This window comes from Phoca vitulina, unplaced genomic scaffold, assembly GCF_004348235.1.
Source record: "Phoca vitulina isolate PV1807 unplaced genomic scaffold, GSC_HSeal_1.0 scaffold77, whole genome shotgun sequence".
NCBI lineage: Eukaryota > Metazoa > Chordata > Mammalia > Carnivora > Phocidae > Phoca > Phoca vitulina.
The window spans coordinates 6370477-6514655 of record NW_022589780.1 but is presented as its reverse complement, the minus strand read 5'-3'; the positions used below and the strand labels follow the sequence as shown (position 1 = coordinate 6514655).

Genomic DNA, 144179 nt, shown 5'->3' with positions numbered 1-144179 from the left:
CAGCAGAGCAGGCCCCTCCCTCAGGAGACAGACTGGAAGAACAGGTGAATGACAAGCTTATGGATCACACAAGACTGTAAAATTCCAACCCCAGGGGAATAGTGTATATTGAGCTCCAGGTGTTTCCTCATGACTTGTTTATTCTTCAGTCTAAAATGTTCCATCTTTTTTTTTTTTTTTACCTGTTTCCCATTTCAACTAGACTCTTATTTTACCAACTTATGTTTTTAAGTCACTTTTTAACTTTTACTTTTTCACATCTACATTTTATAGATATATGCCTCATTTTACTCTTTTTTCACTCTATTCAATCTTATTTTTACATATATGTCATGTTTTCTTTGCAATTTTGGAATGTAGTGTCTTCTAACACAGAGACTAAAATTCAGTGAGGAACAAGTGGATCACCCTGCTTTGTCCACTCTGTGAGATAAGTCTCTCTTCTCCCCCATTTCTTTATTGTTTTGCTTCATTTTAGCTTTGTTTGTTTTTCTGTGGTAGCTGCCGAACACTTCTGGTTTTTTCTATGGTGCATTTTGCTTGAGCTGTGGTTGATATTTTTGGGCTCTGTTCATTCGCTCACCCATCCATCCCTGGACAAAATGACTAGAAGAAGGAATTCACAACAAAGGAAAGAACCAGAAGTTATATTCTATGCCACAGAGCTAATGAATATGGACATAAGATGTCAGAGATGGAATTCAGGATAGCAACTATAATCTTAATAGCTAGGTTTGAAAAAGCATAAGTGACAGTACAGAATCTCTAAAGACTGAAATAAGAATTTAAGAAGGCTATGGATGAGATGCAGTCTAAATTGGATGTTATAACAGCTAGGGTGAATGAGGCAGAAGACAGAATAAGTGATCTAGAGGACAGGCTGATGGAAAGAAAGGAAGCTGATGAGAAGAAAAAAGACAGCTAATAGCCTATGAAGAAAGGCTTCAAGAATTTAATGATGCCTTGAAACAAAACAATGTCAGAGTTATTGATGTCCCTGAAGGACTGTAGAGGTAGGGCTAGAAGGTGTATTTGAACACATTATAGCTGAGAATTTCCCTAATCTGGAGAAGGAAACAAGCATTTGTGTCCAAGAAGCAGAAAGGACCCTTCCCCAAATCAATAAAAATAGATCAGCATCCTGATATATAATAGTGAAGTTGTCAAATCTTAGAGAAAAGTTATCCTGAGAACAGCTAGTGAGAGGACGTTCCTTACATATGGAGGGAGGAACATCAGGATAACATCAGACATATTTACAGAAATCTGGCAGTTCAGAAAGGGCAGGGAAAATATAATCAGTGTTCTAAATGAGAAAACATGCAGCCAAGAATACTATATCCAACAAGGCTAAAGAGATTCCAGGACAGACAGAAACTGAAAGAACATATGACCACAAAAACAGCCCTGCAAGAAATATTAAGGGGGATACTGTAAGTAAAGAGAGACCCCAAGAGTAACATAGACCACAAAGTAGTGAGAAAATCTACAGAAATGAGGACTTTACAGGCAATACAATGGCACTAAAATCATATCCTTCAATAGCTACTCTGAATGTAAATGGGTTAAACGTGCTAAGCAAAAGACACAGGGTAAGAGATTGGATAAAAATGCAAGAATCATCCATATACTGTCTACAAGAGACTCATTTTATTTTTATGTATTTTTTAATTTTATTATGTTATGTTAGTCACCATACAATACATCATTAGTTTTTGATGTAGTGATCCATGATCCATTGTTTTTGTATAACACCCAGTGCTTCATGCAATACTTGCCCTCCTTAATACCCATCACCGGGCTAACCCATTCCCCCACCCACTCCCCTCTAAAACCCTGTTTGTTTCTCAGAGTCCATAGTCTCTCATGGTTCATCTCTCCCTCCAATTTCCGTCCCTTCATTTTTCCCTTCCTTCTCCTAATGTCCTCCATGATATTCCTTATGTTCCACAAGAGACTCATTTTAGACCTAAAGACATTTCCAGGCTGAAAGTGAAAGAGTGGAGAACAATTGACCATGTGAATGGAACTCAAAAGAAAGCTGAGGTAGCAATACTCATATCAGACAGATTAGATTTTAAACCAAAGACGGTAGTAACAGATGTAAAGGGACACTATATCACACTTAAAGTGTCTATCCAACAAGAAGATCCAATAAATGTAAATATCTATGCCCCCAACATGGGAGCAGAGAATTATACAAACCAAATAAAAACTAAATTAAAGAAAAATATTTATATTAATATATTAAGAGTAGGGGACATAAACAGCGCACTCACAGCAATGAACAGATCATCTAAGCAGAAGATCAACAAAGAAACAAGGGCTTTGAGTGACACACTGAAACAGATGCCATCCTAAAACAACAGAATAGTCATTCTTCTCAAGTGCACATGGAAATTGCTCCAGAATAGATTACATACCGGGTCACAAATCAAGTCTCAACCAATACCAAAAGATTGAGATTATTCCCTGCATATTTTCAAACCACTATGCTTTGAAACTAGAACTCAATCACAAGAAGAAATTTGGAAGGAACTCAAACAGTTGGAGGTCAAAGAGCATCCTGTTGATGAATGAATGGTTGAAACAGAAAACTAAAGAAGAACAAAAACAATTCATGAAAACTAATGAAAATGAAACCACATCTATTCAAAACCTCTGGGATACAGCAAAGGCTGTCTTAAGGTGGAAGAACATAGCAATCCAAGCTTCTCTCAAATAATTAGAAAAATCCAAAATGCACAAGCTTACCTTACACCTAAGGGACCTGGAGAAAGAACCGCAAATTAAAGCTAAACCAAGCAGGGGAAGAGAAATAATGAAGAATAGAGCAGAAATCAATGAAATAGAAACCAGAAGAACAGTGGAACAGATCAACAAAACTAGTAGCTAGTTCTTTGTTAGAATTAACAGGATCGATAAAGCTCTGGCCAGACTCATCCAAAAGAAAAGAGAAAGGACCCAACTTAATAAAATAATGAATGAGGGGAGAGATCAAGACCAACACCAAAGACACACAAACTGATAGAACATGTTACAAGCAACTATATGCCAAAAAATTAAGCAATCTGGAAGAAATGGATGCATTCCTGGAAATTTATAAACTACCAAGACAGAAGCAGGAAGAGTTAGAAAATATGAACAGATGCATAACTGGTGAGGAAATTGAAATGGTAATCAAAAATCTCCTCAAAAAGCAAGAGTAGAGGGCCAGATGGCTTCTCAGGGGAATTCTGCCGAACATTTAAAGAAGAAATAATACCTATGCTACTGAAGCTGTTTAAAAAATAGAAATGGAAGGAAAACTTCCAAACTCCTTCTATGAGATCAGAATTACCTTAATCCTCAAACCAGAAAAAAAACCCATCAAAAAGGAGAATTATTGATGAACATGGATGCCAAAATACTCAACACTATCCTAGCCAAGAGTTTAGAGGAAAAGATTGTGGAGGAGATGGGGACCCTATTCCAACTGGTCCCCTGAATTGACCTGGATATCTACCAGACCACTCTGAACACACACAAAATCAGCCTGAGATGTGGGAAGATATATCTGGATCTCTACAAACAGAATATCACAGGTGGTCATTTTGAGGTATGAAGCAGGGAGTCGTGATTCCGCAGACAGATATTAGAAGATAAATGGAAGGGTGAGGGAGCCTCCAGGATCCTGCACCACAAGTGAACAAGAGCCTCCCACACTGGGGACAGGGCACAGACTCACGGACCTGTAGCGGTGGGGAAAGGATTTTAGGGCAGCCCCCCAGACTGAAACCTGGAGTGGCAGGGCCACATGTGTGAACAGGGGGCAGGTGGTGGTTATAGAAAAACAAAGGGGAGAGACGAGTCTGGACCTGGAAGCTGAGGGGCGCACAACCTGGGATGCTGCAGTTTTTAGCAGCACAGACAGAAAAGGAGATAGTGAGGCCTGGAGAGCCCACTGAAGAACAGACTGCCGTCTCTCTGTTCTGAGCCAGAGGGTTGGAAACGGTCTCTTCTGCTCTGGCTCTCAGAAGAGAGGTGGAAAGCCACAAGGAAAAGCAGCCAGAGAACAAAAGGCCCAAAACACCCGTATTCACTGAGCCCATCACACCCAATAGGGGAGAGGGCAACTCTGCCCAAACAGGGTTACGTGAGGAACAGCATGGCAGGCCCCTCCTCCAGAACACAGGCTGGGAGAACAAGAGGCAGACAACACTAAGGTCTCTATAAAACAGGTGCATCTTGCTTGGATGACTGCGAGGGTCCTGAGACCACAATGTCTTAGTGAGGATTCCACCCCTCGCTTAGCCACTGAAGCGATGTCTCTCAGCAGATCAGACTTCTACAAGTTCCGATTTTGTGCTCCGCTCTGTATCACTTGCGGGTAGCTGGGTGAGGGAAGCCCTCTCCCCCACCGTCTATCTTCCTGAATACCACCTCGGATTCACGTCTCCGCACGTCCTACCTTCCAGAAAGCGGTCACTTTTCTGTTCAGAGAGTTGTTCCTGTTCTTTTTTTCAATCTCCTGTTGAGTTCGTAGGTGTTCAGAATGGTTTGATGCCTATCTAGCTGAATTCCTGGGACCAGACGAAATTTAGGTGTCTTACTCCTCCGCCTGTCAAAAATTATTTGACCACAGAGTTGAAGGTCCATATCTGGGCTCTCTATTCTGTTCGATTGGCCTATATGTCTGTTTTTGTGCCAGTACCATGCTGTCTTGGTGATCACTGCTTTGTAATATAGCTTGAAATTGGGCAACGTGATGTCTCCAGCTTTGATTTCTTTTTCAACATTTCCTTGGCAATTCGGGGTCTTTTCTGATTCCCTACAAATTTGAGGATTGTTTGTTCCAGCACTTTGAAAAATGTCATTGGAATTTTGATCAGGATGGCATTGAAGGTATAGATTGCTCTGGGTAGCATAGACATTTTAACAATGCTTATTCTTCCCATCCATGACCATGGAGTGTTTTTCCATCTTTTTTGTCTTCAATTTCTTTCATGAGTGTTCTGAAGTTCCCAGAATATAGATCCTTTACCTGTTTGGTTAAGTTTCTCATGGTTTTTGGTGCTATTGTAAATGGAATCATTCCATAAGTTGTCTACAAGAGACACATTTTGAAACTAAAGATAAATCCAGACTGAAAGTGAAGGGGTGGAGATCCATCTTCCATGCAAGCGGACCTCAAAAGAAAGCTGGGATAACAATTCCCATATCAGAAAAATTAGATTTTAAACTAAAGACTGTAGTTAGAGACACAGAAGGATACTATGTCATTCTTAAATGGTCTCTCCAACAAGAAGATCTAACAATTGTAAATATCTACACCCCCAACATGGGAACAGCCATCTACATAAGCGAACTGTTAACCAAAATAAAGAGTCATATTGATAACAATACGTTAATTGTAGGAGACCTCAATACTCCACTCTCAGCAATAGACAGATCATCTAAGCAGAAAATCAACACAGAAACAAGAGCTTTGAATGACACACTGGACCAGATGGACCTCATAGATATATACAGAACATTCCACCCTAAAACAAAAGAATACTCATTCTTCTCGAGCGCACATGGAACTTTCTTCAGAATAGACCACATACTGTGTCACAAATCAGGTCTCAACCGATTCCAAAAGATTGAGATTATTCCCTGCATATTCTCAGACCATAATGCTTTAAAACTGGAACACAATCACAAGAAAATTTTGGAAGAAAGTCAAAAACGTGGAAGCTAAAGACCACTCTGTTCAAGAATGTTAGTATCAACCAGGAAATCTAAGAAGAATTTAAACAATTCATGGAAACCAATGAGAACGAAAACACATCATTCCAAAACCTATGGGATGCTACAAAGGAGGCCCTAAGGGGGAAATACGTACCCATTCAAGCCTCACTCAAAAAATTAGAAAAATCCCGATTTCACCAACTAACTCCACACCTTAAAGAACTAGAGAAAAAGCAACATCCGATGCCTGAGCCACACATTAGAAGAGAAATAATTAAGATTAAAGCAGAGATCAATGATTAGAAACCAGAAACACAGTGGATCAGATCAACGAAACTAGAAGCTTGTTCTTTGAAATAATTAAGAGATCGATAAAGCACTGGCCAGACTTATCCAAAAGAAAAGAAAAATGATCCAAATTAATAAAATAATGAATGAAAAGGGAGAGATCACGACTAACACCAAGGAAATAGAAACAATTCTCAGAAATTATAATCAACAACTATATACCAGTAAACTGAGCAATCTGGATGAAATGGATCCATTCTTGGAAACCTATAAGCTGCCAAGACTGAAACAGGAAGAAATTGACAACCTGAATAGGCCAATAACCAGAAATGAGTTTGAAGAGGTGATCAAAAACCTCCCAAAAAACAAGAGTTCAGGGCCTGATGGATTCCCTGGGGAATTCTACCAAACATTCAAAGAAGAAATAATACCTATTCTACTGAAGGGGTTCAAAAAATAGAAACAGAAGGAAAACATCCAGACTCATTCTATGAGGCCAGCATTACCTTAATCCCCAAACCAAGCAAAGACCCTATCAAAAGGAGAATTTCAGAGCAATATCCCTGGTGAATATGGATTCCAAAAATCTCAACAAAATCCTAGCTAATAGGATCCAACAATACAGTAAAAGGATCATCCACCACGACCAACTGGGATTTATCCCCGGGATGCAAGGGTGGTTCAACATTTGCAAATCAATCAGTGTGATAGAACACATTAATAAGAGGAGGGAGAAGAACCATATGGTCCTCTCAATTGATGCAGAAAAAGCATTTGACAAAATACAGCATCTTTTTCTGATTAAAACTCTTCAGAGTATAGGGATAGAGGGAACATTCATCAAGTTCATAAAATCTATCTATGAAAAACCCACAGCGAATATCATCCTCAATGGGGAAAAGCTGAGAGCCTTTCCCTTAAGATCAGGAACACGTCAAGGATGCCCACTCTCGCCACTATTGTTCAGCATAGTACTAGAAGTCCTAACAACAGCAGAGAGCAAAAAGAAATAAAAGGTATTCAAATTGGCAAAGAAGTCAAACTCTCTCTTTTCGCAGACGACATGATACTTTATGTGGAAAACCCAAAAGACTCCACCTCTAAATTACTAGGACTCATACAGCAATTCAGTAATGTGGCAGGATACAAAATCAATGCACAGAAATCAGTTGCTTCCTTATACACTAACAATGCAACTATAGAAAGAGAAATTAGAGAAATAATCACCTCCATTTACAATAGCACCAAAACCATAAGAAACCTTGGAATAAACCTAACCAAAGAGGTAAAGGATCTATACTCTAGGAACTACAGAGCACTCATGAAAAAATTGAAGAAGACACAAAAGGTAAAAAAACATTCCATGCTCTTGGATTGGAAGAAAAAACATTGTTAAAATATCTATGCTACCCAGAGTAATCAGTACCTTCAATGCCACCCTGATCAAAATTCCAATGGCATTTTTCAAAGTGATGGAAAAAAGAATCCTAAAATTTGTATGGAATCACAAAAGACCCCAAATCACCAAAGAAGTGTTGAAAAGGAAAAACAAAGTTGGGGCATCACGTTGCTTGATTTCAAGCTATATTACAAGCTGTGATCACCAAGACAGCGTGGTACTGGGACAAAAACAGACACATAGACCAAATGGAACAGAATGGAGTCCAGATATGGAAGCTCAACTCTGTGGTCAAATAATCTTCGACAAAGCAGCAAAAAATATGGAATGGAAAAAGGACAATCTCTTCAATAAATGGTGCTGGGAAAATTGGACAGCTATATAGAGAATGAAACTCGACCATTCTCTAACACCAGACATGAAGATAAACTCAAAATGGATGAAAGACCTCAATGTGAGACAGGAATCCATCAAAATTCTAGAGGAGAACACAAGCGGTAACCTCTTCAACATCGGCCACAGCAACTTTTTCAAGATACATCTCCAAAAGTAGTGAAACAAAAGCAAAAATGAACTTTTGGGACTTCGTCAAGAGAAAAAGCTTCTGCACAGCAAAGGAAACAGTCAACAAAACAAAGAGGCAACCCACAGAATGGGAGAAGATATTTGCAAATGACACTACAGATAAAGGGCTGGTATCCAAGATCTATAAAGAACTTCTCAAACTCAACACCCAAAAAACAATCAAGTCAAAAAATGGGCAGAAGACATGAAAAGACACTTCTCTGAGGAAGACATACAAATGGCTAACAGACACATGAAAAAATGTTCATCATCATTAGCCATCAGGGAAATTCAAATCAAAACCACATTGAGATACCACCTTACACCAGTTAGAATGGCAAAATTGGACAGGGAGGGAAACAACTGAGGTATTTGTGGCTTATTTATTGGCAGTGCAGAGATCGGCCATGAGGGCTGAGTTGAGGACTAACATTAGGGTGCACTACCGGCTTCCTGTGTGGACTCAGGGGTTGATGATGGCAATAGTGAGGGTTCTATTTTCAGTAAATCCTGATCTCCAACTCCATTGTGTGGTTGCATGTGGTCCACTTTCCTTCTATTTTTCATCCTGAGTAGTCTGGCATTGGCCAGGTGTTCCAAACCATTGTGCCCTCAGACTGAGGGTTCAGGCCCCATCCTTGCCACAGGCAGGGCTAGGGTTAGGGTTCCAGTCCAGGCGAAGAGAGGGGCTGATTCAATGGCAGTACAGACATCTGCCCAGGGACTCTGTTGAGGAATACCTTTGCAGTGAGGCTCCAGCTTCCAGTATGGTCTCAGTGGGATGCTGATAGTGATGGCTAAGTTTATGATTTTCACTCTTTATGCTCTCCCGATAGACTCCAGGGGTTGCATGTAACATGGTTTTCTTCTGTGTTCTTGCCTGAGTAGTCTGGCATGGGCCACTGTAACCTCAAATCCACTGTAACCTCAGACTTGGGGTTTAGGCTCTTTCAACCCCAGAGGCCTGTCTAGGGTTCATATGGGTGTCCAGGAGGCAGTTGGAGCCTATGGAATGACAGTGTGGAGACCTGCCCTGAGGGCAATGTTGATGACTAACTTTAGGTTGAAGCTCGAGCTTCTGGTTTGGCCACAGGGGGATGCTGATGGTGTGGGTGAGGGTTCGATTTTCAGTAGAAGCCAACTCTCATGCTCAAATCCAGGGGCTGCATGAGGCAGGGTTTCCTTTTTTATTCCTGCCTCAGTAGTCTGGCATTTTCCGGGTGTACCAAATCCATTGTGCTCTTGGACTAGTGTTTCTGTCCGGGAGATGGGTGGAGTCTATTCTATAGCATTGTGGAGATCTGCCCTGAGCTCTGATTTGAGGGCAAGCCTTAGGGGGAGCAGCGGCTTTTGGCCTCAGGGATATATTTTTAGTGTTCTAAGGTTTAGGATCTTCACTAGAATCATGGTCTCCAGCATCATCCCTGGGGGTTGCACGTCACACGTTTTCCAAAGTCTTTGTTCTTGCCTGATTAGCCTGGCATGCCTCAGGTGTCCAGAATCCATTTGAACCTCACAATTAGGGTTTGGGTCTGGTCAGAGCCACATCCAGGGCCAGGGTTTGGGTTATAGTCATGAAGAATTTAGGGGTCAGTTGCAGTGATGCAGGGATGACAGTGCAGAGTCCTATCCTGATGACTGAATGGAGGGCTGGCATTAGGGTGAGGCTCAGACCTCGGGTTGGACTTTTTTTGGGGGGGAGGTTTTTGATTCCTTGCTTGTTATTGGTCTGTTCAGATTTTCTAAATTTTCTTGCTTCAGTCCGGGTAATTCATAAGTTTCCAGGAATGCATCAATTTCTTCCAGATTGCATAATTTGTTGGCAAATAGTTGCTCATAATATGTTCTAACAATTGTCTGTATATCTTTGGTATTTATCATTATCTCTCCCCTTGCATCCATGATTTTATTAATTTGGGTCCTTTCTCTTTTCTTTTGGATAAGACTGGCCAGAGGTTTCTTGATCTTATTAATTTTTTCAAACAATTAGCTACTAGTTTCATTGATCATTCTACTGTCTTCTTGTTTCTATTTCATTCATTTCTGCTCTAATCTTTATTATTTCCCTTCTACTCCTGGGTTTAGGCTTTATTTGCTGTTCTTTCTCCAGGTCCTTTAGGTGTAAGATTAGCTTGTGCATTTGGGACTTTTCTAATTTTTCCGGAGAGGCTTGGATGGCTATGAACTTCCCTCTTATGCCCAACTTTGCTGTATCCCAGAGATTTTAAACTCATATATTTTCACTTTCATTACTTTGCATAAATTGTGTAAGATCTTCTATAATTTCCTGGTTGACCCATTCATTCATTAGCAAGATGATCTTTAACCCCCAAGTGTTTGAGTTCTGTCCAAATTTCTTCTTGTGAATGAGTTCCAGTTTCAAAGAATTGTGGTCTGAATATATGCAGAGAACCAGCTCAATCTTTTGCGATTGGTTGAGACCTGATTTGTGACCCAGTATGTGATCTATTCTGGAGAAATTTCCATGTGAACTCAAGAAGAATGAGTATTCTCTTGATTTCGGATGGAATGCTGTATATATCTATGAAGTCCATCTCGTCCATTGTTTAATTCAAAGCTCTTGTTTCTTTGTTGATCTTCTGCTTAGATGATCTGTCCGTTGCTGTGAGTGGAATGTTGAAGTCTCCTACTATTAATGTGTGTGTGTGTTTATTTTGGTTATTAATTGGTTTATATAACTGGCTCCTCCCATGTTGGGGGCATAGATATTTACAATTGTTAGATATTTTTGTATGGACCTTTTAAGTATAATGTAGTGTCCCTCTACAACTCTTAATAGAGTCTTTGGTTTAAAATCTAATTTTTATGATATGACAACTGCTATCTCTCTTTTCTTTTGAGGTCTGTTTGCATGGCAAATCGTTCTCCATCCCCTAACATTCAATCTGGAGTTTTCTTCAGGGTTAAAATGAGTCTCTTGTATACAGCATATGGATGGGCCCTGTTTTTTTTATCCAATCTGATACATTGTGTTTTTAGATTGGAGCTTTCAGCCCATTTATATTCAAAGTAACTCTTGAAAGATATGAATTTAGTGCCTCTGTATTGCCTGTAAAGTTCCCTTTTCTGTAGACTGTCTCTGTTACTTTCTGGTTTACATTACTCTTGGGGTCTCTCTTACAGATTACCCCTTAATATAACTTGCAAGGTTGGCTTCGTGGTCACTTATACTTTCAGGTTTTTCCTGTCTTGGAAACTCTTTATCTCTCCATCCGTTCTGAATGATAGCCTTGCTGGATAGAGTATTCATTTTTTTTTCAAGTTTCTGTAAGCCATAGATAGCTTTTTTATAATTGTTTTATTATGTTATGTTAGTCACCATACAGTACATCATTAGTTTTTGATGTAGTGTTCCATGATTCATTGTTTTCATATAATATGTGTCCTCCTTAATACCATCACCGGGCTAACCCATCCCTCCACCCCCCTCCCCTCTAAAACCCTCAGTTTTTTTCCCAAAGTCCATAGTCTCTCGTGGTTCATCTCTCCGTCTGATTCCCCCCCTTCATTTTCCCCTTTTTTCTTCTAATGTCCTCCATGCTATTCCTTATGTTCCACAAATAAGTTAAACCATATAATTGACGTTCTCTGTTTGACTTATTTAACTGAGCATAATCTCCTCCAGTTCCAACCATGTTAATTCAAATTTTGGGTATTCATCCTTCTAATGGCTGAGTAATATGTATGGATAACATCTTCTTTATCCATTCGTCTGTTGAAGGGCATCTCAGCTCTTTCCACATTTTTGGTTATTGTGGACACTGCTGCTGTGAATATTGGGGTGCATATGGCCCTTCTTTGCACTACGTGACTTTGGGGTAAATACCCATAAGTGCAATTGCTGGGTCATAAGGTAGCTCTATTTTTAAATTTTTGAAGGACCTCCATACTGTTTTCCAAAGTGGCTGTACCAACTTGCATTCCCACAAACAGTGTAAAAGGGTTCTCCTTTCTCACAACCTCTCCAACATTTGTTTCTTCCCTTGTCAATTTTTGCCATTCTAACTGGTTTGGTTTGATTTGAATTTCCCTGATGGCTAACTATGATGAACATTTTTTCATGCGTCTGTTGGCCATTTGTATGTCTTCTTTGGAGAAGTGTCATTTCATGTCTTCTGCCCATTTTTTGACTTGATTATTTGTTTTTTGGGTGTTGAGTTTGAGAAGTTTGAGAAGGATATCAGCCCTTTGTCTGTAGTGGCATTAGCAAAAATCTCCCATTCTGTAGGTTGCCTCTTTGTTTTGTTGACTTTTTCTTTTGCTGTGCAGAAGCTTTTTATCTTGATGAAGTCCCAGTAGTTCATTTTCGCTTTTTTTTCCCCTCGTCTTCGGAGATGTATCTTGAAAGAAGTTGTGGAAAATGTTGAAGAGGTTACTGCTTATGTTCTCCTCTAGAAATTTGATGGATTCCTGTCTCACATTGAGGTGTTTCATCCTTTTTGAGTTTATCTTTGTGTACGGTATAAGAGATTGGTCAAGATTCATTCTCTATATAGCTGTCCAATTTTCCCAGCACCATTTATTGAAAAGACTGTCCTTTTTCCATTCCATATTTTTTGCTGTTTTGTCGAAGATTATTTGACCATAAAGTTGAGCTTCCATATCTGGACTCCATTCTGCTCCATTTGGTCTATGTGTCTGTTTCTGTCCCGGTACCATGCTGTCTTGGTGATCACAGTTTGTAATATAGCTTGAAGTCAGGCAACATGATACCCCAACTTTGTTTTTTTCTTTTCAACACTTCTTTGTTGATTCGGGGTCTTTTGTGATTCCATACAAATTTTAGGATTTTTTTTCCATCACTTTGAAAAATGCCACTGGAATTTTGATCAGGATGGCATTGAAGGTACTGATTACTCTGGGTAGCATAGATATTTTTACAATGTTTTTTCTTCCAATCCAAGAGCATGGACTGTTTTTCCGTCTTTTTGTGTCTTCTTCAATTTCTTTCATCAGTGTTCTGTAGTTTCTAAGGTATAGATCCCTTTACTTCTTTTGTTAGGCTTATTCCAAGTATTCTTATGGTTTTTGGTGCTATTGTAAATGGAGGCGATTATTTCTCTAATTTCTCTTTCTACAGTTACAATGTTAGTGTATAAGAAAGCAAGTGATCTGTGCGTTGATTTTGTATCCTGCCACATTACTGAATTGCTGTATGAGTTCTAGTAATTTTGGGGGTGGAGTCTTTTGGGTTTTCACATAAAGGATCATATCATTTGTGAAAAGAGAGAGTTTGACTTTTTCTTTGCCAATTTGAAAACCTTTTATTTCTTTTTGTTGTCTGATTGCTGTTGCTAGGACTTCTAGTACTATGTTGAACAATAGGGGCGAGAGTGGACACCCTTTACATGTTCTTGATCTTAAGGGAAAGGCTTGGTCATGGTGGATGATCCTTTTACTCTATTGTTGGATCCTATTAGCAAGGATTTTGTTGAGGATTTTGGAATCCATATGCATCAGGGACATCTGTCCAAAATTCTCCTTTTGATGGGGTCTTTGCCTGGTTTGGGGATTAAGGCAATGCTGGCCTCACAGAATGAGTCTGGAAGCTTTCCTTCTGTTTCTATGTTTTGAAACAGCTTCAGGAAAATAGGTATTATTTCTTCATTGAATTTTTGGTAGAATTACCCAGGGAATCCATCAGGCCCTGGACTCTTTTTTTTTGGGAGGGTTTGGATCACTGCTTCAATCTCATTACTGGTTATTGGCCTATTGAAGTTGTCAATTTGTTCCTGTTTCAGTCTTGGCAGCTTATAGGTTTCCAGGAAGGCATCCATTTCATATAGATTGCTCAGTTTATTGGAATATAGTTTTTTATAATAATTTCTAATAATTGTTTCTATTTCCTTGGTGTTAGTCATGATCTCATCCCTTTCATTCATAAATTTATTAATTTGGGTACTTTCTCTTTTCTTTTGGATAATTCTGGCTAGTGGTTTATCGACCTTATTAATTCTTTAAAGAACCTGCTTCTAGTTTCATTGATCTGATCTACTGTGTTTCTGGTTTCTAATTCATTGATCTCTGCTCTAATCTTAATTAGTTCTCTTTTTTGAATTTTATTATGTTATGTTAGTCACCATACAATACATCATTAGTGTTTGACGTGGTGATCCATGATCCATTGTTTTCATATAACACCCAGTGCTCTATGCAGTATGTGCCCTCCTTAGTACCCAACAGCAGACTGACCCAACGCCCAAGCCCCTTCTCCTCTAAAACCCTGTTTGTTTCTCAGAGTCCATAGTCTCTCATGGTTCATCTCTCCCTCCGATTCCCGCCCCTTCATTTTTCCCTTCCTTCTCCTAATGTCTTCCATGCTAGTCCTTATGTTCTAAAAGTAAGTGAAACCATATGATAATTGACTTTCTCTGCTTCACTTATTTCACTTAGCATTATCTCCTCCAGTCGCATCCATGTTGATGTAAAAGTTGGGTATTCATCCTTTCTGATGGCTGAGTAATATTCCATTGTACATATGGACCACATCTTCTTGATCCATTCATCTGTTGAAGGGCATCTCGGCTCTTTCCACAGTTAGGCTATTGCCGACATTGCTGTTATGAACTCTGGGGTGCATATGGCCCTTCTTTTCACTACATCTGTGTCTTTGGGGTAAATACCCAGCAGTGCAATTGCTGGGTCATAGGGTAGCTCTATTTTTAATTTTCTGAGGCACCTCCACACTGTTTAACAAAGTGGCTGTACCAACTTGCATTCCCACCAACAATGTAAGAGGTTTCCCCTTTCTCACAACCTCTCCAACATTTGTTGTTTCTTTCCCTGTCCATTTTTGCCATTTCAACTGGTGTAACGTGGTATCTCAATGTGGTTTTGATTTGAATTTCCCTGATGGCTAATGATGATGAACGTTTTCTCACGTGTCTGTTAGCCATTTGTATGTTTTCCTCAGAGAAGTGTCTTTTCATGTCTTCTGCCCACTTTTTGACTTGATTGTTTTTTGGGTGTTGAGTTTGAGAAATTCTTTATAGAACTTGGATACCAGCCCTTTATCTGTAGTGTCATTTGCAAATATCTTCTCCCATTCTGGGGGTTGCCTCTTTGTTTTGTTGACTGTTTCCTTTGCTGTGCAGAAGATTTTTATCTTGACGAAGTCCCAAAAGTTCATTTTTGCTTTTGTTTCACTAGCTTTTGGAGATATATCTTGAAAGAAGTTGCTGTGGGCGATGTCAAAGAGGTTACTGCCTATGTTCTCCTCTAGAATTTTGATGGATTCCTGTCTCACATTGAGGTCTTTCATCCATTTTGAGTTTATCTTTGTGTATGGTGTTAGGGAATCTTCGAGTTTCATTCTTCTGCATGTGGCTGTCCAATTTTCCCAGCACCATTTATTGAAGAGACTGTCTTTTCTCCATTGCATGTTTTTTGCTCCTTTGTCGAAAATTATTTGACCATAGAGTTAATGGTCCATATCTGGGCTCTCTATCCTGTTCCTTTGGTCTATATGTCTGTTTTAGTGCCAGTACCATGCTGTCTTGGTGATCACAGCTCTGTAATAAAGCTTGAAATCGGGCAACGTGATGCCCTCAGCTTTGTTTTTCTTTTTCAACATTTCCTTGGCGATTTGGGGTCTTTTCTGATTCCATACAAATTTTAGGATTGCTTGTTCCAGCACTTTGAGAAATGTCATTGGAATTTTGATTGGGATGGCATTGAAGGTATAGATTGCTCTGGGTAGCATAGACATTTTAACAGTGTTTATTCTTCCAGTCCATGAGCATGGAATATTTTCCATCATTTTGTGTCTTCTTCAATTTCTTTCATGAGTGTTCTGTGGTTCCTAGAGTAGAGATCCTTTACCATTTTGGTTAGGTTTATCCCGAGGTGTCTTATGGTTTTTGGTGCTGTTGTAAATGGAGGCGATTATTTCTCTAATTTCTCTTTTTATAGTTGCATTGTTAGTGTATAAGAAAGCAACTGATTTCTGTGCCTTGATTTTGTATCCTGCCACATTACTGAATTGCTGTATAATTTCTAGTCTTTAGGGGCTGGAGTCTTTTTGGTTTTCCACATAATGTATCCTGTCATCTGCGAAAAGAGAGCGTTTGACTTCTTCTTTGTCAAAAGACTTCTTCTTTTGTTTCTTTTTGTTGTCTGATTGCTGTTGCTAGGACTTCTAGTACTATGCTGAACAATAGTGGTGAGAGTGGGCATCCTTGACGTGTTCCTGATCTTAAGGGAAAGGCTCTCAGCTTTTCCCCATTGAGGATGATATTCGCTCTGGGTTTTTCATAGATGGATTTTATGAACTTGAGGAATGTTCCCTCTATCTCTATACTCTGGAGTTTAATCAGGAAAGGTGCATTTTGTCAAATGCTTTTTCTGCATCAATTGAGAGGACCATATGGTTCTTCTCTCTCCTCTTATTAATGTGTTCTAGTACATTGATTGATTTGCAAATGTTGAACCACCCTTGCATCCCAGGGATAAATCCCACTTGGTCGTGGTACATGATCTTTTCAATGTATTGTTGGATCCTATTAGCTAAGATTTTGTTGAGGATTTTGGAATTCATATTCATCAGGGATATTGGTCTGAAATTATCCTTTTTGATGGCGTCTTTGCCTGCATTGGGGATTAAGGTGATGCGGGCCTCGTACAATGAGTTTGGAAGTTTTCCTTCTGTTTCTGTTTTTTGAAACAGCTTCAGTAGAATAAGTATTATTTCTTCTTTGAATGTTTGGTAGAATTCCCCCGGGAATCCATCAGGCCCTGGTCTCTTGTTTTTTGGGAGGTTTTGGATCACAGCTTCAATCTCGTTACTGGTTATTGGCTTATTCAGGTTGTCAATTTCTTCCTGTTTCAGTCTTGGCAGCTTATAGGTTTCCAGGAAGGCCTCCATTTCATCCAGATTACTCAGTTTATTGGCATATAGTTGTTGATAATAATTTCTAATAGTTGTTTCTACTTTCTTGGTGTTAGTCGTGATCTCTCCCCTTTCATTCCTCATTTTATTAATTTGGATCATTTTTCTTTTCTTTTGGATAAGTCTGGCCAGTGGTTTATCGGTCTTATTAATTCTTTCAAAGAACCAGCTTCTAGTTTCTGGTTTCTAATTCATTGATCTCTGCTTTAATCTTAATTAATTCTCTTAGTTTGCGTGGTTTAGGCATCATTTGTTGTTTTTTCTCTAGTTCTTTAGGTGTAGAGTTTGTTGGTGAATTCGGGATTTTTCTGTTTTTTTGAGTGAGTTTTGGATGGCTATGTATTTCCCTCTTAGGACTGCCTTTGCAGCATCCCACAGGTTTTGGACCAATGTGTTTTCATTCTCATGCTTTTCCATGAATTGTTTAAATTCTTCTTTGATTTCCTGGTTGACCCAAACTTTCTTAACCTGGGTCGTCTTTAGCTTCCAATGTTTGAATTTCTTCCAAATTTTTCTTGTGATTGAGTTCCAGTTTTAAAGCATTATGGTCTGAGAATAAGCAGGGAATAATCTCAATCTTTTGTTATCGGTTTGGACCTGATTTGTGACCCAGTATGTGGTGTATTCTGGAGAAAGGTCCATGTGCACTCAAGAAGAATGAGCAATCTTTTCTTTTAGGACGGAATGTTCTGTATGTATCTATGAGGTCCATCTGGTCCAGTGTGTCATTCAAATCTCTTGTTTTTTTGTTGATTTTCTGCTTAGATGATCTGTCTATTGCTGAGAGGGTAGTGTTGAGGCCTCCTACAATTAACGTACTATTATCAATATGACTCATTATTTTGGTTAACAGTTGTCTTTTGTAGTTGGCTGCTCCCATGTTAGCAGCACATATATTTACAATTGTTAGATCTTCTTGTTGGATAGACCCTTTAGGAATTATAGTGTCTTTTTGTGTCTCTAACTACAGTCTTTAGCTTTAAATCTAATTTGTGTGATATAAAAATTGGTACCCCATCTTTCTTTTGAGGTCCGCTGGCATAGAAGATGGATCTCCATCCCTTCACTTTCAGTCTGGATGTATCTTTAGGTTCAAAATGAGTCTCTTGTAGACAGTATATGGATGGGTCCTGTCTTTTTATCCAACCTGCAACTCTGTGCTATTTCATGGGAGCAGTTTGGCCATTCACATTGAGAGTGATTATTGAAAGATACGAATTTATTGTCATCACGTTGCCTGTGGAGTCCTTTTTTCTATAGATTGTCTCTGTAAATTTCTTTTATATATCACTCTTGGGGTCTTTCTCGTTTAATAGAACCCTCCTTAATATTTCTTGCAGGGCTGACTTGGTGGTCACATAATTTTTGAGTTTCTGCAGGTCCTGGAAGCTCTGCATCTCTCCATGCATTCTAAATGACAACCTTGCTGGAGAAAGTATTCTTGGCTGCATGTTCTTCTCATTTAGTACCCTGTATATGTCTTGCTGGCCCTATCTGGCTTGCTAGGTCTTTGTGGATAACGTCTGACGTTATTCTCATATTCCTCCTTCTGTATGTAAGGAATCTCTTCCCCCTAACTCCCCTTAAGATTGTTTCCTTGATTCTAAGATCTGCGAGTTTTATTATTACATTATTACATTGGTCTGTTCTCTTTGATATTGGGAGGGGTCCTCTCTGCCTCTAGGACATGAATGCTAGTTTCATTCCCCAGATTAGGGAATTTCTCAGCTACGATTTCCTCAAATATATCTTCTAGTTCTCTCTCTCTCTCTCTCTCCACCCTCTCAGGGACCCCAATAAATCTGACATTGGATGTTTCTTGGCGTCAATTATTTCTCTCATTCTGTTTTCCTGGATTTTAAGCTGTTTCTCCGAAGCCTCCTTGTGTTCGTTCTTTTGCATCAGTTTTCTTCTAGATCACTAATTCGTTCTTCTGCCTCGTTTACCTTAGCTGTTAGAGTATCTAGATTAGATTGGATCTCATTGATAGCCTTTTTAAGTTCTGCCAGATCAGCTCTCATTTCTGCCCTTAGAGACTCTATGTTGCCATTTATCGATTTCTCCATTCTAGCTATTGTCTTCATAACTGTTACCCTGAAGTCTATTTCTGACCTCTTGCTTATATCGATATCCATTAGGTCTGCAGGAGAGGCCATTGTCGCTGGGTCTTTTCTTTGTTGGGAGTTCCTCCTAGTCATTAGGTTGAGTTGTGTTTGTGGGAATATACAGTAAAAAATATCAACCACAATCCAGGGAAGGTGCACCCTGGGAAAGTTTGGAGCAATCAGAAACCAACAGCATAAAAAATCAACCAAAATGAAACCCAAGAACAAGATTTAATAGAGTACAACAAACAAACAAAACCTACAAATAAAACCCCAAAACACCTGACAAAAAACAAACAAAAGATTAGGTGCAGAGAACATGGGTATAATTCCTCTATGTGGGCAAGGTAGAGTGTTTCAGCTCTTTCTGGGTGTATTTTTTTTCTCTTTGGTAGGGAGCAGTACTTCCCAGAGATACAAGGAAATTAAAACTGATATATATATAAAGGTAGAATTGAGTAGGGAAAAATGGACTATATTGAAGCTTTTTTTTATATGTATAAAAAGAAAAAGAAAAAAGTGTGTGTGTGAAACTGTTCAAGTTAAAAATTACTATGGATTATATTGTATTAAACATCTGGTTGAAATGATAAGTAGGTAAAAAAAAACAGAAGCATGAGAAAGAATTATAAAAGAGAGAGAGAGAGAGAGGAGAGAGAGAAAGAAAAGTTGTATCTAAGAAATACACAGGCCATGAGGCAACACCAGGAGCTTAATATACTAATTTCCCCCTGGTGTTGGGGTTTTACAGTTTTATAGGGACTTAGGGTTGTCCTCTTGTTCTTCCTGCTTGTTTTCTGGTGGAGGGGCCTGCCACATTGTTTTTCAGTCAATCCTGCTTGGGTGGAGTTGCCCTGCCCCCTTTCAAGGGGCTGAGCTCTGTGGAAACTGGTTTTTGGGCTTTTGTTCTCTGGCGGCTTTTGTTCTCTGGTGGCTTTTCACCCCTTTTTGAAGGGTCAGAGCAAAGAAAGATGTCTGCACCCAGACCTCCGCCCCAGAGGAGAGAAGCCACAGTCTGCTACTCTCTGAATCCTTCAGAACACACAGTCTCCTGCTCTGTGAGTGCCGCTGAAAACCACAGCTTCCCACAGGCTGTGTGCACCCCAAGCAATCACCTCAGTGGTGGACTCCAGTCCCCCCTTGTCTCTGCCTCCTGTGCCACCCAAACTGGGAGTGATCCCAGACTGGGCAGTCCTGGGCTGTGGCGGGATATGTGGCTGGCCCCTGGGTCTGTGGGCACAGTTTAAAGCTGTGTGCTCCCAGGTGTGGGCAGTGGAGGTGGCCGCCCCAGTCTGCACCAGGTCCTCTCTGGTGTGGGTGCAGGCTCAGGCAGCCGCTCATGGCTCTGCAGCCACCCAGTCCCAGCGTTTGCCCCTTAAGACCCTGTGTTCTGTTTGAGCACTGTTATCAGTCCCTTCCCATCCCTCGGCCACCGCTCTCCAAGCTATCACTTGTCCCTAGGTGCAAGACACTTTTGAATTGGGGTATTACTTTCCAAAGGCTAGTTTCTGGCTGTCCCCTCTCCCTTCTGTTAATCCTCCAACATCTGTCCAGGCAATCCTAACTCTGTCTATTGTACCTCTCGACTGATGATCCTCTGCTCCCGTAGAGATCCAGACTATAATCTTATATCTCAGGCTGATTTTCTGGGTGTTCAGAGTGGCTTGGTAGATATCTAGCTAAATTCAGGGAACCGGTTGAAACTGAGTCCCCCACTCCTCCACCATCTTGCCTCTGAAAGATATTTGTATACAGTGTTCTTTCTTAGAAATAAGTATATGGCACTATTTTAATGCTTCCACGTATACTTTTGAAAACACTTCTATCTTCATGTAACAAGATGTTAGTTGAAAGTTGCAGTGTACACAGACTTGTTTTTCACAGCTAAGTATATGGCATTTCCTTAGGCTAACACACATAGATTTGAAAATGTTTCTATCTTCATGAAAGAAGATGTTAGTTGAAAGGCTGTTTCCATACAGTTTTCTTCCTTAGAGTTATGTGTATGGCACTTTCCTTATGCACCCACAGGTACTTTTGAAAACACTTCTATCTTCATGAAACAAGATGTTAGTTGAAAGATGCATTGTACACAGACTTGATTCTCAGAGTTAAGTATGTAACATTTTCCTTATGCTTTAACACATACTTATGAAAATGCTTCTATCTTCATGAAATGAGATTTTAGTTGAAAGACGGTTTATACTGGCCTCATAGAATGAGTTTGGAAGTTTGCATTTCCATTTATATTTTTGAAAAAGCTTCAGCAGAATAGGTGTTATTTCTTCTTTAAATATTTGGTAGAATTCCCCTGGGAAACCACCTCGCCCTGGACTCTAGTTTTTTGGTAAGTTTTTGATTACTGCTTCAATTTCCTTGCTAGTTATTTGTCTGTTCAGATGTTCTATCTCTTCCTGTTTCAGTCTTGGTAGTCTTTAAGTTTTCAGGAATGCATCCATTTCTTCCAGATTGCCCAATTTTTTGGCATATAGTTCCTCGTAATATGTTCTTAAAATAGTCTGTATTTCCTTGGTGTTGGTTGTGATCTCTCTCCTCTCATTCATGATTTTATAAATTTGGGTCCTTTCTCTTTTCTTTTGGATATGTCTGGCCAGAGGTTTATTGCTGTTATTAATTCTTTCACAAACAAGCTTCTAGTTTCATCGATCTGTTCTACTGTTCTTCTAGTTTCTATTTTGTTGATTTCTGCTCTAAACTTTATTATTTCTCTTCTCCTGCTTGATTTAGGCTTTTTTTGCTGTTGTTTCTCCAGCTGCTTTAGGTGTAAGTTTAGCTTGTGTATTTCAGATTTTTCTAATTTTTTGAGAGAGGATTGTATTGCAATGCCTTTCCCTCTTAGGTCCACCTTTGCTGTATCCCAGAGGTTTGGAACCAACCCGTTTTCATTCTCATTAGTTTCAAAGAATTTTTAAAATTCTTCTTTAATTTGTTGGAAACCCATACAAAGACCCCATCAAAAAGGAGAATTATGAACCAATAATTCTGATGAATATGGATGGCAAAATACTCACCAAGATATTAGACAATTTGATCCAACAGTACAATAAAAAGATTATTCACCAGGAATTGGTGGGATCTACTCCTGAGATGCAAGTGTGGTTCAATATTCACAAATAATACAACATGATAAATTACATTAATAAAAGAAAATACAAAAACATATGATCCTCTCAATTGAAGCAAAAAAAGCATTTGACACAATACAGCATCTTTTCTTGATTAAAACTGTTGAAAGTAGGGGCACCTGGGTGGCTCAGGTCGTTCAGCATCTGCCTTTGGCTCAAATCATGATCTCAGGGTCCTGGGATAAAGCCCTGTGTTAGGCTCCCTGCTTGGTGGGGATCCTGCTTCTCCCTCTCCCTCTGCTTGATTCTCCCCGTGCTTGTGCTCTCTCTCTCTTCCTCTGTCAAATAAATAAATGAAAAATCTTAAAAAAAACTGTTTAAATCATAGGGATAGGGGGAACATACCTGAATATTTTAAAAGACATCTATGAAAAGCCCACAGTGGGTATCATTCTCAATGGGGAAAAACTGAGAGCTTTTCCCTTAAGGTCATGAACATGACAGGGATGCCCACTCTCACCACTCTTGTTCAACATATTACCAGAAGTTGTAGCCTCAGTAATCAGACAACAAAAAGAAATACTAGACTTTCAAATTGGCAAAGAAGTCAAACTCTCACTCTTTGCATATGACATGATAATTTATGTAGAAAACCCAAAAGACCCTACCCCAAAATTGCTAAACCTCATGCAGCAATTCAGCAACAATGCAGGATAAAAACAATGCACAGAAATCAGTCGTATTTCTATACACTAACGATGTGTCTAAAGGAAGAAAAATTAAGGAATCGATCCCATTTAAAATTGAACAAAAAGCCATAAAATCACTAGGAATAAACCTAACCAAAGAAGTAAAGGATCTTTAATCTAGAAACTATGGAACACCAATGAAAGAAATTAAGGAAGACACAAAGAGATGGAAAAACATCCCATGCTCATGGATTGGAAGAATAAATATTGTTAAAATGTCTACAATGTCCAGAACAATCTACACATTCAATGAAATCTTTGTCAAAACACTGTCAACATTTTTCAAAATGCTGGCACAAACAATCTTAAAATTTGTATGGAACCAGAAAAAACCATGAACCGCCAGGGTAAAGTTGAAAATGAAAATTGAATCTGGAGGCATGACAATGCCTGACTTCAAACTATACTATAAAGCTGTGATCATCAACACAGCATGGTAGTGGCACAAAAACAGGCATATATGTTCAATGGAACAGAATAGAAAGCCCAGAAATGGACCCTCAACTTTATGATCAACTAATCATCGACAAAGCAGGAAAGAATATCCAATGGAAAAAAGACAGTCTCTTCAATAAATGGTGCTGGGAAAATTAGACTGCCATATGCAGAAGAATGAGACTGGAATATTCTTTTACACATACACAAAGATAAACTCAAAATGGGATGAAAGACCTAAATATAAGGCAGGAATCCATCAAAATCCTAGAGGAGAACACGGGCAATAACCTCTTCGTCCTTGGCAGCAGCAAATTATTGCAAAAGACGTCTCTAAAGGTAAGGGAAACAAAAGCAAAAATGAACTATTGGGACATCATCAAGATAAAAACTTCTGCGTGGTAAGGGAAACAGTAAAAAAAAAAAACTAAAAGGCAACCTTTGGAATGGGAGAAGATATTTGCAAATGATATAACAGATAAAGCACTGGTACCAAAGATCTAGAACTTCTCAAACTCAACACCCCAAAAAACAAATAATCCAGTCATGAAATGGGCAAGAGACATGAACACTTCTCCAGAGAAGACAGAGAAATGGCTAAAAGACACATGAAAATTGGTCCACATCACTTGCCATCAGGGATTTGCAAATCAAAATCACAATGAGATACCACCTGACACCAGTTAGAATGGCAAAAATAACAGGATAGGGAACAATAAATGTTGGTGAGGATGTGGAGAAATGGGAATGGTCTTACACTGTTTCTGGGAATGCAAGCTGGTAGAGCCACTCTGGAAAAGAGTATCATGTTTCCTCAAGATGTTAAAAATAGAGCTAGATCCCATTTACTTTTGCTTTAAAAACCATAAGATCTCTAGGATTAAACCTAACCAAAGAGGTAAAGGATCACAGACCACTCTGAGCACCAACGAAACCAGCCTGAGATGTAAGAAGATCTGGATCTCTACAAGCAGAATTACGCAGGCAGTTGGTTTTGAGGTATGAAGTGGGGAGCCCTGATTCCCCAGAAAGATATCAGAGGATAAACGGCAGCGGGATGGTGCTTGGCCATGGGGATCCTACACCGCCGGTGAGTGACAGCTTCGCCGGCTGGGGACAGGGCACAGACTCGCAGACCAGTAGAGTGGGGAACAGGATTTTAGGACATCCCCAGGGCAGAAACCTGGAGCGGCGGGTTCGCGAGGGGCGAACTGAGAGTGGCTGGCGGTTTTAGAAGCACAAAGGGCAGAGATGTGCCCTGGAGGCAGGACTGGGGGCATTGCAGAGGGGCGCACAACCCAGGCCGTTGCAGTTCATAGCGGACACAGTGTGGCCTGGAGGGCTCACTGAAGAACAGACTTCGGACTCTCTGTTCTGAGGCAGAGGGTTGGAAACGGTCTCTTCTGCTCTGAATCGCAGAAGAGACGCAGAAAGCCGCCAGGGAAAACCACCAGAGAACAAAAACCCCCAAAACTGATTCCCGCTGAGCCCATCCCCTGCCACAGGGGGGCAGAGCAACTCTGCCCAAACAGGGTTGCCTGAATAACAGCGTGGCAGGGCCCTACCCTAGAAGACAGGCTGGGAAAACAAGAAGACAGCAACCCTAAGATCCCAGGAAAACAGGTGCATCTTGCTTGGGATCTGGTCAATAATTTGGACTCTATACATTCCCTCAAACACCCATCAACAGAATGACTAGGAGGAGGAGCCCCCAAAAGAGAAAAGACTCAGAGATCATGACTTATGGTGCAGATTTACAAATGGTTGCAGATATAACCAAGATGTCAGAGATGGAATTCAGGCTAGCAATTGTGAAGACAATGGCTACAATGGAGAAATCAATTAATGGCAACATAGAGTCTCTAAGGGCAGAAATGAAAGCTGAATTGGCAGAATTTAAAAATGCTATCAGTGAGATCCAATCCAATCTAGATAATCTAACAGCTAGAGTAACTGAGACAGAAGAGAGAATAAGCGACCTGGAAGACAATATAATAGATAAAAAGGGAAAAGAGTAGGCCAGGGGGGGCGCCTGGGTGGCTCAGTCGTTAAGCGTCTGCCTTTGGCTCAGGTCATGGTCCCAGGGTCCTGGGATCAAGCCCCACATCGGGCTCCCCGCTCAGCGGGAGGCCTGCTTCTCTCTCTCCCACTCCCCCTGATTGTGTTCCCTCTCTCGCTGTGTCTCTATCAAATAAATAAATAAAATCTTTAAAAAAAAAAAAAGAGTAGGCCAGGGAAAAACAACTCAGAATCCATGAAAATAGAATCAGAGAAATAAGGGAAACCATGAAGCGTTCCAATGTCAGAATTATTGGAATCCTGGAGGGAGTGGACAGAGAGAGAGGACAAGAAGATGTATTTGAGCAAATTGTAGCTGAGAACTTCCATAATCTGGGGAATGAAACAAACATTCGAGTCCTAGAGGCAGAGAGGACCCCTCCCAAGATCAAGGAAAACAGGCCAACACCCCGGCATGTAATAGTAAAACTTGCAAATCTTAGAACCAAGGAAACCATCTTAAGGGCAGTTAGGGGGAATAGATTCCTTACATACAGACGGAGGAACATCAGAATAACGTCAGACCTATCCACAGAGACCTGGCAAGCCAGAAAGGCCTGGCAAGACATATTCAGGGTACTACATCAGAAGAACATGCAGCCAAGAATACTTTATCTGGCAAGGCTTTCATTTAGAATGGATGGAGAGATGCAGAGCTTCCACGACCAGCAGAAACTGAAAGAATATGTGACCACTAAGCCGGCCTTGCAAGAAATATTAAGGGGGGGGTTCTATAAAAGGGGAATGACCCCAATAGTGATATACAACAGAAATTTACAGGGACAATCTATAAAAACAACGTCTTCACAGGCAACATGACAATTACTTCATATCTTTCAATAATCACTCTCAATGTGAATGGCCTAAACACTCCAATAAAACGGCACAGGGTTGCAGATTGGATAAAAAGATAGGACCCACCCATATGCTGTCTACAAGAGACTCATTTTGAACCTAAAGATACATCCAGACTGGAAGTGAAGGGATGGAGATCCATATTCCATGCCAGCAGACCTCAAAAGAAAGCTGGGTAGCAATTCGTATATCAGACAAATTAGATTTTAAACTAAAGTCTGTACTTAGAGACACAGAAGGACACTATATCATTCTTAAAGGGTCTATCCAACAAGAAGATCTAACAATTGTCAATATCTATGCCCCCAACGTGGGAGCAGCCATCTACATAAGCTAACTGTTCACCAAAATAAAGAGTCATATTGATAACAGTACGTTAATTGTAGGAGACCTCAATACTCCACTCTCAGCAATGGACAGATCATCTAAGCAGAATATCAACAAGGAAACAAGAGCTTTGAATGATACATTGGACCAGATGGACCTCATAGATATTTACAGAACATTCCACCCCAAAACAACAGAATACTCATTCTTCTTGAGCCTGCATGGACCTTTCTCCAGAATAGACCATATACTGGGTCACAAATCAGGTCTCAACTGATACCAAAAGATTGAGATTATTCCCTGCATATTCTCAGACGACAATGCTCTAAAACTGGAACTCAATCACAAGAAAAAAATTGGCAGAAATTCAAACACTTGGAAGCTAAAGACCACTCTGCTCAAGAATGTTTGGGTCAACCAGGACATCAAAGAATAACTTAAACAATTCACGGAAATCAATGAGAACGAAAACACACCGGTCCAAAACCTATGGGATCCTGTAAAGGCGGTCCTAAGGGGGAAATACATAGCCATCCAAGCCTCACTCAAAAAAATAGAAAAATCCCGAATTCACTGACTAACTCTACACCTTAAAGAACTAGAGAAAAAGCAACAAACGATGCCTAAGACACGCATTAGAAGAGAAATAATTAAATTAGAGCAGAAATCAATGAATTAGAAACCAGAAACACTGCAGATCAGATCAATGAAACTAGAAGTTGGTTCTTTGAAAGAATTAATAAGATTGATAAACCACTGGCCAGACTTATCCAAAAGAAAAGAGAAAGGACCCAAATTAATAAAATTATGAATGAAAGGGGAGAGATCATGACTAACACCAAGGAAATAGAAACAATTCTTAGAAATTATTATCAACAACTATATGCCAATAAACCGAGCAATCTGGATGAAATGGAGGCCTTCCTGGAAACCTAAAAGCTGCCAAGACTGAAACAGGAAGAAATTGACAACCTGAATAGGCCAACGACCAGTAACGAGATTGAAGCTGTGATCCAAAACCTCCCAAAAATCAAGAGCCCAGGGCCTGATGGAGTCCCTGGGGAATTCTACCAAACATTCAAAGAAGAAATAATACCTATTCTCCTGAAGCTGTTTCAAAAAATAGAAACAGAAGGAAAACTTCCAAACTCATTCTATGAGGCCAGCATAACCTTAATCCCCTAACCAGGCAAAGACCCCATCAAAAAGGATAATTTCAGACCGATATCCCTGATGAATATGGATTCCAAAATCCTCAACAAAATCCTAGCTAATAGGATCCAACAATACATTAAAAGGATCATCCACCACGACCAAGTGGGATTTGTCCCCGGGATGCAAGAGAGGTTCAACATTTGCAAATCAATCAATGTGATAGAACACATTAATAAGAGGAGGGAGAAGAACCATATGGTCCTCTCAATTGATGCAGAAAAAGCATTCGACAAAATACAACATCCTTTCCCGATTAAAACTCTTCAGAGTATAGGGATAGAGGGAACATTCCTCAAGTTCATAAAATCCATCTATGAAAAACCCACAGCGAATATCATCTTCAATGGGGAAAAGCTGAGAGCCTTTCTCTTAAGATCAAGAACACGTCAAGGATGCCCACTCTTGCCATTATTGTTCAACAGAGTACTAGAAGTCTTAGCCACAGCAATCAGACAACAAAAAGAAATAAAATGTATTCCAATTGGCAAAGAAGTCAAACTCTCTCTTTTCGAACATGACATGATACTTTATGTGGAAAACCCAAAAGGCTTCACCCCCAAATTACTAGAAGTCATACAGCAATTCAGTAATATGGCAGGATACAAAATCAATGCACAGAAATCAGTTGCTTTCTTATACACTAACAACGCAACTGTAGAAAGAGAAACTAGAGAAACAATTCCATTTATAATAGCATGAAGAACCATAAGATACCTCGGAATAAACCTAACCAAAGAGGTAAATGATCTATACTCTAGGAACTACAGAACATTCATGAAAGAAATTGAAGAAGACACAAAAAGATGGAAAAATACTCCATGCTCATGGATCAGAAGAATAAACATTGTTAAAGTGTCTATGCTACCCAGAGCAATCTATACCTTCAGTGCCATCCTGATCAAAAGTCCAATGACATTTTTCAAAGTGCTGGAACAAACAATCCTAAAATTTGTATGGAATCAGAAAAGACCCCGAATCGCCAAGGAAATGTTGAAAAAGAAAAACAAAGCTGAGGGCATCACGTTGCCCAATTTCAAGCTATATTACAAAGCTGTGATCACCAAGACAGCATGGAACTGGCACAAAAACAGACATATAGACCAAAGGAACAGAATAGAGAGCCCAGATATGGACCCTCAACTCTATGGTCAAATAATCTTTGACAAAGCAGGAAAAAACATGCAATGGAAAAAAGACAATCTCTTCAATAACTGGTGCTGGGAAAATTGGACAACCACAAGCAGAAGAATGAAACTCGACCATTCTCTAACACCATTCACAAAGATAAACTCCAAGTGGATAAAAGACCTCAATGTGAGACAGGAATCCATCAAAATCCTAGAGGAGAACATAGGCAGTAACCTCTTTGACATCGCCCACAGCAAATTCTTTCAAGATACATCTCCAAAAGCTAGTGAAACAAAAGCAAAAATGAACTTTTGGGACTTCATCAAGAGAAAAAGCTTCTGCACAACAAAGGAAACGGTCAACAAAACAAAGATGCAACCCACAGAATGGGAGAAGATATTTGCAAATGACACTACAGATAAAGGGCTGGTATCCAAGTTCTATAAAGAACTTCTCAAACTCAACACCCAAAAAACAAATAATCAAGTCAAAAAGTGAGCAGAAGATATGGAAAGACAATTCTCTGAAGAAGACATACAAATGGCTAACAGACACATGAAAAAATGTTCATCATCATTAGCTATCAGGGAAATTCAAATCAAAACCACATTGAGATACAACCTCACACCAGTTAGAATGGCAAAAATGGACAGGGAGAGAAACAGCAAATGTTGGAGAGGTTGTGGAGAAAGGGGAACCCTCTTACACTGTTGGTGGGAATGCATGTTGGTACAGCCACTTTGGAAAACAGTGTGGAGGTCCCTCAAAAATTTAAAAAATAGAGCTACCGTATGACCCAGCCATTGTACCCCTGGGTATTTACCCCAAAGACACAGATGTAGTGAAAAGAAGGGCCATATGCACCCCAATGTTCATAGCAGCAATGTCTGCCATAGCCAAGCTGTGGAAAGAGCCGAGATGCCCTTCAACAGATGAATGGATCAAGAAGATGTGGTCCATATATACAATGGAATATTACTCAGCCATCAGAAAGGATGAATACTCAACTTTTACATCAACATGGATGGGACTGGAGGAGATTATGCTAAGTGAAATAAGTCAAGCAAAGATTGTCATGTATCATATGGTTTCACTTATTTGTGAAACATAAGGTATAGCATGGAGGACATTATGAGAACGAAGGGAAAAATGGGGGGGGGGAATTGGAGGGAGAGATGAACCATGAGAGACTATGGACTCTGAGAGACAAACAGGGTTTTAGAGGGGATGGGGGAGGGGGGATTGGTTGGCCCTTTGATGGGTATTGAGGAGGGCACATACTGCATGGAGTACTAGGTGTCATACGAAAACAGTGGATCGTGGATCACCACATCAAAAACTAATGATGTATTGTATGGTGACTAACATATCATAATAAAATCTAATAAAACTATAGATAGGAACAAGGTATTGAGAAGACACAAGTACAGAAGGAAGAGAAGTGTGTCTCAGGCCTGGTCACCCTTAAGGGTATTGGTAGAACACATTGCCACTAGATTTTCATTCACATTTTTCTCTTAGGTAAGACACTAGAGAAGAGACAGCTGAGAAAGAAAACCTCTTACTTGACAGTTCTGTTCCTGAGGGTACTAATTTAGGAGGGCCATCGCCTCGAGGTATCACTCTCAAGGGTGGGAACCCTTAGATAACAAGTTTTTGACTTTCTTCAGTAGTTTAGAAAGCCCAATTCATTAGAATCTTGTAAAATTTCATCATTATCTCATTATCCTTCATTCTGGTCTCCTCCAGAATTAGGACACATTATAGAAAAAGGGAAAACTGATGTTACAACACAATGTTCTGTCTTGTCTGTTCCTTTCTCTAAAGAAGTCTCTTGACTTCATTTGTTAAGTGATCAGTTTACGTAAACTAGCAACAGTTGGCTGCTAGTACAACTGAACTATAGTGTGTAACTTCCATTAATTTAGGTATCAAGTTTTGCATGTGAACACAACAAAAGATCTCTCCTGGATTGAACTGTATAGATTGCGCTTATGTTACCACAGTTTTGTTTATACACTTGATTGTATTGTTTACATTAAAAACTCAGCTTAGTATAAAAAATATATATATAAATAAAAAAAAAAAGAAAGCTGATTCTATTTCCCCTAGAGCTGAAGCTTGCAGCACTATATGATTAGTTACTTGGTGTGAAGCGAGTTGTTTATGCTTGCCTTCTGTGGTCGTGGCCTGTTGTGTTATTCTCAGGTGGACTTGCCTTAGCAATGAATCATGGGTCACTACATCAAAAACTAATGATGTATTGTATGGTGACTAACATAACATAATAAAAAAAAAAGGGGGGAAATGTGCCTCCAAGCCCAGGGTGCTGGGTTTGGTGTAAGCAGTTCTGGCCCTCACTAGGTGGCACTGTTTTCTCCCTGAATTCTTTCCGTGCTGATGGGCATGATGAATATGGGGTTACCCACCTGTCTAGCCCTGGAGCTGAAATTTCACACGCCCACTCTTCAGTGAGCCCTCATAGAAGAGCAATTAATCACTCTTGTGTCTCTGGTCTCCACCAGAATACCATGTTCACCTTGCCTGTGTCTGATCCCATCCATCTCAGGTGTGTGAGTGAGCTCCAAAACTCCAAACATTAGAGACTCCCAGGGCACAGACCCATGCTGCTCCCCCAGGGTAGGGTCTTGCCATACTTTTGCCACCGGCCAGCCCATCCCAGGCAAAGTTTGCAAGACTACACAGCGGTTTGCAGTTCATTGCAAAACAGTTCAGAATCCTGGCACCAAGACCTATTTCCCTTGGCCTGCCTCCCTGCCACTATTCCTGGGAACACTGCAGCCATTTGGCACCACCCGTTCTTCTTTTGACCCAGGGGATCTTCAGAGCACCCTGTCACACTTAGGATTCTGCCCCAGTTTTCCACCTGAGCACCCCCAACCAGGCACATCCCCCATAGTAGCAGACTTTAAAAGTTCAGATTTTGTGCTCTGTTGATTATAATACTTTGTGCAGCCTCCATAATCACATCCCCTCCCCGTTGCCATATCCACAGCTATATCCGCCCCAACTTCTGCACCTCCTACCTTCCAAAGAGTGGTTGCTTTTCTACTTGTAGACTTGCAGTTTTTGTTCTCTCAGACCTCCAATTGATTACTTGGGTATTTAGAATGATTTGATAACTATCTAGCTGTGCTTGAGGGATGAGACAAGCTTAGGGTCCCCCAACTCTTCCACTATCTTAACTCCTCTCCTGGATTCAATAATTTTTTAAGTAAAAAGTCAAAGTCCTCACCCTGAGAAGTCAAACGTTATTGACAGTCGACAGTGTCTTCTGCAGGGCAGGATGGGCACTGGGAGGTAGAAGTTGCTCCCAATCTAAGCAAAATATGCATGTGAGAGGAAAAGTGTGATCTAGGAGGCATTTGGGGTTAGTCATGCACCTCAGGATCAGTATGGCAAGGAATAATCTGTTTGAACCTCTTCCCTAATCATCCCAAAACCCTACCATAATCCTAGCAATCTTTCCAGAGGCTCCAAGAATGCAGTTTAGAGCAACATTATCTTTCCTTCCTTCATTTAATCCCTGTTTCCCACCTACTCCAACCTTTACCACCCTGCCCCCTCCCATTTGGGATGCAGCAGTAAGACCCTATGGGGAATAACTAGGAGTAGCCACACTTAAATCTCTTCCTTCTCAACCTCTGCCTGTTTTTCCTTGAGCTCACAGTCAGACTTCCCAAAGACAACTGAGGTGAGGTGGAGCTCATCTGTCTTTTCCTGACTGATTTAAACAGTGATTACAAGGAAAGCTTCAGCTACGGCTGATCAAACTTCAGGAAGGGCCAAAGCAGGTGTTTCTCCTGAGCTTGTTGTCCTCATAGCAACTAACCCTTCCTCTGTGCATGTGCCATTGCCATCCAGTTCTAACACCTATCTTTTGCCTCTCTCTTCTTTATTTATATATTTTTCAATTTATTGAAATGTAACATGCATACCATATATTTAACTCTTTTAAAATATTGTTCAGTATATTCAGTGGTGTTTAGTATAGTCACAGTTATATAATCACTACTACTACCTAATTTTAGAAAATTTTTGTTACCACATATTAGGTACATATTAGGAGTCACTCCCAATTAATTCCTCCCTCCAAACCCTGTCAACCAATAATCTACTTTCTATCTCTATGTATTTGCCTGTTCTGCACATTTCATATGAATGGAATCATACAGTGTGTGGCCTTTTGTGACTGGCTTTTTTCACTTTTTAACTATTATGAATTATTTTTATGAGGACACATTTTCATTTCGGTGTATATACTTGAGTGAAATGCAAGATCACATGGTAACTTTATTTTTAACATTTTGAGAAACAGACTGCTTTCCAAAGTTGGTGCACCATTTTTTATTCCTATGTGCAATGAATTTACTCTTTCTAGGAATTTTTCCATTTCATCTGGTTTATATAATTTGTTGGCATGCAGGGGTTGTTCATAGTATTCCCTTATAATTCTTTATATTTCTGCAAGTTCAATAGTAATGCCTGTTCTTTTATTCCTGATTTTTGTGATTAGAATCTTTTTTCCCCCCCTTGGTCACTCACGCTGTGTCAATTTTGCTGATCTTTTCAAAGAATCAATATTTGGGTTCATTAATTTTCTCCATATATTTTCTGTTCTCTATTTCATTTATTTCTATTCTAGTCTTTTATTTCCTTCCTTCTTTTGCTTTAGGTTTGGTGTGCTTTTATTTTCTATTTTTTTTTTTTTTTAAGGTGAAAAGATAGGTTGTTGATCTCAGGCCTTTATCTGTTAATATAGGTATTACAACTATAACTTTCCTTTTAAGAACTGCTTTACTGTATCTGATGTGTTTTAGTATGCTGTGTTTTCAATTACATTGATATTAAGGTATTTTTCCAATTTTTCTTGTTATTTCTTGTTTGGTTTTTCAGAGGTGTGAAGTTTTTTTTTTATTTAATTTTATTATATTATGTTAGTCACCATACATCATTAGTTTTTGATGGGGTGATGCATGATCCATTATTTTCGTATAACGCCCAGTGCTCCATGCAGTACGTGCCCTCCTTAATACACATCACTGGGCTAACCAATCTCCCCTCCCCTCTCCCCTCTAAAACCCTGTTTGTTTCTCAGAGTCCATAGTCTCTCATGGTTCATCTCTCCTTCCAATTCCCCCTCCCTCATTTATCCCTTCCTTCTCCTAATGTCCTCCATGCTATTCCTTATGTTCCACAAATAAGTGAAACCATATGATAATTGACTTTCTCTGCTTCACTTATTTCACTTAGCATAATCTCCTCCAGTCCCATCCATGTTGATGTAAAAGTTGAGTATTCATCCTTTCTGATGGCTGACTAATATTCCATTGTATATATGGACCACATCTTCTTGATCCATTCATCTGTTGAAGGGCATATTGGCTCTTTCCACAGTTTGGCTATTGCGGACATTGCTGCTATGAACATTGGGGTGCATATGGCCCTTCTTTTCACTACATCTGTGTCTTTGGGGTAAATACCCAGGAGTGCAATTGCTGGGTCATACGATAGCTCTATTTTTAAATTTTTGAGGAACCGCCACACTGTTTTCCAAAGTGGCAGTACCAACTTGCATTCCCACCAACAGTGTAAGAGGGTTCCCCTTTCTCCACAACCTCTCCAACATTTGTTGTTTCTCTCCCTGTCCATTTTTGCCATTCTAACTGGTGTGAGGTTGTATCTCAATGTGGTTTTGATTTGGATTTCCCTGATGGCTAATGATGATGAACATTTTTCAATGTGTCTGTTAGCCATTTGTATGTCTTCTTCAGAGAAGTGTCTTTCCATATCTTCTGCCCACTTTTTGACTTGATTATTTGTTTTTTGGGTGTTGAGTTTGAGAAGTTCTTTATAGATCTTGGATACCAGCCCTTTATCTGTAGAGTCATTTGCAAATATCTTCTCCCATTCTGTGGGTTGCCTCTTTGTTTTGTTGACTGTTTCCTTTGCTGTGCAGAAGCTTTTTCTCTTGATGAAGTCCCAAAAGTTCATTTTTGCTTTTGTTTCCCTAGTTTTTGGAGATGTATCTTGAAAGAATTTGCTGTGGGTGATGTCAAAGAGGTTACTGCCTATGTTCTCCTCTAGGATTTTGATGGATTCCTGTCTCACATTGAGGTCTTTCATCCACTTTGAGTTTATCTTTGTGAATGGTGTTAGAGAATGGTTGAGTTTCATTCTTCTGCATGTGGCTGTCCAATTTCCCCAGCACCATTTATTGAAGAGACTGTATTTTTTCCATTGCATGTTTCTTCCTGCTTTGTCAAAGATTATTTGACCATAGAGTTGAAGGCCCATATCTGGGTTCTCTATTCTGTTCCATTGGTCTATATGTCTGTTTTTGTGCCAGTACCATGCTATCTAGGTGATCACAGCATTGTAATATAACTTGAAATCGGGCAATGTGATGTCCCCAGCTTTGTTTTTCTTTTTCAACATTTCCTTGGCAATTCAGGGTCTTTTCTGATTCCATACAAATTTTAGGATTGTTTGTTCCAGCGCTTTGAAAAATGTCATTGTACTTTTGATTGGGATGGCACTGAAGGTATAGATTGCTCTGGGTAGCACAGAGATTTTAACAATGTTTATTCTTCTGATCCATGAGCATGGAGTATTTTTCCATCTTTCTGTATCTTCTTCAATTTCTTTCATGAGTTTTCTGTAGTTCCAAAAGTATAGATCCTTTAGCTCTTTCGTTAAGTTTATTCTGAGGTATCTTATGGTTTTTGGTGCTATTGTAAATGGAATCGTTTCTCTAATTTCTCTTTCTACAGTTGCGTTATTAGTGTATAAGAAAGCAAGTGATTTCTGTGCATTGATTTTCTATCCTGCCACATTACTGAATTGCTGTATGACTTCTAGTAATTTGGGGGTGGAGTCTTTTGGGTTTTCCACATAAAGTATCATGTCGCCTGTGAAAAAGAGAGTTTGACTTCTTCTTTGCCAATTTGAATATTGTTTATTTCTTTTTGTTGTCTGATTACTGTTGCTAGGACTTCTAGTACTATGCTGAACAATAGCGGTGAGAGTGGGCATCGTTGATGTGTTCCTGATCTTAAGGGAAAGGTTCTCAGCTTTTCCCCATTGAGGATGATATTCGCTGTGGGTTTTTCATAGATGGATTTTATGAGCTTGAGGAATGTTCCCTCTATCCTTATACTCTGAAGAGTTTTAATCAGGAAAGGATTTTTTTTTTTTTTGTGGAATGCTTTTTCTGCATCAATTTAGAGGACCATATGGTTCTTCTCCCTCCTCTTATTAATGTGTTCTATCACATTGATTGATTTGCGAATGTTGAACCACCCTAGCATCGCGGAGATAAATCCCACTTGGTCGTGGTGGATGATCCTTTTACTATATTTTTGGATCCTATTAGCTAGTATTTTGTTGAGGATTTTGGAATCCATATTCATCAGGGCTATCGGTCTGAAATTCTCTTTTTTGATGGGGTCTTTGCCAGGTTTGGGGATTAAGGTAATGGTGACCTCATAGAATGCGTTTGGTTTTCCTTCTGTTTCTGTTTTTTGAAACAGCTTCAGGAGAATAGGTATTATTTATTCTTTGAATGTTTGGTAGAATTCCCCAGGGAATCCATCAGGCCCTGGACTCTTGTTTTTTGGGAGGTTTTGGATCACTGCTTCAATCTCGTTACTGGTTATTGGCCTATTCAGGCTGTCAATTTCTTCCTGTTTCAGTCTTGGCAGCTTTTAGGTTTCCAGGAAGGCCTCCATTTCATCCAGATTGCTCAGTTTATTGGCATATAGTTGTTGATAATAATTTCTAAGAATTGTTTCTATTTCCTTGGTGTTAGTCATGATCTCTCCCCTTTCATTCATAATTTTATTAATTTGGGTCCTTTCTCTTTTCTTTTGGATAAATCTGGCCAGTGGTTTATCGATCTTATTAATTCTTTCAAAGAAACAACTTCTAGTTTCATTGATCTGATCTGCAGTGTTTCTGGTTTCTAATTCATTGATTTCTGCTCTAATTTTAATTATTTCTCTTCTATTGGATGTCTTAGGCATCGTTTGTTGCTTTTTCTCTAGTTCTTTAAGGTGTAGAGTTAGTTGGTGAATTCGGGATTTTTCTATTTTTTTGAGTGAGGCTTGGATGGCTATGTATTTCCCCCTTAGGACCGCCTTTGCAGGATCCCATAGGTTTTGGACCAATGTGTTTTCGTTCTCATTGATTTCCATGAAATGTTTAAGTTCTTCTTTGATTTTTGGTTGACCCAAACATTCATTTTTTTTTTTAAAGATTTTATTTATTTATTTGACAGAGAGAGACACAGCGAGAGAGGGAACACAAGCAGGGGGAGTGGGAGAGGGAGAAGCAGGCTTCCCGCGGAGCAGGGAGCCCGATGCGGGGCTCGATCCCAGGACCCCGGGATCATGACCTGAGCCGAAGGCAGATGCTTAACGACTGAGCCACCCAGGCGCCCCTGACCCAAACATTCTTGAGCAGAGTGGTCTTTAGCTTCCAAGTGTTTGAATTTCTGCCAATTTTTTTCTTGTGATTGAGTTCCAGTTTTAGAGCATTGCCGTCTGAGAATATGCAGGGAATAATCTCAATCTTTTGGTATCAGTTGAGACCTGATTTGTGACCCAGTATATGGTCTATTCTGGATACTGTTCCATGCAGGCTCAAGAAGAATGAGTATTCTGTTGTTTTAGGGTGGAATGTTCTGTAAATATCTATGAGGTCCATCTGGTCCAATGTATCATTCAAAGCTCTTGTTTTCTTGTTGATATTCTGCTTAGATGATCTGTCCATTGCTGAGAGTGGAGTATTAAGGTCTCCTACAATTAACGTATTGTTACCAATATGACTCTTTATTTTGGTGAACAGTTGGCTTATGTAGATGGCTGCTCCCACGTTGGGGGCATAGATATTGACAATTGTTAGATCTTCTTGTTGGATAGACCGTTTAAGAATGATATAGTGTCCTTCTGTGTCTCTAAGTACAGACTTTAGTTTAAAATCTAATTTGTCTGATATACGAATTGCTACCCAGCTTTCTTTTGAGGTCTGCTGGCATGGAATATGGATCTCCATCCCTTCACTTCCAGTCTGGATGTATCTTTAGGTTCAAAATGAGTCTCTTCTAGACAGCATATGAATGGGTCCTGTCTTTTTATCCAATCTGCAACCCTGTGCCATTTTATGGGAGTGTTTAGGCCATTCACATTGAGAGTGATTATTGAAAGATTTGAATTAATTGTCATCATGTTGTCTGTGAAAACTTTTTTTTTTTTTATATGTTGTCCCTGTAAATTTCTGTTGTATATCACTCTTGGGGTCTTTCTCCTTTCTATAACCTCCCTTAATATTTCTTGTGGGGCCAGCTTAGTGGTCACATATTCTTTCAGTTTCTGCCAGTTGTGGAAGCTCTGCATCTCTCCATCCACTCTAAATGAAAGCCTTGCTGGATAAAGTATTCTTGGCTGCATGTTCTTCTGATTTAGTACCCTGAATATGTCTTGCCAGGCCTTTCTGGCTTGCCAGGTCTCTGTGGATAGGTCTGACGTTATTCTGATGTTCCTCCCTCTGTACATAAGGAATCTCTTCCCCCTAACTGCCCTTAAGATGGTTTCCTTGGTTCAAAGATTTGCAAGTTTTACTATTTCATGCTGGGGTGTTGGCCTGTTTTCCTTGATCTTGGGAGGGGTCCTCTCTGTCTCTAGGACTCGAATGTTTGTTTTATTCCCCAGATTATGGAAGTTCTCAGCTACAATTTGCTCAAATACATCTTCTAGTCCTCTCTCTCTGTCCACTCCCTCCGGGATTCCAATTATTCTGACATTGGAATGCTTCATGGTGTCACTTATTTCTCTGATTCTATTTTCATGGATTGTGAGTTGTTTTTCCTTGGCCTTCTCTTTTCCCTTTTTATCTATTATATTGTCTTCCACGTCACTTATTCGTTCTTCTGCCTCGCTTACCCTAGCTGTTAGATTATCTAGATTGGATTGGATCTCACTGATAGCATTTTTAAGTTCTGCCAATTCTGCTTTCATTTCTGCCCTTAGAGACTCTATGTTGCCATTAATTGATTTCTCCATTGTAGCCATTGTCTTCACAATTGCTAGCCTGAATTCCATCTCTGACATCTTGGTTATATCTGCAACCATTTGTAAATCTGCACCATAAGTCATAATCTCTGAGTCTTTTCTATTTTGGGGCTCCTCCTCCTAGTCATTCTGTTGATGGGTGTTTGAGGGAATTTATAGAGTCCAAATTATTGACCAGATCCCAAGCAAGATGCACCTGTTTTCTTGGAACCTTAGGGTTGCTGTCCTCTTGTTTTCCCAGCCTGTCTTCTGGGGGAGGGGCCTGCCACGCTGTTACTCAGGCAACCCTGTTTGGGCGGAGTTGTCCTGCCCCGCTGTGGCAGGGGAAGGGCTCAGCGGAAATCAGTTTTTGGGGCTTTTGTTCTCTGGTGGCTTTCCCTGGTGGCTTTCTGTGTCTCTTCCGCGAGTCAGAGCAGAAGAAACTGTTTCCAACCCTCTGCCTCAGAGCAAAGAGACTGCAGCCTGTTCTTCAGTGAGCTCTCCAGGCCACACCGTCTCCATTTCTGTCCGTGCTGCTATAAACTGCAGCAGCCTGGGTTGTGCGACCCTCCGCAGCATCCCCAGTCTTGCCTCCAGGTCGGAGCACGTCTCTGCCCTTTGTGCTTCTAAAACCACCAGCCACTCCCAGTTCACCCGTGCGACCCCGCCACTCCAGGTTTCTGTCCCAGGGGCTGCCCTAAAGTCCTTTTTCCGCCGCTACGGGTCTGCGAGTCTGTGCCTCGTCCCCAGTGCACGAGGCTGTCGCTCACCGTCAGTGTAAGATCTCCACGGCCAGGCACCATCCCACTCCCATTTATCCTCTGATATCTGCCTGCGGAGTCAGGGCTCCCCACTTCATACCTCAAAACCAACTGCCTGCGATATTCTGCTTGTAGCTATCCAGATCTTCTTAGTTCTCAGGCTGGTTTCGTGGGTGTTCAGAGTGGTCTGGTAGATATCCAGCTCAATTTGGGGGACCAGTTGAAATAGGGTCCCCTAATCCTCCGCCATCTTTTCTTCCATGAAGTTATTTCTAATTAAACTCCATCGTGGTCATGAAACACACATAGTTTTATTTCAATTCTTTGAAATGATTGAGGCTTTTAAAAAAGATTTTATTTATTTATTTGACAGAGAGAGAAGGATATAGCAAGAGCAGGAACACAAGCAGGGGGAGTGGGAGAGGGAGAAGCAGGCTTCACGCTGAGCAGGGAGCCTGATGTGTGGCTTGATCCCAGGACCCTGGGATCATGACCTGAGCTGAAGGCAGATGTTTAATGACTGAGCCACCCAGGCGCCCAGAAATTATTAAGGCTTTTTTATGGTCTAGCATATGGTCTATCATGATGAACGTCTCATGGGCACTTGAGAAGAATGTGTTTTCTGCATCATTGGGTAAAGGATCCTATAGATTTCTGTAGCACTAGTTGATTTATAGTGTTTTTCAAGTCTTCTATTTACTTGTTAATCTTCTGCCTATTTGCTCTATACATTAGTGAAAATGGGTTATTGAAGAATCCATCTATTATTGTTGTATGGTCTATTTCTCCTTTCAATTCTGTTTTCGTTTCATGTATTTTGAGGCTGTTCTGAGGTGCATATATGTTTAGAATTGTTATCTTTTTGATGGATTTACCATTTTAGCATAAAATATCCTTTTTTACCTTGAAAAACCGCTTTTTCCTTAAAGTTTATTTTGTCTGATGAATACCAGCATCCAAGTTCCCATGTCACTGTGTGTATGTTATGTCTCTTTTCCATCATCTTTCAATTTATTAGTGTCTTTGAATCTAAAGTGTATTTCTTCGACACAGGATATCATTGGATTCTTGGATTCTGTTGTCCCTGCCGTTCATTTAGAGGTTTTAATCCATTTACATTTAATGTAACTACTGATAAAATAAGATTTACAATTGCCATTTTGCTATTTGTTTTCTTTGTGCCTTGTCCTTTTTGTTCCTCTATTTCTCCATTACTGCTTTTTGGGATGTGCTAAATATTTTCTAGTGAACAGTTTTAATTCTTTTTCTTACACTATTTTTGAGTCATTTTCTTATTGTTTCTGTGAGGATTACATTTAACATCTTAACTTTAAACAATCTAGAATGGATTAATACCCACTTCATTTCAATAGAATATTTTTTTCCAATAAAGCTCCATTTCTTCCTTTCTCCTTTGTGCTGTAACTGTCATACAGACTAATTTAAAAAATATCATCAGGTGTATGTGGGTGATAAATCACTAAATTTTACACCTGAAATTGGTGTTGAACTGTATGTTAAATAACTTGAATTTAAATAAAAACTTGAAAAAAATTATCTGCCATGAACAAAGTTTTATAACAATTGCTTTATGTAGTTGTCTCTTACATCTGCCATGAACACAGTTTTATAACTATTGCTTTATGTAGTTGTCTTTTACATCATTTGGAGAAGGAAAAGGTTACAAATAAAAATATATTTTACTGTCTTTTATATATACCTATGTAATTACCTTTATTAGTGATCTTTATTTTTTCATGCAGATTTGTAATACTCTCTGTGTCTACTTATCTCAACCTATAGAATTTCCTTTAGTATTTTCGTAGGGAAAATCTGATAAAGACAAATTCACTTAATTTTTTTTTTTCGTCTAAGAAGTCTTAATTTCTCCTTTGTTTTGAAGGATATTTTGTCTGGACATAGAATTCTTGGTTGACATATTTTCTTTTAGCACTTGGAATATGTAATCCCACTGCCTTCTGGTTTCAATGGTTTCTCATAAGAGTCAGCTGCTAATTTTATAGGGATCCCTTGTATATCACAAGTTCTTTTTTTTTCTTGCTGCTTTCATGATGCTCTCTTTTTCTCTATCTTTTGACAGTTTTAATATGATTTGGCTCACTCTGGATCCTTTGGAGTTTATCCTACTTGGAGTTTGTTGTCTTTCTTAGTTTTACAGATTGTTTTTCATGAAATTTGGGAAGACTGGTCATTTTTAATCAACTATTCTTTCTGTCCTATTCTTTCTTTCTGAGTTTTCCCCTTATAAGCATATTTGTATGTTTGATGATATCCTGCAAGTCTCTGAGGCTCTATTCATTTTTCTTCAGTCTTTCTTCTTTTTGTTTTTCAGACTAATTTTAATTGACTTATATATTGGTATCCTATGGCTGTTGTAACAAGTTACCACAAATTTTGTGACTTAATTACAAAAATTTACTGTTTTAACACCTTTGGCCAAAAACTGAAATAATGGTGTCATCAGTGCCATGCTCCTTCTAGAAGTTCTAAAGGAACACCCATTTCTTGTCCCTTCCAGCTTCTGGTGGTTGCCAAGCATTCCTTGGCTTCAGACTGTAGCACTGCAATCTCTGCTTCCATCTTCACATCTTCTGTGTGTGTATGTGTGTGTGTGCTTGTGTGTGTGTGTGCAATCTCCCTCTAAAATCTCTCTTATAAGGACATTGCAATGGCATTTAGAGCCCAAGAGGATAGTCTTATCTCAAGATCCTAAACTTAATCACATCTGCAAAACTCATTTTCCAAATAATGTAACAGTTACAGGTTCCAGGGATTAGAACATGGACACATCTTTGGGAGCCATTATTAACAATCCACACCTTCTTCAAGTTCACTGATTCATTTCTGTGTCAGCTCAAAGCTGTTATTGAGCCCCTTTATTGAATTTTTCATTTTGGTCGTTGCACTTTTCAACTCGAGAAAATATATTTTGCACCTTAAAATTTTTCAGTCTCCTTATTGATATTCTCTATTTGGTGAAGCATTGTTCACATAATTTCCTTAATAATTCCTTTAGGTAGCGCTTCCTGTAGTATTTTGAACATATAGCCTATTTAGTCTTTTTCTATTAAATCCAATATCAGAGAATTGTCCTCAGGGACAATTTCTATTAACTTCTTTTTTCCCCTATGTATGGGCTATACTTTTTCTTTTCTTTACCTCTATCACTTTTTTGTTGTTGTTGAAAAATGAACATTTTGCATGATATAATATGGCAACTCTAGATATCAGAATCCTTTCACCCCTCAGGATTTGTTGCTGTTGCTGTTTTGTTGTCATTATTATTGATGTTATAATTGTTCTTTGTTTAGTGAGTTTCCTTGACTAATTCTGTACAGTTTGTATTCACTGCTATATGAAGACACTGTAGTCTCTGCTCAGTTAGCTTAGTGGTCAGCTAAGGATTGAACAGAGATTGCCTTAAATTCTCTGAACCAGTAAGCTTGTCAGCCTTTACTGTGGGCCTCTGTATGTGCCTTGGGGCACACCTTCAATGTTCTGGCAAGCAAGTGACAACTCAGTCTTAACCTTCACTTCCTGCCTGTGCAGAGCCTCAAGGACAGCCAAGGGTAACAGCTTATGGTCTCTTCTTTCCTGGACACACATACAGGCCTGCACATGTACATGCCCTTCTAAATGCCTAGGAATATATTGGAGTTTTTCAAAGCCCACCATAGGCATTTCATTACACAAATTTTCTTATTTTGGCCAACCTTTTATTTGACCCAACTAGTATCACTGCCTCAGGCATCAGCAATATTAAAAAAATGCCAGTGATTGATTTGAACAAATGCCTTAGGGATAGAACTTTGCCTACTGAGCAGAGGCACTGAGTCAGGTAAAATAATGACAAACTCTATGAATGGTGATTTTCTGGGGAAATTCCTGACATGTAAAATGTCAACTTTCTGAGGATGGGTCTTTTTGAGGTATTCCAGACTCACTCCACTAAACTGCTTGCTTTCATAGCTACCATGTTTGTGATGCTGCTAGTTTTCAAGGCTACCACAGAGAACATGACTGACTGTGTGCCCTGGAAAGGGTATAGTCTGATCAAATGATTTCAAAAGACTCGTTTCTTTTTACCTTTTTTTTTTTTTTTAAGTAAGCTCCCCGCCCAGCATGGAGCCCAACCCAGGGCTTAAACTCATGACACTGAGATCAAGACCTGAGCTGAAATCAAGAGTTTGATGCTTAACCAACTGAGCCATCCAGATGCCCCTCAAAAGATTTGTTTCTTAAAGACCTTCAATCCAGGGTGCCTGGGTGGCTCAGTCAGTTAAGTGTCTGCCTTCAGCTCAGGTCATGATCCCACGGTCCTGGGATTGAGTCCTGCATCAGGCTACCTGCTCGGCAGGGAGTCTGCTTCTCCCTCTGCCCCTCCCCCCAACATGTGCTTGTTCTCGCTGTCTCAAAAATAAATAAATAAAATCATAAAAAACTTTAATCCACAGAAGTGTTGGCAGAACATCACCAAAGATTATGGGAACAGCAAGGTCATAATTGGCTTATCCACTTTCTCAAATATGGTGAGCTACCTGGGATATTCCATCAAGATCAGACATGCACCAAACTGCACCAAAGAAGGGATCAGAGCTCTACAGAGTATCTCTACATACAGGAGGCTTGTTCAAGCAGGGCTCACAGAAATGGAATTTCCCATTGAAAATACAACCTAATCTCTTTCCCTTTCACCAAATCCACTCACCAGTGTACGATGACCTTGAGTTAAGTGTGCAGTGTGTGTGTATATCTCTGTGTATCTGTGAGCAAAATTTTCAGATGAAATTATCATTGGGTAAGTATGAAATTATGTTTCCATAGGAAATTCAGCCTGTACTTTGTTGCTATTTGGCAAAATAAAAGATAATATTTACCTTTTCTTTGGCACAAGTGGGTGATGTGATAGCCAGTAGCAGTAGAAGCTGTTTTCAGCTAAGGAAGTCTGCTACATAGAAGAGGTTGCTGATGGATTCTATATAGATTTAGAGGGCAGAACAAGAAGGACTCATAACAAACTCAGAAAAAGCTACCAGAAGATTTCAGTTCATCTTAAGAATATAGCTTCTGAGGAGTTAAGATGGCAGAGGTGTAGTTGACCCTAATTTTGTCTGGTCCCTGGATTTCAGCTAGATAGTTATCAAATTCTGAGCACGAGCAAAATCAAGTGGAGATCTGAGAAAAGAATTGTTACAATTCTACAAATAGGAAAGTGACCACTTTTTGCAAGGTAGGAAGTGCAGAGATGTGAACCCGGGATGATATTTGGAAGATAAACCATGGAGGGAAGGGAGCCTGCTTAAGGAAAATACCAGAAATTATAAGCAGCAGAGTGCAAAAGCAAAACTTTTAGAAGTCTGCTACAGTTGGGGATGTCCCTGGCATAAAGGTGCTCAGGTGGCAAAGTGGGCCAGAATCCCAGGTGGGACAGCATGGCCTCAGGATCCCTGGGGTCACAAAAAGAATGGGGGAGCCTGAGTGCAGCAGAGTTCTCAGGCATTGGATTGGGGAAACCAGTTGAAAAGAGCCAGTCTAGGTGCAGGCTTTCTGCCCATTATTGCCATAAACTGTAAACTGCTGCACAGTCACGCAACCACTCTCCCAGCAAGGGCCCAGCCAAAAGCAGAAGTGTGATGAGAACACCCTCCATTCCTGGGGAGGAATGAAATGGGTCCAGGCCAAAGGAGTCTGAAAAGTTTGGAGGCTGGAAACTGGGTTGTGTGCCTGAGATAAAAATGTTCAGTCACAGGTTTGTTTGTTTGTTTGTTTGTTTGTTTGTTTGTTTTTAGGATTTTATTTATTTGTGAGAGAATTTTTTTGACAGCTTTGATTCATGTTTAATGAAAAATAAGTTACATGAATAGAAATGGACATAAAACAAAGAGATCTACTTGGGCAAATACGGTGACAGGTGGAACAAGGGAAAAATCATTTTATTCCTGAATTTATTCATATATTCCTATTTGTTATTACTGATCCAAAATATCTCCTTAAATCCAAAACAAAGTCATAGTTTTAGTTTTACTGCTGTTTTCATGGGAACTGACCAAAGTAATGTCCAAACAATACTTTTCCATCCCCCCTTCCATGCCCCCAGAACACACAAAGCAAAGGCAGAGATGTTTACTAGCTGGTAACGTGGCATGAAAGAAATGCAGCCTTATCAGCTTTTTATTACAACAGCAAGTTAGCACTGGCATGATGGAAACTTGGGAGAGAAGAGTGATTGCTTTTCTGTGAGAGCTCACTGAAGAGTGAGGGGAGTGAACTTTCAGCTCCTGGGCTAGAGATCGAGATGTCGCCATTTTCACCACCCCTCCCAACAGTGCTGAAAGCTTTCAGAGAGCAAAACAGCACCACATAGTGCAATCTGGAGACACTTACACTGAGCCTGGCCCTCTGGCAAGGGAGGGGCAATTCTACCCTGGCAAAGACACCTGAGATTCAGTGCAACAAGTCCCTCCCCCAGGGACAATTCCCTAGCATCAACTTTACTGATCATAAGAACTGCAAAACTTCAGCACTTGGGAAAAAGATATATAGCATTTGAGGTTTTTATTATTATTATTATTATTATTATTATTATTATTATTATTATTCAGTAGTCTCTCAGTTTTATTTTTTTCAGCTATTTATCAATTCTTAATTTTTTAAAATTTTTATCCTTATATGTTATATATATACTTTTTTATTTTTGGCTTCCATTCATTCTATTTTAATGTATTGTTGTATATATATTTCTTTCTTTCCTATTTTGGAATCCAGTTTCTTTTAACAAACAGAGCAAAATACACTCAGGATCTAGTTTGTTGTTTTGTTGTGTTTTACTTCTTGTTTGACTTTTAAAAATTTTGTTTTCTTTTGGTTTGTTTCTAATTTTCTCTTGTTATTTTTGTCTTTTTTCTCTCCTTCATCTATTCATTTCTGGACATAATGATGAGATGGAAAAACTGACCAAAAAAAAGAAAGAACAGGAAGCAGTACTCATGGCCAGGGATTTAATCAACATGGATAGAAGATGTCTGTATTAGAATTTAAAAAAAGATTATAAGGATACTAGCTGGGCTTGAAAAAGCATAGAAGACACTGGAGAATCCCTTATGTAGGAAGAAAATAACTAAAATCTAATCAGGCCAAAATTAATAATGCTTTTACTGAAATGCAATCACAAATGAAGGCCCTAACAGTGAGGAGAAGAAAGACAGAAGAGAGTCACAAGAAGATAATATGATGGAAAATAAAGAAGCTGTAAAGAACAGAGAAAGAGAACTAATGGATCATGAAGGGAGACTTCAAGAACTCAGCAATTCCATAAAGCAAATAATAGGGATCCCAGAAGTTGAAGAGTGAGAGAGAGGGACAGAAGGTTTATTTGAACAATTTATAGGTGAGAAATTCCCTAATCTGGAGAAGGAAACAGGCATTCAAGTGCAGCAGGCACAGAGAACCTCCCTCAAAATAAATAAAAATAAATCGACATCTCAACATATAGTAAGATAAAGTGAAAATCCTAAAGGCAGCTTGGGACAAGAGGTCTTAAACCTACAAGTATAGAACATGACGCTGGCATCAGACTTGTGCACAGAGACATGGCAAACCAGAAAGGACTGGCATGATATATTCAACATAATAAATGGGAAACATATGCAGCTAAGAAGACTTTATCTAGCAAGGCTGTCATTCAAAATAGAAGGAGAGATTAAGAGTTTCCAGAACAAAAAAAACTGAAGGAATTTATGAACAATAAACCAGCTCTCAAGAAATATTACAGGGAGCCGAGAGAGAGAGAGCCACAAAGTAACAAAGACCAGAAAGGAAAAGACAAAATGTAAAGGAAGAGCAACTTTACAGGTAACACAATAGAAATAAATTCATATCAGTCAATAATCAGTCTGAATGTAAATGGACTAAATTCTCCAATCAAAAGATATAGGGTATTGGGATGCCTGGGTGGCTCAGTCAGTTAAGCGTCTGCCTTTGGCTCAGGTCATGATCCTAGGGTCCTGGATCAAGCCCCGAATTGGGCTCCCTGTTTGGTGGGAAGCCTACTTCTCCCTATTCTCCCTGCTCGTGCTCTCTCTCACTATCTCTGTCTCTCTCTCAAATAAATAATAAATAAAATCTTAAAAAATATATAAAATAATAAATAAATAAATAAATAAATAAATAAATAAATAAATAATAAAGATATAGGTGTATCAGACTGGATAAAAAAAGTAAGACTAATCTATATGCTATCTAGAAGATACTCATTATAGACAAAAAGACACCACCAGACTGAAAATGAGAGTGTGGAGAACCATTAAAAGTGCTAATGGACCTCAAAAGAAAGTTAAGGTAGCAATCCTCATATCAGACAAATTAGATTTTAAACCAAAGACTGTGGTATGGGATGAAGAGGGACTCTATATCATACTTAAAGGTCTATCCAACAAGAAGATCAAACAATTATACATATTTATGGTCCTAATATGGGAGCAGCCAATTATATCAACCAATTAATAAGCAAATTCAAGAAACACATTGATAACAATACAATATTAACAGGGGACTTGAACACCCCACTCAGAGCAATGGACAGATCATCTAAGCAGAAGATCAACAAAGAAACAAGGGATTTGAATGACACACTGGACCAGATGGACTTCACAGATATATAGAGAGCATTTGATCCTAAAGCAACAGAATACACATTCTTTTCGAGACCACAGGGAACATGCTACAGAATAAATAACATACTGGGTCACAAATTATGTCTCAATCAATACCAAAAGACTATTATTATTCCCTGCATATTTTCAGACCACAATGCTTTGAAACTTGAACTCAGTCACAAGAGGAAATTGGAAAGAACATAAGCACTTGGAGGCTAAAAAGCATGCTACTAAAGAAAGAATGGGTCAGGCTAAAATTAACAAGTCAGGAAATGACAGATGTTGGCGGGGATGCAGAGAAAGGGAAACCCTCCTACACTGTTGGTGGGAATGCAAGCTGGTGCAGCCACTCTGGAAAACAGTATGGAGGTTCCTCAAAAAGTTGAAAATAGAGCTACCATATGATCCAGCAATTACTACTGGGTATTTATCCCAAAGATACAAAAGTAGGGATCTGAAAGGGTACGTGCACCCTGATGTTTATAGCAGCAATGTCCACAATAGCCAAACTGTGGAAAGAGCCAAGATGTCCATCGACAGATGAATGGATAAAGAAGATGTGGTATATATATATATGTATATACAATGGAATATTATGCAGCCATCAAAAAGAATGAGATCTTGCCATTTGCAACAACATGGATGGAACTGGAGGGTATTATGCTGAGCGAAATAAGTCAAACAGAGAAAGACATGTATCATATGACCTCACTGATATGAGGAATTCTTAATCTCAGGAAACAAACTGAGGGTTGCTGGAGTGGGGGGTGGGGTGGGAGGGATGGAGTGACTGGGTGATAGACACTGGGGAGGGTATGTGCTCTGGTAAGCACTGTGAATTGTGCAAGACTGTTGAATCTCAGATCTGTACCTCTGAAACAAATAATGCAATATATGATAAGGAAAAAAAAAAAGAAGAAGATAGTAGGAGGGGAAGAATGAAGAGGGGGAAATCGGAGGGGTAGACGAACCATGAGAGACGATGGACTCTAAAAAACAAACTGAGGGTTCTAGAGGGGAGGGGGTGGGAGGATGGGTTAGCCTGGTGATGGGTATTGAGGAGGGCACGTTCTGCATGGAGCACTGGGTGTTATGCACAAACAATGAATCATGGAACACTATATCTAAAACTAATGATGTAATGTATGGGGATTAACATAACAATAAAAAAATAAAAAAAATGACAACAGTAAAAAAAAAAAAAAACCTTTGGGATAGAGCAAAGACAGTCCTAAGAGGGAAGTACATTGCAATACAAGCCTCTCTCAGATACAGAAACTAAACTTACACCTAAGGAGCTGGAGAAAGAACAACAAATAAAGCCTAAGTCAAGCAGGAGAAGAGAAAGTATATTAATTAGAGGAGAAATCAATGAAATAGAAACCAGAACAGTAGAACAGAATAAGGAAACTAGAAGCTGGTTCTCTGAACGAATTAGGATTGATAAAACCCTAGAAAAAGTTTTCAAAAAGAAAAGAGAAAGGACCCAAATTAATAAAATCATGAATGAAAGAGGAGAGATCACAACCAACACTGAATAAATAGAATCAATTTTAAGAGCATATTATGAGCAAATATATGCCAAAAATTAGGCAATTTGGAACAAATGGATGCATTTCTAGAAACTTATAAACTACCAACTCTGAAACAGGAAGAAATAGAAGATCTGAACAGACACATAAGAAACAAGGGAATTGAAGCACTAATTAAAAACCTACCAAAGGGAGGCCTGGGTGGCTCAGATGGTTAAGCGTCTGCTTTTGGCTCAGGTCATGATCCCAGGGTCCTGGGATTGAGTCCCGCATTGGGCTCCTTGCTCAGCAGTGAGCCTGCTTCTCCCTCTGCCTGCCACTACCCCTGCTTATGCATGCTCTCTCTCTGGCATATAAATAAAATCTTAAAAAATAATAATAATAAAAATAAATAAAAAATAGAAACCTACCAAAAAACAAGAGTCCAGGGCCAGATGGCTTCCCAGGGGAATTCTACCAAACATTTAAAGAAGAAATAATACCTATTCTACTGAAGCTGTTTCCAAAAATAGAAATGGAAGGAGAACTTCCAAACTCGTCTATGAGGCCAGAATTATCTTGATCCCAAAACCAGACCAAGACTCCATCAAAAAGAAGAATTACAGACCAATATCTATGATGAACATGGATGCCAAAATTCTCACCAAGTTACTAGCCAGTAGGATCCAATAGTACATTAAAAGGATTATTCATCATGACCAAATGGGATGTATTCCTGGGATGGAAGGGTGGTTCAACATTCACAAATAAATCAATGGGATACATCACATTAATAAAAGAAAGAACAAGAAGCATATGAATCTCTCAATTGATGCAGAAAAAGCATTTGACAAAATACAGCATCCTTTCTTGATTAAAATTCCCCACAGTGTAGCGAGAGAGGGAACATACCTCAATATCATAAAAAGTATCTGTGAAAAGCACACAGTGAATATTATTCTCAATGGGAAAAAACTGAGAGCTTTTCCCTTAAGGTCAGGAACACAAAAGGGATGCCCACTCTCACTACTCTTGTTCAACATAGTACTAGATGTCCTAGCCTCAACAATCATACAACAAAAAGAAATAAAAGGCATTCAAATTTGCAAAGAAGTCAAACTCTCTGTCTTTGCAGATGACATGATATTTCATGTGGAAAACCCAAAAGATTCCACCACAAAATTGCTAGAACTCATATAAAAATCCTGCAATGTGGCAGGATATAAAATCAATGCACACAAACCAGTTGCATTTCTATGCATTGCAATGAAACAGAAGAAAGAGAAATTAAGGAATCAATCCCATTTATAATTGAACCAAAAACCATAAGATACCTAGGAATAAACCTAACTGAAGAGGTAAAGGATGTGTACTCCAAAAACTATAGAACACTTATGAAAGAAATTCAGGAAGAAACAAAGAAATGGAAAAACATTACATGTTAAGGGATTGGAAGAAAAATATGTTAAAATATCTATGCTACCCAGAGCAATCTACACATTCAATGCAATCCTTATCAAAATAACATCAACATTTTTCACAGAGCTGGAACAAAGAATTCTAAAATTTAGATGGAACCAGAAAAGACCAGAATAGCCAAAGGAATGTTGAAAAAGAAAGCCAATGCTGGCGGCATCACAATGCCTGACTTCAAACTATATTACAAAGCTGTGATCATCAAGACAGCATGGTACTCGCACAAAAACAGACAAATAGATCAATGGAACAGAATAGAGAGCCCAGAAATGGACCCTCAATTCTATGGTCAACTAATTTTTGACAAAACAGGAAAAAATATCCAATGGAAAAAAAAATCTCTTCACAAATGGTGATGGGAAAACTGGACAGCCACATGCAGAAGAATAAAACTGGACCATTCTCTTATACCATACAGAAAGATAAACTCTAAATGGATGAAAGACCTAAAAGACAGGAATCCATCAAAATCCTAGAGAAGAACACAGGCAGTAACCTCTTCGACATCAGCCACAGCACCGTCTTCTAAGACACACATCTAAAGGTAAGGGAAGCAAAAGCAAAAATGAACTATTGGGACTTCATCAAAATAAAAAACTTCTGAGGAGGGGGAAAAGATGGTGGAGGAGTAGGGGACCCTATTTCAACTGGTCCACGGAATGGAGCTGGATATCTACCAGACCACTCTGAGCACCCACGAAACCAGACTGAGATGTAAGAAGATCTGGATCTCTACAAACAGAATATTGCAGGCAGTTGGTTTTGAGGTATGAAGTGGGGAGCCATGATTCTGCGGGCAGATATCAGAGGATAAACGGCAGGGGGAGGGTGCCTGGCCGTGGGGAACCTACACCGCCAGTGAGCGACAGCCACGAGTGCTGCAGACAGGGCACAGACTCGCAGACTGGTAGCGGCAGGGAAAGGACTTTAGGGCAGCCCCCGGGATGGAAACCCTGAGCGGCAGGGTCGCGCGCACGCGAACTGGGAGCAGCTGGTGGTTTTAGAAGCACAAAGGGCAGAGATGTGCCCCGACCTGGAGGCAGGACTGGGAGTGCGGCAGAGGGGTGCACAACCCAGTGCAGTTTATAGCAGCACGGACAGAAACGGAGACAGTGTGGCCTGGAGAGCTCACTGAAGAACAGACTGCTGTCTCTCTGCTCTGAGGCAGAGGGTTGGAAACGGTCTCTTCTGCTCTGACTCGCGGAAGAGATGCGGAAAGCCGCCAGGGAAAGCCGCCAGAGAACAAAAGCCCCCAAAACTGATTCCCGCTGAGCCCATCCCTGCCACAGGGGAGCAGGGCAACTTTGCCCAAACAGGGTGGCCTGAGTAACAGCATGGCAGGCCCCTCCCCCAAAAGACAGGCTGGGAAAACAAGAAGCCAGCAACCCTAAGGTCCCAAGAAAACAGGTGCATCTTGCTAGGGTTCTGGTCAATAATTTGGACTCTATACATTCCCTCAAACAACTATTAACAAAATGACTAAGAGGAGGAGACCCCAAAATAAAAAAGACACAGAGATTATGACTTATGCTGCAGATTCACAAATGGATGCAGATATAACCAAGATGTCGGAGATGGAATTCAGGCTAGCACTTGTGAAGACAATGGCTACAATGGAGAAATCAATTAATGGCAACATAGAGTCTCTAAGGGCAGAAATGAAAGGTGAATTGGCAGAACTTAAAAATGCTATCAGTGAGATCCAATCCAATCTAGATAATCTAACAGCTAGGGTAACTGAGGCAAAAGAGTGAATAAGTGACCTGGAAGACAATATAATAGATAAAAAGGGAAAAGAGGAGGCCAGGGAAAAAATAACTCAGAATCCATGAAAATAGAATCAGAGAAATAAGTGACACCATGAAGGGTTCCAATGTCAGAATAATTGGAATCCTAGAGGGAGTGGACAGAGAGAGAGGACTAGATGTATTTGAGCAAATCGTAGCTGAGAACTTCCCTAATCTGGGGAATGAAACAAACATTTGAGTCCTAGAGGCAGAGAGGACCCCTCCCAAGATCAAGGAAAACAGGCCAACACCCCGGCATGTAGCAGTAAAACTCGCAAATCTTAGAACCAAAGACACCATCTTAAGGGCAGTTAGGGGGAAGAGATTCCTTATGTACAGAGGGAGGAACATCAGAATAACGTCAGACCTATCCACAGAGACCTGGCAAGCCAGAAAGGCCTGGCAAGACATATTCAAGGTACTAAATGAGAAGAACATGCAGTCAAGAATACTTTATCCGGCAAGGCTGTCATTTAGAATGGATGGAGAGATGCAGAGCTTCCACGACTGGCAGAAACTGAAAAAATATGTGACCACTAAGCTGGCCCTGGAAGAAATATTAAGGGGGGTTCTATAAAAGGAGAAAGACCGCAAGAGTGATATACAAGAGAAATTTACAGGGACAATCTATAAAAACAACGTCTTCACAGGCAACATGATGACAATTACTTCATATCTTTCAATAATCACTCTCAACGTGAATGGCCTAAACACTCCCATAAAGCAGCACAGGGTTGCAGATTGGATAAAAAGACAGGACCCATCCATGTGCTGTCTACAAGAGACTCATTTTGAACCTAAAGATACATTCAGATGGAAGTGAAGGGATGGAGATCCATCTTCCATGCCAGCGGACCTCAAAAGAAAGCTGGGGTAGCAATTCGTATATCAGACAAATTAGATTTTAAACTAAAGTCTGTACTTAGAGACACAGAAGGACACTATATCATTCTTAAAGGGTCTATCCAACAAGAAGATCTAACAATTGTAAATATCTATGCCCCCAACATGGGAGGAGCCATCTACATAAGCCAACTGTTCACCAAAATAAAGAGTCATATTGATAACAATACATTAATTGTAGGAGACCTCAATACTCCACTCTCAGCAATGGACAGATCAATTAAGCAGAAAATCAACAAGGAAACAAGAGCTTTGAATGATACATTGGACCAGATGGACCTCATAGATATTTACAGAACATTCCACCCTAAAACAACAGAATACTCGTTCTTCTCAAGCGCGCATGGAACTTTCTCCAGAATAGACCACATACTGGGTCACAAATCAGGTCTCAACTGATACCAAAAGATTGAGATTATTTCCTGCATATTCTCAGACCACAGTGCTCTAAAACTGGAACTCAATCACAAGAAAAAAATTGGCAGAAATTCAAACACTTGGAAGCTAAAGACCACTCTGCTCAAGAATGTTTGAGTCAACCAGGAAATCAAAGAAGAACTTAAACAATTCATGGAAATCAATGAGAACAAAAACACATCAGTCCAAAACCTATGGGATCCTGCAAAGGCAGTCCTAAGGGGGAAATACATAGCCATCCAAGCCTCACTCTAAAAAATAGAAAAATCCCGAATTCACCAACTAACTCTACAACTTAACGAACTAGAGAAAAAGCAACAAACGATGCCTAAGGCACACATTATAAGAAAAATAATTAAAATTAGAGCAGGAATCAATGAGTTAGAAACCAGAAACACAGTAGATCAGATCAACGAAACTAGAAGTTGGTTCTTTGAAAGAATTAAAAAGATCGATAAACCACTGGCCAGACTTATCCGAAAGAAAAGAGAAAGGACCCAAATTAATAAAATTATGAATGAAAGGGGAGAGATCACGACTAACACCAAGGAAATAGAAACAATTCTTAGAAATTATTATCAACAACTATATGCCAATAAACTGAGCAATCTGGATGAAATGGAGGCCTTCCTGGAAACCTATAAGCTGCCAAGACTGAAACAGGAAGAAATTGACAACCTGAATAGGCCAATAACCAGTAACGAGATTGAAGCAGTGATCCAAAACCTCCCAAAAAACAAGAGTCCAGGGCCTGATGGATTCTCTGGGGAATTCTACCGAACATTCAAAGAAGAAATAATACCTATTCTCCTGAAGCTGTTTCAAAAAATAGAAACAGAAGGAAAACTTCCAAACTCATTCTATGAGGCCAGCATTACCTTAATCCCCAAACCAGGCAAAGACCCCATCAAAAAGGAGAATTTCAGACCCATATCCCTGATGAATATGGATTCCAAAATCCTCAACAAAATCCTAGCTAATAGGATCCAGCAATACATGAAAAGGATCATCCACCACGACCAAGTGGGATTTATCCCCGCGATGCAAGGGTGGTTCAACATTCACAAATCATTCAGTGTGATAGAACACATTAACAAGAGGAGGGAGAAGAACCATATGGTCCTCTCAATTGATGCAGAAAAAGCATTCGACAAAATACAACATCCTTTCCTGATTTTTTTTTTTTTTTTAAAGATTTTATTTTATTTATTTATTCATGAGAGACAGAGAGAGAGAGAGAGGCAGAGGGAGAAGCAGGCTCCCCGCTGAGCAGGGAGCCCGATGCGGGACTCGATCCCAGGACCCTGGGATCATGACCTGAGCCGAAGGCAGACGTTTAACCATCTGAGCCACCCAGGCGCCCAACATCCTTTCCTGATTAAAACTCTCCAGAGTATAGGGATAGAGGGAACATTCTACAAGTTCATAAAATCCATCTATGAAAAACCCACAGCGAATATCATCCTCAATGGGGAAAAGCTGAGAGCCTTTCCCTTAAGATCAGGAACACGTCAAGGATGCCCACTCTCGCCACTATTGTTCAACATAGTACTAGAAGTCCTAGCCACAGCAATCAGACAACAAAAAGAAATAATCGGTATTCAAATTGGCAAAGAAGAAGTCCAACTCTCTCTTTGTGCAGATGACATGATACTTTATGTGGAAAACCCAAAGGTCTCCACCCCCAAATTACTAGAAGTCATACAGCAATTCAGTAATGTGGCAGGATACAAAATCAATGCACAGAAATCAGTTGCTTTCTTATACACTAACAACGCAACTGTAGAAAGAGAAATTAGAGAAACGATTCCATTTGCAATAGCACCAAAAACCATAAGATACCTCAGAATAAACTTAACCAAAGAGGTAAAGGATCTATACTCTAGGAACTACAGAACACTCATGAAAGAAATTGAAGAAGACACACAAATATGGAAAAATATTCCATGCTCATGGATGGGAAGAATAAACATTGTTAAAATGTCTATGCTACCTAGAGCAATCTATAACTTCGGTGCCATCCCGATAAAAATTTCAATGACATTTTTCAAAGTGCTGGAACAAACAATCCTAAAATTTGTATGGAATCAGAAAAGACCCGAATAGCCAAGGAAGTGTTGGAAAAGAAAAACAAAGCTGCGGGCATCATGCTGCCTGATTTCAAGCTATATTACAATGCTGTGATCACCAAGACAGCATGGTACTGGCACAAAAACAGACACATAGACCAATGGAACAGAATAGAGAGCCCAGATATGGACCCTCAACTCTATGGTCAAATAATCTTTGACAAAGGAGGAAAAAACATGCAATGGAAGAAAGACAGTCTCTTCAATAAATGGTGCTGGGGAAATTGGACAGCCATATGCAGAAGAATAAAACTCAACCATTCTCTAACACCATTCACAAAGATAAACTCAAAGTGGATGAAAGACCTCAATGTGAGACAGGAATCCATCAAAATCCTAGAGGAGAACATAGGCAGTAACCTCTTTGACATCACCCACAGCAACTTCTTTCAAGATACATCTCCAAAAGCTAGCGAAACAAAAGCAAAAATGAACTTTTGGGACTTCATCAAGAGAAAAAGCTTCTGGACAGCAAAGGAAACGGTCAACAAAACAAAGAGGCAACCCAGAGAATGGGAGAAGATATTTGCAAATGACTCTACAGATAAAGGGCTGGTACCAAAGATCTATAAAGAACTTCTCAAACTCAACACCCAAAAAACAAATAATCAAGTCAAAAAGTGGGCAGAAGATAAGAAAAGACACTTCTCTGAAGAAGACATACACATGGCTAACAGACACATGAAAAAATGTTCTTCATCTTTAGCCATCAGGGAAATTCAAATCAAAACCACACTGAGATACCACCTCACACCAGTTAGAATGGCAAAATGGACAGGGCAAGAAACAACAAATGTTGGAGAGGTTGTGGAGAAAGGGGAACCCTCTTACACTGTTGGTGGGAATGCAAGTTGGTACAGGCACTTTGGAAAACAGTGTGGCGGTTCCTCAAAAATTTAAAAATAGTGCTACCCTATGACCCAGCAATTGCACTGCTGGGTATTTACCCCAAAGACAAAGATGTAGTGAAAAGAAGGGCCATATGCACCCCACTTTCATAGCAGCAATGTCTGCAATAGCCAAACTGTGGAAAGAGCCGAGCTGCCCTTCAACAGATGAATGGATCAAGAAAATGTGGTCCATATATACAATGGAATATTACTCAGCCATGAAAATGGATGAATACCCAACTTTTACATCAACATGGATGGGACTGGAGGAGATTATGCTAAGTGAAATAAGTGAAGCAGAGATAGTCATTTATCATATGGTTTCACTTATTTGTGGAATATAAGGAATAGCATGGAGGATATTAGGAGAAGGAAGGGAAAAATGGGGTGGGGGAAATTGGAGGGAGAGGTGAACCATGAGAGACTATGGACTCTGAGAAACAAACAGGGTTTTAGAGGGGAGGGGGGAGGGGGAATTGGTTGGCCCTGTGATGGCTATTGAGGAGGGCACGTACTGCATGGAGCACTGGGTGTTGTATGAAAACAATGGATCGTGGATCACCACATCAAAAACCAATGATGTATTGTATGGTGAGTAACATAACATAATAAAATAAAATTTAAAAAAAGATAAAAAAACTTCTACAGAGCAAAGGAAACAGTCAACAAAACTTAAAGGCAACTTATGGAACTGGAAAAGATATTTGCAAATGACATAACAGATAAAGGGCTGATATCCAAGATTTATAAAGAATGTCTCAAACTCAACACCCAAAAACCAAATAATCCAGTCATGAAATTGGCAGAAGACATGAACAGACAGTTCTCCAAAGAAGACATATAAATGGCCAACAGACACACGAAAAAATGTTCCACACCACCTGCCATTTGAAATACAAATCAAAACCACAATGAGATACCACCTTACACCAGTTAGAGTGGCTAAAATTAACAAGACAGGGAACAACAAATTTTGCTGAGGATCTGGAGAAAGGGGAACTCTCTTACACAGTTAAGGGGAATGCAAGCTGGCACAGCCACTCTGGAAAACAGTGTGGAGGCTCCTCAAGAAGTTAAAAATAGAGCTACCCTAGGACCCAGCAATTGCACTACTGGGTATTTACCGCAAAGATACAGATGTAGTGAAAAGAAGGGGCACATGCACCTCAATGTCCATAGTACCAATGTCCACAATAGCCAAATTGTAGAAGGAGCCAAGATGTCCTTTGACAGATGAATGGATAAAGAAGCTGTGGTTCATATATACGATGGAATATTACTCAGTCATCAGAAAGGATGAATACCTACAGTTTGCATCGCCATGAATGGAACTGGAGGGTATTATGCTGAGTCAAGCAGAGAAAGGCAATTATCATATGGTTTCACTCATATGTTGAATATAAGGAATAGTGCAGAGGACAATAGGGGAAGGGAGGGAATACTGAATGGGAAAAATCAGAGAGGGAAACAAACGATGGGAGACTCCTGACTCTGGGAAAAAAAAAAACTGAGGGTTGTGTAAATGGAGTTGGGTGGCAGAATGGGGTAACTGGGTGATGGGTGTTAAGAGGGCAGGTGAGGTTTGAGCACTGGGTGTTTCATGCAACTGATGAATCATTGAACATTATATAAAAACTAATGATGTATTATATGTTGGCTAAATGAATTTAAATTAAAAAAAACTCTATCAAAATACCATCATCATTTTTCACAGAGCTGGAATAAACAATCATATAATTTGTATGGAAACAGAAAAGACTCTGAATAAGAAAAGTAATGTTGAAAAGGAAAACCAAAGCTGTACGCATCAGAATTCCCCACTTCAAGCTGTGTATCAAAGTTTTAATCATAAAGAGTGTATGGTACTGGGATAAAGACTGACCCATAGATCAATGGAATATAATTGATAACCCAGACATGGACCCTGAACTCTATGGTCAACTAATCTTTGAGAAAGCAGGAAAGAGTATCCAATGGAAAAAAGATAGTCTCTTCAACAAATGGTGCTGTGAAAATTAGACAGCCACACACAGAAGAATGAAACTAGACCATTGCACACTGTACAGCAAAATAAACTCAAAATGGATTAAAGAATTAAATGTGAGACAGTAATCCATCAAAATCCTAGAGGAGAACATGGGCAGCAACCTCTTTGACCTCCACAGGAGCAATTTTTTGCTAGACATGTCTCAAAATTCGAGAGAAACAAAAGGAAAAATGAACTATTGGGACTTCATCTAAATAAAAAGCTTTTGCACAGCAAAGAAACAATCAACAAAACTAAAAGGCAACCTATGGAATAGGAGAAGGTATTTACAAATGATATATCAGATAAAGAGATATTATCCAAGATCTGTAAAGAACTTATGAAACTCAACACCCCCAAAACAAATAATCCAGTCAAAAAATGGGCCGAAGACATGAACAGACATTTTTCCAAAGAAGACATACAAATGGCCAACAGACACATGAAAAAATGGTCAATATCTCTCCGCATCAGGGAAATCCAAGTCAAAACCACAATGAGATACCACCTCACACCAATCAGAATTGCTAAAGTTAAGAACTCAGGAAACAACAGATGTTGATGAAGATGGGAAGAAAGGAGATCCCTCTTACAGTTTTTGGGGAATATAAACTTGTACAGCCACTTTGTAAAACAGTATAGATGTTCTTCAAAAAGTTAAAAATAGAGCTATACCACGACCCAGCAACCGCAGTACTAGGTATTTATCCAAATGATAGAATCATAGTAATTCAAAGAGGCACCTGCCCCCCCCCAGTGTTTATAGCAGCAATGTCCACAATAGCCAAAATATGGAAATTGCCCAGTTGTCTATTGACAGATGAATGGATAAAGAAGATGTTACATATCTATCTATCTATTTATATCTATCTATCTATCTATCTATCTATCATCTATCTATCTATCTATCTGGAATGTTACTCAGCCATCAAAAAATGAAATCTTGCCATTTGCATGGACATCAGTGGAAGTAGAGGGTATTATGCTAAACGAAATAAGTCAGTCAGAGAAAGACAAATACCACATGATTTCACTCATGTGAAATTTCAGAAACAAAACAGATTAACACAGGGGAAAGGAAGGAAAAATAAAATAAGATGAAAATAGGAAGGCAAACTGTAAGAGATGCTGAACTCTAGGAAACAGACTGAGGGTTGCTGGAGGAGAGGTTGGTGGGGGGAAGGCATAACTGGTGATGGGCATTAAGGAGGGTGTTGATGTAACGAACCCTGGGTGTTATAGGCATCTGATGAATCACTAAATTCTACCCGTGAAACCAAGAATACAGTATACGTTAACTAAATTGAATTTAAATAATTTATATTTTAAAAAAAGAATAGTTAAAATTAACAACTGAGGAAAAAACAGATGTTGGCAAGGATGTGGAGAATGGAGAACACTCTTACACTGTTGGGAGGAATGCAAACTGGTGCAGCGACTCTGGAAAACAGTATGGAGGTTCCTCAGAAAGGTAAATTGGAACTACTGTATGACCCACAAGTTGCACTCCCTGGTATTTATCCAAAGGATACAAAAATAGTGATTCAAAGAGGCAAATGCACCACAATGTTTATAACAGCACTATCCACAGTAGCCAAAATATGGAAACAGCACAAATATCCACCAATGGTTGAATGGATAAAGAAGATGTGGTATATATATGTTGGAATATTAGCCATAAAAAGAAGGAAATCTTGCCATTTGTAATGACATGAATGGAACTAGAGTGTATTATGCTAATCAAAATAAGTCAGAGAAAGACAAATACCATATGATTTCACTCATATGTGGAATTTAAGAAACAAAACAGATCAAAATAGGGGAAAGGAAGGAAAAATAAAATAAGATAAAATTAGAGAGGGAGGCAAATCATAAGAGACTCCCAGGAATAAGGAAGAAACTCATGGTTGCTGGAGGGGTCATGGGTCAGGGGATGTAATAAATGGGTGATAGGCATTAAGGAGGGCACTTGTAATGAGCATTGGGTGTTATACGCAAGTGATAAATCACTAAATTCTACCCCTGAAACTAACACTACACTCTATGTTAATTAACTTGAATTTAAGTCAAATCTTGAAATTAAAAAAAAATGAAATATGGAAGGAAAACATAAATCTTCAGATTAAAAATAAATTCATCCCCACTGTGTCAAAAATGTAAAGAGGTCCCCAGACTGGGTTATTCCAAGATTGGAAGACGTGAGTTCTAGTTATGGCTCTAGTTGCTCTTAACTTGCTTTGTGCCTTTGATGAAGTCAGTTCCCCTCTCTGGGTCTCATCTTTAAAATGTGGATGATAATAATACATGCAGGACTAACAGTACAGGGTATTAACATAAGCATCAAATGAGAATATTGAAAAGGTGCTGGAAGTGTAAATGATTTTACCAGTGCAGTTAACTTCCTTTACTCTCCTCCTCCTCAATCTTTTCTCTTTCTTTTTTTCTCTTTTTTTAAAAGATTTTATTTATTTATCTGAGAGTGAGAGAGAGAGAGAGAGATCATGAGCAGGGGGGAAGGGTAGAGGGAGCAGGGAGTCTGATGTGGTACTTAATCCCAAGACTCTGGGATCATGACCTGAGCTGAAGGCAGACGCTTAACTGATGGAGCCACTCAGATGTCTCCAAACTTGTACATCCCCATTGTCTTCTTATTTCACTCTATTTTTATTCCTTCTCTTTCCTTCTTTTCCTTTAAGCAGGTCTCAGACTTCCTGTCAGCAGTGTAGTTAGGCAGAAGGAACACAGCCTTAGAGGAAAAGGGACCTGGGTCTGACTCCTGGCTGTGCCTTTTTCTTAGCTGTTGGGCAATTACTTTACCTCTTTGAGTCACAGTTTTATCATTTATAAAATGGGCACAAATAGCACCTTCCTTGCAAGGTTGTTGGAAAATGTGGTAGATTGTCTGCATATATGGCCAACAATTCCTCCCATCTCTGACAAGCATGTAGCCCTTCCCATTAGGATATTCCCCACTTCTTAAATCTGGGTAGCTGTGTGACTTGTTTAGACCAATAAGAGTACAGCAGCAGTGTTGCTATATCACTTCTGGTCTTATGCCACAAAAGGCTTTGTTTTTTACCCTTTGGAAGCCTGTCATCATGTAAAAAATATCTGACTACTCAGATGAGAGGCCAAGTGGAGGAGAGGCTGTGGAGGATAAAATACTAACAAAGGAGGTGGGAAGCCCAGGCAGCCCAGCTGAGGTGCCAGATATGAGAGTGCAGACATCATGGATCCTCCAGACTTTGCCAAGCTGCCTGAGGCAACACCACATGGAATATAAATAAGCTATTCCCAGCAAATCTTGTACAAATTGCAGGTCATGAGCAAATAAATTGTTGTTTTAAGCCACTAAGTTTTGGGGTGGTTTGTTTCACAACAATAGATAAATGAACCAAAGAAACTAAATGAGGTAGTAGCACTCCACCCAGTGGTTAGCAGGTGTAGGTGCTCAACACATGATTGTTCCTTCCCATTCAGGAGTGTCTCTGGGAAATGGCTGATCTAGTTAGTGGTGCTACAACTGATGTTTAGAATTGACGAATCTGACCTCCAGTGTGCAAGGATGCAGAGCAATAACCACTCCTCATATACTTACAGGGACCTACTGAGGCCTATACAGGTTAAGATATACCCCAAGTCACACAGCTGAGTGTCCTCCCTTTGCCCACAGTGAGCCTGGGCCACCTGAAAAGCAGGCTTGTAGATGAACAAAGTCTGGGGTGATGAAGTAATATCAGGTAAGAAAAATAGTATTTCTTTGACCAGTCATTCAATCTACTTGAAGGAAATTAACACTTATTGAGTGCTTAACTATGTACCTAGCATTGCTTACAATAGCCTCAGAAGAGGGTATTATTATTTTCCCCATTTTCCAGATGAGGACACTGAGGCACAGAGGCATTTTTGTGAGCTATTGGGTTATTGGGAAGCACTGGGACTATTTAATGTACAGGATGTTAATTAGGGAGGTCTTGGGATTAACACCTGTAGAGGAGAAGCATTAGAGGAGGCAGGGTTGAGCAGAGGGTGCTGATGAACCGCAATGCAGTCTTAATGGAAACCTCAGTCCACCCTATAGAGAGCTCTGAAACTAGGATGGTCTTTCACTGTTGTTCCCTATAGTATTTCTATAGGGAACTAGGCCTTTGTATTCCTGCATCAGTCACTGGATTCCTAGTCCCTAATTTCTAGTTTAGAGTTACTTCAACTACTCCATCATCAAACCATCCCAAAAGGGAGAAAGGCTTAAAGAAAAAAAAAAAAAAATGATCGTAGAGAAAAGTAGAAAAAAATGGGCTCAAGAACCAAATCTGGATTCAAATCTTGAAATTTCCCTTACCAGTTATTTAACTCTGGGAAAGTTATTTAATTTCTCTGAGCTTTGTTTTACCTTTTTGGAAAATGTAATAAAAATACTTAGCTTGAAAGATTGTTTTGAAAATCAAATACAATCATGTACATAAAGCATCTTGCAGAGACCTGGCACAGAGTAATTACTGAATAAATGGCAATTATAATAATAATAAATTACTGTGCACTGGTATGTTTGGTTTCCTCATTTGTAGGGTTGAGTGAATAAAAGTGAAGAGCTACCCAGAAGGGGAAAAATCACTATATCTTTTCTATTACTTGGTACTTATAGGCACTCATCAGCATTCACTCCAATGAACAAATGTTTATTTAAAAGAATTTGTACAGACATAACACTCTCACTTTCAAAGAGCAGAGGAACTTTTTATATTATGAATAAAAAACACTGTGGCAAATTAAAACTACAGTTAAGAAAAGAAAGGAAAATATCCCCTTTCCCAACCAGGGACTGAGACTTGGATCTAAAGCCAACCCCCATCTCTGTCCTTTAAGTCTAAGAGTGACTTGACTAGAGATCTGATTTTGGTAGAGAGGAGAACTGTAGGGCCTGGGGAGTCCAGTGCCTTTTCTTCTGTAAGGGAAGGCCATCAACAGAATCTATAGGAAAGGGGGTGGCCAGCAGCTGACCTGAGCTGAGGCTACCTTATAGAAGAGGGTGGACCCAAGAGAGGGAGAGATGAATGGAGGGGAAGTCCCACACTCTTACATATGTAAAATGGTTGGCATTCACTTGACTCTCAACTCACGCCTCTAACCCCTAAGATATATCATTGAGTAAGTGCCAGAATAATGGTTTTGAACAAAAATGGTTTTGGACACTTGGCAACACAGATGTCAGCCTGGGGCTCCTCTCATCCTAAGGTAGCCCCTACAGTAGAGCCCAATGATTTAGGCAGCAAGTTATTTAGGATTTGCGGTGTGGGTGTGGCTCTCTGATTTCACTGTGGGGAACTTCTGCCACTGATTTGAAAAATGAGAGTTATGGGGATCTCAGGATCTCTAGACACACAACCTGTACCTGAGAACTTTAGCATATCTGGGAGACTGGCATGGGAGTGAACTCCATAATAACAGCCAGGCCTCCCAAATGAAGATGAAAAGGTGGGCTTGCCCAACTTACCTCTGGCCCTTGCTTAGAGGAGATGAAATGAAGGGGCACGTGAGGAAGATATATACACCAAGTTTACTGGAAAGTCCAGCAAGAAGACTGTTGTCCCTTCAGAGCCTAAGGCAAAAGTACAGGGAAGGGGCACACTGAAGCCTTCACCTGAAACAAGGGCCTCCTCCAGCCCTCAGCCCTTAGGCCCCAGGCATCAGACACAAGAGGCAGAGAATCACATCTGGGCCTTCTGCCCTTCCTTCAGCTTCAAACAAGGGCAGGGGTTGAAATGTGGGTGGGAGAGAAGGGATCATCAGATACACTGTCATTAGCACCTGAACCATATCTCTTCTTAAGTCAGAAACCCCAAGAGAAGAAAAAAATAAGAGCAAAGTGAGAGGGGTTGTGCTTTCATCACATTAAATAGGAAACTCAGTAGAGGTGGGGTAGGGTGGTTTCAAATCAGGACATTAATCACTCTGGCCAAGGGGAGAGGTTATGAGTAGCAGAGCTCCATGGGTTCTCCATCTCTTCATTCATCCTGCTTCCGTTTTGGCTTTTTGGGGTTCCGGGATCGACTCTTGGCTTTGCACAGAGGGCATATAGGTGCATTCCGATGAATTTGCTGATGACATGACAAGCAGGCCTGGTGGGAGGACACAGGACAAAGAAAGTTAGTGATCAGATTCTTCTAGCCTATGGTTCAGCCTTCTGATCCCCAAGGGTCCAGAAAGCAATTGTGATTTCCCAACAGGAAGAGGTTACTAGTACTTCTCAACAAGTAGAGAGACCAGTGCCAGATGTAAGGGAAGTAAAGGCTATAAGGGGATGAGGGTCAAAGAGGGTTATTGAGGAAAAATATCCAGAATTTGGAAATAAGGCAAAATGAGAATTACATATCATTTTAACATTATATTGGAGCATAGTCCAACAGGCTCTATTAAGGATTATTTAATTCTTTAGGATAGGTATCAGTAAACGTTCTCTACAAATGCCAAAAGAGTAAATATTTTAGACTTTTCAGGTTATATGATGTTAGTTGCAACTACTCAAATATAATTGTTCTACATGAAAGAAGTTACAGATAATACATAAACAAAAAAGCATGTGTGTATACCAGTAAAACTTTATTTACAAGCAAGTCAGACTTGGCCTGTGGGTTCTAGTTTGCTGACCCCTGCTCTAGGAGAATGTCCCTTTGTTTGACTATTTACTATTGATTAGGGCCCAAACTGTGATTTATGCTAATCAGCTACAAATGGTTGTTGCCCAGTAGAGATGCAGATTATTTCTGTTCCAAGGAAAAGATAATCACAAAGGTTACAGTTTATTGCCCTGTAGGACATCAACCAGTTCTGTATTTAATTTTGCAAACTTATTTCAGCATTCCTTTCCTTTTCTTACTATATAGTTATCTGTTTCTCAAATGCTTTTGGAACCAGTTTTGTAATCCCGCTGACTCCCTCATTAACAACACATGCTCACTATATATTTGCACAAGTCTTGTTTCTAACTTTTTAAAATTATGCTTTAGCAGAATCTGCCAACCTTCCTGCATTGTAGCCCCTCGGGGAATATAAAACAATAAAATCAGCTGGTCTGCTATAGCACATATACACCAACCCTTCCTCTGTGTCCCAAGCAAAGTCTGTTTTAGAAAGGCACAAATAGGTAACTACAAAGCCCCAGTCCTAGCCTTCCATGGGGCTGCTTGAAGATACCTTGCTTCCTCCACAACCCCTACCCAGCTCACTTACCTTCATAGGTGGGGGCTGCTGCCTAAAGGTGGCTGTCTGCCGAGTGTCCTGCTTTCTAGCCACTTGGAGTTGCTGGGCAGCAGCAGCGGCAGCGGCCAGAGACTCAGGGATGGGGGGCTCCTGAGGCTCCGTCTGCCACTCTGCTTTCTGCTTCTCAAAGTAACTTTGGAGATGAAAGACATTAGCTGGATCATTCTGAAAGCAAGGAGAACCTTGCCCCTCTTAAAGACTCCATGACACAGGACCAAAGGGGTTGGGCTGTGGCTCACTATAGAAAGTTCCTGCACCCTCCCCAGCACAAGGTTCTTCTCCTTGGGTACCTGGGCCACTGTCTGCTGGGAAGGGTAATCCTCCTCCTCCTTGGCTCTGACACACCCAGAGAATCAAGACTCCCAGGGCTAGCAAAGTCCTTAAAGGGCATTTGCCTGCTGTTCATCCCATGTACCCTTGCAATATTCCCATTAAGTGTCCTCAGGCCTCTGTTGACATACTTCTAGGAATATGAAGCTCACCACTTCCACAGGCAACCTGCTTTACTTTAAGGAAGTGTGCTTCCTTCTACTGAACTGAACTGTCTCTGTAAGGTGAGTGTAGTTCTTAATTCTGGGTCTTAAGATGAAGTTCCAGGCTAGCCCCTGGAGACCATGAAAGCCCAGCCTTCTATGTTTTCAAAGGTTTCTAGACACCCCTGCTAGACCTTGACTTGGGAATTGACCTCTTAAGAGTCTCACTCACACACACACACACACACACACACACACACACACACACACAGGGTCATAGACACAGTCTTATGTTGTCAAAATTGCACAGAGAATTTTAAAAACTAGCTGGTAATACTAGTCTAACCATCCTTATTTTAATACACAGAGACTTGCCCAAAGTCATACAATGAGTCAGTTACTGACAGGCCTGAAGCTAGGACTGGGTACTATGACTTTTAAACCAGGCTTTATGCATGTATATGCGCCTCTGTATGTGTGTGTGTGTGTGTGTGTGTGTGTGTGTGTGTGTTGTGTGTGTTGTGTGTATGTTGCAGGGACAGGGAATAGGCAGCTTACTCCAAGGAGAGCTTCTCCTCCTCTTCACATAGGTCAGGGAGCCTCTGCAGGCCTAGAGTCATACGTAGGGCATCCACATGTTCCTTCAGTGGCTTATACTCATCATGTAGCCGCCGGGTAGACTCTAGCAACTTATTTAAGTCATTCTCAGATTGTTTGATGGTGTTTTCCATCTGGAACACAGAGTGAGGTAGGTACAGAGAAAAGACACCATCATTCTCTGCAAAGCTAAGTGGATAAAATAACCCAGGCTCCAGATCCAGACCAATCTATGGCCAAGTCCTTCATTCACCATGTATTCTATGTGACTCTTGTCAAGCCTCAGTTTTTTTTCATCTTTATGATGGTGATAATAATAGTTCCTACCTCATATAATCTTATGAATTTTCAGTGATTGAATTCATATAAAGCTCTCAGTACAAGGGCTACCACAGAGAAAAGGTTCAATAAATGGTAGTTATTATTCAAATATAGCACCTTAAAGCTAGAATGGCCCTTAGAGTTCATTTAGTCCACCCCACCATTTTACAGATCAGAGTTGAGACTCAGAAAGAAGAAACTTAAGAAACTTCCCCAGAGAAATACTTCTTAGGGGCAAAGCATAGACAAAGACTCGGGGCTGAAGCTTCCAAGGCTGGTGGCTTTTCTCTTAGATCAGTGGTTTTCAAAATGTAGTCACCAGATCAGCATCATTAGCATCACCCGGAAACTCATTAGGAATGCAAATTCTCAGGCATGGCCCCAGACATATAAAAATCAGAAATTCTGGTGTAGAGTCCAATAATCTGTTTTAAGAACCTCTTCAGGTGACTTTTATTCAAGTTTAAGTTAGACATCCACTGGCTTAGATTCTCAGTCCCTCTGTGGCTAATATTTTGTTATTTGTATTGGCTTTGTATCCTTTGTTAGCTGGCAGCAGCTCATGAAACCCTGGAATCCTGTGATCTTGTGACACAGAAAATACCAAGTACCTACTGTCTAAATCACATTCCTATTTCTTTTAAGATCCTAGGCTTGGCAATATCAGGAAATAAGTATTGTCATAGAAATGAGTTTCCCAAAAATAGAAACAACTCCTTCAAATGTAATTTTTAAAAAAATGTTTCTCATTGTCCTAGGCTCTAAGGATTGGAAAGGACTTTGTAAGTCAGCACCTCCAACTTTCCTCCTGGTGCATCAATACTGCAGCCCAGACAGGTGATCATTCAGGCTCTCCTTGAATAACTCCAAAAATTGGGGAACTTATCAACTTAGCAGGCAGTTCACTTACCCTGTTCCAAGTATCTCCAAAAGAGAGACTCTAAAAAGGGAGCTACACTTCAGTAGGCTGGCAGGGATTGTTTAGCCTACTTGGAAGTTTTAGAGCCCTTTGAGCTAGACCCCAGAGGCTGTCTGCTCTGCTTTACCCCAAGGCTAGCTCTCAACTCCCAGACTCCCAGGATGAGAGCACATCAGTGCTCTGAGGTGACTGAATCCCTGTCATAGTAAAGAGAGAGAAAATGAGGCCCAGGAGAAAAAGGGACTTGTCCAGTCATATACAGTCAATCAGTGACAGTGCCAGAGCTAGATCTCAGAACTCTTGGATTCTTCCATTCCACCACAGCCTGATGCTTACTTCCCCAAGTTGGCCACAGCCACATCTCAAGAGAGGCCACAGTACTCACTACTGTCTAGTCCTCAAAGGGCCCATAGGTAGGCTTTGGGAAGCCAGCCACGTACCACATTGATATCAGCATGGATCAGTCGGAGTTCCTCCACATGGGCCATCTTCTCCTGTAGCAGCAGGTCCATCTCCTGCTTGTATTCCTTCAGGTGCCTCTCCTCTGATTCAAGGGCCTCAAACTCAGCTTTCAAACGTGCCTTGATCTTCTCCATCTGCATGGTCTTGTTCCTACAATTACCAAAAAGCAAGAAACAGACCAGCAGGAAAAGGGAGGAAAATGGGAATGGAGTAGAGATTTAGGCTCTGAGCCAAGGTTATTTTTCTAAGCCATCTTTCTAAGCTTTTCTTTCTCCAGGCAGATCCAACCTGAAGCCATCTCCCCAAAAGTAGAAGATCCTTTATTCTAAGATTGAAGCTCAGTGGGTATCAAAAGGGGATAATTTTATTTCCTTATGGGACATTTGCAAACGTGGAGGTTTTTGCTATTAGACTGATTCAAGAGAGAGCACGACTGGTATGTAGTGGACATGGGTCAGAGATGCTAAATAGCCTCTCAATGCACAGGAAAGTCCCACACCACAAATAATTCCCACCCAAGATGCCAACTATGACCTTTGAGAAACTCTTAAAGGAGCACTGTCCATTAAATTTTCTACAATGATGGAAATTTTCTATACCTATACTTTCCCATACCCTAGGCACATGTAGCTACTGGGTAGTTGAAATGTGGCTAGTGCAGCTGAAGAACTGAATTTTGATTTTTTAAAAATTTTAATTAATTTAACTTTAAACCATCACATGTGGTTAATTGGACAGCACAACTCTACAGGGTCCACTCCTTGGTTCCAGAAGAGGAAGAGTAATGGAAGAACTATAGCTTATTTCTTTTCCTAAAAAATAAAACCTGCATCTGGCTGTTAAATCCCAGTTGTATACTCTCTGGTTCAGTAATCTCACACCTATGAATTTATTCTAAGGACATAATTAAGGGAAACAAAAAGTTAACACACAGGAATGTTCATTCTGGACTATGAGCAAAATGGCAATATTTAGGAAGCTATTAAAAGGAATCACTATGAAGACTTGTGACATGGAAAATGTTGAAGATATGATACTCAATGAAAAAGTATATACACTTGGGTTGCATTTTTCAAAATATACATGCACAAAATATACTGGCACAGTTTCAAAGACCTTTAAGACCATTTGAAGCCTGCCTAAATGAAAGAGCCACAAAGCTTTGGAAGGAGGCCCCTCTAGAGCACATTGTTGTCCTCCCACTGGCTTTCTGTACTCTCTGGTTTTCAGGTACTGCCTAGCTGTTATCCATCACTCAGATTTGGCATTTCTTTTCTTCTGCATCAGTATCTGGCTTTCACCTTTGCTCCAGCCCATCCCATGGGTGCTCTTGCTCTACACCCTAGACCCTGGTCTCGCTTTAGCCTGTTTCTGTCTTTAGTCTCTCTCTCCTCTGGCTCCTGCCTTAAGAGGTGACCCTCAGTGGCACAGAACCACAAAGAGAATTGTGTTAGGTAGATAGGACAACGGGAGAAATTTTTCTTTCTTTATTCAAAACTTTCTTTCTTTCTTTATTCAAAACAATTCTTTTCATGTTATTATATTTTGTTACCTTAGAAAAGGGTAAAAATGATGGGTGTTATTACCCCATTTGTAAAAAAAAAAAAAAAAAAAAAAAAAGGAAATTGAGATTCCGGGTAGTAACTTGCCCAAGACCACAGAACTAGTAAATGGGATGTTGGCATTTGAATGCAGGGCTCTCTAACACTACCCACTATTCCACACTGCCTGAGTGGGGTTGCCCAGACTAAAGAGCATAAACATATTGAGGGTTCTTGGTATACCTATTCCACTGTCTTGCAGAGGATGAAACTGACTTGTATTGGCCAATTAATTATTTAAAGCCCCTCCTATCTAGACTTCCATTTTCCTCCTCTAGATTACATGCAGAGCAATCTGAACTTTACCTATCCTTATCCCAATTTACAGATGAGAAACTAATAAGATTCAAAGTGATACAGTATATCACACTAAGTCACAGAGCCAGTTTGTGGCAGTGCTCACCCTACAACCCATTTCTGTATTAAGCAGAGCAACATTACTAAAGGAACACAAGTTTAGATTCAGACCTGGGTATAAATCCGGGTTCTGCCCTTGACTGGCTATTTGTTTTTGGACAATAATAATAACAGCTGTTTTACGCAACTGATGAATTATTGTACACTACATCTGAAACTCATGATATACTATATGTTGGCTAACTGAATTTAAATTAAAAAAAAAGAAAAAAGGGGAGGCAAGATGGCAGCAGAGTAGGGGACCTCGTTTCATCTGGTCCCTCACATTTAGCTGGATATCTATGAAAACATTCTGAACACACACAAATTCAGCCTGAGATGTAAGAAAATATATCAGGAACTCTACAAGCAGAAAAATGACTGCTTTTTGCAAGGTAGGAAGTGGAAAACCATGAATCTTTGGGAAATATTGGAAGATAAAGGGACGGGAGAGGGAGCCTCCATAAGCTGGCTACTGGAAAGTGATATAACACCAGAGCACAAAATCAGAACCCTTAGAAATCTGCTCCAGTGAGAGACATCCTTTTCTGAAAGAGGCACAGGGGATGAAAAGAGCAGAATTCTAGGTGCATCACTGTGGTCTCAGGATCCCAGGAGACACAGAAAAATGGGGGTGCCTGATCCAATAGAGTGCCCAAGCAGTGGAGTGGGCAAATTGGTGATGGTCAGTGAGCCCAGGAAGGACTCCCAGCTCCAGTGGCTATAAACTGCAAGCCAGGTGAGTAGGGAGACTGCTGTCTTCCTGAGCACCCTGAAAAGGACTGGAATGTGTGGGCCATTTAACATCCCCTGGGAGTGATGAAATGGCTGAGCCCATGACTGAGCAACAACTCTCAGGGTGGTGGTGGCCCCAGAAAGGACAGTAGGATGGCACCCAGCCGTAACCTGGGAACAGTGGAGCAGGGTGCACACGCGAGCCGATAACAGCTCACAGTTGCAAAGGCACAAAGCGAAGTGTCATTTGTGGGCCCCAGGGAGTCCTCCTGGGAGAATTGCAGTGGGGGCAAACCATGAGAGTTTGCGAGTTTGGTGAACACAGAAGTGGAGATGGTTTGACCTGGAGGGTTTACTGAAGAAGGGGGACCACAATCTTGCAGCTCTGGGCCAGAGATCCCAGCACAGCTATTTTTGCTTTGACCCTCTGAAAAGGTGCAGAAAGCCACCAGGGAACAAAAGCCACATAGAGGACCAGCTAACCTTAAGCCCATTCCCCTGACAAGGGGTGGGGCAACTCTGCCCAGGCAAGACACCTGACAGGCAAAACAGCAGGTCTCTCACCTAGAAGACAGACTAGAAGAACAGGTGAATGACAAGCTTATATATCTCACAGGACTGTAAAACTCCAGAGCCAGAGGAAAACAATATATTGATCTCCAGGTGTTTCCTCCTGAATCGTTTATCCTTCAGTCTAAAATTTTACATTTCTTCTTTTTTTTAATCTTTTTCCCATTGTGACTATATTCTTATTTCACCAACTTATGTTTTTATGTTTTTATTTTTTAAAAGATTTTATTCACTTGCTTGACACAGAGAGAGAGAGAGAGACAGAGAGACAGAGGGAGGGAGAGAGTACAAGCAGAGGGAGTAGCAGAGGGGGAGGGAGAAGCAGGCTCTCCACTGAGCAGGAAGCCCGATGTGGGGCTAGATCCCAGGACCCTGGGATCATGACCTGAGCCAAAGGCAGATGCTTAACCAACTGAGCCACCCAGGCACCCCCCAACTTATGCTTTTAAGTTGTTTTTTAACTTTTTTCCCCCTCACATCTACATTTTATAGATTTATGCCTCACTCTAGTCCTTTTTTCACTTTACCATATATATATATATATATATATATATATGAACATTGCTTTCCTTGCAATTTTGGGATGTAGTGTTCTCTAACACACAACCAAAATCCAATCAGGAAAAAGATCACCTTGCTTTGTCCACCCTGTGAGATTATAGTCTCCCCCTCCTTTTTTATTGTTTTGGTTCATCCTGGGTTTATTTGCTTTTCTGTGGTGGCTTCCAACCACTCCAGACTTTTTCTAGGTTGAATTTTGCTTGGTTCTTGGTTGATATTTTGGAATCTGTTCATTCGCTCACCCATCCTCCCCTAGGCAGAATGACTAGAAGGAGGAACTCACAATAAAGAACCAGAGGCAGTGTTCTCTGCAACAGAGCTAATTGATATGGATATAAGCAAGATGTCAGAGATAGAATTCAGGATAGCAATCACAAAGTTAATAGCTGGGCTTGAAAAAAGCATAAATGAAAATACAGAATCTCTAAGCGTGGAAATGAGATCTAATCAGGCTGAACTTAAAAATGCTATGAATGAGATGCAGTCTAAATTAGATGCTCTAATAGCTAGGGTAAATGAAGCAGAAGAGAGAATAAGTGATCTAGAGGACAGGCTGATGGAAAGGAAGTTGAGGAAAAGAGAGAAAGACAACTAATGGCCCATGAAGAAAGGCTTCAAGAATTTAATAATGTGTTGAAACAAACCAATGTCCAAATTATCGGGATCTCAAAGTGGGTGGAGAGAGAGAGGGCTAGAAGGTCTATTTGAGCAAATCATTACTGAGAACTTCCCTAATCTGGGGAAGGAAACAAGCATTCATGTCCAAGAGGCAGAGAGGACCCCTCCCAAATCAATAAAAACAGACCAACACCCTGGCATATAACAGAGAAACTTGCAAATCTTAGAGCAAAGGAACCTATCTGGAGAGGAGCTAAAGGTAAGTGATTTCTTAAGTATAGAGGGAGGAACATCAGAATAACATCAGACATATCCATAAAGATCTGGCAAACCAGAAAGGGCTGCTAAGACATATTCAGGGTACTAAATGAGAAAAACATGCAGCCAAGAATACTTTATCCAGCAAGGCTGTCATTCAGAATGGAAGGAGAGATAAAGAGTTTCCAGGACAGTCAGAAACTGAAAGAATATGTGACCACCAAGCCATCCCTGCAAGAAATATTAATGGGGATTCTATAAAAGAAGAAAGACCCGAAGAGTAATATAGACCAGAAATTTACAGAGACAATCTACAGAAACAAGGACTTTACAGGCAGTATGATGGCACTAAATTTATATCTTTTAATAGTTACCCTCAACATGAACAGGCTGAATGCTCCCATCAAATGGCATAGGGTTTCAGATCAGATAAAAAAGCAGGACCAATCTATATGCTGTCTACAAGAGACTCATTTTGAACCTAAAGACACCTCCAGGTTGAAAGTGAGGAGATGGAGAACAATTTATCATGCCAACAGACCTCCAAAGAAAGCTGGGGTAGGAATCCATATATCAGACAAATTAGATTTTAAACCAAAGACTGTAGTAAGAGATGTAGAGGGACACTATATCGTACTTAAAGGGTCTATCCAACAAGAAAATATAACAATTGTAAATATCTATGCCCCCAACATGGGAGCAGCCAACTACATAAACCAACTATTAACCAAAATAAAGAATCAAATTTATAATAATACATTAATACCAGGAGACTTCAACACTCCACTCAGCAATGGACAGATCACCCAGGCAGAAGAGTAACAAAGAACTAAGAGCTTTCAAGCATACATTGGGCCAGTTGGACTTTGTAGATATATACAGTACATTCTATCCTAAAACAACAGAATACTCATTCCTCTCAGGTGCACACAGAACTTTCTCCAGAATAGCTCACATATTGGGTCACAAATCAGGTCTCAACAAATATCAAAAGATTGAGATTATTCCCTGCATATTTTCAGACCACAATGCATTGAAACTGGAACTCACTCACAAGGAAAACTTTGGAAGGAATACAAACACTTGGAGGTTAAAAAGCATCATGCTAAAGAATGAATGGGTCAAACAGGAAATTAAAGAGGAAGTTAAACAGTTGATGGAAACCAATGAGAATGAAAACACATTGGTTCAGAACCTATGGGATACTGCAAAGGCGGTCCTTAGAGGGAAGTACATAGCCATCCAAGCCGCTCTCAAAAAATTGGAAAAATTCCAAATGCACAAGCTAACCTTACACCTAAGGGATCTGGAGAAAGAACAGCAGATAAAGCTTAAAACAAGCAGGAGAAGAGAAATAATAAAGATTAGAGCAGAAATCAATAAAATAGAAACTAGAAGAACAGTAGAACAGAAAAACGAAACTGGAAGCTGGTTCCTTGAAACAATAAGATCGATAAACCTATGGCCAGACTTATCCAAAAGAAAATAGAAAAGACCCAAATTAATAAAATCATGAATGAAAGTGGAGAGATCACAACTAATACCAAGGAAATAGAAATAATTATTAGAACTTATTACCAACAGCTATAGGACAAAAAACTAGGCAATCTGGAAGAAATGGATGCAATCCTGGACACGTATAAACTACCAAGACTGAAACAGGAAAAAAAAAGACAATCTGGATAGACCATAACTAGTAATGAAATTGAAGCAGTAATCAACAAACTCCCAAAAAACAAGAGTCCAGGGCCAGATGGCTTCTCAGGGGTATTCTACCAAACATTTAAAGAAGAAATCATACTTATACTACTGAAGTTGTTCCAAAAAATAGAAATAGAAGAAAAGCTTACAGACTCATTCTATGAGGTCAGAATTATCCTGATCCCAAAACCAGAGAAAGACCGCATCAGAAAAGAGAATTACAGACCAATATCCCTGATGAACATAGATGTGAAAATAATCAACAAAATCCTAGCCAATAGGATCCAACAGTACATTAAAAGGATTATTCACCACGACCAGGTGGGATTTATTCCTGGGATGCAAGGGTGGTTCGACATTCACAAATCAATCAACGAGATAGATCCCATTAACAAAAGAGGAAACAAGAGCCATATGATCCTCTCAATTGATACAGAAAAAGCATTTGACAAAATACAGCATCCTTTCCTGATTAAAACTCTTCAAAATATAGGGATAGAGGGAACATACCTCAATATCATAAAAGGCATCAATGAAAAGCCCACAGCAAATATCATTCTCAATGGGGAAAAACTGAGAGCTTTTCCCTTAAGGTCAGGAACACGACAGGGATGCCCACTCTTACCACTACTGCTCAACATAGTACTAGATGTCCTAACTTAAGCAATCAGACAATAAAAAGAAATAAAAGGCTTTCAAATTGGCAAAGAAGTCAAACTCTCACTCTTTGCAGATGACATGATACTTTATGTGGAGAACCCAAAAAACTCCACCTAAAAATTGCTAGAACTCATACAGCAATTCAGCAAATGTGGCTGGATATAAACTCAATGCACAGAAATCAGTTGCATTTCTATACATTAACAATGTGACTGAAGAAAGATAAACTAAGGAATCGATTCCTTTTATAATAGAATCAAAAACCATAAGATACCTAAGAACAAACCTAACCAAAGAGGTAAAGGATCTTTACTACAGAAACTACAGAAGAGTTATGGAAGAAACTGGGGAAGACACAAAAAGATGGGAAAACATTCCATGCTCATGGATTGGAAGAATAAACATTGGGAAAAGGTCTATGCTGCCCAGAGCAATCTACACTTTCAATGCAATCCCTATCAAAATACCATCAACATTTTTCACAGACCTGGAAGAAACAATCCTAGCATTTGTATGGAGCCAGGAATGACCTCGAATTGCCAGGGGAATGTTGAAAAAGAAAAATAAAGCTAGGGGCATCACAATGCCTGACTTCAAGTTATATTACAAAGCTATGATCATCAAGACAGCATGGTACTGGCACAAAAACAGACACATAGATCAGTGGATAAGAATAGAGAACCCAGAAATGGACCCTCAACTCTGTGGTCAACTAATTTTTGACAAAGCAGGGAAGAATATCCAATGGAAAAAAAACATTCTCTTCAATAAACTGTGCTGGGAAAATTGGACAGCCTCATGCAGAAGAATGAAACATGTCCGTTCTCTTATACCATACACAAAGATAAACTCAAAATGGATGAAAGGCCTCAATGTGAGACAGGAATCCATCAAAATTCTAGAGAAGAACACAGGCAATCACCTCCTCAACATCGGCCACAGCAACTTCTTGCAATACACGTCTCTAAAGGCAAGGGAAGCAAAAACAAAAATGAACTATTGGGACTTCATCAAGATAAAAAGCTTCTGCACAGCAAATGAAACAGTCAACACAACTAAGAGGCAACCCACGGAATGGGAGAAGATATTTGCAAATGACATAACAGTTAAAGGGCTGATATCCAAGATTTATAAAGAACGTCTCAAACCCAACACCTAAAAAACAAATAATCCAGTCATGAAATGGGCAGAAGTCATGAATAGACACTTTTCTAAGGAAGACATACAAATAGCTAACAGAGACATGAAAAGATGCTCCAGATCACTTGCCATCAGGGAAATACAAATCAAAACCACAATGAGATACCACCTGACACCAATCAGAATGTCTAAAATTTACAAGACAGGGAACAACAAATGTTGGCAAGGATGTGGAGATAGAGGATGTCACTGTTGGTGGGAATGCAAGCTGGTAGAGCCACTCTCAAAAAAAATCATGGCGGTTCCTCAAGAAGTTAAAAATAGAGCTCCGCTATGACCCAGCAATCACATTATTGGGTACTTAACCCCAAAGATACAGATGTAGTGAAAAGGGGCACATGTACCCCAATGTTCATAGCAGCAATATCCACAATAGCCAAAATGTGGAAGGAGCCAAGATGTTCTTCCACAGATGAATGGATAAAGAAGATGTGGTTCGGTCGGGGGGAAAGATGGCAGAGGAGTAGGGGACCCTATTTCAGCTGGTCCCCGGAATTGAGCTGGATATCTACCAGACGACTCTGAGCACCCAAGAAACCAGCCTGAGATGTAAGAAGATCTGGATCTCTACAAACAGAATATCGCAGGTGGTTGGGTTTGAGGTACGAAGCGGAGAGCCATGATTCTGCGGGCAGATATCGGAGGATAAACGGCAGCGGGAGGGTGACTGGCTGTGGGGATCCGACACTGCCGGTGAGTGACAGCCTCGCGCGCTGCGGACGGGCACAGACTTGCAGACAGGTAGCGTCGGGGAAAGGACTTTAGGGCAGACCCAGGGACGGAAACCCAGAGCTGCGGGGTCACGCACACGCGAACTGCAGCCCCCCGGGACGGAAACTGGAGGCGCGGAGTCGCGCGCACATGAACTGCAGCCCCCTGGACGGAAACCAGGAGCGCCGGGGTGGTGCGGGTGAACTGCAGCCCCCGGGGTGCAAATCCGGAGCGACGGAGTCGCGCGCACGCAAACTGTAGCCCCGGGGACAGAAACCCGGAGCGACGGAGTCGCGCAAACGCGAACTGCAGCCCCCTGGTCAGAAACCGAACTGGCGGAGTCGCAAGCGCGAATTGGGAGCGGCTGGCGGTTTTAGAAGCACAAAGAGCAGAGACATGCCCCAACCTGGAGGCAGCACTGGGAGTGCTGCAGAGGGGCGCACAACCCAGGACGCTACAGTTTATAGCAGCACGGACAGAAACGGAGACAGTGTAGCCTGGAGGGCTCACTGAAGAACAGACTGTGGTCTCTCTGCTCTGAGGCAGAGGGTTGGAAACGGTCTCTTCTGCTCTGACTCGTGGAAGAGACGTGGAAAGCCACCAGGGAAAGGCGCCAGAGAACAAAAGCCCCAAAGACTGATTCCCACTGAGCCCATCCCCCACCACAGGGGTGCAGGGCAACTCCACCCAAAGAGGGTTGCCTAAGTAACAGCGCGGCAGGCCCCTCCCAGGGAAGATAGGCTGGGAAAACAAGAGGCCAGCAACCCTAAGGTCCCAAGAAAACAGGTGCATCTTGCTTGGGTTCTGATCAATAATTTGGACTCTATACATTTCCTCAAACACCCATCAACAGAATGACTAGGAGGAGGAGCCCCTGAAACAGAAAAGAATCAGAGATTATGACTTATGCTGCAGATTTACAAATGGATGCAGATATAACCAAGTTGTCGGAGATGGAATTCAGGCTAGCAATTGTGAAGACAATGGCTACAATGGAGAAATCAATTAATGGCAACATAGAGTCTCTAAGGGCAGAAATAAAAGGTGAATTGGCAGAACTTAAAAATGCTATCAGTGAGATCCAATACAATCTAGATAATCTAAAAGCTAGGGTAACTGAGACAGAAGAGAGAATAAGTGACCTGGAAGACAATATAATAGATAAAAAGGGAAAAGAGGAGGCCAGGAAAAAACAACTCAGAATCCATGAAAATAGAATCAGAGAAATAAGTGACACCATGAAGAGTTCCAATGTCAGAATTATTGGAATCCCGGAGGGAGTGGACAGAGAGAGAGGACTAGAAGATGTATTTGAGCAAATCGTAGCTGAGAACTTCCATAATCTGGGGAATGAAACAAACATTCGACTCCTAGAGGCAGAGAGGACCCCTCCCAAGATCAAGGAAAACAGGCCAACACCCTGGCATGTAATAGTAAAACTTGCAAATCTTAGAACCAAGGAAACCATCTTAAGGGCAGTTAGGGGGAAGAGATTCCTTATGTACAGAGGGAGGAAAATCAGAATAACGTCAGACCTATCCACAGAGACCTGGCAAGCCAGAAAGGCCTGGCAAGACATATTCAGGGTACTAAATCAGAAGAACATGCAGCCAAAAATACTTTATCCAGCAAGGCTTTCATTTAGAATGGATGGAGAGATACAGAGCTTCCACGACTGGCAGAAGCTGAAAGAATATGTGACCACTAAGCCAGCCCTACAAGAAATATTAAGGGGGGTTCTATAAAAGGAGAAATACCCCAAGAGTGATATGCAACAGAAATTTACAGGGACAATCTATAAAAACAACGTCTTCACAGGCAACATGATGGCAATTAATTCATATCTTTCAGTAGTCACTCTCAATGTGAATGGCCTAAACGCTCCCATAAAATGGCACAGGGTTGCAGATTGGATAAAAAGACAGGACCCATCCATATGCTGTCTACAAGAGACTCATTTTGAACCTAAAGGTACATTCAGACTGAAAGTGAAGAGATGGAGATCCATCTTCCATGCCAGCGGACCTCAAAAGAAAGCTGGGGTAGCAATTCGTATATCAGACAAATTAGATTTTAAACTAAAGTCTGTATTTAGAGACACAGAAGGACACCATATCATTCTTTTTTTTTTTAAGATTTTTTATTTATTTAACAGAGAGAGACACAGTGAGCTAGGGAACACAAGTAGGGGGAGTGGGAGAGGGAGAAGCAGGCTTCCCGCCGAGCAGGGAGCCCAATGCGGGGCTCAATCCCAGGACCCTGGGACCATGACCCGAGCCGAAGGCAGATGCTTAATGACTGAGCCACTCAGGCTCCCCAGGACACTGTATCATTCTTAAAGGGTCTATCCAACAAGAAGATCTAACAATTGTAAATATCTATGCCCCCAACATGGGAGCAGCAATCTATATAAGCCAACTGTTAACCAAAATAAGGAGTCATATTGGTAACAATACATTAATTGTAGGAGACCTCAATACTCCACTCTCAGCAATGGACAGATCATCTAAGCAGAAAATCAACAAGGAAACAAGAGCTTTGAATGATACATTGGACCAGATGGACCTCATAGATATTTACAGAACATTCCACCCTAAAACAACAGAATACTCATTCTTCTCGAGCCTGCATGGAACAGTCTCCAGAATAGACCACATACTGGGTCACAAATCAGGTCTCAACTGATACCAAAGATTGAGATTATTCCCTGCATATTCTCAGACCACAATGGTCTAAAACTGAAACTCAATCACAAGAAAAAAATTGGCAGAAATTCAAACACTAGGAAGCTAAAGACCACTCTGTTCAAGAATGTTTGGGTCAACCAGGAAATCAAAGAATAACTTAAACAATTCACGGAAATCAATGAGTACAAAAACACATCGGTCCAAAACCTATGGGATACTGCAAAGTCAGTCCTAAGGGGGAAATACATAGCCATCCAAGCCTCATTCAAAAAAACAGAAAAATCCCGAATTCACCAACTAACTCTACACCATAAGAACTAGAGAAAAAGCAACAAATGACGCCTAAGCCACGCATTACAAGAGAAATAATTAAAATTAGAGCAGAAATCAATGAATTAGAAACCAGAAACACAGTAGATCAGATCAACGAAACTAGAAGTTGGTTCTTTGAAAGAATTAATAAGATTGATAAACCACTGGCCAGACTTATCCAAAAGAAAAGAGAAAGGACCCAAATTAATAAAATTATGAATGAAAGGGGAGAGATCACGACTAACACCAAGGAAATAGAAACAATTCTTAGAAATTATTATCAACAACTATATGCCAATAAACTGAGCAATCTGGATGAAATGGAGGCCTTCCTGGAAACCTAAAAGCTGCCAAGACTGAAACAGGAAGAAACTGACAACTTGAATAGGCCAATAACCAGTAACAAGATTGAAGCAGTGATCCAAAACCTCCCAAAAAACAAGAGTCCAGGGCCTGATGGATTCCAGGGGGAATTCTACCAAACATTCAAAGAAGAAATAATACCTATTGTACTGAAGCTGTTTCAAAAAATAGAAACAGAAGGAAAACTTCCAAACTCATTCTATGAGGTCAGCATTACCTTAATCCCCAAACCAGGCAAAGACCCTATCAAAAAGGAGAATTTCAGACCCATATCCCTGATGAATATGGATTCCAAAATCCTCAACAAATCCTAGTTAATAGGATCCAACAATACATTAAAAGGATCATCCACCACGACCACGTGGGATTTATTCCCGCGATGCAAGGGTGGTTCAACATTCGCAAATCAATCAGTGTGATAGAACACATTAATAAGAGGAGGGAGAAGAACCATATGGTCCTCTCAATTGATGCAGAAAAAGCATTTGACAAAATACAACATCCTTTCCTGATTAAAACTCTCCAGAGTATAGGGATAGAGGGAACATTCCTCAACTCATAAAATCCATCTATGAAAAACCCACAGCGAATATCATCCTCAATGGGGAAAAGCTGAGAACCTTTCCCTTAAGATCAGGAACACATCAAGGGTGCCCACTCTCACCACTATTGTTCAACATAGTACTAGAAGTCCTAGCAACAGCAATATGACAACAAAAAGAAATAAAAGGTATTCAAATTGGCAAAGAAGAAGTCCAACTCTCTCTTTTCACTGACGACATGATACTTTATGTGGAAAACCCAAAAGACTCCACCCTCAAATTACTAGAACTCATCCAGCAATTCAGTAATGTGGCAGGATACAAAATCAATGCACAGAAATCAGTTGCTTTCTTATACACTAACAACGCAACTGTAGAAAGAGAAATTAGAGAAACGATTCCATTTGCAATAGCACCAAAAACCATAAGATACCTCAGAATAAACCTAACCAAAGAGGTAAAGGATCTGTACTCTAGGAGTTACAAAACACTCATGAAAGAAATTGAAGAAGACACAAAAAGATGGAAAAATACTCCATGCTCATGGATCAGAAGAATAAATATTGTTAAAATGTCTATGCTACCCAGAGCAATCTATACCTTCATTGCCATCCTGATCAAAAGTCCAATGACATTTTTCAAAGTGCTGGAACAAACAATCCTAAAATTTGTATGGAATCAGAAAAGACCCCGAATCGCCAAGGAAATGTTGAAAAAGAAAAACAAAGCTGGGGACATCACGTTGCCCGATTTCAAGCTATATTACAAACTGTGATCACCAAGACAGCATGGTACTGGCACAAAAACAGACATGCAGACCAATGGAACAGAATAGAGAACCCAGATATGGACCCTCAAGTGTATGGTCAAATAATCTTTGACAAAGCAGGAAAAAACATGCAATGGAAAAAAGACAGTCTCTTCAATAAATGGTGCTGGGAAAATTGGACAGCCACATGCAGAAGAATGAAATTGACCATTCTCTAACACCACTCACAAGGATAAAAGTGGATGAAAGACGTCAATGTGAGACAGGAATCCATCAAAATCCTAGAGGAGAACATAGGCAGTAACCTCTTTGACATCGCCCACAGCAACTTCTTTCAAGATACATCTCCAAAAGCTAGTGAAACAAAAGCAAAAATGAACTTTTGGGACTTCATCAAGGTAAAAAGCTTCTCGACAGCAAAGGAAACAGTCAACAAAACAAAGATGCAACCCAGAGAATGGGAGAAGATATTTGCAAATGACTCTACAGATAAAGGACTGGTATCCAAGATCTATAAAGAACTTCTTAAACTCAACACCCAAAAAACAAATAATCAAGTCAAAAAGTGGGCAGATGATATGAAAAGACACTTCTCTGAAGAAGACATACAAATGGCTAACAGACACATGAAAAAATGTTCATCATCATTAGCTATCAGGGAATTCCAAATCAAAACCACATTGAGATACCACCTTACAGCAGTTAGAATGGCAAAAATGGACAGGGAAAGAAACAGCATATGTTGGAGAGGTTGTGGAGAAAGGGGAACCCTCTTACACTGTTGGTGGGAATGCAAGTTGGTACAGCCACTTTGGAAAACAGTGTGGAGGTGCCTCAAAAATTTAAAAATAGAGCTACCTTATGACCCAGCAATTGCACTGCTGGGTATTTACCCCAAAGACAGAGAGGTAGTGAAAAGAAGGGCCATATGCACCCCAATGTTCATAGCAGCAATGTCCACAATAGCCAAACTGTGGAAAGAGCCAAGATGCCCTTCAACAGATGAATGGATAAAGAAGATGTGGTCCATATATACAATGGAATATTACTCAGCCATCAGAAAAGATGAATACCCAACTTTTACATCAACATGGATGGGACTGGAGGAGATTATGCTAAGTGAAATAAGTCAAGCAAGGAAAGTCAATTATCATATGGGTTCACTTCTTTGTGGAACATAAGGAATAACATGGAGGACATTAGGAGAAGGAAGGGAAAAATGGGGGGAGGAATTGGAGGGAGAGATGAACCATGAGAGACTATGGACCTGAGAAACAAACAGGGTTTTAGAGGGGAGGGGGGAGGGGGGATTGGTTAGCCCGGTGATGGGTATTGAGGAGGGCACGTACTGCATGGAGCACTGGGTGTTATACGAAAACAATGGATCGTGGATCACTACATCAAAAACTAATGATGTATTGTATGGTGACTAACATAACATAATGAAATTAAAAAAAAAAAAGAAAATGTGGTTCATATATACAATGGAATATTGCTCAGACATCAGAAAGGATGAAAACCTATCATTTGCATCAACATGGGTGGAACTGAAGGGTATTATGCTAAGTGAAATAAGTCAAGCAGAGAAAGACAATTATCATATGGATTCACTAATATGTGGAATATAAGGAATAGCACAACAGAGCATAGGGGAAAGGAAGGAAAAATGAATGGGAAGAAATCAGCGAGGGAGAGAAACCATGAGCAACTCTGGAGTCTGGGAAACAAATTTTGAGGGTTACAGAAGGGAGGGGGATAGGAGATGGGGTAACTGGGTGATGGGCATTAGAAGGGCACATGATCTAATGAGCACTGTGTGTTATGCAACTAAGGAATCATTGTATACTACATCAAAAACTAATGATGTACTATATGTTGGCTAATTGAACTTAATAAAAATAAAGAAAAAAGAGAAATTAATAATAATAACAGCTATATTTATAGTTTATATTTATTGAGCATCTATTATGCCAATTACATAGGATTTATATATAAAGTCCATTTATTCAGCAGATATTTTAGGGACATTTATCATGCACCATGCACTGTACCACTTGCTAGGGACAGGGCAATGAATAGAATAGTCTGTGGACAGGTTGCTTCATCTAATGACTAAAATGGACCCTGAACACTGGTTTCCAGGATCTATAAAGAATTTATCAAACTCAACACCCCCCCGAAAACCAAATAATCCAGTCAAGTAATGGGCAGAAGACATGAACAGACACTTCTCCAAAGAAGACATACAAATGCCCAACAGACACATGAAAAAATGCCCCACATCACTGGTCATCAGGGAAATGCAAATCAAAACCACAATGAGATACCACCTTACACCAGTTAGAGTGGCTAAATTTAACAAGACAGGAAACAACAAATTTTGGTGAGGATGTGGAGAAAGAGGAACCCTCTTACACTGTTGGTTGGAATGCAAGCTGGTACAGCCACTCTGGAAAACAATATGGAGGTTCCTCAGGATGTTAAAAGTAGAGCTATCATACAACCCAGCAATTGCACTTTACCCCCAAGATACAGATTTAGTGAAACAGAGGGGCACTTGCACCCCAATATTCATAGCAGCAATGTCCACAATAGCCAAACTGTGGAAGGAACGAAGATATCTTTCAACAGATGAATGGATACAGAAGATGTGGTTTATATATACCATGGAATATTACTCAGTCATCAGAAAGGTTGAATACCTCCCATTTACATCGACATGGATGGAACTGGAGGGTATTATGGTAATGAAATAAGTCAATCAGAGAAAGACAATTATCATATGGTTTCACACATATGTGGAATATAAGAAATAGCACAGAGGATCATAGGGGAAGGGAGGGAAAACTGAATGGGAAGAATTTATAAAGTGAGACAAACCATGGGAGTCTCTTGACTCTGGGAAACAAACTGAGGGTTTCTGAAGGGGAGGTGGGTGGGGGGATGGGCAACTGGGTGATGGGCATTAAGGAGGGCATGTGATGTGATGAACTCTGGGTGTTTCACACAACTGATGAATTACTGAACACTACATCTGAAACTGTTGATGTAGTATATGTTGGCTAATTGAATTTAAATTAAAAATAACTAGAAGGTTAAAGTCTATATTATCAGGAAGAGCATTTAAGGTAGTAATGTAGAAAGGTATGGCAGACACAGAGTGAAAAACTGTGATCTCAGAATTTCCTCTACAATAAAATTTTAAGAATGGCCAAAAAAAAAAAAAAAAGGAAAAAAGGACCCTGTACAGGTTTTTTTTTTTTTTTTTTTTAATTTAAATTCCTGAACGCATTGTTTTATGAAAAACTATGTGATGAGTAGTAGGGATGAGATGTAGAATGCAATAGAAAAACACAACAAAGGGATCTAACATAGTCTGAGGGACATTTTAGAGTAAAGAGGGCAGTCAGGGGATGCTTCCCTGAGAATCTGTGGATGTGACATTAAGCTAAGACCTGGAAAATGAGTAGGATGTAGCTGGTGAGTGCAGGTAGTCACAGAGGAAAGCAGTCCAGGCAGAAAGAACAGCACGGGTAATGTCCTTGGAGCAGAAAAGAATATGGCACATCACAGGAATTAAACAAAGGTCAGTGTGGCTGGAGCATTTACTATAAGAGGGAGGAGGCCTGAGATGAAATTAGGGAGGATGCCAGAATGTGGCCTGGAGATTGAGATGAGGATTTAGGACTTTTATCTTTAGGGAGAGGGGGAATCATTGTAGTATTTCAAGCATCAAGAGAGTGACATAAATCTAATTATCTCACTTCTCTCGGTCTTAGCTTCCTCATTAGTAAGACAGGAATAAGAATAGCACCTACTTTACTGGTTATGTGGTGAGGGTTAAATGAGATAAGACATGTAAAGTCCCCAAGCAGAATATGTGGCACTTGGTGAGCAGTCAACAAATTATAGTACCCTTCTCTCCCCACTCTGCCCAACTCTTCTGCTATGGTTATCTCCCACAGTTGTTTTAACTTTGTTATAAAAAGTCTACAATGAGTAGGGTCTGTGTGTGTGCGTGTGCATGTGTGTGCATGTGTGTACATGTACTAGCATGAGCAGCAAGACATATTAGCAGTTACTAAGATTACAATAATAATTATTAGCATAAGCCACCTCATAATTTCAATATAAATAATTTTATAGAACTGGGCTGAGCCTTCCTAATTTGTACCCAATTCAATTAAGATGCCAACGACTACTAAATGAAATCAGGGTGAGAGGACTCTCACTAACACTTCATAGAAACCAGCATGGTACATCTTTCTCTGCTTGGATGAGTGCTTTTTACGTTATCCTCTCCTTCCTTCCTCCATGCTTAATTCTGCTTATAGAACCTCATGTTTTAAGGCAGGAGAGACACTATGGTCCCAGATTAAATCAAAATAAAGCAAAGACTTTTCACCCGATTGGTTCATAGTCAAGTGCTCCCTCTAATTGGAAAATCAAAGGCACAGTCTTCCTTAAAGCATCAGTGTTATTTCCTCTCTCTGAGAAGGAGGGCTGTCACCAGCAAAATGGCAGCTTCATCCTTTGGGTATGAGGCCCAGGGAAGCCACAATGTCTGCCTGTAACCATGGTGCTTTGGAGGATTCTTCAATTGTCCACTGTGGCAAGAAATAGGAAGGACTAGAAACCTTGATTAAGGGGCAGAAGGCCCAAGACTCCTGGTTAGAGGAGGGAAACAGTTATGAAAATGGGTTTCAGAAACAGCCTCTCTTTAATGCTATTTCTTTTTTTTTTAAAGATTTATTTATTTATTTATTTATTTATTACTTGAGAGTGAGAGAGAGAGAGCACAGAGGGAGAGTGAGAAGCAGACTTCCCGCTGAGCAGAGAGCTCATCACAGCCTGATCCCAGGACCCTGAGATCATGACCTGAGCCGAAGGCAGACATTTAACTGACTGAGCCACCCAGGCACCCCTCTTTAATGCTATTTCTGATGTCAGTTTCTGTGGGGGGAGTCTGGCCCATGCTTTAGTGGAGGGAACTGAGGCTTTGGTGGTATACTACTGTTACCTCTCAGCAGTGGTATACCAAGGGCAGGAAAGTGGAAACAGTCCACCCTGGGTGCAGAAAATAAAAGGTACATTGTGTGTAGATATTTAAAAAATAATCATAGAACCAACTAAAGTTGGTCTGCTCTTTATTATCACAATGCACTGACAATTCTAAACAATGCCCACTAAAGGACATCTGTGCTGATTCTATGTATTGGCAATTATGAATAAAGCTGCTATGAATATCAATGTAGAAGTTTTAGTGTGACCATAGTTTTCATTTCTTTAGAATAAATGACCAAGACTGAAATTGCTGGGTTGTATCGTAATTACATGTTTACTTTTTCTAGAAACTGCCAATCTGTTTTCCAGAGTGGCTGTACCATTTCACATGCTCACCAATAATGCATGAGTGATCCAGTTCCTCTACCTCGTTAGCCATTTTACTTGAGCTGTTTTAGTAGGCATGTGGTGATACCTCAAAGTGATTTAAAAAAAAAAAAAAAGATTTTATTAATTTGACAGAGAGAGGGAACACAAGCAGGGGGAGTGGGAGAGGGAGAAGCAGGCTTCCCACTGAGCAGGGAGCCCGATGTGGGGCTCGATTCCAGGACCCTGGGATCATGAACTGAGCCGAAGGCAGATGCTTAATGACTGAGCCACCCAGGTCCCCCCCCACAAAGTGATCTTAATTTGCAGTCCCCTAATGGCTAGTGATGTTGAACATCTTTTCATGTACTTATTTGTCAACTGTATATCTTTTTCCATAAAATGGCTATGTATGTCTTTGGTCCATTTTTAATTGGATTATTTGCTTTCTAATAGTTGAGTTTTGAGAGTCTTTATATATCCTAGACATGAGTCCTTTGTCAGATATGTGGTTTGCAAATATGTTCTCCCAGTCAGTGGCTTGTTTTTCATCATCTTAATCAGATTTTTAGCAGAACATTAAAAAAAATTTATGAAGTCCAATTTATCAAAGTTTTCTTTTATGGATAATGCTTTGGTGTCAGGTCTAAGGCTCTTCACCAAGCTCTAGGTTTTGCAGATTTTCCCTTATATTATCATTTAAAATTTTTATAGTTACATTTATATCTACAATTCACTCTGAGTTAATTTTTGTATAAAGTGTGAGGTTTAGGCTGTGATTCCCCCCACCTTTTTTTTTTCTTTTTTGCTTATGGATATCCAATTGCTCCAGCACCATTTGTTGTAAAGACTGTCCTGCCTATGTTGAATTACTTTGCATCTCTGTCAAAAATCAGTTAGCCATACTTTTGTGGGTCAATTTCTCAATTCTCAATGTTGTTCCATTTATCTATGTGTCTGTCCCTTTGCCAATACCACATAACCTTGATTACTGTAGCTATATAAGTTTATTAGATCTAGGACTTTTTTGGGTTTCTGTTGTTTTCAATTTATTGGGATTTCCTACATAGACAACTACGTTATCTGCAAACAAGGACAGTTTTATTTCTTCCTTTTCATTTGTAGGTATTTTATTTATTTTTTTTGACTAATTGTCCTGTCTAGAGCCTCTAGTGCTATATTGACTAGCAGTGCTGAGAATGGACATCCCTGCTTTCTTCCTGGTCTTGGGGGGATAACATTATACTTCTTTCACAATCAAGTATAATGTTAGCTACCTGGAAAGTTTTTATAGGTACACTTTATCAAGTTGAGAAAATTCTCCCCTGTTCCTAGTTTTCTAAGAGATATTATCATAAATGTGTTGAGTTTTGTCAAATGCTTTATCTGTATCAATTGACATGATCATGTGACTTTTCTTTTTTAGTCCATTAATATGACAAGTAACATTGACTTTTTTAGTAGCAAACCAGCCTTGCATCTCTGGAATAAATCCCACTTAATTATGGTGTATGATGCTTGTTATATATTGCTGAAATCTATTTGTTAATATTTTTATAAAGGTTTTTATGTCTTTATTCTTATGATTTTATTAATGCAGAGAACACTCTGTTTTCCATTCTTTTAAATTTGTTAGGGATTATTTTGTATCCCAGGATATGGCCTATGTGTCGTGGTATATATTCCATGGGCACTTGAATATATAACTTGTCTTTGGGATAAGTGTTCTATAAATGTTAAGTAGATCTTGTTGCTGATGGTGTTGTGGAGTTCTATACCCTTGCTGATTTTCTGTCTAGTTCTACCAAACGATAGAGGAATGTTAAAGTCTCCAACTATAATTGGATTTATCTATTTTTTTCCTTTGGTTCTGTCAGATTTGCTTCATATATTTGGCAGTTCTTTTGTCTGGTGTACACCCACTTAGGATTACTATGTCTTCTTGGTGGATTGACACTTTTATCATTATGTAATGTGCCTCTATGTACCTAGTAACATTCTTTGCTCTGAAGTCTACTTTATCTGATATTAATATTTCATCCTATTTTCCTGATTAATGAACCCACTGTATATCTTCTTCCATTCTATGCACTTTCAACATACATATATCTATATATTTGAAGTGAGTTTCTTGTAGATAGCATATAAATGGGTCACATTTTTTAATTCTCTTGGCTAATCAGTATCTAATTATTTAAGCCATTTATATTTAGTGTACTTATTGATAAATTAGGGCTTAAGTGTACCAATTCATTTTTGTTTACCATTTGATCTTTTATTTGATTCTGTCTTTTTTTAGCTGCTGTCCTGTGGTTAATTAATTTTATTTCAGAAATATATTTTGTCTATAGCGTTTTTAAGTGTATCTCTTTCTATAGTTTTTTAGTGGTTGCTCTAGATATTACATTTCATAATTTTGTATTCTATTGTGTCATCATTTTATTGGTATGATAGTAGAAACATTACCTACCTTTATGCCCCTTTACCTTCCACTTTTTATAATTATCTAAAATATTTCTTCTACATACATTGAAAACCATGTTAGCACTACATTATTGCTTTCACCATCAGAACTGATTTAGAAAACTAAACAGGAGAAGGAAAATGTATTGTATTTTAATCATATTTTTATTCTTTGTTTTCTTTCTTTCTGATATTTCATGTTTTCTTCTTTTATTTCCTTCTTTTAAAAGGAAATTCCTTTATTTTAGGGTAGATATAGATATTTTTGCTACATATAAAATTTGGCGTTTGGTTATGGACTGTATTGTGTCTCTCAAAAATTCCCATGTTGAAGCCCTAACCCCCAATGTGAGTGCATTTAGTTTGAGGTCCTTTAGAGAGGAAATTAAGGTTAAATGAGGTAATAAATGTGGTACCCTAATCCAATTGGATTGGTGCTCTTATAAGAAAAGAGACACCAGAGATTGCTGTCTCTCTGAATGCACAGAGGAAAGGCCATGTGAAGACACAGCAACAAGGTGGCCAATTACAAGTCAGAAAGAGAGCCCTCACCAGAAAGCTAGTTTGCTGCACTTTGACCATAACTGCCTCCATAAGTAAGAAAATAAATGTCTGCTGTATAAGTCACCCAGTCTGTGATATTTTGTTGTAGAAGACTGAGCAGCTTTTGGTACTTTGAAGTGGGGTGTTACCTTAATACCTAAAAATGTGGAAGTAGCTTTGGAACTGGGTGATGAGTAGAGGCTGGACATGTTTGGGGTGCATGCTAAAAAAGCCTATATTGTGGACGCCTGGGTGGCTCAGTTGGTTAAGTGACTGCCTTCGGCTCAGGTCATGATCCTGGAGTCCCTGGATTGAGTCCTGCATCGGGCTCCCTGCTCGGCAGGGAGTCTGCTTCTCCCTCTGACCCTCCCCCCCCATGTGCTCTCTCTCTCTCTCTCTCTCTCATTCTCTCTCTCAAATAAATAAATAAATAAAATCTTAAAAAAATAAAATAAATAAAAAAGCCTATATTGCATCAAAGGGATTGTTGATAGAAATATGGACATTAAAGGTGTTTCTGAGGAATTCTCACAGAGAAAAGAAGAACATGCTTTTGGAAACTAGAGGAAAGGTAATCCATGTTATAAAGTGGCAAAGAATTTGGCTGAATTTTGTTCTATTGTTTTGTGAAAGGTAGTAAATGTGAGCAATGACATTGGGTTTTTAGCTGAAGAGATTTTTATTTTATTTTATTTTATTTTTTAAAGATTTTATTTATTTATTTCAGAGAGAGAATGAGAGAGAGAGAGCATGAGAGGGGGGAGGGTCAGAGGGAGAAGCAGACTCCCTGCCGAGCAGGGAGCCCGATGCGGGACTCGATCCCGGGACTCCAGGATCATGACCTGAGCTGAAGGCAGTTGCTTAACCAACTGAGCCACCCAGGCGCCCTAGCTGAAGAGATTTTTAAAGAAAATGTTGAAGGTAAGGCTTGGCTTCTCCTTGTTGCTTACAGTTAAATGCAAGAGGAGAAGGAGAAACTGAAAGAATCATTAAGCAAAAAGGAACCAGAACTTGAAGATTTAGAAAACTCTAATTCTATCTATATTGCAAAATATGATAAAACATGTTATGGAAAGAACACCAAGGATGTGGCTGGAAATCACTCTATGAGGAGATTACTTATCATTTTAATCAGGTATCTCAGCAGACTTCAGGAATAGAAATATGACACTGTCAGTATGGACCAAGGAAAGGAGAAATATAAAATAAAATTTTTGGAACTCTGGGATTCTACAGGAAAGAACAACAGAGTTATTTGGCTCAAACATGCTTTATCTTTCAAGTAAAGGGAAGAATTATGCTGAATATAATTCAAAGATCATCAGGGCTGCCACTCCCACCATAGGCCCAGACCTAACAGACCCAGGGGGCAAGGCTGTTTACTCCTCAGTTTCAATGGGTGGGTTCCCCTCCTCAGTTTCAATAGGCCAGGATGCCTCTGACTAGTGCCTCAGGAAAAAGGTGACTGCAAAGAGCTGTCAGGGTGTGGCTGCCACAAGGAGTTGTAGGGGTGATGCTGCTCAAATTGTCTAGCCAAAGAAGTTGATTCTTGAACCTTAAAAATGTAATGGAATTTAACATGCTAGGTTTTTGTACTTCATTGGGACCCATCAATCTGATCTTTCTGATTTCTCCTTCTTAAAAAGGGAATGTCTATCCTATACCTGCCCTACCACTATACTTGGGAAACAGATAATTTGTCTGCTTTCACAGATGGAGAGGAATTTTGATTCTGGATGAATCATACCACAAGTCTCACCCAAACCTAATTTAGATGATATTTAGATGAGATTATGGGCTCGGCATACATGCTGCAATGGATTAAGACATTTGGAGTTATAGGAAGGAATGAATGACCTTTGCACATGAGAAGAATGTGCCTGGGCGAGCATACAGTGGAAAGTAAAGAATGCATTGGTCCTTCTAAAATACATATATTCAAACCTTAACCTCCAAAGTGACAGTATTTGGAGAGAAGATTTTTAGGGAAGCATAAGGTTAAATAAGGTCTTAACAGTGGGGCACAAATCCAATAGTATTGGTGGACTTATACATAGAGGCAGGGATATATGAGCTGTTTTTATGCCCACACAAAAACAGGATAAACTCAAAGTGGATAAAAGATCTAAATGTGAGACCTGAAACCATAAAACTTCTAAGAAAGAACACGAGCAATAACCTCTTGGACATCAGCCTTTGCAACATATTTATGGATATGTTTCCTCAGGCAAGGAAAACAAAAGCAAAAAATAATCTATTGGGACAATACTAAAATAAAAAGCAAAGGAAACCATCAATGAAATGAAAAGGCAAACTACTAAATGAAGGAAGATATTTGAAAATGATATATTTGATAAGAGGTTAATATCCAAAATATATAAAGAACTTATACAAATCAAGAGACACATAAAAAAACAAGTAATCTGATTAAAAATGGGCAGAGAATCTGAATAGCTAGAATAAAAAAGAAAAGAAATAAGTACTTGGTGAGAATGTGGAGAAAAAGGAACCCTCATACATTGTTGTTGGTGATGTAAATTGGTACACCCACAGTGAAAAACAGTTTGTAGTTCCCCCCCAAAAATTAAAAATAGTAATAACATATGATCCAATAATTCCACTACTGGGTATTTACACAAAGAACAAAATCACTAATTCAAAAAGATATATGAACCTCTGTATTTATTGAGTTTTATTTACAACATCAAGAAATGGGAGCAATGCAAGTGTCTACCAATAGATGAATGCATAAAGAAAATGTGGTATAGAAATATATAATGGAATATTAATCAGTCATAAAAAGAATGAGATCTTGCCATTGTAACATATGGATGGACTTAGAGGGCATTCAGCTAAGTAGAATAACTCAGACAAAGACAAATACCATATGATTCCACTCATAAGTGGGATCAAAAAATAAAACAAATAAACAAAAAACAGAAACTATTGAAAATGGAGAACAAACTGGTGGGTACCACTGAAAAGGTGGAGGGGGAAGCTGGGTGAAATAGATAAAGGGTATTAAAAAGTACAAAGTCTAGTTATAAAATAAATAAGTCATGGAGATGAAAAGTACAGCACAACAAATATAGTCAATAATATTGTAATAATGTAGTATGGTGACAGATGGTAACAACAATTACAGTAGTGAACAATTAGTAATGTACAGAATGGTTGAATTACTCTTTTATATACCTGAGGCTAATATAACATTATAGGTCCATTATACTTCAGTAATAAATTTTAAAAGCAACACTGACATATTGTCATAAAGATACACAAATGGAACTATGAAGCAAAACAGAAAGTCCAGAAGCAAACCTACAAATATATGGACAACTGATTTCTTTTTTTTTTTTTTTTTTTTTTTTTTTTAAAGATTTTATTTATTTATTTGAGAGAGAGAGAATGAGAGAGAGCACATGAGAGGGGGGAGGGTCAGAGGGAGAAGCAGACTCCCTGCCGAGCAGGGAGCCTGATGCGGGACTCGATCCAGGGACTCCAGGATCATGACCTGAGCCGAAGGCAGTCGCTTAACCAACTGAGCCACCCAGGCACCCTATGGACAACTGATTTCTGACAAAGGTGTAAAAACAATGCCGTGGAGAAAGAATGTCCTTTCAACAACTGGTCCTGATACAACTACAACTGTATATTCACATGCAGAATATAAATAAATAAATAAACAAACAAACAAATAAATAAATTTGACTTACATTCTGCATCATATACACAATTAAATGGAAATGGATCATAGGCCTATGTGTAAAACCTAAAAAAATAAACTTTCTGGAAGAAAACTCAGAAGAAAATATTTGCGACATAAACATAGGAGAAAATTTTTGTGAATTTTTCTTAGGCAAAGACTTATTTTACAAAAATGCAACCCATAAAAGAAAATACTAGAGATTTAGACTTCTTCATCACTATTAAGAAATTCTGCAATTCAAAAGACAGTTAAGAGAATGAAAAGACAAGTCACAGATTGGGAAACCATCTTTGTGATGCATGTATCTAAAGGACTTGTATCCTGAATATAAAAAAAAAAAAAATTAATAATAAGTAAACAAACAACTCAATTGAAAAATAGGCCAAAGGTATGAATAGGCATTTCACCAGAGAAGATATATGGGTGGCAAATAATCCCATGAAGGAGATGCTCAACACAATTGGTCATTAGAGAAATGCAAATTAACTATAGTAAACTACAAAGAATTACTACTTCACACCACTATGGTGGCTAAAATGTCCTTTTTTAGACACCCAACTAACAAGTGTCAGGGATACAGAACAAGTGCAATCTTCATACACTACTTCTAGTGATGGAAAGTGCCACAATACTTTGGAAAACAGTTTCCAATGCCATAAAATGTTACATGTATGCTTATCATAGGACCCAGAAATTCCACTCCTAGGAATCTAACCAGGAGAAATTAAAATGTATTTCCATGCAAATAATCAACAAAACTAAAAGGCAACCTATGGAATGGGAGAAGATATTTGCAAATGACATAACTAATAAGGGGCAGTATCCAAATATATAAAGAATTATAAATGTCAACACCCAAAAAAACGAATAAACCAATTAAAAAATGGGCAGAAGACATGAATAGATATTTTTCCAAAGAAGACATCAGAATGGCCAACAGACACATGAAAAGATGTTCAACACATCACTCATTATCAGGGAAATACAAATCAAAACTACAATGAAATATGACCTCGCACCTGTCAGAATGACTAAAATCAACAACACAAGAAACAACAGGTGTTGGAGAGTATGTGGAGAAATGAGAACCCTCTTGCACTGTTGGTGGGAATGCAAAGTGGTGCAGCCACTCTGGAAAACAGTATGGAGGTTCTTCAGAAAGTGAAAAATAGAACTACCTTATGATCCAGCAATTACACTACTAGGTATTTACCCCAAAATATAAAAATACTAATTCAAAGGAATAATGCACCCCAGTGTTTATAGAAGCATTATGTACAATAGCCAAATTATGGAAATATCCCAAGTGTCCATCAACTGATGAATGGATGGATCCACACGTGCGTGCACGCGTGTGTGTGCACACACACACACACACACACACACACACACACACACACAATGGAATATTACTCAGCCATCAAAAAGAATCAAATCTTGCCATTTGTAACAACATGGATGGAGCTAGAGTATATTATACTAATGAAATAAGTAGTCAGAGAAAGACAAATACCATATAATTTCACTAATATGTGGAATTTAAAAAACAAAACAAACAAGCAAAGGGGAAAAAAGAGAGAGGTAAATCAAGAAACAGATTCTTTGTGGAGATTAGAGAGAGAGAGAGGGAGAAGAGAAGAGCACAGGGGATCACACAAGGAAAACACTTCTCCAAAGCCATTGACTGGGAAAACAAGAGGGGTTGATTTTTTGGTTTTTTTCAACCAGCAGAGCTCAAAGACTGGAGTTTTAGAGGTCCATGGTGTAGCTAGTATATAGCACTGAGGACACTGCAGTGCTCCTGTAGAGAAGGCAGTCAGGTTGTAACCCAGGGGGCAGATGGCACCACATCAGGATATCCTGGGACACACTGGGAGAGACAGTTCCCCCTTCTTGGAGCACATCTGAGAGAGCTGGCATTGCCTCTCTGGGGACAAAGGAGCTAGCGGGGGACATTACCCTCCCCTGCCCCTCAGCATAGGCACAGAGACATCTGCTAAGGGTGGCTAACCCAGACACTAGCCGCTTAGCAAAACAACTTGCTTTGCTCCAAATTCCACGTGCCTGAGCTCTGGTGCAACTGCTTTTTTGGGTCAAATCTGCATCAATCCCAGCATGGTAAGACCCTCCCCCAGAAGACCAGAATGGGTCCCCACCATGCCAGGTCTCTAAACTTTGGAGTTTTAAAACTCAGCTGGCCTGGATGGGATAACCTCACTGCACTTCTCCAGACCAGCAAGTGACCTGGATACAGACAGTGTGTAAGCAGTGATCTGAAAAATGCTTAGGATGCATGAGGGAAATTTATTCACTCCTCTAGGAGGGCTTCCCTGACAGCAGTGAACATGAATTACCCTCTCTGAAGACAAAGAAGCTGGCTGGTGCCATTTCCCTCCCCTGCCCCTTAGCATAATTTAACTTCAATAAATAGCACAGGGCCAACACTGGAGGCCTAAATTTCTTAAATGAAGCCTTGCCTCCCCTGTGCTTTGCTGGTACTGCTTTTCTCAAGCAAGTGTGGCTGAGAACCAGTGTACTGGGACCCTCCCCCAGAAGACCAGCACAAACCCAGTACACACCATGTCTACTGACCATAAAGTTCTGCAAAGCTTCAGCACTGGTGGAAATAGTATCAGGTCTTTTATAACAAGCAGACCAGAGCACTCCTAAGTTAAAACTCGTCACACTCGGGCCAAGGTACAAACACTCCCCACTGCAGGTAAGAAAAAGCTCTGTAGAGGACTGACTTGATAGAGCAGCCATAACACAGAACCAGAGTGCACGCGGCATACACAAGAGACAATTCCTGAAGCACCAGGCTCTGGACATTATATGACCTCTTCTTCATAAAGCCATTACTCTCAGGAGCAGGAAACATAACAGGCTTTCCTAGCACAGAGAAGATGACCAAGACCTAGACAAAATGCCAAATAGAGAAATTTATCCCAAAAGGAAGAACAAGAAAAGCTCATGGCCAGGGATCTAATTGAAAGAGATATAGGTAATAGTCCTGATTCAGAATTTAAAGCAACAATTATAAGGATAATAGCTGGGCTTCAGAAAAGCATAGATGACGTCAGGGAGATCCATACCACAGAGATAAAGGAGCCAAAAATGAATCAGCCTGAAATGAAAAATGCAATAACCAAGATCCAAAACCAACTGGATATAATGAACTCAAGAATGGAACAAACAGAGGAACAAATAAGTGATACAGAAAATAGAATTATGGAAAATAATGAAGCTGATCAAAAGAGGGAAAGAAAAATCTTGGATCAGGGGGCGGAGCAAGATGGCGGAGGAGTAGGAGACCTGGATTTCGTCTCCTCTCAGGAATTCAGCTGGATAGGGATCAAACCATTCTGAACACCTACAAACTCAACAGGAGATCGAAGAAAAGAATAGCAACAACTCTCTGAACAGAAAAGCGACCACTTTCTGGAAGGTAGGACTTGCGGAGAAGTGAATCCGAGGCGATATTCGGGAGGATAGACGGGGGGGGAGGGGCCTCCGTCAGCCGCTTCTGGCAAGTGATAGAGCCACGGAGCACAAAATCGGAACTTTTAGAAGTCTGCTCCGCTGAGGGACGTCACTCTGGTGGCGAAGTGGGGGGTGGAACCCTCGCGGGACAGTGTGGTCTCAGGACCCTCGGGGTCACAGAAAGACCGGGGGTGCCTGAGTGCGGCAGAGCTCCCAGGTATCGGAGCAGGGAAGCCGGCTGCAGAGACGGAGCCTGGGCGCGGGCTCTCAGCTCGGGGTTGCTATAAACCGTGATCCGCGGCACAGTCGGGCCACTGCTCCTCCAGCAGGGACCCAACAAGCGGCAGATCCGGGGAGACTCACCTTCTTCCCCCAGGAGGAGAGGTGCGGGAGCGCACTGCGGGGATCTGCTGGGTTTGGAGACTCCACCCGGGGTCGGGTGCCAGATAGAAAGGCGCGGTCACAGGCCGGGTGAGCGTGGAGTGCGGCCGGAGACCGGGGAGACGGGAGTGACTGACTGCTTTTCTCTGGGGGCTCGCTGAGGAGCGGGACCCCGAGTTCTCGGCTCCGCCGGGGCGGAGACTGGGAGGCCGCCATTTTCACTCTCCGCCTCCAAAGCTGTACGGAAAGCTTGCAGGGAACAAAAGCTCCGGAGAGCAAACCTGAGCAGATTACTTAGCCTGGACCGGCAAGGGCGGGGCAATTTTGCCTCCGGCAAAGACATTTGGGAACCACGGCAACAGGCCCCTCCCCCAGAAGATCAGCGAGAACAGCCAGCCAAGACCAAGTTTACCGATCAATGAGAACGGCAGAACTCCAGCGCTAGGGGAATACTGCACATAGAATTCATGGCTTTTTTACCATGATTCTTTAGTCTTTCAAAGTTAATTATTTTTTTTAACTGTCTTTTTTTCTTTTTTCCTTTTTTCTTTTTTTTTGAATTTTTCTTTTTCCCTTTTTCAACCAACATCTTATCAATCCCTTTTTAAAAAAAAAAACATTTTTATTTTTCATTTTTAAAGTCATATTCTATCCCTTCATAGTAGTTACCCGTATTTTTGGCATATATATATATAAGTTGTTCTCTCTTTAAAATCTTGAGATAGTTTCTTCTAACAGATCAAAATATACTCTAAATCTCTAGTGTATGGTTTTTTTCTACTCCCCTGCCTGATCACATTCTCTCCCTTTTTTCTTTCTTTTTTTTTTTAATCCTATTCTTTCTTTTTTCAAACAACTTATCAAATCCTTTTTAAAAATTTTTATAATTTCCATCCTACAGTCATATTCCATCCCTTCATCATATCAACCCTTATTTTTGTACATATATAAGTTTTTCTTTCTTTAAAATTTTGGGAGGGACTTTCTTTTAACAGACCAAAATACACCCAAAATCTAGTGTGTGGCACTAATCTATAATCCAGCCTGATCATATTTGATCACATTCTGTTTTTGTTTTGTTTTGTTTTGTCCTGCTTTTGTTTGTTTTTATCTTTATCTTTTTCTTTTTTTCTTTCTTTTTCTTTTTTCTCTCTTTCCCTTTCTTTTCCCACTGCTTCAGGTCTTTTCTGATTTGTTTAGAGTATATTTTATGGGGACCTTGTTACCCTGCTAGCATTTTGTTCTCTCATTAATCTATTCTCCTCTGCACAAAATGACAAGACGGAAAAAATCACCTCAACAAAAAGAACAAGAGGTAGTACCGACTGCCAGGGACCTACTCAATACGGACATTAGTACGATGTCGGATCTAGAGTTCAGAATCATCACTTTAAAGATACTAGCTGGGCTTGAAAAAAACATGGAAGTTATTAGAGAAACCCTTTCTGGAGAAGTAAAAGAACTAAAATCTAACCAAGTAGAAATCAAAAAGGCTATCAATGAGGTGCAATCAAATATGGGGGCGCTAACTGCTAGGATAAATGAGGCAGAAGAAAGAATCAGTGAGATAGAAGACCAAATGATGGAAAATAAAGAAGCTGAGAAAAAGAGAGATAAACAACTACTGGATCACGAGGGCAGAATTCGAGAGATAAACGATACCATAAGACGAAACAACATTAGAATAATTGGGATCCCAGAAGAAGAAGAAAGAGAGAGAGGGGCAGAAGGTATAATGGAGCAAATTATAGCAGAGAACTTCCCTAATTTGGGGAAGGAAACAGGCATCAAAATCCAGGAAGCACAGAGAACCCCTCTCAAAATCAATAAAAATAGGTCAACACCCCGACATCTAATAGTAAAACTTACGAGTCTCAGAGACAAAGAGAAAATCCTGAAAGCAGCTCGGGAGAAGAGATATGTAACCTACAATGGTAGAAACATTAGATTGGCAACAGACTTATCCACAGAGACCTGGCAGGCCAGAAAGGACTGGCAGGACATATTCAGAGCACTAAATGAGAAAAATATGCAGCCAAGAATACTATATCCAGCTAGGCTGTCATTGAAAATTGAAGGAGAGAGAAAAAGCTTCCAGGACAAACAAAAACTAAAGGAATTTGCAAACACGAAACCAGCCCTACAACAAATATTGGAAGGGGTCCTCTAAGCAAAGAGAGAGCCTAAAAGCAACATAGACCAGAAAGGAACACAAACAATATACAGTAACAGTCACTTTACAGGCAATACAATGGCACTGAATTCCTATCTTTCAATAGTTACCCTGAATGTAAATGGGCTAAATGCCCCAATCAAAAGACACAGGCTATCAGATTGGATTAAAAAACAAGACCCATCGATATGCTGTCTGCAAGAGACTCATTTTAGACCCAAAGACACCCCCAGATTGAAAGTGAGGGGGTGGAAAACCATTTACCATGCTAATGGACACCAAAAGAAAGCTGGGGTGGCAATCCTTATATCAGACAAATTAGATTTTAAACCAAAGACTGTAATAAGAGATGAGGAAGGACACTATATCGTACTTAAAGGGTCTATCCAACAAGAAGATCTAACAATTGTAAATATCTATGCCCCTAACATGGGAACAGCCAATTATATAAGGCAATTAATAACAAAAGCAAAGAAACACATCGACAACAATACAATAATAGTGGGGGACTTTAACACCCCCCTCACTGAAATGGACAGATCGTCTAAGCAAAAGATCAACAAGGAAATAAAGACTTTAAATGACACACTGGACCAAATGGACTTCACAGACATATTCAGAACATTGCATCCCAAAGCAACGGAATACACATTCTTCTCTAGTGCCCATGGAACATTCTCCAGTATAGATCACATCCTAGGTCATAAATCAGGTCTCAACCGGTACCAGAAGATTGGGATCATCCCCTGCATATTTTCAGACCACAATGCTTTGAAACTAGAACTCAATCACAAGAGGAAAGTCGGAAAGAACTCAAATACATGGAGGCTAAAGAGCATCCTACTGAAGAATGAATGGGTCAACCAGGAAATTAAAGAAGAATTTAAAAAATTCATGGAAACCAATGAAAATGAAAACACAACTATTCAAAATCTTTGGGATACAGCAAAGGCAGTCCTAAGAGGAAAGTATATAGCAATACAAGCCTTTCTCAAGAAACAAGAAAGGTCTCAAGTACACAACCTAACCCTACACCTAAAGGAGCTGGAGAAAGAACAGCAAATAAAGCCTAAACCCAGCAGGAGAAGAGAAATAATAAAGATCAGAGCAGAAATCAATGAAATAGAAACCAAAAGAACAGTAGAACAGATCAACGAAACTAGGAGCTGGTTCTTTGAAAGAATTAACAAGATTGATAAGCCCCTGGCCAGACTTATCAAAAAGAAAAGAGAAATGACCCAAATCAACAAAATCATGAATGAAAGAGGAGAAATCACAACCAACACCAAAGAAATACAAACAATTATAAGAACATATTATGAGCAACTCTATGCCAGCAAATTAGATAACCTGGAAGTAATGGATGCATTCCTAGAGATGTATCAACTACCAAAACTGAACCAGGAAGAAATAGAACACCTGAACAGACCTATAACCACTAAGGAAATAGAAGCAGTCATCAAAAATCTCCCAAAACACAAAAGCCCAGGGCCAGATGGCTTCCCAGGGGAATTCTACCAAACATTTCAAGAAGAATTAATACCTATCCTTCTGAAACTGTTCCAAAAAATAGAAATGGAAGGAAAACTTCCAAACTCATTTTATGAGGCCAGCATTACCTTGATCCCAAAACCAGACAAAGACCCCATCAAAAAGGAGAATTACAGACCAATATCCCTGATGAACATGGATGCAAAAATTCTCACCAAAATACTAGCCAATAGGATCCAACAGTACATTAAAAGGATTATTCACCACGACCAAATTGGATTTATCCCTGGGCTGCAAGGTTGGTTCAACATCTGCAAATCAATCAACGTGATACAATACATTAACAAAAGAAAGAACAAGAATCATATGATCCTGTCAATAGATGCAGAAAAAGCATTTGACAAAGTACAGCATCCTTTCTTGATCAAAACTCTTCAGAGTATAGGCATAGAGGGTACATACCTCAATATCATAAAAGCCATCTATGAAAAACCTACAGTGAATATCATTCTAAATGGGGAAAAACTGAGAGCTTTCCGCCTAAGGTCAGGAACGCGGCAGGGATGTCCACTATCACCACTGCTATTCAACATAGTATTAAAAGTCCTAGCCACAGCAATCAGACAACAAAATGAAATAAAAGGCATCCAAATCAGCAAAGAAGAAGTCAAACTCTCACTCTTTGCAGAAGATATGATACTTTATGTGGAAAACCCCAAAGACTCCACCCCAAAACTGCTAGAACTCATACAGGAATTCAGTCAAGTGGCAGGATATAAAATCAATGCACAGAAGTCAGTGGCATTCCTATACACCAACAAGACAGAAGAAAGAGAAATTAAGGAGTTGATCCCATTTACAATTGCACCCAAAACCATAAGATACCTAGGAATAAATCTAACCAAAGAGGCAAAGGATCTGTACTCAGAAAACTATAAAATACTCATGAAAGAAATTGAGGAAGACATAAAGAAATGGAAAAACGTTCCATGCTCATGGATTGGAAGAACAAATATTGTGAAGATGTCAATCCTACCTAGAGCAATCTACACATTCAATGCAATCCCCATCAAAATACCATCCACTTTCTTCAAAGAAATGGAACAAATAATCCTAAAATTTGTATGGAACCAGAAAAGACCCCGCATAGCCAGAGGAATGTTGAAAAAGAAAAGCAAAGCTGGCGGCATCACAATTCCGGACTTCCAGCTCTACTACAAAGCTGTCATCATCAAGACAGTATGGTACTGGCACAAAAACAGACACACAGATCAATGGAACAGAATAGAGAGCCCAGAAATGGACCCTCAACTCTATGGTCAACTAATCTTTGACAAAGCAGGAAAGAATGTCCAATGGAAAAAAGACAGTCTCTTCAACAAATGGTGTTGGGAAAATTGGACAGCCACATGCAGAAGAATGAAACTGGACCATTTCCTTACACCACACACAAAAATAGACTCCAAATGGTTGAAAGACCTCAATGTGAGACAGGAGTCCATCAAAATCCTAAAGGAGAACACAGGCAGCAACCTCTTCGACCTCAGCCGCAGCAACTTCTTCCTAGAAACATCGCCAAAGGCAAGGGAAGCAAGGGCAAAAATGAACTATTGGGACTTCATCAAGATAAAAAGCTTTTGCAAAGCAAAGGAAACAGTCAACAAAACCAAAAGACAACTGACAGAATGGGAGAAGATATTTGCAAATGACATATCAGATAAAGGGCTAGTATCCAAAATCTATAAAGAACTCATCAAACTCAACACCAAAAGAACAAAGAATCCAATCAAGAAATGGGCAGAAGACATGAACAGACATTTCTCCAAAGAAGACATCCAAATGGCCAACAGACACATGAAAAAGTGTTCAATATCGCTCGGCATCAGGGAAATCCAAATCAAAACCTCAATGAGATACCACCTCACACCAGTCAGAATGGCTAAAATTAACAAGTCAGGAAAGGACAGATGTTGGCGGGGATGCGGAGAAAGGGGAACCCTCCTACACTGTTGGTGGGAATGCAAGCTGGTGCAGCCACTCTGGAAAACAGTATGGAGGTTCCTCAAAAAGTTGAAAATAGAGCTACCATATGATCCAGCAATTGCACTACTGGGTATTTACCCCAAAGATACAAAAGTAGGGACCCGAAAGGCTACGTGCACCCCGATGTTTATAGCAGCAATGTCCACAATAGCCAAACTGTGGAAAGAGCCAAGATGTCCATCAACAGATGAATGGATAAAGAAGATGTGGTATATATATACAATGGAATATTATGCAGCCATCAAAAGGAATGAGATCTTGCCATTTGCAACGACGTGGATGGAACTGGAGGGTATTATGCTGAGCGAAATAAGTCAAACAGAGAAAGACATGTATCATATGACCTCACTGATATGAGGAATTCTTAATCTCAGGAAACAAACTGAGGGTTGCTGGAGTGGGGGGTGGGGTGGGAGGGATGGGGTGACTGGGTGATGGACACTGGGGAGGGTATGTGCTCTGGTAAGCGCTGTGAATTGTGCAAGACTGTTGAATCTCAGATCTGTACCTCTGAAACAAATAATGCAATATATGTTAAGAAAGAAAAAAAGAAGAAGAAGAATGTAGCAGGAGGGGAAGAATGAAGGGGGGGAATCGGAGGGGGAGAAGAACCATGAGAGACAATGGACTCTGAAAAACAAACTGAGGGTTCTAGAGGGGAGGGGGTTGGGAGGATGGGTTAGCCTGGTGATGGGTATTGAGGAGGGCACGTTCTGCATGGAGCACTGGGTGTTATGCACAAACAATGAATCATGGAACACTATATCTAAAACTAATGATGTAATGTATGGGGATTAACATAACAATAAAAAATTTTAAATAAAAAAAAAAATCTTGGATCAGGAAAGTAGACTTACTGAACTCCATAACTACATGAAATGTAATAGCATTCACATCATAGGAATCCCAGAAAAAGAACAGAGAGAAAACGGGGTAGAAGGTTTATGTGAGGAAATTATAGCTGAACACTTCCCTAATCTGGAGAATGAACAGATTTCCAAATCCAGGAAGCACACAGAACTCTCACCAAAATCAAGAAAAGCAGGCCAACACCAAGATGTATTGTAGTGAAATTTGCAAAATATAGAGATTTAAAAACAACAACTACAACAAAAAACAGTCAAGACAAAGAAACAAAAAAACCAAGACTAAAAGCAGCAAGGGAAAAGAAGTCCGTAACTTACAAAGGAAGACAAATAAGGTTAACAGCAGAACTCTTCATAGAAACATGGCAGGTCAGAAGAAAGCTATCTAGCAAGGCTTTCATTAACAATAAAAGGAGAGATCATGAATTTTCCAGACAAACAAAAACTAAAGGAGTTTATGACCATTAAAATAGCCCTTCAAGAAATATTAATGGGGACTTGTTGAGTAGGAAAAAGACTAGAAAGGAACAGAGAAAATCTCAAGAAATAATGACAAAACAAGCAATAAAATGGCACTAAATTCACTTCTATCACTAATTATTCTGAATGTAAATGGACTAAGTGCTCCAATCAAAAGACATAGGGTGTCAGAATGGATACAAAACCAAGACCCATTTTACATGTTGGCTACAAGAGACTCATTTAAGACCTAAAGACACCTGCAGATTAAAAGTGAGGGGATGGAGAAATATTTATCATGCTCATGGATGTTAAAAGAAAGCTGGAGTAGCTATACTTATATCAGACAAACTAGATTTTAAACTGAAGACTGTAACAAGAGATGATGAAGCGGGGGAGCACCTGGGTGGCTCAGTGGGTTTGGCATGTGGCTCTTGATTTCAGCTCGGGTCATGATCTCAGGGTCGTGGGATCAAGCTGTGGGCTCTGAGCTCAGTTGGGAAAATGCTTGAGATTCTCTGCCTCTCCCTCTGCCCCTTCCCCCCATACACTCTCAGTCTCTCAAATAAATAAATAAATAAATAAATAAATAAATAAATGTTTTAAAAAAGAGATGAAGAAGGACACTATATCATAATAAAGGGGTCTATGCAACAAGAAGATCTAACAATTATAAATTGTTATCCCCTTGACTTGGGAGCACCCAATATACAAAGCAATTAACAACAAACATAAAGGAACACATTGATAATAATACAGTGATTCTAGGGGAATTTAACATCCCACTTACATCAATGGACAGATCATCTAAGCAGAAAATCAGCAAGAAAACAATGACTGAATGACACACTGGACCAGATGGACAGAAAAGATATATTCAGAACATTTCATCCTAAAGCAGCAGGACACATACTTGTGAAATGCACATGGGACATTCCTTAGAATAGATCAAATACTAGGTCACAAATCAGGCCTCAACAAGTACAAAAAATTGAGATCATACCATGTATATTTTCAGACCACAATGCTATGAAACTTGAAGTCAACCACAAGAAAACATTTAGAAAGACCACAAATACATGGAGGATAAAGAACATCTTACTGGAGAATGAATGGGTCATTCAAAAACCAGGAAATTAAAGAAGAAATACAAAAAATACATGGAAACAAATGAAAGTAAAAACAGGATGGTCCAAAATCTTTTGGATGCAGCCAAGGTGGAAATAAGAGGGAAGTATATAGTAATACAGGCCTACCTCAATAAGTAAGGTAAATCTCAAATAAGCAAACTAACCTTACACCTAAAGGAGCTAGAAAAAGAAAAACAAATGAAGCCTAAACCAAGCAGAGGAAGGGAAATAATAACGACTGGAGCAGAAATAAAAGATGTAGAAACAACAACAACAACAACAACAGAAACCAGTAGAACAAATCAATGAAACCAGGAGCTGCTTCTTTGACAAAACTAATAAAATTGATAAACTCCTAGCCAGGCCTATCAAAAAGAAAAGGGAAAAGACCAAACAAATAAAATCATGAATGAAAAAGGAGAGATCACAATCAACATCACAAAAATACAAACAATTATAAGATAATATTATGAAAACTTATATGCCAACAAATTGGGCAATCGGGAAGAAATGGATAAATTCCAAGAAACATATAAACCATCAAAACTGAAAAAGGAAGAAACAGAAAAGCTGAAAAGACAAATAATCAGCAAAGAATTTGAATCACACATCAATATCTCCCAACAAAGATAAGTCCAGGGCCACATGACTTCCCTGGCAAATTCTACCAAACAGTTATTTTTTAAAAGATTTTATTTATTTATTTGAGAGAGAGAGAGAGCGAGAGAGAGAGAGCAAGAGAGAAAGTATGAGCAGTGAGGAGGGACAGAGGGGGAGGAAGAAGCAGACTCCCAACTGAGCAGGGAGCCCGATGCCAGGCTTGATCCCAGGACGCTGAGATCATGACCTCAGCCGAACGCAGATGCTTAACTGACTCAGCAACCCAGGCGCCCCTTCTAACAAACATTTAAAGAAGAATTAATACCTATTCTTCTGAAACTGTTCCAAAAAACAGAAATGGAAGGAAAACTTCCAAACTCATTCAATGAGGCCAGTATTACCTTGATTCCAAAATGTGACAAAGACCCCACTTAAAAGGAGTATTACAGACCAATATCCCCGATAAACATGGGTATAAAAATTCTCAATAAAATACTAACAAAATACTAGCAAATCAAATACAACAGTACATTAAGAGAATTATTCACCATGACCGAGTGGGATTTATTCATGGGCTGCAGGAGCGGTTCAATATTTGCAAATCAATCATTGTGATATACCACATTAATAAAAGAAAGAATAAGAATACTCTCAATGCAGAAAAAGCATTTGACAAAGTATAGCATCCATTCTTGTTAAAAAACCCTCGGCAAAGTAGGGATAGAGGAAACATATCTCAACATCATAAAGTCCATATATGAAAGACCCACAGCTAATATCATCCTCAATGGGGAAAAACTGAGAGCTTTTCCTTTATGGTCAGGAACAAAACCAGAATGTCCACTATCACCACTGTTATTTAACATAGTACTGGAAATCCTAGCCTCAGCAATCAGACAACAAAAAGAAAAAAAAGGCATTCAAATTGGAAAAGAAGAAGTCAAACTCTCACTCTTCACAGATGATATGATATTTTGTGTGGAAAACAAAAAGACTCCACCCCAAAATTGCTAGAACAGATACACAAATTAAGTAAAGTTGCAGGATACAAAAACAATGTACAAAAATCTGTTGCATTTATATACGCCAATAATGAAGCAGCAGAAAGAGAAACCAAGGAATTGATCCCATTTACAATTAAAGCCCAAACCATAAGATACCTAGGAATAAACCTAACCAAGGAGGTAAAAAGATTTGTACTCTGAAAACTATAGAACACTTATGAAAGAAATGAAGATGACACAAAGAAATGGGAAAACATTCCATGCCCATCGACTGGAAAAATAAATATTGTTAAAATGTCTATACTACCCAAAGCAATCTACACATTCAATATAATCTCTATCAAAATACCACAGCATTTTTCAGAGCTAGAACAAATAATCCTAAAATTTGTATGTAACTGCAAAAGACCCTGAAGAGCCAAAGCAATCTTGCAAAAGAAAGGAAGCATCACAGTTCCAGACTTCAAACTATATTACAAAGGTATGGTCGTCAAGACAGTATGGTACTGGCACAAAAACAGACACATAGATCAATGGAACAGAGTAGAACACCCAGAAATGTACCCACAACTATATGGTCAACTCATCTCTGGCAAAGCAGGAAAGAATATCCAATGGAATAAAAGACAGTCTCTTCAACAAATGGTGTTGGGAAAACTGGACAGCGACATGCAGAAGAATGAAACTGGACCACTTTCTTATACCATACACAAAAATAAATTCAAAACGGATGAAAGACATAAATGTGAGACAGGAATCCATCAAAATCCTTGAGGAGAACACAGGTAGCAACCTCTTTGACATTGGCTGTCACAACTTCTCACTAGACATGTCTCTTGATGGAAGGGAAACAAAAAAAAATTTAACTATTGGGACTTCATCATGATAAAAAACTTCTGCGTAGTGAAGGAAATAATCAACAAAACTAAAAGGCAACTTTCAGAATGGGAGAAGATATTTTGAAGTGACATATCTGATAAAGGGTTAGTATTCAAAATCTATAAAGAACTTATCAAACTAAACACCCAAGAAACAAATAACCCAGTTAAGAAATGGACAAAAGATATGAAGAGACATTTCTCCAAAGAAGACATCCAGATGGCCAACAGACACATGCAAAGATGTTCAACACATCACTCATCATCAGGGAAACACAAATCAAAGCTACAATGACATATCACCTAACACATGTCAGAATGGCTAAAATTAACAACAGAAAAAAAAATTAGGTGTTGCCGAGGATGTGGAGAAATGGGAACCCTCTCGAACTGATGGTGAAAATGCAAAGTGGTGAAGCCACTCTGGAAAACAGCATGGAGACTCCTTAAAAAGTGAAAAACGGAGCTACTCTACGACCCAGCAATTGCAATACTAGGTATTTACCCAAACAGCCCCCTGATGTTTATAGCAACATTACCTACAAAAGCCAAATTATAGAACAGATCAAGTGCCCATTGACTGATGAATGGATAAATAAGTTATGGTATATATAGACAATGGAATATTGCTCATGCATAAAAAAGAATGAAATCTTGCTATTTGCAATGACATGAATGGAACTACAGAGTATTATGCTAAGTGAAACAAGTCAGTCAAGAAAGATGAATACCTAATGATTTCACTCATATGTGGAATTTAAGAAACAAAATAAATGAAGAAAGAGGGAAAAAAGAGCGAGACAAACCAAGAAATAGACTCTTAACCATAGAGGACAAAGTGATGGTTATCAGAGGGGAGGTGAGTGGGAGGGATGGGTTAAATAGGTGATGGGGATTAAGGAGTATACTTGTGATGAACACTGGGTGTTGTATGGAAGTGTTGAATCGCTATATTTTACACCTAAAACTAGTGTTATACTGTATGGTAACTAACTGGAATTTGAATAAAATCTTAAAAATAAAACGTATTTCCATGCAATGACTTATATGCCTATGTTCAGAGAAACATATTCATAGAAGCTGAAAGGTGGACACAATCCAAATGCTCATTAATTGGTCAGCAAATGAACAAAATGTGGTGTACCCATACAATGAAAAACTATTTGTCAATAAAAAGGAAAGAAACAGTGGCATATGCTACAATGTGTATAAGCCTCAAAACCAACATGCTAAGTTATATGCAAAGTCCTGTAATGGCAAATCTGTAGAGACAGAAAGTGCATTACTGGTTGCCTGGAGCTGTGGGTGGGAATGGAGATCAATTTAAACTGGGCATAAGGGCTTTTTATGGGATGATGGAAATGTTCTAAAATTGTATTGAGGTGATAGTTGTACAACTCTGTAAATTTACTAAAAGCCACTGAATTGTACACATAAAATGGATGTTTTCTACAGTATGTAAATTACAACTCAATAGAGCTGTTAAACGTATATCCTCCAATGAATTCTTACTGTACTCAGAATTAAATTTAATGCACAACACCGTCTAAACCCAAATTCTAAGCTCTTTCTACTCTGTTCCTGTTTCTCCAGGAAAATAAATGACACACCAGAAGGCTTGTGTAGAGGAAATAGATTTTTAATGGAGTTGGACAATGGAGGTACCCAGGAGGACTAGGGAGGGGGTTAATGATGAAACAAAAAATGCAGATATGTTACCCTTGTGATTAATTGCCTTTACTATGCTCTTCACATTCAGTATCTAATGCCCCACTTTCTATGCTCTGTCCAGTAACTGGATAGTTTGGGCTAAGATTAAATTTAAGGAAAATGTCCCTCCTTTCTCTAACCTACAGAGTAGACATCATGCTAGTTTCTTTCTCTTCACATTTTCTTTTTTTTTTTTTTAAAGATTTTATTTATTTATTTGACAGAGAGAGACATAGCGAGAGAGGGAACACAAGCAGGGGGAGTGGGAGAGGGAGAAGCAGGCTTCCCGCGGAGCAGGGAGCCCGATGCGGGGCTTGATCCCAGGACGCTGGGATCATGACCTGAGCCGAAAGCAGACGCTTAACGACTGAGCCACCCAGGCGCCCCTCTCTTCACATTTTCTATCAATCAAGTGGACAAAGAAAGTTTATTAAGCAAGTACCATTTACTCCAACAGTGTGCTGGATCTTGTGGGTGACTGATGAGTAGACCTCTTCCTTCAAATAAAAAATTGTGACCCAATATAGAAAATAGAACAAATTGTAACTGTTACGGCTGAAATGGAAGTGGGACCCCCAGAGTCCTTATTCCCTCTTCAAATCCAACTCTGCCTGACTCTATTAGAGTGGCCCGTGATATACCTCCATGGAACTCCCAGGGCTCCTCAGAGAATATTTCAAAGCTACCAATCAAATTCATCCTCTTCATTTCAGAGATGATGAAACAGATGTCCAAAAAGAGCAAAGAACTAGCCCAAGAGAATGCAGCTATGGTCCTCTGGGTCCTCTAAATGTACAGACTTACACATGAAGCAATTTAAAATCCAGATAATTATACACACAAGAGCTTTCTGGAGACTGTCACAATTTCATACTTCTCCTGTAAACTCCCCGTCATCCATCACACTGCTTTGGCCATAAGCAGGGCTCAGCAGTTACATTTGGAGTGACAATATGAAACCAAATAGGTAGTAAGTTTAGGGTATTGACTGTAATTTAAGTAGCCTCAGAGAAAGAAAGACATTACCATGGGGGGGGGGGGGATTTGATTCATTCAGTCAACATTTATTAAGAGTCTATAAGTGCCAGGAACTGAGAAGAAATTGAGTGTTCAGAAAAGTTCTGTTTAATAATAGTAGGTGTGTGTATGTGTGTGTGTCTCCTATGTTCCAGCAATTGTGCTAGGCATTTTATATGTCATCTAATTTAATCCCCATCATGATAATATCAATAGGTATGTTTAGCTTCATTTTTACAGATGAAAATTCTGAGGCTGAGAGAAGTGGCTTGCCAAAGATCACAAAGCCAGTAAGTGGAGACTCTATTGTGGTGAGCCTAATCAACCTTGCCACCATACCAAGGAACTTTCCTCATATGATAGATCTCAAGCGACAGAAAATAAACAAATGGAGGCGAATTCTTGTCCTGGTGTAGTCACCAATTTTCAGGGTGAAACAGGGCATATCATGGAACCTCCTGGAACCTTGGAAATTCCACCTGAGAAGTAGAACTCAGTGTAGCCTTGCACAGAGGTCTTAGATGACTCCATGAGGTAGAACCTGTGGCATATTTGGCCTTACAAGTGAGGAAAGCATCCAAGTCATTAAAGATGTGATTTTATGTGGAAAGCTTTATAATGAAATCCTCCCAAGAGGCTAAAGTGCACCAGGTTTGACCACAGAATCACAGGAAAACAACAATATACTTCCTTAGGGTTACCCACAATCACTGGGGTCATAGTCTTTCTTAACTGTTGAACCAGGATATCTGACCTTCCTAGGCCACAGCTATCCAGACAGAATCCTGAGTCAAAACAAAAACCACTCAGCTGGCTGACTTCTTTCCAATGGCTTTTTGCTGGCTAACATGGAGTAGGAAGTGTAGAGAGGAGGGGAGGTTCTAGGGCAATGGAATATTCATTCCTGGGCCAAACTTGGCAAGCTCATCTGTCATCCAGCTTCAGAGGTGACTTAGTCCCAATACTCACACAATAAGCAGGGTAGGACAGCTGGGACGTGTAGAACTTGAGGATGGGCTGATCAAGTGAAGCCACTGGGTAGTGAAGATGGATGGAAAACTGCACAGATTTGTTGATGAGCTACGAAAATGGTGAGAAGTGGACAGATTCAGAATATATTATATAGGTATAACCTACTAGGTCTTACTAATGCAGTGGTTTTCCAAGTGTGATCCCTGAAAATAGTAGTAACACTATTGCCTGGGAACTTGTTAGAAATGCATATGCATAGGCCCCACCCCGATCTACTGAATCAGAAACTGGAGATGGGACCCAGCAATCTATTTCAATGGTCCTCCAGGTAGAGCCTGATGCAAAACCAGTGTGCTAATGTTTGATTAATCACTACGCTATTGTTTCAAAAAGAAAGAGGGAGGGATGAAGAATGATTCCAGATTTGGCGTTGGGGAGACATTTACTACTGATGGGGTAGACTAGGAAAGGAGAATGTTGCTGTGGGAGTGGAATTGAAAGTTCTGTTGGAGGTTGTTTGAGATGCCAGTGACACATCCAATGGGGTTGGTTAAGTGGGAAGTTGGATATATGAGTCTGGAACTCAGGGGAGAGATCACAGCTATTCACCTTAATTCTAAGATCCTTGAGAACATGTCTAATTTACCTTAATGGTCCCCACAGAATATACCAGTCCAGTGTAGGGCCCAGAACAGGTGGTTGGTAAATGTCATTGAATGAAGAAAGGGGAGCAAGCTTTTCCTGCTTTCTCTAGTAGCTAGAACACTCCCTAAGTATCAAGTGTTCCTCCATTTAATATTTATTTGCTCATCTGGGAAAACAGCTACTCTGAGAAAAGCAGATACCTTAGAACAGTTGAGTTTAAAGACTTTCTTACAGCTCACTGACAAATGTCAACTCCTTCCCATTCTCTTTCCTGTGATCAGCATTGTTTGGCTTGACTTACCCATATCTAAATTCCAGAGGTACCAGATCTCCTGTAACTGGCAGTTGAGTGAGCACTGAGGCTGTGTAATTTCTCAAGCTAGGTGACAGAGGAGCCTGCTGAAGCTGCCAGAGCAATGACTGAATGAAGGGAGAAAGGAAAGGAGATACATGCCAATTCAAAACTTGATAAGACAGAATAACCTGAGTGCAATAATAAATCTTCCTGTGGGAGCCCAAAAAGGTAGTGATCCATTTGGACTGGCGAATTTGGAAGGTTTTGGACAAGAAGTGGGGTTTGTTCTGGGTCTTCCTTGAAGAATGATTAGGAATTACAGGCTTGGAATGAGGGAAGGGTGTTCAAGGAGGGATTGACATTGGCAAAGGCCTGGGGGAATAAAAGTGTATAAGAGAGCAAGGAACGTTCATGTAGATAAAGGAGAGGTTGAATGAAAAGGAGTAGTAGCAGGTAAGATTGGAAATGTGGGTCTGGGCCAGACATGTGGGGCAGAGGGGCATGAATGCAACAAATGTATGCAAATATCTGTCCAGTAGACATACAGTAAGAAATGACCTACAGCAAGAAATGATTTTCATAGTGTGACCCAATACACACATACATAGATAAAAACTTGAAACAAAAGTTTCTGAAAAGAATACTTACCATTTCTTATGTATATATGATGATATTTTCTATCATATTTTGTTATTTTAAAAAATGTTTTACAGGACTGGGACAAGATGGTGGAAGAGTAGGGGACCTCATTTCATCTGGTCCCTTGAATTTAGCTAGATATCTATTAAATCATTCTGAACACCTATGAATTCAACCTAAGATGTAAGAAAAGGATTGCTGGAATTCTACAAATAGAAAAGCAACCACTTTTTGCAAGGTAGGAGGTGCGGAGAAGAGAATCACGGAGGATATATTGGAAGATAAAGGGTGGGGGGGAGGGATCCTCCATAAGACAGTTACCAGAAAGTGATATAGCCCCTGAGTGCAAAATCAGAACTTTTAGAAGTCTGCTCCAGTGAGAGATGTCCCTGCCTGAAAGGTGCTCAGGTGGCGAAGCAGGGCAGAATTCTAGGTGGGACAGTGTGGTCTTAGGATTCTCAGGGTAACAGAAAGAATGGGGGTGCCTGAGCTGGGAGAGTTCCCAAGCATTGGAGCAGGGAAATCGGCTCTGGTCAGCAAGTCCAGGAGTGGGCTGTCATCTCGGTTTGCCATAAACCACAAGCTGTGGCATGATCAGGTGACCGTTCCCCATGTGGTGGCCCTGCAAAGGGCAGAAACGTGGCAACCCTCCTCCTTCCCCTGGGAGTGGGGGCAGGGAGCACCAATGATTGGGCAACTGCTCTCAGTGTGAGGGCCCTGCAAGTGGCAGGCCCTCTGTGACCCTCCCTCCCCCGGGAGGATCAGTGAGGGTACGCACAGCAGTAGTCTGCAGAGTTTAGTGCACACAAAAGTGAAGACTGCTTTTCCCTGAGGGTTTACTGAAGAGAGGGGGCCCTGATCTTTCAGCTCTGGGGCTGGAGATTGGGGTGCCACCATTTTTGTTTTCATCCCTAAAGCAGCTCAGAAAGCCTTCAGGGAACAAAAGCCACATAAAGCAACCTGGAGCAGCTTACACTGAGCATAGTCCCTGGAAAGGAGCAATGCAACTCCGCCCAGGCAAACACACCTGAGATTCAGTGCAGCAGGCCCCTCCCCCAGAAGACCAGCTGGAACATCAGGCAAATACCAAGGTTACAGAGCACACAGAACTGCAAAACTCCAGCGTTAGGGGAAAATAGTATACAGAATTTGATATTTTTTCCCCATGATTCTTTTATCTTTCAGTTTAAATTTTTCCTTTTCTTTTTTTTCTTTACAAGTTTCTTATTTTATCAGCACTTAGTTTTTAAGTCTTTTTTAATTTTTTTATTTTTTAAAAATATTTTATTTATTTACTTGACAGAGAGAGACACAGTGAGAGAGGGAACACAAGCAGGGGGAGTGGGAGAGGGGGGAGAAGCAAGCTTCCCGCGGAGCAGGGAGCCTGAGGCGGGGCTTGATCCCAGGACCCTGGGATCATGACCTGAGCCAAAGGCAGCCATTTAACGACTGGGCCACCCAGGCGCCCCTTTAAGTCTTTTTTTAAAATTTCAGTTTTACCTTTACATTTTATAGATATATTCTTCATATTTGGCTTCCTATCAATGTATTCAAATTATATATATATATATATAAAATATGTATATATGTATATATATATATATATTTTTTGCTTTCTTTACAATTTTGGGATTTAATGTCTTCTAACAAACAGAACAAAATACATGATGTGATGATTGCTGGGTGTTATATGCAATTAATGAATCATTGAACACTACATCAAAAACTAATGATGTACTATATGTTGGCTAATTGAATTTAAATAAAAAAAATACATGTAGGAGCAAGTGGATCACCCTGTTTTGTCCACCTGGGAGATTATATTCCCTCTTTTTTTCCTTTTTTTTTCTTTCTCTTTTCTTTTTTGGCCTCACCTCTTCAGATTTGTCTGATATGTATTTTGCTTGGGTCATGGTTGATAATTTTGATTTTGTTCTCTCATACATCCAGTCTACTCTGGGCAAAATGACTAGAAGGAGGAATTCACAACAAAAGAAAGAACCAGAGGTAATACTCTCTGCCACAGATCTAATTGATATGAATATAAGGAGGGGTGGGATAGGTGTGCCCATGACCAGGCAACAGCTCTCAGGGTAGTGGTCCTGTAAACAACAGTACGGAGACACTCAGCTGGGGGGGGGGGGGCAGAGTGGGAATGTGCACTATCCCAGGACCGCTCTTAGCACCAGGGCCCTACAAAGGGCAGTAATGCAAGGCCCTCAGACAACCCCTGGGAAGATTGCTGTGGGCATGCACCGCACATTCTATGGAGTTTGACACAAAAGAAAGTGAAGACCTTTTATCCCAGAGGGTTTACTAAATAAAGGGGACTGTGATCTTTCAACTCTGGGGCTGGAGAATGGGGCATGGCCATTTTTATTTTGATCCTCTAAACAGGCAAAGAAAGCCTTCAGGGGACAAAAGCCAGGCAGAGCACCAGCTCCTATTGACCCCACCCCCCCCCCCCCCCCCAGCAAAAGGGTGGTGCAAAGCTGTCCAGGCAAAGACACATGAGAAGTACCACAGCAGGTCCCTCCTTCAGAAGACCAACTGGAAGAACACACGCACAACAAATTTACGGATCCCACAAGACTGTAAAAATCAAGCGCTAGGGGAAAACAGCATATAGAACTTGTGGAATTTCTCATGATCCGTTTATCTCTCAGTCTAAAATTTTCCATTTCTTTTTTTTTTTCACTTTTCAACTAGTTTCTAATTTTGTCAACACTTTGTTTCTAAGTTGCTTTTTAACTTTTATTTCTTACATCCACAGTTTATAGATATATGCTTCATTTTTGGCTGTTTTTCGATCTATTCAATTTTATATATACATATATATATAGGTTTCTTTGCAATATTGGGATTTTTAGTGTCTTCTAACACACAGACCAAAACTCATTCAGGAATAAGTGGATCACCCTGCTTTTTCCACCCTGTGAGATTATATTCTTTCTCCCCACCAACTTTATTTTTGTTTCTTTTTTTTTAATGTTTTGTTTTTATTTGCTTTTCTGTTTTGGTTTCTGACCGCTTCAGATTTGTCTAGTGAATATTTTGCTTGGGTCATGGTTGATATTTTTGATTCTGTTCACTCACTCATCCATTCTTCTCTGGGCAAAATGACTAGAAGGAGGAATTTGCAATAAAAGAAAGAAGTGGAGGTAATATTCTCTGCCACACACCTAACTGATATGGATATAAGATGTCAGAGGTGAAGTTCAGGATAACAATTATAAAGTTAATAGCTGGGCTTGGAAAAAGCATTAAAAGACACTAGAGAATATCATAGTGCAGAAATTAGATCTAATCAGGCTGAAATTAAAAATGCTATAACTGAGATGCAGTCTAAATTGGATGCTCTAACAGCTAGGGTGACTGAGGCAGAAGAGAGAGTAAGTAATCTAGAACACAGGTTGATGGAAAGAAAGGAAATTGAAGAAAAGAGAGAAAAACTACTAATAGCCCATGAAAACAGACTTTGAGAAATCAATGATGCCATGAAATATACCAATGTTAAATTAACTGGGGTGCCAGAGGGTGAAGACAGAGGCCAGAAGTTATATTTGAGCAAATTATAGGTGAGAACTTCCCTAATATGGGGAAGGAAATAGGCATTTATGTCCAACAGGTAGAGAGGACCCCTCCCCAAATCAATAAAAATAGATCAACATCCTGACGTACAATAGTGAGGCATATTTCAGGGAAATTTGCAAATTCCAGAGAAAAAGAGAAACTCCTAGAGCAGCTCGAGATATAAGTCTCCTTACCTACAGAGAGAGGAACATCAGAATAATATCAGACCTATTCACAGAGACCTGGCAGGACAGAAAGGGCTGGCATGATATAGTCAGGGTACTAGTAATGAGAAGAACATGCAGCTAAGAATACTTTATGCAGCAAGGCTGTCATTCAGAATAGAAGGAGAGATAAATAGCTTCCAGGACAGACAGAAACTGAAGGAATATGAGACCACCAATCCCGCCCTCAAGAAATATTAAGGGGGATCCTGTAGTCGAATTGAGAGCCCAAGAGTAACACAGACCAGAAAGAAACAGACAAGCTACAGAAACAGGGACTTTATAGGTAATACAATGGCAATAAATTCATATTTTTCAATAGTTATTCTTAATGTAAATGGGCTAAATGTTCCAATCAAAAGACACAGGGTATCACACTGGATAAAAAAGCAAGACCTATCTATATGCTGTCTATAAGAGACTTATTTTAGACCGAAAGTCACCTCCAGACTGAAAGTGAGGTGGTGGAGAACCATTTATCATGCTAATGGACCTCAAAAGAAAGGTGGGATAGCAATCCTCATATCAGACAAATTAGATTTTAAACAAAAGACTGGAGAAAGGGATGAAGAGAGATACTATATCATATTTAAAGGGTTTATCCAACCAGAAGACCTAACATTTGTAAATATTTATGCCCCCAACATGGGAACAGCCAATTATATAAACCAATTAAAAACCAAAGTAAATAAATATATTGATAAGAATAAATTAATAGTAAGGGACTTCAACACCCCACTCACAGCAATGGACAGCTCATCTAAGCAGAAGATCAACAATGAAACAAGGACTTTGAATGACAGACTGGACAAGATGGACTTCACAGATATATGAAGAACATTCCATCCTGAAACAACAGAACACCCATTCCTCTCCAGTGCACACGGAACTTTCTCCAGAATAGATCACATACTGGGTCACAAATCAGGTCTCAACTGATACCAAAAGATTGGGATTATTCCCTGTGTATTTTCAGACCACAGTGCTTTGAAACATGAATTCAATCACAAGAGGAAATTTGGAAGGAACTCACACACATGGAGGTTAAAAAGAATCCTATGAAACAATGAATGGGTCAACACAGAAATTAAAGAATTTTCATTGAACACTTCACCAAAACTAATGATGTACTATATGTTGGCTAATTGTATTTAAATAAAAAAAGAAAGAATTTTAAAAATTCATGGAAACTAATAAGAATGAAAACACATCTGTTCAAAATCTTTGGGATACAGGAAAGGCAGTCCTAAGAGGGAAAGTACATTGCAATACAAGCCTCTCTCAAGAAATTAGAAAAATCTCAAAAAACACAAGCTAACCTTACACCTAAAGGAGCTGGAGAAAGATCAGCAAATAAAGCCTAAACCAAGCAGGAGAAGACAAATAATGAAGACTGGAGGCAATTTCAATGAAATAGAAACCAGAAGAACAGTAGAACAGATCAATGAAACTATAAGCTGGTTCCTTGAAAGAATTAATAAGATCGATAAACCTCTGGCCAGACTTATGCAAAAGAAAAGAGAAAACACCCAAATTGCTAAATTCATGAATGAAAGGAGAGAGATCATGACCAATACCAATGAAATACCAACAATCTTAAGAATATATTATGCGCAACTATATGGCAACAAATTAAGCAATCTGGAAGAAATGGATGCATATCTAGGAACCTATAAACTACCAAAACTGAAACAGGAAGAAGTAGAAAATCTGAACAGACCCATAACCAGGAAGGAAATTGAAGAAGTATTCAAAAACCTCTGAGAAAACAAGATTTCAGGGCCAGATGGCTTCCCAGGGGAATATTTAAACACATGTTTAAATGAGGAAATAATACCTATTCTACTGAAGCTGTTTCAAAAAACAGAAATGGAAGGAAAACTTCCAAACTCATTCTTTGAGGCCAGCATTACCTTGATACCAAAACCAGAGAAAGACCCCAACAAAAAGGAGAATTACAGACCAATATCCCTGATGAATACGGATGCCAAAATACTCACCAAGATACTAGCCAATAGAATCCAAGAGTATATTAAAAGGATTATTCACCACGAACAAGTGGGACTTATTCCTGGGATGGAAGGGTGGTTCAACATTCACAAAAAAATCAACGTGATAGAGTACATTAATAAAAGAAAAGGCAAGAAACATATGATCCTCTCAATTGATGCAGAAAAAGCATTTGACAAAATACAGCATCATTTCTTGATTAAAACTCTTCAAAGAGTAGGGATAGAGGCAACATAACTCAATATCATTAAAGCTATCTACGAAAAGCCCACAGCAAATATCATTCTCAATGGGGAAAAACTGAGAGCATTTCCTATAAGGTCAGGAACATGACAGGGATGCCCGCTCTTACCACTGTTGTTCAACATAGTACAAGAAGTCCTAGCCTCAGCAATCAGAAAATAAAAATAAATAAAGGGCATTCAAATTGGAAAAGAAGAAACCAAACTCTCACTCTTCATAGATGACAGGACACTTTATGTGGAAAACAAAAAGACTCCACCCCAAAATTGCTAGAACTCATACAGGAATTGAACAACATGGCAGGATATAAAAATCAATGCACATAAATCAATTGCATTGCTATACAACAACAGTGGGACTGAAGAAAGAGAAATCAAGGAATTGATCCCATTTACAATTGCACCAAAAACCATAAGATACCTAGGAATAAAAGTAACCAAAGAGGTAAAGGATCTGTAATCTAAAAACTATAGATCACTTATAAAATAAACTGAGGAAGATACAAAGAGATGGAAAAACATTCCATGCTCATGGATTAGAAGAACTAATATTGTTAAAATATCTATGCTGCCTAGAGCAATCTACTCATTCAATGTGATCCCTGTCAAAATACCATCAACAATTTTCACAGAGCTAGAACAACCAATCCTAAAATTTGTATGGAACCAGAAAAGACCCTGAATTGCCAGGGGAATGTTGAAAAATAAAACCAAAGCTGGGGGGCATCACAATGCCTGATTTCAAGCTATATTACAAAGCTGTGACCATCAAGACAGCATGGTATTGGCACAAAAACAAACACATAGATCAATGGAACAGAAGAGAGATCAGAAACGGACCCTCAAGTCTATGGTCAACTAATCTTTGACAAAGCAGGAAAGAATATCCAATGGAAAAGGACAGTCTCTTCAATAAATGGTGCTCGGAAAATTGGACAGCCACATGCAGAAGAATGAAACTGACCATTCTCTTACATCATACACAAAGATAAATTATAAATGGATGAAAGACCTCAATGTGAGACAGGAATCCATCAAAATCCTAGAGAAGAACACAGGCAACAACCTCTTCAACCTTGGCCACAGCAAATTCTTGCAAGACATGTCTCTAAAGGCAAAGGAAACAAAAGCAAAAATGAACTATTGGGACTTCATGAAGATAGAAAGTTTCTGCACAGCAAAGGAAACAGTCAACAAAACTAAAAGGCAACCTATAGAATGGGAGAAGATATTTGAATATGACACATCACATAAAGGGCTGGTATCCAAGATCTATAACAAACTTATCAAACTCAACACCCAAAAACCAAATAATCCAGTCAAGAAAAGGGCAGAAGACATGAACAGACATTTCTCCAAAAAAGACAAAAATGGCCAACAGAGACCTGAAAAATGCTCAAGATCACTTGTCATCAGGAAAATACAAATCAAAACCATAATGAGTTACTATCTCACACCAGTCAGAATGGCTAAAATTAACAATAACAGAAGAACAACAAATGTTGGCAAGGATGCAGAGAAAGGGGAACCCTCTTACACTGTTGGTGGGACTGCAAGCTGGTACAGCCACTCTGGAAAACAGTATGGATGTTCCTCATGAAGTTAAAAATTGAGCTACCCTACGACCCAGTAATTGTACTATTAGGTACTTACCCCAAAGACAGAAATGCAGTGGGGGCACCTGCACCCCAATGTTAATAGCAGCTATGTCCACAATAGCCAAATTGTATAAAGAGCCAAGATGTTCATTGACAGATGAATGGATAAAGAAGTGGTATACATATACAATGGAATATTACTCAGCCATCAGAAAGGATGAATACTTACCATTTACATGGACATGGATGGAACTAGATGGTATTATGCTGAGCAAAATAAGTCAATCAGAGAAAGATAATTATCATATGGTTTCACTCATATGTGGATTATAAAAAACAGTGCAGAGGACTGTAGGGGAAGGGAGGGAAAACTGAGTGATAAGTCATCAGAGAGGGAGAAAAACCATGAGAGACTCTTAACTATAGGAAAGAAACAGGCTTGCTGAAAGGGAGGTCGGTGGGGGGAAGGGGTAATTGGGTGATGGGCATTAAGGAGGGCACATGATGTAATGAGCACAGGGTGTTATACGCAACTGATCAATTATTGAACACTACATCTGAAAGTAATGATGTACCATATGTTGGCTAACTGCATTAAATAAAAGAATAATAAAAATATTTTAAAAATATTTTATAGATGCTACTGACAACTGATTAATTTTCTCATGAAACATATTGTTCATGACCTGTGTTTTGAAAAATATTGCTATAGGCAATGGGAAGTTGATAAATGTGTTTGAGAGAGAACATAATAATAACCAATGCTTTAGGAAGATAGTTCTTATAGCAATGTGGATGGCATTGAATACAAGGAAGGAGAATGAAGACAGGAAAGTAATTCTATAGGTAGAATTACAAACATGCAGTTCAGTCTTGATGAAGGCATAAAATGGGGCAGTTATTGTGGAAGTGGAGGGTGGGGCAGGAATTTAACCCATATGGCAAACATAGAAACAGTAGGATTTGCTAAGAGTCAGAGACAATTTGTAAAAAAGAAAGTGTAAGCAACACTGACATTTAGGTTTCAATAGTTATATTTGGAGAATAATGGCATTAAACCAGAACCTGGACTGGGGTAGGGAGAGACAAAGTCATAAGAGTTGGCCAACTTAAGCAGCATCTGTGGAACAACCAGGTGGACAAACCCACTGCAGTGTGGGATGTATTGGGCTGAAGTTTGGAAGGAAGGTAGGGGGATAGAGATTGGGGATTTGAAGGTAATATCTGAAGTCATAAGAGTATAGCTGGTCACCCAGGAGAATGTGTAAAGAAAGAAAAAGAGAGGACCCAGAACAGAAACTTACACTTAAGGAAATCTACTTCACACCACAAAACAGGCATGTCTCTGAGATATTGTGGATTCTGTTCCAGATCACTACAATACAGTGAATATTGCAATAAAGAGAGCCAATATTTTTTTTTTGTTTCCCAGTGCATAAAAAGCTATGTTTACACTGTACTGTAGTCTATTAAGTGTACGATAGCATTATGTCTAAAAAAAGATGCCCATACATTAATTAAAAAATACTTTATTGCTAGAAAACTGCTAACCATGATGTGACCTTTTAATGAGTCATAATCTTCTAGCTAGTGGAGGGTCTTGCCTTGATCTTGGTGTCTGCTGAATGATCAGGGTGATGGTTGGCAAAAGGTGTGGTTGTTTTGTCAATTTCTTAAAATAAGACAATGAAGTTTGCCATATCAATTGACTCTTCCTTTCATGAATGATGTCTCTGTGGCATGTGATGATGTTTGATACCATTTTACCCACAGAAGTTCTTTCAAAACGAGTCAATCCTCTCAAAAGCTGCTGCTGCTTTATCAACTAATATTTATGTACTATTCCAAATCTTTTGTTGTCATTTCAACAATCTTCACAGCATCTTCACAGGAGTAGATTCCATCTCAAGAAACCACTTTCTTTGCTCATCCATGAGAAGCAACTCCTCATCTGTTGAAGTTTTATCATGAGATTGCAGCAACCCAGTTACATCTTCAGGTTCTACTTCTAATTTCAGTTCTCCTGCTATTTCTACTACATCTGCAGTTACTTCCTTCATTGAAGTCTTGAACCCCTCAAAGTCATCCATGAGGGTGCAATTAATTTCTTCCAAACTCTTGTCAATGTTGATATTTTGACTACTTCCCATAAACCATGAGTGTTCTTAATGACATCTAGAATGAACATTTTCCAGAAGGTTTTCAATTTACTTTGCCAAGATCCATCAGAGGAATCACTATCTATGGCAGCTATGCCCTTAGAAAATGTATATCTAAAAGGTGAAATTACTTCTTGATCCATAGGCTACATAATGGACTCTGTGTTAGCAGGTATGGAAACAACATTAATCTCGTTGTTTGTTTTCATCAGAGCTCTTGGATGACCAGGTATCTTGTCAGAGTAGCAATATTTTGAAAGGAATCATTTTTTTTTCTCAATAGTAGGTCTCAACAGTAGGCTTAAAATATTCAGTAAGCCATGTTGTAAACAGATGTGTTCTCATCAAGGCTTTGTTATTCTGCTTATGGACCACAGGCAGAAAAGATTCAGGATAATTCTTAAGTGCACTAGGATCTTCAGAATGGTAAATGAGCCTTGGCTTCAACTTAAAGTCACCAGCTGCATCAGCCCTTAACAAGAGAGTCAGCCTGTTTTTTGAAGCTTTGAAACTAGGTGTTGACTTCTCTCTAGCTATGAAAGTCCTAGATGGCATCTACTTCCAATATAAGGCTATTTAATTTACATTGAAAATCTGTTGTTTAGTGTACCCACCTTCATTAATTATCTTAGCTACATTTCTGGATAACTTGCTGCAGCTTCTACATCAGTGCTTGCCTTCACCTTATACTTCTGTGTTATGGAGAAGGCTTCTTAAAACTCATGAACCAACCTCTGCTAGCTTCAAACTTTTCTTCTGCAGCTTCCTCACCTCTCTCAGCCTTCACAGAAATGAAAAATGTTAGGGCCTTGCTCTGGATTAGGCTTTGGCTTAAGGGAATGTTGTGGCTTGTTTTATTTTCTAACCAGACCACTAAAACTTTCTCCATATCAGCAATAAGGCTGTTTTTCTTTCTTATTATTCACTGGAGCAGCACTTTCAACTCCTTCAAGAAATTTTCCTTTGCACTCACAACTTAGTTAACTGTTTGGCACAGGAAGCTTAGCTTTTGGCCTATCTCAGCTTTTGACTTGCCTTCCTCAATAAGTTTAATAATTTCTAGCTTTTGATTTAAAGTGAGAGATGTGTTTCTCTCACTTGAACACTTAGAGATCATTGTAGGCTTATTAATTGGCCTAATTTCAATATTGATGTGTCTCATGGAATAGGGAGGCTCAAGGAGTTGGAGAAAGATGGAAAAACAGTTGGGCAGTAGAGCAGTCAGAACAGACATTTACTGAGTAAGTCCACCATTTTATATGGGTGCAGTTCATGGCACCCTCAAACAATTACAATAGTACATCAAAGATCACTAACCACTGATCACCATAACAAATACAATAATAATGAAAAAGCTTGAAATATTACAAGAATTACCAAAATATGACATGGAGACATGAAGTGAGCAAATGCTATAGGAAAAATGTCACCCAAAATCTTGCTTGATGCAGGGTTGACACAAACCTTTAATTTGTAAAAAAAACAAAAAACAAAACAAAACAAAACACTATCTGCAAAGCACAATAAAATGAGGTACACCTGTTTATACTTCCAAAATGTGTTTTCCTTTCTTAAGCAGGGAAAACTCATTGTGTATAGATATGTGTGCACCAGGGCATGGTTGGATGTAATGTGTGTGTATGAATGGAATGTGCATGATAAGGAGATATTAGTATGCATCTGGGGAGCTGGTGAAGGGCTCTGGTTCATTTAGTGATGGCTGCACTCACTTTCTCTGCCTCATAGCTTCTTTTCTTCCCTCTTTTCTATCTCCTTTCTTTTGTTCTATTCTCCCTGTCCCCTTTCTACATATCTGCATGTTCCTTCACCACCAACTGAAAGCCTAACGAATGGGTTGGCAAAACAGACCAGTGTGAGATTTGGGGGCTATGTTATGAAGCACAGTATTGGGAATGTGGTTGGGATTGAGAGAAAAGACAGGGCTGGACCTGTGGTCAGAGTCAGGAGTAGGGAATGGTCTGTGGTTGGAGAATCTATTCCTGAAACATTTCCCATTTCAAATTCTGCCACTTGTATGCATGAACACTGAGTATGAATGAGTTTCTTTCTGGGCCTGGGCCTGGGGGGTCTGTCTAGCTTCCAGCTTGTCTTAATCAGGTCTTTTGATGATGTTGCCATCATCACTGCTACTTAAGCTCAGAAGTGACATTATTATTATTTTTTAACAGAAATAGGCTGCTCTGCTCATACCTTCTAGGGATTTGAGACTAGAGCAGTTAAAGAACTGTAAATAATAGTTAATGAGAGTATCAGCATTTGTTGAAATGCGTATGCCATGTGAATAGGAGGATGTATTCTCTCTTCCTTTTCTTAGCTGTGTGACCATAGATAGGTTATCTAACCTCTCTGAACCTCAGTATCATTACTGTAAAATGGGGATAATAATTCCTACCACAGATTTCCACTAGGACAATCAAATATAAATGAGCCAAGAGCTCTGAAATTAGGTGATCAACAAATGTGAGCTCCTTTCTCCAGTTCCTTCTACCCCTTCCTTTGCTCCCTCCTTCTTCCCCCCCCATACATGTTTACCCGTCCCATGTGTGAACATCAGGTATGTATTTATAGTACTTTCCCCACTTTAAATTCTTAAACCAAGTGATGTAACCTTTGTATATTACTGTAAAATTGTCTAAAGCAAGCTAATTTAAATGACTTTTGGGGCATACATATTTAGAATTGTTATGTCCTCTTGGTGGTTTGACCGTTTCTCATTATGTAATATCCCACTCTGTTCCTGGGATTTGTCTTTGCTCTGAAATCTGCTTTATCTGACATTAACATAGCTGCTCCTGGTTTCTTTTAAAGTTTCCATGGTATCTTTTCCCCTCCTTTTACTCTCAGCTTACCTATATCATTATATTTGAAGTGCATTTATTTATAGATAGTATATAGTTGGATTGTTTTCTTTTTAAATCCACTCTTTCACATTGGTGTCTAGACCATTTATATGTACAAAATTATTGATATGTTAAGGCTCAGCCTGCCATTTTAGTTACCTGTTTGTTCTATCTGGTTTTAGTTTTTGTTCTTTTTGTTTTTGTTTTTTTGTTTTTTGTTTTGTCCTGCTTTCCTGTGGGTGACTTGAACATTTTTTAAATTCCATTTTGATTTATCTATAATGTTTTTGAGTGTATCCCTTTGTACAGCTTTTTTAGTGTTTCTTCTCATTATTACATTATGTATACATAATTTATCACAGTCATCTAATGTCATCATTGTATCAGCTCAAGTGAAATATAAACCTCACCTCCCTTTACACTCCCCTATTTGTGACATGAATGTCTTAAGTGTTTACATACACTGAGAACTGCATGAGACAGTGTGATAAATTTTGATCAAATCATCAAGCATAATTCAGACAACTCAAGAGGAAAAGACTTCTCTTGTATTTACCCATGCTTTTGCTCACTGTATTCTTCCTTGCAAAATTCCTTTTATTGTTTGTTTTGTGTTTGAAGAACTTACTTTAGTCATTCTTATAAGGTAGACCTCCTATTGGTAAATTCCCTGCTTCAATTCACTTTAAAATGTCTTGATTAATCCTTTTATTCATGTAGGATATTATCACTGGACATAGGATTTGGGGTTTCATTTGGGATTTTATTCAGGATTCATGATTCTCTTCTTTCAGCACTTGGAAAATGTGTCACTTTCTGCTAGGGCCTCATCAGTGTCTGACGAGAAATCTGTTGTCTTCTAAATTTTTTCCCCTGAAGGTATAGGTAAAGTGTTGTTTCTCTTTGGTTGCTTTCTAGATCTTTCCTTTGCCTTTGTTTTCAGAAGGTTGATTATGATGTGTCTTGGTGTGAATTTCTTCACATTTATCCTGATGGTGTTTGTTTTGCTTGTTGAATCTGGAGGTTCATGTCCTTTGCTCAATTTGGGAAGTTTTACCCACTATTTCTTTAAGTACTTTCCTAGTCCTGAATTTTTCTCCTCTCTTCCTGAGATTCTGTTGACATAAATGTTAGATCTTTTGTTATAGTCCCACAGGCCTGGAGGCTCTGCTTAATTCTTTCTTTTTTCTTATTTTTTTGGAATCTAATTTTCCTTCGTTCAGATTGTGAGATTTCTACTGTTTGATGTTTAAGTTGTCTTATTTTTTTTCCTATCTTCTCCATCTTGCTGTGGAGCCCATCCACTCAGTTTGTATAATTTTTTTTGGCTATTGTATTTTTTCAGTTCACAAATTTCTATTTGGTTCTCCTTTATGTTTTATATAACCTTGCTAAGACTTTCTATTTATATCCTGAGATATTTGATTTTATCATTTAAGTGTGTTGCAATCACTTAGTGAATACTTCAAAATCTTTGTAAGATAATTCTAACATCTGTGTCATCTCAATGTTCACAAGGGTTTACTTTCTCTTGTCATTTAAATTGATAATCTTGGTATGGCAAGTGATTTTTCTAAAAATTATATTTGGACAATGGATCTCTTTTAAAACTTTTGGTTATGCAGACCTGACATGTTCCTTTTGCAGCAAGTGAGCAGTTTAAGTCCAGGTTCTCCACTGGGTCTCTGGTTGACCTCCAGGTTTGCAAGGGGCTCCTTGTTACTGCTGGTTGCTGGTGGGAGCTCAGCCCTCTCTGTAGGCCACTGATGTAGCCATCCCAGCTAGCAGTAGGAATGCCTGACTTATAATGGTAAGGGTAAAGGCTCCCCATGTGGTCTGCACTGGGAAGGGTTACTTCCCTTTCTCCCAACTGTACCTTCTTTTGGGGTGGGAAAGAGGTTTCTTTAAAATCCAGTAAGAACAGAAATCTAGGCTCTTCACTTGCAGGCCTAAGCTTCTTATTAGCTATATTGTTATTATGATAGCTGGCCTTCTGACACACCAAAGTATCTCACTCCTTATTTCCTTATGATTTTGCAGAAAAATATTGCAACATAACCGCCCACCCCCCCAGCCTTTCCTAGACCCTCTGTGGGATAGAGTGGGAAAACCAGCGCCTCTGCACACAAATTGACTGGGTTCCTGTCAAAATCTGGCATTTTCAAGCTGTTTGACTCTGGGAAAGTTACCTAAATGTTCTGACCTTCCATTTTCCCAGTTGTAATGAGGTGTAGGAAGCTCTCAGGACTCTTGCTGAAATAAGCAATAGTGGGTCAATGAACTTGGCATACCATGTGCTCAATAAATAATAGTTCCCTTCCCTTTTCACCCCAGCAGAAGTAGAGATGCAACCCCTCCAAAGGACAAAAAAGCTCAAGTGCTTCCCTATACCACCTACATGTGTGAGTTTCACCAAAGACATCAACTCCAAGGGTTAAGTCTCTTGGTCTAAAGTCTTATTTCTTAAAGAGACACACTTGATATCCACATCCTTTCCCCCAGGTTCCATGAAAGCACTAAAGGGAGACTGTCCAACCCAGGCCACCCTCAAAATGAGGGTGGAAGCTGGGGCCGGCGAGGGGGACTGGTTCTGGCAAAGCAGAGTAGGTGAAGGAAAGCCTGGTGCGATCCCAGACAGTCTACTTGCCTGGCGATACTGTGTTCTGAGCAAGGACAACATCATCACCTTGCCAAAGCAGCGCCTGGAAGGAAAGGGTCAGTACGCAGGCAACTCCCACTTTGCTGGCCTGCCCTTCACCTCTGGCACCTTAGAGCTGCAGCTGAGTTCCCACCATCTGGCACAGCCACCGCCTCCCCCCGTCTCCATTGCTCCCATCCCCCTTACAGAGCACCGGGTAGGAGAGGAAGAAGGTGGTGAATGTGTGAATGCAAAAAATAAACACGCGCGAGTGCTTGCCGTCCTACCAGTCCCAGCCTGCCGGATACTTCTGCACCCCCAGCTCTCAGTCCCTGGCGGCCACCACCAGCCCCAGTGTGCTGGACTTTGCTCTCAAAAGGCTAGCCTGAGCTCTAGGTCCTGAAGTTGATCAGGAGACTGAAAAAAATCTTGACTCCGAAAGAGCAAGGAGTCACATACACCATGGAGCCAACAAACCCTAAAAAAATAATGGATCTAAGAATGCTGTCCCCCAACTACCACCCCAAGATGAAAAAAGCTGTCTTGGAACCAACACCACCACTACCACCCACCGCCCACTCCCACCCCGTCCTCCCCAACCCCCGTGTGTCTCCATCTGGCTTTCTCTCTGACATCTGGCAAGAGGTCTCTCTTGGTCAGTTTCTCCGCTAGCCTCAGTCCCGACACCTTCCAGCCTCCCTCCTATCCTTGAATTCCGTGAATGTGTTCCTTTCCCGTCCCTCTCCACAAGTAGCTTAACAATAGATACTTTCCGTAGGTAACTCAGCTCTCTCCCGCAGCGGGGTATTTTGGGGGCCTCAAGGGGTCTGAGAGGGCGCTGCAATGTTCCACTTACCTGATCTCTTTAATGCTTTCCAATTTGCACATGATTTCTTGCTCATCTGCCATGCTTTTCACTCTCAATTTCACGTCCCGAGAAATGTACAAACACACACGACCAGGGATACAATAGACACAACGTAACCACCGCCTCCGGGCATGGGGCTCTGAGCTTGTGCGGTAGGGATTCAGAGCAGCCCTGGGAGCTGTAGTCCGCAGCTCCTGGACCAGCCAGGCAGCCCAGGGACCAGCGGGACTACAACTCCCAGAAGGCCAAGCGAGACATTCCTGTTTCTCTTCCTGCTGTCACGTTTTAAATCAATTTGTCACAGATAATTATGTCAAAGGTTGTGAGGTGTTCAAGGGAACGAGGATATTCGTCTGGCCCATGCGGGAAAAATGGGAAAAAATACCCCAGAAGGCAACTGGAGAGATAAGAGACGTACTCACACCCTTCCATTCCCGGGGCCCTTATGCCTACCCCCTCCCCAAAGATAACCAGGAGTCCCTAATTAGTGGACGCTTTCTCGCTGGAGAGAAACCCTGCAGAAGAATTCTCTTTTGAGATGTTGAATGCTCTGGCTGCTGCAGGGGAATTAGTGGCTTTGGCATTCAGATGGAGATGAGGGGGGTGGGATTAGAGAAGAGGCGGGGGAGGAAGGAGGGAGCAGCTGCTAAAGCTGGGGGAATGGGGGAGTGACCTAGTTCCTTCCAGCCCTCCATTCATTCTAAAAACAGTTACTGAGCTCAGATCTTTTTATTCTTTTTTTTTAATTCAAATTGGTGTAGTGTTTAATGATTTATTAGTTGTATATAACACCCAGTGCTCATCAGATCAGGTGCCCTCCTTAATGCCAATTACCCAGTTACCCCATCCTCCCACCCACCTCCCTTTCCGCAACCCTCAGTTTGTTTCCCAGAGTCAAGAGTCTCTCATGGTTTGTCTCCCTCTCTGATTTCTTCCCATTTAGTTTTCCCACCCTTCCACTATGATCCTCTGTGCTGTTTCTTATATTCCACATATGAGTGAAACCATATGATAATTGTCTTTCTCTGATTGACTTATTTCACTTAGCATAATCCCCTCCAGTTCCATCCATGGCGATGCAAATGGTAGGTATTCATCCTTTCAGATGGCTGAGTAATATTCCATTGTATATATAAACCACATCTTCTTTATCCATTCATCTGTTGAAGGACATCTCAGCTCCTTCCACAGTTTGGCTATTGTGGACAGATTTTGCCAGTCAATGAAAGAGGTACTGGTGGGGGGGAGGTCACTGGGTGAGGCAAAAATAAATAAAAACAAGTCCTTGGCTTTGAGGAACGGGAGACTGTAAGGTGGCCCATTAATTATAGTGCAGTATTCTATCATAATACAGGAATGGATAAGGTGTAACCTGAGCAGAGAAGATGTAAATAGGTCTCAAAAAGTGACTGAGAATTTGCCAGACAATTGAGGAGGATGGACTTTCCAGGAGAGGGCACAACAGATATAGGAAGGAAAGGAAAAGTGGGCCATGGTGTCGAGGTATAAGGTTCATAACATGGCATGTGGAGATGGGAAAGAGGAGTGGGAAAAGTATGTAGAAAAGGTAGGTTGGAGCAAGAATGTGAAAGACCTTGAATGTCACACTAAAGAATTTGGACTTAATCATATAGCCACACATTTATTCAATATACATTTATTAAATGCTTACTGTGTGCCAAATAATGCCAAATTATTTTATGTTTCAAAGCATGGGAGTAATAAGATTGCAGGGATTTCTTAGGAAGGTGACTCTAGGGGCAAAGTGGAAAATGATTTAGAGGCGATGAGAGTATGTGAGAAATAGTTACTCTCAGAGCACAGGCCCAGAGAGCTGGGCTTCAGACAAAAAGAGGAATTTGGTTCACTCCCAACTAAAGTGAATCAGAACTCTCTCTGAGCTTGTTATTTCTTTTTCTGGGCCTCAGTTTTCTCATTTGAAAAATGAACCTATTTAGCCCCACTTTAAGGGCTTGTTGTGAGTACTCAATGAAAACATCCCCAATGGTGCAGAATACAGGGCTTGATATTTTTTAGGTGCTAGAGAAAAGTTAGTGGAATATAAATCTCAGGACATTCTGGGAATGTCCACACTGATTTAAAGAGTTCTCTAGGGAAAAAAATAAAGCCCTTCTCTTCTTTGGATCCCAGACATACCTTTCACAACCAGGAAATTCTCAAGGTGTTGTCTAATACTTTTTTCATGGTCTTGAAGATCCCTGTCATGTAGTGCTACTAGCAAGCATTTGAAGACTATACAGTTAGTTGGTCACAAAGACTGTGGGTCTGAGCTACCCTACCATAGAGTCCAGAGGCAAGAATTGGCCCAGCCCTGTCTTATAAGAGGAGGGTAAAGGGAACAAGTCCGTGTAAATGTCTGGCCTGTATCAGCTACTGTGCTGAGAGGTGCATGTGCAGTCCCTTATTTGATCTTCACAACCACTATGAAGGTGGTAAGTAGATTCATCCCCTTTGACAAGGAAGAAAACTGACTCATATAAGGAAAGTGGCTTGGCCCAAGGCCACATGTTAAGTTACAAAGCTAGAGCCTGGGCTCAGGTTGGACCAAGTTAGTTGGAGATTAAAAAGGGTGTATGTATGAAAAAATATGGAGATCAAAAGTAAAATGGGGTCTTAGATGTATGTACTTATGTCAAACATAAATTGCTTTATAATATGAGTTAACTCTGGTTTGAAGAGAAATGGAAGGTGCATTTGGTAATGTGTGGGAAGCAATTTAGGAATTTCCTTAGAGATTTTAAAACTAATGTTTCTTCTTTCACTATCCACTTACTCTTTGAATCTTAATCTTGCTCTGTTCACATATCTGGTAAGGGTCTAGATGTGGCTTTGCATCTGTTTAAATTAAATGTATTAATAGCTTCACAGTCTGATTTTGAAAGTAATTTTGCAAATATCTTGTCTTTCAAACCTCACTAAAACCAAGGAAACAGGCCAAGAGGGGCAAAGGACTTGTCCAAAGTCACCCACCCCATCTGACACAGAAACAGGACTCCTAACTCAGGACCTTGTGCTCTTCCTGTAGCCCCACATGCCTTTATCAAGCTGCTGTGGTCCCCATGGAATCCAATGTCTCTGTTACTTTAGCCAGATGGTATTCTCCAATATGGGGAGCCTACGGAGGGCCAAGTATGTCCTATGCCCCCAATCCATAGACATTAAAAGGAAATTACAGTTAATGTGGAAGGAGGGATCTTGGGAGCACCTAAAGCTTGGAAGGTTTGTGCTATGTGTAACAATCAAGGTATCCATGCAATATATGTTAAGAAACAATCAAGGAAAGGGTTCTTAAGCCTCTTAACTTCTATGAGTTTATCTTGGCTTCTTGACCTCTTTAACGACAGATATCTCACCTGCTGTTTACTGAGTTGTAAGAAACCAGGCTAGCAAGGAAGGGAAGGAAAACTTTAAAGATAAGAGAGGGGAATAGAAAGAAATTATAGCCCTCTGCCCCTTCTCCTGAAGCAGTACTTAAAACAATACCTTCAAGCCAAGCTGGTAGCCTTCCTATAGTAGGTGTTCAATAACTCTCAATTGATTAGAAGTCTGTAATGGATGAGAGAATATATAGGAGCTGTGCTAGCGGTGAGTTCTAATGCATTATTTTATTAGAAAAACTGATTGATTTGGGGTGGCGGGGAAAAACAAACTTAGTCCTATCAGGACCAACATTGTCCTTACTAGTAAGACATAGGTAAGAAGGGCAAGGAATGTTGGGGTGAATACCATTAAAATGCAAGGAATTAGCAAAGGAGAAGCCAGCCAGTTGCTTGTTGACATGATGCTTTCAGGAAGTAGATCAAGAATTAAGAGTAGAGGCCAAAATGTTTGAATTCATGTATCTTTTTCTGTGCTTCAATACTGAACTGAACAAAAAGAGGAGGCAGAGGTGCAACAACAACTTTAAATCTGAATTGCCTTTCAAAAAGTGCTGCCAAGTACTTATTAAGTTTCTCAAATCATGTTTCTTTTTTTTTTTTAAGATTTTATTTATTTGACAGAGAGAGACACAGCGAGAGAAGGAACACAAGCAGGGGGAGTGGGAGAGGGAGAAGCAGGCTTCCCACCGAGCAGGGAGCCCGATGCTGGGCTCGATCCCAGGACCCTGGGATCATGACCTGAGCTGAAGGCAGACGCTTTATGGCTGAGCCACCCAGGCACCCCTCAAATCATGTTTCTTAAGTAGCATTTCTTAGAGAAAAATGAGTCAAAGTGTTTGGGTCATTCAGCTAAAAAATATTTATTGTGTACCTATTATGTCAGGCATTATGGTGTGCAGACGAGATTCCATAATAGATATAACAAACATAGGCCCTGCCCTCAGCAAGCTTGAAGTTTTTTTGGAGAGAGACCAGTTATATTACAAAGATCACATACAAATATATAGCTATACCCAGCAATTAGGAATTGGAAGAAGTCTGGGTTCTGTGAGTAGACATAACAGGGGAACAAACTTAGTCTTGGGCAGATGGCAGGGTTATAGTCAGAGAAAATCTTCCCAAAGGAAACTAGGAAGGAAAGGAGGGAAGGAATAGAAGGCATCAAGGATTCATTCATGCAGTCAGCCTTCAAATATTTCTTGGCCACCTACTACATGCCAGACACTCTTCTAGATACTGAGGATATAGTCCTTTGCATGTATTCAGATTAATTTTTGCAACAACTCAAAGAAGTATTACTGTTATTATCCCCATTTTATAGAAGAGCAAGCTAAGGCATAGAGAAGTTAGGTAACTTTCCCAGAGTCACTCAGCTAATAAGTGGCAGAACTGAGATTTGAATTTAGACAGTTTAGCTCTGGAAGCCATGCTCCTAACCATTATGTTCTATTGTTTCCCTGAGTTTCCTGTCCTCATGAAGTTTACATTCTAGTGGGAGGAACAAGACAATAATCATGGAAAAGAAAAAAATTATAATTTTAGGTAAAGATAAAGCCAATAAACAAACTAAAAGAAGACAATGGAATTAGAGTAGTGTAATATTTTAGGTAGAATGGCCAGGGAAGGGTTCTCTTTAGAGATGACACCGAAAAGGAATTCCTGAAAAGGAATCAGTCATGCAATGATCTGAAGAAAGAGTATTCCAGGCAGAGGGAACAGCCAGTGTAATAGTCCTGAGGCAGAAACATGCTTGATCTATGAAAGAAAGTAAGCAGGACTCTGGCTGATTGAGGGGAGCCATAGTAGATTGAGGAGATAGGCAGAGATAATATTTTGTAAACCCTAGTGAGAAGTTTGGATTTTATTCTAATTACAATGGCATCCATTGAGGGTTTTAAGTAGTGGAGTCCATGATCTAGTTTTATTTTTATTTCTATTTTTATTTTTTTAAGATTTTATTTATCTGAGAGAGAGAGCTCATGTGAGCACCAGCAGGGGGAGGGGCAGAGGGACAAGCAGACCTCCCATTGGGTGTGGAGCCCAATGCGGGGCTCCATCCCAGGACCCTGAGATCATGACCTGAGCCAAAGTCAGACTGAGCCACCTAGGTGTCCCATGATCTAGTTTTTAAAGATCACTCTGACTGTTGTGAGAATAATAGATTGTATTGGGTCAAGAGTGGAAGCAGGAAAACCATTGAAAGGCTATTGCAGTTATCCAGGAAATAGATGATGGTGGCTTGGATTGGGGTAGTAACAGTAGGTATGAAGAAAAACAGACTGATTGGAAACATATTATTGGATGCAGAACTGGTATGATTCGCTCATGGACTGGATAAAGAAGTATAGAGGGAAAGATAGGGCATCTTAAATGACTCCTAGATTTTTAGAGTGGATAATAGGGTAGTGCCATTCATTGAGACAGGGAAGAATGGAAGAGAACCATAGGATATTAGATATAGAAGGGCTCCCACATGTGGCATATGGAAAAACTGAAGATCAGAAATGGTAATTGACCTGTCTGGGGTCAACCAGTAAGTTGGGAGCAGAGATAGGCAATCCCATTTTCACAGAAATGTTTATGTTCTCCATGTCTCCAATTAATCTGGCCTAATAATTCTTATAGTGTGTGTGGGGGGGGGAGGGGAGTAATTGAAAACTTACTCAAGATTCCCTCAGGAGATGGGAATTGTGGGTGATTAGCATATAATTTGCATCTGCCTACATGGATTGTGCTAGGTATTTTCCGGCAATGTTTCAGCTGAGATTCTTGCTATTTTTGATGGTTTTTTGTCACTGAATTTTCTGGCTCCTCTATCCTTTCTCACCTACCCAATGTCACTGACCTAAATCCCCCAAAAGAAAGTGCAGAGTATAAAGAAATGCTGTCAGAATAGGGAAGCTTCACTCCAAGTCTGTAAACTCTATTGTGAAAAACCCTATTATAAAAGTAGCCTAGTGAACCTCTACTGAATTTTCTTAGTAAGCATTCATCAGCTTCCTCCAGAACTAAAGGAAAAAGATACACTGACTACTGAGCCTATGACCTTGGATTTAAATCCCACCTTTCACACTGCTTCCCTGTGTCTTGGGAAAGTCCCTTCCCCTACTGGGTCTCAGTTTTCCCATCTTTAGAATGATAAGATGGCATTCTCTAATGTACCTTGGAACATAAAAGAAAATATCTAACAGAGTGTACATGCTTAAAAGCCCCATTTTCTAAGCCCAACAAGATGTGAACCTAGGGCCCTCTCTTATTTGTTTCCCTGTGTCACCCATTCCTCCAACTCCCAGTAGATGTGAGTCATTTAAGCCATCTGCCCTTGCTCTTTCCTGTTTATCCTGTTCTAAAGTATACAGTCATTCTCTCTTTCTTTGAACTTTCTCCTACGTGCTTGTTCCCACAGCACTTGTATTCTGACTAGGACAGGTGAGGAAATCATGTGGACAACTGCTTTGTTGTATTTATTTCTTAAATGTATGCAGGTTTTCTAAATCTGTATGGATTAGCTTCCATGGAGGGGCAGGGTAAGGAAGCAGGAGAGCTGTGTTGAGGGACTGGCTGCACCACTAACCAGCCAAGCACTCTCTGGGCCTCAGTTTCCTTATTTGTAAAATAACCTTACAGTAGATGATGAACTCCAGGGCCTGCTCTATTAATAACATTCTGAGATTCTATTTTTTACCACATATACTTTTAAAAATTCATCAACTTACTGGGAACATTTGCCACCATTCCTTTCCTTGTTCATTTCTCATTTACTCTGAATCATGCAAAGGAGAGAAGGAGGGAGAACTGGCTTCTCTGCCCAGCTTTACCATTAACTCTCTGTGTGACCTATGCAGGTCTGTTTCCTTCTCTATGTTTCCAACATTTCTAACACAAAATGGTTAGACTAGCTGGTCTGGTATTCTAGTTAATCACTTTGGGATTCTATGATGCTGTAATTGACTATATTTGAGGATTGCTGGGTAGACAAAAGAGCTGGATAACTATATTTGTCACTTTTCTTACTCCTTGGATATTGCCCTCCAAACACATAAGCTGGTAATGGTCAGAATTTTCCGACATGTGTGTTCACCTGTGTGTGAATATGTTTGCTGTTCTACTAAATGCTTTCATCTATATGTTTCATTTTTGCTGCAACCTGTCCTAGTTCTCATTTGGCTTCTGTGGTAGAGGAGTAGCAGGCTTGTTGCTGGGCTCCATCTATGTTGCTGCCCAGAGAGATGGTCAGAGCTATGTTCCCAGAGTGACATCATACTGAACTGTCATTCCTTCCCTTGGCTTTCAAGCCACAGCACAGCTCTTACTGCCTTTTTCTCTGAGTGCATTTCTCCTCCTTTGCTCCTTTTCTTCCCCCTGACTTCAAAATAGAAGCAATCCCCAAGGTATTGACATCAAATCTCTTCTTTTTTTCTGCTTTCTCCCTCAGGAAACTGACAACAGCCCTCCCTCTTTCTTTAATTCTTACGTCTTTAAGGATGACAAACTGCTCAGATCACCTTCAGACCCTCATTACCAAATGCCTGCTTTATATCTCCAGGACCAAGTATGGAGCTAGGCTTCTAGAAGGGCTGAATGTTACCAGGGTCCTCTCACATTTTTCTCAGTTTGGGGCACCTTGGAACCACCCATAGGTCCTTCCTCCCCCTCATACAGCTGTTTAAGGATTAAATGAAAAAAGATAAGGTTTGAAAAACACCCAGCACAGTGGCTGATACATAGTAGGCATTCAGTATCTGTTAATACATTTACTGTCCTCTCCACTTCTCCTAATTCTCAGAGTTGCTTTGTGCCCCCAAATTCAGAGAGAATTTAGTGAATAGAAATAGGAGCAGAGCATGAAAAATGATAGTTTGTCTTGATTTATGCATAAGAAGACAACGATAGAGGTTTCACTTAGAAATCTCAAAACAGAGCAGCATATAATATGAAGGTTGGAGTCATTGTCCCTCCCTGAATATAAGGCAAAAACAGCTTATATGACTGCCCCATATATCCCTTCCTTTCTTAGCACAGGTGGCAGTATGCAGAGTGCTGAGACACCCAGAATCTGCAGTCAGGCTGCATGTCTGTGCCCCAATATGTTTATTTTGTTTGACTTATGGACAAATCACTTGCTTTCTCTGAATTTTGTTCTTCTTATCTGGAAAATGTGGATAATAGTAATTATAACTACCTTTTAGAGTTGCAAAGAGAATTAAGTTGAGTTAATATTTGGAACTGGCTTAAAACCAGTTCCAGTTACTGGCATAATAAGCAATATAGAAATATTTGCTATTATAAGATGGATATATTTCAATAAACTTCTTGTCATCATCTTATTTACCACCATTGGCAGCCTAGCCCCACATCAGTCAGGTTCCCATTTTCCTCTAAATCCTAAGGATTGAAAGGAAGGATTGAGCCTATTGTAGCCATATCACCAATATGTCATAAAATTGAACATTCAAAAAATTTAAATTTCTGACATCATTTAAAAACAGAGAAATCATGGGACACCTGGGTGGCTCAGTCGGTTAAGCAACTGTCTTTGGTTCAGGTCATGATCCTGGCGTCCTGGGATTGAGCCCCAAGTTGGGCTTCCTGCTCAGTGGGGAGCCTACTTCTCCCTCTTCACCCCCCATGCCCACCCCCCATGCTTTCACTATCTCTCTCCCTCTCAAATAAATTAATATAATCTTTAAAAAAATAGAGAAATCATATTCCTGGTCCTATAAAATGGCCATCAATTTACTATACACATTGATCACATGATCTTTTATTCATGTTAATCAAATAATGTTAGATAAACCCTACATATAGTACACTGGCACATAAAAATGCATCTCAACTTTATCATAAATCAGATAAAAAATTAATACACTAACTCTATTGAAGACTAAAAATTTAATTAATATAGTTTGCTTTCTTTAAATTAAGATATGCTTTTTGGAGAATGATTTGGATGATTTGGGTTTCTTAGGGGGAAGTATTCAAGGAAGGAACAAAGGAATTCAAGAAACATTTTTTTTCTTTTCTTAATTTTATTTTATTTAAATTCTAAATTAATTAACATATAGTGTATCATTAGTTTCAGAGGTAGAGTTCAGTTATTCATCAGTTGATTATAACACCCAACGCTCATTACATCATGTGCCCTCCTTAATGCCCATCACCCAGTTACCCCATCCCCCCCACAACCCTCCAGCAACCCTCAGTTTGTTTCCTATAGTTAAGAGTCTCTTGTGGTTTGTCTCCCTCTCTGATTTTGTCTTATTTTTCCCTCCCTTCCCCATGATCCTCTGTTTTATTTCTTAAATTCCACATTGAGTGAAATCATATGCTAATTGTCTTTCTCTGATTGACATATTTCGCTTAGCATAATACTCTCTAATTCCATTCACATTATTGGAAATGGTAAGATTTCATTTTTTTTTTTTTTAAATTTTTTTATTGTTATGTTAATCCCCATACATTACATCATTAGTTTTAGATATAGTGTTCCATGATTCATTGTTTGTGCATAACACCCAGTGCTCCATGCAGAACGTGCCCTCCTCAATACCCATCACCAGGCTAACCCATCCTCCCAACCCCCTCCCCTCTAGAACCCTCAGTTTGTTTTTCAGAGTCCATCATCTCTCATGGTTCTTCTCCCCCTCCGATTTCCCCCCCCTTCATTCTTCCCCTCCTGCTACATTCTTTTTCTTCTTTTTTTCTTTCTTAACATATATTGCATTATTTGTTTCAGAGGTACAGATCTGAGATTCAACAGTCCTGCACAATTCACAGCGCTTACCAGAACACATACCCTCCCCAGTGTCCATCACCCAGTCACCCCATCCCTCCCACCCCACCCCCCACTCCAGCAACCCTCAGTTTGTTTCCTGAGATTAAGAATTCCTCATATCAGTGAGGTCATATGATACATGTCTTTCTCTGTTTGACTTATTTCGCTCAGCATAATACCCTCCAGTTCCATCCACGTCGTTGCAAATGGCAAGATCTTATTCCTTTTGATGGCTGCATAATATTCCATTGTATATATATACCACATCTTCTTTATCCATTCATCTGTTGATGGACATCTTGGCTCTTTCCACAGTTTGGCTATTGTGGACATTGCTGCTATAAACATCGGGGTGCACGTACCCCTTTGGCTCCCGACGTTTGTATCTTTGGGGTAAATACCCAGTAGTGCAATTGCTGGATCATATGGTAGCCCTATTTTCAACTTTTTGAGGAACCTCCATACTGTTTTCCAGAGTGGCTGCACCAGCTTGCATTCCCACCAACAGTGTAGGAGGGTTCCCCTTTCTCCGCATCCCCGCCAACATCTGTCCTTTCCTGACTTGTTAATTTTAGCCATTCTGACTGGTGTGAGGTGGTATCTCATTGAGGTTTTGATTTGGATTTCCCTGATGCCGAGCGATATTGAACACTTTTTCATGTGTCTGTTGGCCATTTGGATGTCTTCTTTGGAGAAATGTCTGTTCATGTCTTCTGCCCATTTCTTGATTGGATTCTTTGTTCTTTTGGTGTTGAGTTTGATGAGTTCTTTATAGATTTTGGATACTAGCCCTTTATCTGATATGTCATTTGCAAATATCTTCTCCCATTCTGTCAGTTGTCTTTTGGTTTTGTTGACTGTTTCCTTTGCTTTGCAAAAGCTTTTTATCTTGATGAAGTCCCAATAGTTCATTTTTGCCCTTGCTTCCCTTGCCTTTGGCGATGTTTCTAGGAAGAAGTTGCTGCGGCTGAGGTCGAAGAGGTTGCTGCCTGTGTTCTCCTTTAGGATTTTGATGGACTCCTGTCTCTCATTGAGGTCTTTCAACCATTTGGAGTCTATTTTTGTGTGTGGTGTAAGGAAATGGTCCAGTTTCATTCTTCTGCATGTGGCTGTCCAATTTTCCCAACACCATTTGTTGAAGAGACTGTCTTTTTTCCATTGGACATTCTTTCCTGCTTTGTCGAAGATTAGTTGACCATAGAGGTGAGGGTCCATTTCTGGGCTCTCTATTCTGTTCCATTGATCTATGTGTCTGTTTTTGTGCCAGTACCATACTGTCTTGATGATGACAGCTTTGTAGTAGAGCTGGAAGTCCGGAATTGTGATGCCGCCAGCTTTGCTTTTCTTTTTCAACATTCCTCTGGCTATGCGGGGTCTTTTCTGGTTCCATACAAATTTTAGGATTATTTGTTCCATTTCTTTGAAGAAAGTGGATGGTATTTTGATGGGGATTGCATTGAATGTGTAGATTGCTCTAGGTAGGATTGACATCTTCACAATATTTGTTCTTCCAATCCATGAGCATGGAACGTTTTTCCATTTCTTTGTGTCTTCCTCAATTTCTTTCATGAGTATTTTATAGTTTTCTGAGTACAGATCCTTTGCCTCTTTGGTTAGATTTATTCCTAGGTATCTTATGGTTTTGGGTGCAATTGTAAATGGGATCGACTCCTTAATTTCTCTTTCTTCTGACTTGTTGTTGGTGTATAGGAATGCCACTGACTTCTGTGCATTGATTTTATATCCTGCCACTTGACTGAATTCCTGTATGAGTTCTAGCAGTTTTGGGGTGGAGTCTTTGGGATTTTCCACATAAAGTATCATATCATCTGCAAAGAGTGAGAGTTTGACTTCTTCTTTGCCAATTTGGATGCCTTTGATTTCTTTTTGTTGTCTGATTGCTGTGGCTAGGACTTCCAATACTATGTTGAATAGCAGTGGTGATAGTGGACATCCCTGCCGCGTTCCTGACCTTAGGGGGAAAGCTCTCAGTTTTTCCCCATTGAGAATGATATTCGCTGTAGGTTTTTCATAGATGGCTTTTATGATATTGAGGTATGTACCCTCTATCCCTATACTCTGAAGAGTTTTGATCAAGAAAGGATGCTGTACTTTGTCAAATGCTTTTTCTGCATCTATTGAGAGGATCATATGATTCTTGTTTTTTCTTTTGTTAATGTATTGTATCACGTTGATTGATTTGCGGATGTTGAACCAACCTTGCAGCCCAGGGATAAATCCGACTTGGTCGTGGTGAATAATCCTTTTAATGTACTGTTGGATTCTATTGGCTAGTATTTTGGTGAGAATTTTTGCATCCATGTTCATCAGGGATATTGGTCTGTAATTCTCCTTTTTGATGGGGTCTTTGTCTGGTTTTGGGATCAAGGTAATGCTGGCCTCATAAAATGAGTTTGGAAGTTTTCCTTCCATTTCTATTTTTTGGAACAGTTTCAGAAGGATAGGTATTAATTCTTCTTGAAATGTTTGGTAGAATTCCCCTGGGAAGCCATCTGGCCCTGGGCTTTTGTGTTTTGGGAGATTTTTGATGACTGCTTCTATTTCCTTAGTGGTTATAGGTCTGTTCAGGTGTTCTATTTCTTCCTGGTTCAGTTTTGGTAGTTGATACATCTCAAGGAATGCATCCATTACTTCCAGGTTATCTAATTTGTTGGCATAGAGTTGCTCATAATATGTTCTTATAATTGTTTGTATTTCTTTGGTGTTGGTTGTGATTTCTCCTCTTTCATTCATGATTTTGTTGATTTGGGT

At 39.8% G+C, this 144179-nt stretch overlaps 1 protein-coding gene across 4 annotated transcripts; it reads right to left on the bottom strand.

The window, feature by feature from the left end:
• Positions 1–63989: 63989 nt before the first annotated feature.
• ZC4H2 (zinc finger C4H2-type containing) lies at positions 63990–131439 on the bottom strand. Of its 4 annotated transcripts, XM_032393824.1 has the most exons (6): positions 131220–131439; positions 113477–113587; positions 69485–69656; positions 67766–67938; positions 66705–66867; positions 63990–65593 (listed from the first exon to the last, which is right to left on the bottom strand). In XM_032393824.1, the coding sequence occupies exons 1-6, from the start codon at positions 131270–131272 to the stop codon at positions 65480–65482; spliced, it is 786 nt and encodes a 261-aa protein (XP_032249715.1). In that variant the 5' UTR covers positions 131273–131439; the 3' UTR covers positions 63990–65479. The 4 variants fall into 4 exon arrangements, with proteins under 4 accessions (XP_032249715.1, XP_032249716.1, XP_032249717.1 ...); XM_032393825.1 differs by lacking the exon at positions 66705–66867; XM_032393826.1 differs by lacking the exon at positions 113477–113587 and having other exon boundaries at positions 131220–131433.
• Positions 131440–144179: the final 12740 nt, after the last annotated feature.

Coding starts and splice junctions, on each gene's coding strand:
- ZC4H2 (XM_032393824.1), bottom strand. CDS start 131,272: ATGGCAGATGAGCAAGAAATCATGTGCAAATTGGAAAGCATTAAAGAG. Junction 113,588..131,219: donor GAAAGCATTAAAGAGATCAG/GTAAGTGGAACA, acceptor CCATTTTCGTAG/CTCATCAACAAATCTGTGCA. Junction 69,657..113,476: donor TGTCCTACCCTGCTTATTGT/GTGAGTATTGGG, acceptor TGGTAATTGTAG/GAACAAGACCATGCAGATGG.